We start from the raw sequence: 144,179 nt of genomic DNA, 5'->3' as shown, positions 1-144,179 counted from the left end.
TCAGCAGCTGGTCTCGTGGGTGTGAGTACACCCCACTTTGAGGTCCGGCCAATCCCTTGGAGTTCTGCTCATTCCTCTAACTCATGCTCCCACATACTTGTCCCTCCATGAGACAGACATCCTGACTAGCCCAGAAAGAATCTACCAGGAATTTGATCTAGATGCTCTTGCTAATGTGCCAAAGTAATTACCCGAGAGTCCGCCCTGTTTCTGTCTCCTCCCCATTCAGCAGCCCTCCCAGGTTCTGCTCCTATTATCTGCCTAAGTGTTGCTTCACTCCTATTTGCTTTCCATCTTTCACTTATTCCTTAGAGCTTCTCGTCAGGGAGAGGTTCCTTTTCTGTTTGTCTAGTACACTTATGAATCTTAAGCTTTTTATTTTGTAGGTGCCATATGACAGAGATTAAAAGTGTGGGCTCTGGATTCAGGCTGCCCAGGTTGAAACATGATTCTGCTATTTCCTACGTGGCCTTGAGGACGTTTATTAACTTCTCTGCCTCAGCTTCCTCAACTGTAAGGTGGCAATCACAATAGTTCATGGGTTGTTATGAAGATCCAATGTATTGCTGCCTAAACTGTTCAGAACAGTGCTTGTTTCTAAGTGTTGTATGATTCTAAATTACAAATGTAGTATGACTCTAAAATACAAAGCCAATTTTATTAAACTTACCAGGCAAGGGAGGCCTGCATTAAAAAACACAGCCTCTCCAAACAAAACCTGAAAAGATCTTATCTATACAATTCCAGGCAAGTGCAGACGATTTTGAAGACCTCTATAAAAAAAACGGGGAATAATTCTGATTGACTCCTAGATTCAAGCCGGACCACTTTAACATACCTGGCATTCTGATATGGTCCAGGTTAAAGCTAGTTTGTCTTTACCTTATAGTTTAGACATGATTTCAAACAGCCAAGTTTCTCAAGGTGTATAATTTCAAATAGAGAGGGTTTCAAAAGTTATGTCTTTGCTGTTGGTATGATTCAAAGAAAAAGGCTTTTGTCACTCCATCCTTAATGGTCACCAGCTGGAGCATTGTAGTTTAACAATAGTAAGTGCTCCCTAAATGTTACTTGCTACTCTTACTGTTATTGTTACTATTTAGAGTGAGCGCTGTTATCTGTGCTCTTTATATAGCCACTGGGCCATTTGTTACTCAGCAGCATTCATCTTCATATTTTTCATTAGCAGATGAAGATAACAAGAGCTATCTCATCAGATTGGATTGCCATGAAGATGAGAAATCATGTATTTAATTGCACAAACATGGATATTTTAAAGTAAATGATAGCTCTTACAATTATAAAAATTAGATATCCCATTCTGGCTCAAATGACTACAATGTCTGTTGGAAAGCACAGCCGTCCCTGGATTAGCCAGTGACCAGCCATGCTCATCAGGTGGGCAGGTTGTGCCATTGATGAGCATCATCATTTAATGCTCAGTGTAACTGTTCATTTTTTGGCCCAATAGGAACGGCTGGCATAAACTTACTGCGGTTATTTCGGAATGGTGTGGCTGCATTGTCAGACAGGGCACTACTCTGCTCAAGCTGCATCAGCTCAGAGCAGTGGGAGTCAGACTGCCCCAGCAGAATTAAACATCAGCCTAGAACACTGGCCCTCACATTGGGATAATCTGGGAATATACAAAGCTTTAGACAATACATCTCTAGGTCTTTAATTTCAAAATTATCTTCCTGAGGTCCCCAAAAAATGTCTGATATAGAAGTGGAACTCCCCCTCCCCCTCCAGACCTCCCACTATGAACCCTTTCCTCTTTATGACCCCCACTTTTCACTTTACAAAAGAAAAGCCCACCCAGGGATGCCTACTTCAAGGATGTCAAACAAAATGACACTTTGAACCAGTGGAGCCTTTGGGTAAGGCCATATTGCCAATCAGTTAGTTATAATACTCAGCTTTCAGCAAAAATGAAGGAGAACATAATCAATCTATTAACTGAGGGTTCATTAAAATTTTTTCAATGACCGTGTGATATTTGATATTAAGTCAAGAGTCATTCAAAGAACTGAGTGCTAGCATTATCAAATTCACACTTTTCTTTATGTGATTAAGATTTTTTAAAATAAATCTTTATTGTTCAGATTATTCCAGTTGTTCCTCTTTCCACCTCCCATAGCTCCCCTCCACCTGGTTCCCACCCCACCCCCTGCCCTTACCCCCCCCAAGTCCTCATCCATAGGTGTACGATTTTTGTCCAGTCTCTTCCCAAACCCCCCACGCCCCTTTCCCCCGAGAATTGTCAGTCCACTCCCTTTCTATGCCCCTGATTCTATTATATTCACCAGTTTATTCTGTTCGTCAGATTTTTTTATTCACTTGATTTTTAGATTCACTTATTGATAGATATGTATTTGTTGTCACTTTGTTGTTCATAATTTTTATCTTTACCTTTTTTTTCTTCTTTCTCTTCTTAAAGAATAACCTTCAGCATTTCATATAATACTGGTTTGGTGGTGATGAACTCCTTTAGCTTTTTCTTATCTGTGAAGCTCTTTATCTGACCTTCAATTCTAAATGATAGCTTTGCTGGGTAGAGTAATCTTGGTTTGTAGGTTCTTGCTATTCATCACTTTGAATATTTCTTGCCACTCCCTTCTGGCCTGCATAGTTTCTGTTGAGAAATCAGCTGACAATCGTATGGGTACTCCCTTGTAGGTAACTAACTTTTTCTCTTGCTCCTTTTAAGATTCTCTCTTTGTCTTTTGCCCTTGGCATTTTAATTATGATGTGTCTTGATGTGGTCCTCTTTGGATTCCTTTTGTTTGGGGTTCTCTGCGCTTCCTGAACTTGTAAGTTTATTTCTTTCACCAGGTGGGGGAAGTTTTTGGTCATTATTTCTTCAAATAGGTTTTCAATATCTTGCTCTCTCTCTTCTTCTGGCAACCCCCTAATTCTGATGTTGGTACGCTTGAAGTTGTCCCAGAGGCTCCTTACACTATCTTCATATTTTTGGATTCTTTTTTCTTTTTGCTTTTCCGGTTGGGTGTTTTTTGCTTCTTCATATTTCAAATCTTTGACTTGATTCTTGGGTTTCTCTAGTCTGCTGCTAGATCTCTGTATATTATTCTTTATTTCAGTCAGTGTATGCTTAATTTCTAGTTGGTCCTTTTTCATATCCTTGAGGGTCTCACTAAATTTCTCAGAGGTTTCTAGAAAATTCTTGAGTAACCTTATAACCGTGGTTTTGAAATCTATATCCAATAGTTTGCTTTCCTCCATTTCTTTCATTTGTGACCTGTTTCTTTGTCTCCACATTTTGGCTGCTTCCCTGTGTTGATAGAGTGGTTTTGTGTGCTAGGTGTCCTATAGGGCCCAGTGGCTCAGCCTCCCTAATTACCTGAGGTGGACACTCTTGGTGTACCCCTTTGTGGGCTGTGTGCACAGTCTTGTTGTAGTTAAAGCTTGATTGCTGTTGGGATCACTGGGAGGAATTGACCTCCAGGCCAATTGGCTATGAGGATCACTTGTGTCTGCAATGGGAGAATTTCTATGCTGGAGACAACCTTATGGGTCAAGACTTGCTTCAGTGGGTCTTTGGCGCTCACTGAGTCTGCCCCCTGAGTGTAGAGTTGGATGTGTAGAGTTGTAATCTGGATGGTCTCACTCTGACCACTGGGTACACTGGCTCTTGGATCTCCAAGGAGGTGCAAAGTCAGCCACTGCCTGAGGCCACTCAGCAGGAGCTACAGAGATTTGCAGATTCCTCCTCTTTGTTTGGGGTTTGAAGGTGCCCAGATGAGGCCCAGCTGTGAAGCCATGCAAGCTGCTGTCCAGCCTTGGGCCTTTTTTGGAGGCTCTGGGGCTCTCTGACCCAGCTGCAGTTTGTTAGGTTTTAGATTGCAAAAGGCCATGCCATTCATATGCAAAAGCCTCTGCACACATCTTGGGTGGGGTTGTAAATTGGGTGGGGCAGGGTCTCAAGGAATCACCAGGGCAGACCAAACAGCAATGGCTGACCATCAGCCCTGCCCCGTAGAGGTCCCCAGGTTCCTGTGTCTGCGGCACCGTGCAGGAGCAATGATCGCTGCAAGCACCTCTGAGAGAAAACCGCCCTCGTGTTCCTGCCCTATGCCAGACAGACCAGTTTCTCCCCGTATGAGTCTGGGTCCCCAGAGTCTCGCCAGGAACTGGAGTTCAGAGCAGTCAGGAGCTTGTATCTCCCTCCTGATTGAAAAAGACAACAGCATACCCAGTTGCCAGCCCATTTCTGCGCGTGCCTCCATACCTCCGCACTTCACTTCCGCACCCTCCGCACCTCCTCCCAGTCTCAGTGCACTTTTCTCTTTCCTTCTAGTTAAATAATTTCCACTCAGCCAGCCTTCCCATGGTTCTGGATAATACCTGTTTTGTCTTTTAGCTGTAGTTTTGATGTGGTTGTGCGAGGCAGCAAATTCAGGTGTTTACCTATGCCGCCATCTTGGTTCCTCCGTGATTAAGTTTTTAGTGTTTACATATTTGAATATTAATAAAAAATAAACTGGTACAGAATTCTGTCTCTTTCCAGCAATAAGTAATATTAATCCAGGGAAACCTGACAGTGAAAATAGGAATGCCCTTGAGAACTGCATTTCGAACAACATTGTACTTTTTGTCTTAATAATTTACCAACATTTTATTTTATTTTGGATGTAAAATTTTTCCAATTTTTTTTTTTTTGTTTAAAGTTTTACATATCTTTCCTTTTCCCCCAATTGACCCCCTTCCCCAAGCCATTCCCATCCCAGCAAGCCCCCACCAATTATCAACATTTTAATATATTTTATATTGTTTTTAATAGATTGTATGTTAATAATAATTGTCATGATGACTCAGCTGCAATAAACATTGAAGACGTAGAGTATCATGGTCCTAGAAAAGAGAAAACTTTTAAATTTCACTTTCATTCATTCACAAAATATTTAGCCAGCATGTACTTTGCATTAGGTCCTATCTCAAGTGTTAGGAATTTAGCAGTGCAAAACAGGAAAATAAATTTCTAACCATATGGAATTTACATTCTTAGTAGAGGGTCAAGTTCAGATAAAAAGCAAACAAACAAATAACAAATGCATATAAAACATAATTGCAGAGATATGTATCTTTGTGCCAAAAAACATGGGAGTTTAATTAGACTTTGAAGTATAAAATATATTAGAATAATATTCTGTGGAGAAAGCATGAGTTTAAAGAAAAGAGGAACATTAAAATTAAAAGCTTGATCATGCATTTTAAAAATGGATGATGGTGAGAAACTTATGTATGGCTCTAACCTAAGATTCAAATGGAATGTTAAAGAGTTATCTAATAGTATCCTAAAATTTTTATTTTGTCATCTTTTAAAATACACTGGAAATCTTACTTTTCAAAAATAATGAAAAATGTAGATGTCATCTTTTAGATGTATGAGTGAGTATTTAGTTTTATGAAAACATGAGAGCAAATTTGAGGACCATTGGATAGAATGCACAAATTCTGACCGTAGGGGAGGGCAAAGGATGAGGCTATTCTGTAAAGTAGGTGCCTGAAATCTGGATTTTATTAGATCAATTTCAGTTATGTGACAAAATATTACCTAAGGACCTGAGTATAAATTCATGTTAGTTTTTCCCAAATATTGGCTTTATATTTATGTCAAAGCAAGTAATTTGCTTGAAATTGGAACATCTAATACTCTCTTACTAACAAAGTGATAGAACAATTTTTTCTGATGTTTAATCAGAAACCATTTTATTAAACCTCAAAGAAAACCTGTTTATCCTGAAGATAATGATAAATTCTTTAGGGGCCGTGGGAAGATTTGCCTTTAAGATATCATCATTATTATTATACAAATCCTTTGTGTAAACACATGCCACATTCCTCGGATTAAGCAGCTCCTGAGACCTGTGATGCTGGGGCACATGGAACCTCTAACACATATAGCTGTTACGATTCTGCATAGCCAGTGGTGCACACAGCTCCTTTGCTGCTAGTTTCTATTCACCTTAAGAAAACCATCCTGGGTGAAGCTAGGAGGGCTTGTCTCCATCTAGTGGTCAGTGTATTGTACTAATACTGTTAGTCTACAATCAAAATATTATGAGCATTTTACTTCCTTAATTGTAGTTCAAAATTACTCTAACCAAATACTACTGTTACTTTCTAAGAATATGTTAAAACTTTATAAGTAAATAATTAATAAAAGAGACTTAATTTTAAATGGATACCTTGAAATATGTGGTTTGAATATATTGTCCAAAATTCCATGAAGCTATTTCTCTGCTTCAGGGGGAAAAAAAAGAATTCTGTCTATAAAATGCAATTTCTATAGTCTGTCCAGGTACCTTAGTCACATTGTTAAAGGAAGATATATTAAAAAGGCTTGATTTTGTTTTCATACCTACATGTAAAATAATATTTGTTAGCATAAAGAAATATAAGGCTGAAGGTAGATGATATTGTCTGGAGCTGTTCTTTTTTGTTTGTTTGTTTGTTTCTTTTTTGAGCTGTTCTTAACAGAAAATATATTGTGTTTGATTAAATTTGAAATATTACTTACCAAATAAAGAGACTAATTTCTAATGGCATACTGACTATTTTCTTTGTAAAAATGTGCTATTCTCCATAATGACTTTTTCCCTCTTTCTTTTCCTTGTTTGTAAACCTATTAAGATAAGAGATTAGAAATAAGAATCTAAATCACATATTGATTGAAATTGTATTATAAAAATAACACCACCGTTTTATCTCCATTTTCATTTAAGAAAGGTGTTAGGTGAATCTCCGGGTCCATGAAACAAGACCGGTTTGTACATTAATTCATGCCTTTAGAAGTCCAAAGTCCTCCCCAAAGACTTCTGCAAAGGCCCACAGGTCTCACATTCTCAAAGCCATCTCCTTCTCTGGGCTCCTACATTCGTGCAGTACACGCAATACGGCAACCCAGACATGAAAACCAGATCCATTCCTAGTTTCTAAAAATATACCCGTTCAACCCTGGTATGTGTGAGTGTAATATATGTGAGAGACAGGAAGGAAGAGAAAGAAATTTGGATCACGTCCATTCAAACTTCAACTTGAACATTAGGTAGCTGGGTTCCAAAAATGTCCTTCTGGCTTTCCTCCACTGGGAAAATACAATGATCCTCTCCACCTGTTCCTTAGACCTCCACAGAAGTCCCTACAACAACAGGATGGAGGCCTTCCTTAGAAAAGAATTGCAAGCACTTTTTTTTCTACATAGAGAAAAAGCAATGGATGTTCAGATGCACAGTTTTATAGGAATTCTGTGTATTTGCAGCAAGAGAGTAAAGATAGCTTCTAGATCTTAAAACCCAATAGTCTGTCTATATTTTTAAAAATTCATCCAACAGAGAAATGCTTGGCCTATCAGGCAAGAAGTTATTTCTTATGTAAACTATGGATTTAATGTCTAAGCAACTCAGAACAGAAGTTCACCCAGAACAGAAAGGGAAAAAAATTGTCTTTGTTTTTTTATTAGCCATATATGGCACAACCAAAACTGGATATAATTTTATTTTGTAACCTCAAGGTCTTAAAATCTGTGGCAAAGGGAATATTTATACCTAAATTAAAAATTAAAAATATTAGTAATGAAGGTAACAGCTTGCCTTCACTTTCATGAGCAATAAAAATAGGTGATCTCATATGAATTAGTCTAGGTTTGGTTTGACTTTTAAAAAAAAATTGTGGTGTTTGGAATATCTTCTCAGATCTCTGCCCTGATTACCAAAAGGAATAAACAGGAGCTTAATCAGTAGAATAGGTAAGATTACTGTACAAAGTAGTAACATGGTATGGAATGATGATAGACCCAGTTAATATTAGCTCATTATGTTGGCAAGGGTGTTATATACAGACTCTACCATCCTTTCATGTCATAAGAGAATGTGTTTACTCTAGAGATTAAACTTGGCTTGATATACTGGGTTTGAACAATTAAAATATTTCTGAGCCACTAGGACAAGGGTCAGTGGAAACAGGTCATGGCCAATGACTTCCATGGTTATTTCCTCTCTTCAGGAAATTGGAAGCTATGCGGGCTTCTTAGGGGTAAAAAGCAAATGACAAAATGGCTGGATATATTCAGAAAAAGCTTACCAATAGTAACTCCCAAGGGACAAGTATAATTCATATTGGATAAAGAGAAAAGGAAGTAAATATCATGTATTTCACTACCACGGAATATAGACCAGCTAATCTCTCTAATTCCTTAAAAAAAAAAAAAAAGGCCATTTCTCAATACATCTCCTATTCCTCATCACCGGCTAAGGTACTAGTCTCCAGAGATGGCTCCCCAAAGAACCTTGCCTTCTTTTTTTCATAAACTTGTCTTTCCCCCTTGAACCTGGATTTATATGACTCAGAAATAATAGAACACTGAAGAAGTGATGCTCGTGTGATGAGTCGTGGTCAGAGAAGGTCTTACTGATTCCATCTTAGAGTCTTAGAGCAACCTCTGAACCTTGAGCCACCAAGGAGAAAAAAGTGCTCCAGATGACAGGGTTTGATACATAACACATTGTATGAATATCACATGGAGAACACGAATCTCTCAGTCAAGACCTGTCCAAAGTGTAACATGTAAGAAAATGGTGACTTTACGCCACTAATGTCTTGGAGTTGCCTGTTATGCAGCAGCAGAGAGCCAGAGCACTTGGTTTCCATCTTCAATATTCACTTTCCAAGTCTCACTATGGATTCCACAGCTTTTGGGAAGCCTTTTCGACCCCATAACCTGGATTAGGCATCCCTTCTAGGTAACACTGCATCCTCGCAGTTTACATATTGTGTTATAATTGTCCGTTTATTCTTGTCTGAGATTGGTGAGAGCAAGGATCATGTCTGAATGGATTATCGTTGTTCCTTCAGAATCAACAGTGCCTGGGAAATGACATCATCCTGGTAATGAGCAATAAACAAACATGACCCATTAAATCAGCGAGTGCATTTCTGATGCAAGTAAACACTGACTTCTTAGTCCACTGGAAATAAGCCCCTTGCCTGTAAATAATCAGCTTCCAACAAAGGCAGTCACACAAAATATACCTTAGCAAAAATGTATGAGTGGCATGCATTGCCCAAACCACTTAGTAAGCCAAATTATTAAAATACATGGAGAATTAAGAAACAGATCTGGGGAGTCAGAATACCTCTTCTAAATATTCCCTGAACTCCAGTGCTCTGGGTTTTGACCAATAAAAGTTTAATTAATCTTGGACCAGTGCTCGCCTCATAGCTTGTGTGGATAAGAATTGTAAGACTGTGAAGGTTCATGATCTGTGTGTTCTCATTGAAGAAAAACGTCCTCTTGTAGCCTAAAAATAAGGCATCTGTGAATTGGAAAATGTTAGTGCAAACAAGTTCATTTGTGACTGTAAAACTGTCATGAACACGTTTGAACTGAAAATATACAACGAGGAAAATTTTACAAGATGCAGATGTCATGAAAGCAGTGAATTGAGCCAAATGACCCAAAAGATGTAATGGGCAGGAATTTTTATGAAATGAATAAAAAATCAGGGAAAGTGAAGTACACAAATACACACAATAGGATGACACTCGCAATTATGTCACTTTGTGGGTTTCCAGAGTCATCTGGAAATGAAGGTTTCCACAAACATCTGACTCTGACGGACGAATGACCAAGAAAAAGGCCAAAGGTATCCCCAAGCGTTCAACTCCGGCTACCTCAGACCTGGGCTTTGGTCAGTCTTCTTAACTCTTGGCAGTTGTTCATAATTTCTTAAAAGACCTACCTCAGCACTCTTCTATCATTTTGAGTCTGAGAAGGCACTCTGGGATAAATGGCATTCAGCTTCTGCCACACACAGCCACCCCCCATACGCTGCTTTCTCTGTGGCAATCTTTAGGAAATGAAATTTCAATTCACTGACATCTAAGTTAGAGCTCAATTTTTCCTACAACATATTCCTTACCAAGAATCTCCTCTGATTGACTGGATGGGGCGACATACCGATCAAGAAAAGGTAAGAGCAGGGAGATCTGCTAAGTGAAATGGTGCTAGAGTTTTTCTTCAATACAACTATACTCGAATGATTATGCATCGGATTCCCTTAAAGAGCTAATAAAGTAAAAACTTTATTAAAGAGTTCCTTCCAGCTCTGGCTGGGTAGATCACTTGGTCTGAGCATCCTCCTGATATGCCAAGGTTGCGGATTTACTAGTAATCCCAGGTCAGGGCACATACAAGAAACAATCAATGAATGTATAAATAAGTGGAACAACAAATCAATCTCTCTTTCTCTCTCTCCTAACCCCTCTCTCTCTAAAGTCAATTAAAAAAAAAACACACAACAAACTTAGAACATGGGACTGAAAATATTGGGGTTCTGAGAAACCTGAAAGATGAAAAATATTTCCATACACGGAAACAGAGCACAAATCTTACGACTCATTTAGGCTTGGAAGGAGTATTAGATATCCAAATCACTTCACCTGTACTCGACATTAGAATATAGGTATGCCCAGCCAGTGTGGCTCAGTGGTTGAGCTTCCATCTATGAACCAGGAGGTCATAGTTCAATTCCTGGACAGGGCACATGCCCGGGTTGTGAGTTCAATGCCCAGTAGGGGGCGTGCAGGAGGCAGCCAATCAATGATTCTCTCATCATTGATGTTTCTATCTCTCTCTCCCTTCCTTCATCTCTGAAATCAATAAAAATCTATTTTAAAAAAGAAGTTATGCATTAGGATAGTTAGCATAATATTTGCATTTTCTTTCTGCCATCTTTTCCCCTTTCCAAAATAGTAAGAAACTTCACAAAATTTTGGATAATCAAGTTACCAATTTGCCTTTCATATTTAAACTATCCAACAAATGATTTTTAGATGAGTATCTCTGTGCATAACTAAGGATAGCTACATATGGGTAAATAAATTTAGAATGAATTATAGGCATCTATTCATAAGTTGTGTTCATGTAAATAATTTTATAATCTTTCTAGAATTTGGATATGATCAGCTGATTCTTCAAAATGAGAAGGAAAAAAATATTTGAAAAGTATAAAGGAAGCCCCAGACTTTCTTTTACTAGTGACTATTTACTAATGACTTGTTTGGTTGGTGAATGGGTGAGGTGGGTCTTTTTTCCCCCCCTTAGGAGAAAAATAATATGCTCCTGGTATGGTTATTGAGATAATTTAGGTTTTCCCTGGATACCTATGAGTGAAAGTGGTATGGGGAACAATATATGTTGAAGACACCCTTCTCCATGTAAAGAGATGCCAGGAACTGTACTTGGTGCTTCACACTCTTTCATTTAGTCCTTAAAACATCCCCATGACATGTGTATTTCATGATTCTCACTTTATAGATAAGGATTTTGAGGCATTTAAAATGAGAGACTTGAACACGTCTTTTTTAGTTTGGGGATACAAATATTTTATTTAAATTTTTAAAGAATTTTCTATTAAGTTACTCACAAATCTGTTCATTAGTTTTCCTCCTACTTATATTATATTATTTTATTATTTATATTATACTAGAGGCCCGATGCACAAAATTTGGCCCTCACAGCCCGGCTTCATCCAGAAGGTCATCCAGAAGGTTGTTTGGCTGTCCGATCTAATTAGCATATTATGCTTTTATTATTATAGATTATTTCTTACTTTATTGATGTATCCCATAAATATTTATGGATTATTTACAATGTGTCAAGTACTATTTGAAGCACTGAGGGTCTAGGAATAAAATAAACATAAAGCATAATTCTAATAAGGGAAGACCTAGAGCAAAGAAACAGGTAAAATATATAGTTGTACCAGATGATATTAAATGCTATATAGTAAAAAAGCAGGAAAGGGGACTATAAATTTCCAGGGTGCAAAAGGAGTATAATAGCTTGATCAGGAAAGACCTCATCAATAAAGTGAATTAAAGAAAAGACGACTCTGATGAAGTCACCAGCATTGCTGATATTTAGAGGAAGATAATTCCAACCGGACCAGCTTGAATAAAGGCCTAAGGCAGGAGAATGCCTGATGAGTTTGAGGAACAGCAAACATACCAGTGCCAACTAAATGATAGAAAGGGTGGGGAGAGCTTCAGAGAATCTGTAAGGGTCACTCAGTCATAGGGGACCTTGTAAGCTTTGGTAAAACTTTGGCTTTGGCTTTGAGTGAGATGAGAATCATTGGCAAGTTTTGAATGGAATTATCACTATCTGATTTAACTTTTCAAAGAATCCCTTTGGGTGCTATAATGAGATTAGCTTATGTAGGAACAGAGGGTGACAGTCTTAAGAATTATTATGCCTGCTTGGCTGAGATTAGTTTATGGGAGACCAAGTTGGCAATGATTCATGTGTCTTGTTTATGTGTTTCCCTGTGTATTTCAACCTTCCCAGCTCTTAATAAGAGGGTTAATTTGAAACGCAGGCAGATAGGGCAGGGGTCCAGTGGAAAACAAAGACAGGTGAAACATAGGCAGGAGCAGACATGGCAGTTTAAGCCAGCCTAACTACAGGAACCAACCAAGCAGAAATAATAAAATGTTTCTGGACTCAAAGCAGGAGGCATGTGAAACTAGGGAGGGCCTGCAGCAACAAGGTGTATGAAAGCATAGAAACAGAGAAAGTTCAGGTTCATTACTGGGCAAGAACAATTGAGGGAATCAATCAGGTGAGGACACGGATGGCTATAGAAGCAGGCTGGTAGCAAATATATACCCCTGGACTACAAGGCTTTAACGGGAAGCCCCCATTGGGTCCCCCACCCCTTTCTGGGAGTCTGAATCTGCTTGTAATAAATTTGCCACACTTTCACTTAAATCTTCTTGTCCGCAGAGCTCATTCTTCGGCGTTGCGAGACACGACCCCGGGAAAGCACCTCTGCTCACCCTTCCGGTTATCATTAAGACTTTGCCTTTTTATAGGATCGGTGGAAACTCCTTCTGGCAGTCCGTGGAGCCATTCCCATGGTGGTTATAGGAGTTACCTCTGATTACTTTATCATTTTTCATTTTGTCATTTTTATTTGAAAACCATTTCATGTGCTACTTGTTATGGAAAAGTGTGCTCCACAGCTTTGAATGAATTCTGTAGTCATTCTTTCCCTTGCATCTTCCCTTACCCCCATTTGACCTTCACTATTTTGGTTGCCCTTTTCTTTCTCTGCACCTTGAAGTTTTAAGATGTCTGAAAGCTACATTACAGATAGAGATTGACTTCTCTTTATTATTATTCTTACTTTCTGATGCCCCGTATTTCTTCCCAGCAATTGAAGTTTCCAAAAGCTATCATTACTTCTCTTCTACCTAAAGAACTTCTCCGACCTAGCATTTCTTGTAGTACAAATTTGCTGAAAATGAATTCTCTTAGTTTTGATATTTTTGTCAGTTTTCTTATATTGTGAAAAATGTATGTCTGACATTCCATTCTTATAGTTTCCATTTTTCTAATGGAAATGTCATTTACTTTTCCATGGAAAAGTTGTTTACTTTTCCCATGAGGCTATTTAACATATTTGTCATAGTTATCTTTAAAGGCCTTGTCCAACATCTATGATATATCTTTTATAAACTCATTCTTCTTTTGATTTTGCATTAAATCTACTGGTTTCTTTGCATGTTCCATGATTTTTTTGTTTGCGGACATGCTGTATTAGTGTCTCTTTTAAAATATACTCTCACTTGATCCACAGGCTTAGTTTCTTTAATCACTGAAAGCACCTTTGTGCTCTTTGTCTTTTCTTTTTTTTTTTTTTTTTTTTTTTCTTTTTTTTAGTTATGGTCATTTTTTTTTTTTAAATTTCTTTATTGATTAAGGTGTCACATATTTGTCCTCATCCCCCCATTCCCATCCCACCCCTCTCCCCACGCATGCCCCAATCCCCTGTTGAACTTAACCGTTGGATAGGCTTATATGCATGCATACAGGTCCTTTGGTTGAACTCTCCCCCTCCCCCCAACCTCCCCCTACCCTCCCCTATCCTCCCTCTGAGGCCCGATAGTCCGATCGATGCCTCCTTGCTTCTGGTTCTGTTCTTGTTCCTCAGTCTATGTTGTTCATCATTTCCCCTAGATGAGCGAGATCATATGTCACTAGATATATACTAATAAGAACTGAATGTGAGACAAGCAATAATAGTTATGCTGACAGGCAAATGAATCAATCTGTAGCGAGCTTCCCCCTGGACCAACAGTTCTTTTGAGACCCAATTTCAATGTCCAGTAGTTCCTTATGTGTACATGTCAGCACTGACCCCTCAGCTCTGGATGGTGGACAAATGGTGGTAATGGAGGTCCGACTCCCTCTGGTTTGGTCTCGGCCGAACCCAGGGGCACGGCGTCACCCGGACTAAGGGGCACGTGGCCTCACCCATACCCAAGGGGCGCGTGGTCTCACCCGGGCCTGGGACCCAGCCTCACCCGGATGGATCCAGGGACGCACGGCCTCACCCGGACCCAGGATCTGGCTTCACCCGTACCCAGGGACGCTTGGCCTCTCCCAGACCCAGGGGCACGTGGCATCACCCGGGCCTAGGTGCACGAGGCCTCATCCGGATCCAGGGACACATGGTTGCACCCGGACCCAGGGACGCTTGGCCTCTCCCAGACCCAGGGCCACTTGGGCTCACCCGGGCCTAGGTGTACGAGGCCTCACCCGGATCCAGGGACACATGGTCTCACCCGGACCCAGGGATGCTTGGCCTCTCCCAGACCCAGGGCCACTTGGGCTCACCCGGGCCTAGGTGCACGAGGCCTCACCCGGATCCTGGGACACATGGTCTCACCTGGACCCAGGGACGCTTGGCCTCTCCCAGACCCAGGGCCACTTGGGCTCACCCGGGCCTAGGTGCACGAGGCCTCATCCGGATCCAGGGACACGTGGTCGCACCCGGACCCAGGGACGCTTGGCCTCTCCCAGACCCAGGGCCACTTGGGCTCACCCGGGCCTAGGTGCACGCGGCCTCACCCGGATCCAGGGACACATGGTCTCACCCGGACCCAGGGATGCTTGGCCTCTCCCAGACCCAGGGCCACTTGGGCTCACCCGGGCCTAGGTGCACGAGGCCTCACCCGGATCCAGGGACACATGGTCTCACCCGGACCGAGGGACGCTTGGCCTCTCCCAGACCCAGGGCCACTTGGGCTCACCCGGGCCTAGATGCACGAGGCCTCACCCGGATCCTGGGACACATGGTCTCACCCGGACCCAGGGACGCTTGGCCTCTCCCAGACCCAGGGCCACTTGGGCTCACCCGGGCCTAGGTGCACGAGGCCTCATCCGGATCCAGGGACACATGGTCTCACCCGGATCCAGGGACGCTTGGCCTCTCCCAGACCCAGGGCCACTTGGGCTCACCCGGGCCTAGGTGCACGAGGCCTCACCCGGATCCTGGGACACATGGTCTCACCCGGACCCAGGGACGCTTGGCCTCTCCCAGACCCAGGGCCACTTGGGCTCACCCGGGCCTAGGTGCACGAGGCCTCATCCGGATCCAGGGCCACTTGGGCTCACCCGGGCCTAGGTGCACGAGGCCTCATCCGGATCCAGGGACGCATGGTCTCACCCGGACCCAGGGACGCCTGGCCTCTCCCAGACCCAGGGGCACGTGGCCTCACCCGGGCCTAGGTGCACGAGGCCTCACCCGGATCCAGGGACACATGGTCTCACCCGGACCCAGAGACGCTTGGCCTCTCCCAGACCCAGGGCCACTTGGGCTCACCCGGGCCTAGGTGCACGAGGCCTCACCCGGATCCTGGGACACATGGTCTCACCCGGACCCAGGGACGCCTGGCCTCTCCCAGACCCAGGGGCACGTGGCCTCACCCGGGCCTAGGTGCACGAGGCCTCACCCGGATCCAGGGACACATGGTCTCACCCGGACCCAGGGACGCTTGGCCTCTTCCAGACCCAGGGCCACTTGGGCTCACCCGGGCCTAGGTGCACGAGGCCTCACCCGGATCCAGGGACACATGGTCTCACCCGGACCCAGGGACGCTTGGCCTCTCCCAGACCCAGGGGCACGTGGCCTCACCTGGGCCTAGGTGCACGAGGCCTCATCCGGCTCCAGGGACACATGGTCGCACCCGGACCCAGGGACGCTTGGCCTCTCCCAGACCCAGGGCCACTTGGGCTCACCCGGGTCTAGGTGCACGCGGCCTCACCCGGATCCAGGGACACATGGTCTCACCCGGACCCAGGGACGCTTGGCCTCTCAGACCCCGGGGCACGTGACCTCACCCATGCCTAGGTGCACGAGGTCTCACCCGGATCCAGGGACACACGGTCTCACCCGGACCCAGGGACGCCTGGCCTCCCCCAGACCCAGGGGTACGTGGCCTCACCCGGGCCTAGGCGCACGAGGCCTCACCCGGATCCAGGGACACACGGTCTCACCCGGACCCAGGGACGCCTGGCCTCCCCCAGACCCAGGGGCACGTGGCCTCACCCGGGCCTAGGCGCACGAGGCCTCACCCGGATCCAGGTACACACGGTCTCACCCGGACCCAGGGACGCCTGGCCTCCCCCAGACCCAGGGGCATGCGGCCCCACCCGGGCCTAGGTGCACGAGGCCCCACCCGGATCCAGGGACACATGGTCTCGCCCGGACCTAGGGGTGCGTGGCCTCTCTCAGACCCAGGGGCATGTGGCCTCACCTGGACCTAGGTGCACGAAGCCACCCAGACCCAGGGGCGCGTTACCTCTCTCAGACCCCTGGTCGCGTGGTCTCACCCGGATCCAGGGGCTCACGGCCTCACCCGTACTCGGGACCCAGCCTTACCCGGACCCAGGGTTCAGATTCGCCCGGACCCAGGGGCACATGGCCTCACCCGAACCCGGAATCCAGCTTCACCTGGACCCAGGGGCGTGTGGCCTCACCCAAACCCAGGGGCGTGAGGCCTCACCTAGACCCAGAGGCGTGTGACCACATCTGAGCCCAGAGGCTCGCAGGCTCGCCTGGACTCGGGTCTCAGCGGGGTTTCGTCTTCTTGATCCCAATTCCTGTTGGTCAATTCCCTCTCAGCAATTCCTTCGGTCATTTTCTCAGAGCTCCAGGGCGGCTGCCGCATAACTCGTTGGGCGGCGGGCTCGGCAAGGCTCCGGTGTGCCCGGTGCCCGGCGGTGGGCTGGTCCGGTGTCGCTGCGTCGGCCCTTGGGTCTGCAACGGTTGCCAGTCGCTGAGCGTGCGCACCTGGCCACTTCGGGGCATTGAGATTCTTGAAGGACTCGGAGGTCAGCAAGCACGGAGTCTCCCACCCCATGTCTCCCAGGGGCTCATCTGTCCGTGCTCGGCAGCGAGTGGAGCCGTCCCCTCAGCCGGAGACCGCCGGGGGAACTGCGCCGAGCACGTTCCAGGCCACCATTGTGTCGCCTGAGCCATAGTTCTTAAAGTGTGGACTTTGGGTCACCGGCATCAGCATCATCCTGCGTACCCCTCTCTTTTATTCTAGTTGTAGAGCATCTGCTCAGCCAGCCCCCCGGTCTTTCTGGCTGGTGTCTGCTCTGCTCTCCCATCGTAGTCTCAATATTGTGGTAGGCAACGATCAGGCTGCCGCCCTATGTCTCCATCTTGGTCCTCCTTTGTACAGTTAAGTCTTGATTGTTGTTGGTGTCACTGGGAGGAATTGTCCTCCAGGCCAATTGGCCGTGAGGACCCTCTTTGTCCATATAGGAAGAGTTGCTGTGCAGGAGACATGTTTGTGGGCCGGGTCTTGATGCAGCAATGCCTTGGCGCTCACTGAGTCTGCCTCTAGAATGCCTCCCTTATGCAAGTGATTGAAATCTGGTGTCATCTCCCACCAACCACTAGATGCCCTCGTTTCTGGGTCTCCAATGCAGTGTGGGTCAGCCACTACCTGAGGCAATCAGCAGGAAAAAGCTTCTGCTCAGCTTGGCTGGGGCGGAGCTACAGGGTGGAGCCTACAACCTTGGCTTCCTGTCAGCCCCGCCCTATGAGGCTCCTGTGTCTGTGTCCCTCTGTATTCCTTGCAAACACCTCTGAGAGAAACGCGCCCTGGAATTTCGCCCACTGCCAAACAGTCCAGTCCCTCCCCTAATGAATCTGGACTCCCAGATTCTCGCCTGGAACTGGGTTTCAGTGCAGTTGGAACTGGGTCTCAGCGCAGTCTGGCGTCCCTGTCTCCTTCCCAGCAGGGCCACCCAGTGGCGCAGGCAAAAGTCCGTCCTCTGCGCACCTTCCAGTGCGCGCGTCTGGAGCCGCCGCTTCTCTGTGCCTCCGCCACCACAGCCCAAATTCATTCCCCCAGCGTGCGCCTGGCTTCCCAGGGTTTCGCCCAGAACTGGGGTTCAGTGCAGTCGGAACTGGGGTTCAGCACGGTCCTGAGCTTATGTCTCCTTCCCGCTAGGGCAGTTCAGTGGCGCAGGCAACAGTCCGTCCTTTGCGCCCCTTCCCGTGCGCGCCTCTGGAGCTCTGCCTTCCCCCGCTCCTATGTGCCTGCGCCCCACAGCCCAGATTCATTCCCCCAGCCTGCGCCTGGCTTCCCAGGGTTTCGCCCGGAACTGGCTCAGTGCAGTCGGAGCCAGCGCTTAGCGCACTCCGGAGCCTTTATCTCCTTCCTGCCAGTGAACTCCGGCCAGGCCGTCAGCCGCCCCCTCCTCTCCGGCTCCATCCTCCCCGCAGGCGCGCGCGCTCGTGTCTCCGCCAGTTTATCCATACCTCAGGCTTTTACGGCTCCCCGGATTGTCCCCGTGGCCCTCTCCTTCCCCCCAGCTGTGGGCATTTCAGTCCGCCAGCTCTCCTGTGGTTCTGGACGATGTCCGTTCTGACCTCTAGTTGTGCCTTTGAAATTGTTGTGCCCGGCTGCAGGTTAGGTGTTTCACCTATGCCGCCATCTTGGTTTCTGTCTTTGTCTTTTCTTACATTAACATATCTCCCCTTGAATTTTTATCACATTAGTATTTTTTTTAATGGTGTTGGAAGAAGTGAGCTAGTTTATTATGAGATAACCAAGGCCTTGGTTCACAAAACACTTGCAATCTATTCAAGTTTTAAAGCACAAATGCTTTAGTTCTTCTGTTTTGGAAAATTCTGGCTCATAGCAGTAAAGGTCAAGATCAGGGTTAATAAGAGTAGCCAGGGAAGGTTTTATGAAGCATGAGGATTGAAAAGTGGGTTAGATATTGACTAACAGAAAGGAAAAGGGAAACATTTTTTTGACAGAGAGAAGAAAAACACAAGGGATAAAGAAAAATAAATATGACATTTGCAGGTTTGTGAGGACATGAATATGATGACAGCAGAGATTACATGAGGTTAGAGAAAAATCACGATGAAAGTAAAAAGTTTTAAATTTTCCTTTTTTTCCTTGTAAATGTTTCCATTATGATGAAATGGTATGAGTAATATAATACCCTTTATACTATTCTAGTACTTCTGTACAGAGACCTAGCAATGGTAATTTTTACCTTAATATCTTTATAGTTTACCTCCATGTTCAAAAAACTAATTAAAATACAATTTGGGTGTTTTCCACTTAGACTTGACTTTTCCTCACCAGTCTAGATTAATTCTTATCTCCAAAATGCCCCCCAAAAAAGATAGAAAAGTGAAAAATGAATTGTCAATCAACTGACTGTTTCATCTTTGAGGGATTAAACTACCAGTATGAATAATTTTTCAAAGAATTGATTCTTTTTTTTTTTACCAAACTTATCTATCAATAGAGTTCAAATAATTGAAGTATCTGTGTAAATAGAGATGAATCATGAGACCCAAACTCATAATTATCAGTTTTTATTTTGTCAATTGCCGAGCTAGAAACTGTTTTCTCTTCCATAAACTTTTAAATTCTCTTCAAATTCTCTTCCATGACCTTTAAATTCTCAGCTCTGCTGGACTTCCAACACATCAAAAACTTCATCAGTATTCTACAAAGAACAAATAATAATTACAAAATGTGTCTACCCTGTGGTAAAAGAAATTCCTGACAGGTTCCTCCCTAAATAAAAATAAATGAAATGACTCCCATAAAATTCATGTGGTCCACACGGAAATAGTTGGACTACATCAAGACCTCAAAAATGTCTGGTTGAAAACATAAGAACCACAGTAGGATAAACTTCCTATTGACGAGGTCTCTCAGATTATGGGAGCCCCATTAAGAGAAGCTTATCACTGAAACCTCTGAAAAACACACTCCTTATCTCCAAATACTAAGATCCTCTGAGATTCGTGTATTATTTGCATTTTTGCCTGCTGTCTAAAGCTATTTCTTCCATTATAAATTATATAGGGTATCTTGTCCCTCTGTTTTTGGTTCAGCATCTCTGACTCACTAGATTGTTGATGATCAATGAAACAAAAGATAACATTCTTATTTAGAACCCACTGTCTCTAAGTCCTAGGATCCCAGTGGTGTGCTCGACATTGTTGGTGGAGCTCTATTTTGATTTCCTATGCAATCTATTGTGGGATGAAAGACTTACATTTGTGAGAGATATGGTTGGGACAAGGCTGCTGTCTGTGGCCTCAGAAGAAAAGAAAGTTAATTAGGTTGCCAGGGATTCAACTCATAACCTGTTCTTCATTAACTTCATTCTATGTCGGCCATGCAATGTGGAACTAAATTGCTATTTAAGAAACTAGTGCAGCCCAGCCGGTGTGGCTTAGTGGTTGAGCATTGACCTATGAACCAGGAGGTCATGGTTCGATTCCTGGTTGGGGCACATGCCCAGATTTCGGGCTTGATCCCCAGTATAGGGCATTCGGGAGGCAGCTGGCCAATGATTCTCTCTCGTCATTGATGTTGCTCTCTCTCGCTCCCTCTTCCTTCTTCTTGGAAATTAATAAAGATTTTTTTAAAAAAAGAAAGTAGTACAAGTACACTTAGTAGTATTTAAGGAATCTAGGTGGGAATTTAAATTGAATAGTTGTTATGACAAAGTTTAGTAAACAATGATTAAAATCACAATATATTGTGGAAGTGAAAATATGACTGTGAAGATCCAGATAATAGTAATAATGTCCAATAAAGATGCTATGTTCAAATAGTGACCCTACACTTAAAAATAGCAGATAATGTTTTATGCTCTTGAAATTATTTAACCCAGAAACATTGACTCTGCTTGTATGTTTTCTTTACTTAGACTACAAATATATTCTTAAGAAATATTTGAATTAGACATACTCCTTATATAAGCACTTTAAAATGTTATTTGTAATATCTTTCAATCAATATCTCCTCCTAGCCTTTGGAGAGGGACCATTTATTTTTACATTTGCATCCCAGATTCTAACTCAGTTCCATTGTATCCTTTAACTGGCATGTATGCATACAATGCCTAAGCAACTGATAATTCAGTATCTTATTTGCCTCTTTCTGTCATATATGAAAATAAAGCATGGAAATGGACCTGAAGCAAACAATATTAAAGAAACATTGCCAGAGAAATGTGCTAATTAATAAATTATTTCATGTGGAACTACTTAAGGCTTTTAGGTATCCTCATCAAGCCACTAACTGTTTATATGCCTCAATCTGCATATTCAGAGATCTGCAGATACATGAATTATATAATACAGTCTCCTTTTATCTGTGGTTTGGCTTTCCATGGTTTTAGTTACCCAGGCTCAACCACAGTTTGAAAATATTGAATGGAAAATTCCAGAAGTATAAACAATTCATAAGTTTTAAATTGCATGCCTTTCTGAGTACCTCACGTCATCTCATCACATAGGCATTGTATCATCTCAAATCATCAAATCATTGTAAGAAGAAAGGTGAGCACAGTACAATATATTTGAGAGAGGTAGAGAGAGACCGCATTCATATAACTTTCATTAGAGTGTATTGCTATAATTGTTCTATTTTTATTAGTTATTATTGTTAATCTCTTATTGTGCCTAATTTATAGATTAAACTTTATCATAGATTGGTGTGCATGGTAGGAAAAAACACACATGTTTTTTAGGGTTTGCTACTATCCAGTTTCAGGCATCCACTGAGGGTCTTGAAATGTATTTCCCACCAATAAGAGGACTACTAGAAAAGATTTCTGTAAAAGAGAGTGATATATCTCATTTAATTGATAACAAGATTGTTATGCATAAGTTCCTCTGAATGAGATGACTGGCAGAATTTCACTCCTTTCCAGATGCTTGTGTGATCCTAGTGTTTTATATATATTTTTCAACAGCATGTATACCATAGCTATGGGCCAGTGATGTTCTTCTGTTGTTCACAGGAAATTTCTGCAGCTAAGATACAGTTCATGTATCACTGACGTGGTCTGCACATGTCAAATAACTTTTTTTAAATTCGTTTTCACGGAGGGACTCATTTGGAATTCCTTACTCTACAGGGTTTGGAGTTTTCTGAAGGTTTGAAACATTGACTAGAACAACATTGTCATATTAGCAAAAGAGGAACTACTGTCTTTAATGGCACATTGACAAAGGTACTTTGTTCCTGGAGTCACTTTATGATATTACTACTGTTTTTTGCCAAGAAGACTGGGACCACCTACTCGCACATTGAAAAACACAGCTGAGATCTGTTTTGTGACCCAGACACATGCCCTCTCAACTTCTCTCTGTACTGAAGGAAAACATCACAGCCCAGGCCAGATAAAAACAAGCCCTCCCCTACCCCCCTTTTCTGTGGGAAAGATGAGCTGAAACCAAAGTTAATATATTTGAAAAATCTGAGAGAAAAAAACAGAACAAATTTTTTAAAAGTCATTCCTTTAGCCTCATCGGTATGCTACTTGCAGAAGTCTTACAAAGAAAACTTCTGTTGGAGTGGAAAACACTAAACGAAACCCATGTTATGTGAGACTTCAATTCCCTGGAACTGGGAAAGGTGAAAGAATCAGGTCCCTATACTCTTGGACTGTTTTCATTAGCTACCAGGAATGTTTATGCAATTGGTTTTAGCCACTTCATTAGGAGTCCCCTTCATCTGCTTGATATAGTGAACACAAATCAGCTGAAGCTAATTCTAAAAAGCTACTAATATACTAGTATATAACAGATTTGTGAGGAAAGACAAAAATGCAGACGAGAAAAAAGAATTGATTTGATGTTCATTTTTTAAAATGTTCTTTAGTCACCAACTGCATATCTATCTGCACTGTTATTTCAACAGTGCAACCTTGCTACAATTTCACTGAATCAGCAACGTCTGAACCCTGAGAAAGCAGATATCTACTACGAAGGGCTCCTGGTGGCTAACTGGTTTCAACTTTTAAAAAACAGAGCATAGCAGCCATTTCTACACAGGAGCCTCTCACACAAACTGCACTTCAGGGAGAGGCCTGCACTGAATTGCTTACCTGCACTGTTTCTGCCATCTGCGCCAGCCCTCCTAAATAAGTTCCTGGAATCCTAGTTCAATCAGTAGGACTGAGGCCTTCCCCATCCAATTGAGCTGCGCAGCTATATTCCCCATCAGTTTCTTTGCTGACCAATCAGGACAGTGCTTTTTGGACCAATCAAACTGCAGGGATTTAGAGTCCTCATTTACATGAGGATGGACCAATCAGGGGTCAGGGGTGGGGACTCCTGTCTATATAAATCAGCTACCCCATGGCTCTCACTTTCCCATTTCACTGAAGACTTTCCCATTCCCCGGCTGGAGATGAGACACCAAAGATGTCTCACCAGAAAAGAGCAGATCAGCACAGTATATAGCAGACCAGCATGGAGCAGATCAGGGCAGAGCTGTCTTGCCAGAGAGGGGCCTGCCTCTAGGGCCATCTCACAACCGTGCTATTTCACAGCCATGCTGTATCACAAAATTGAGCTGTTTTGTACTGACTAAAGTTTCCTTCTTCACTGAACCCCAAATTGGAGATTCCTGTTGTTTTGAATTGGTGCCAATAACTGTCAGTTGACAAATATAATGGGATATGTCTTAATGCTTTCTTCTTGGAAGGGGTACATTTGGCATGAAATATCTAATTTTACACAATGAACTTACAGATCCTGAGCCAACGTTGTGAAACCATTGGCTCATATAAAGCTAAATCACATAATATAACTCTTGTATACAACCTCTTCTATTTTTTTAATCACTATATTGCTGGCAAATTTAATTCCATAATATCAAAATGAGAATTGCTGGACATTTGGTATTTTACATGATGGACTTTGCCCTTTCTACCAAGAACAGAGCCTTATTTCTATCACGCTAAACAATTTAATAGAGTGGACTCTAGATTAGTGTTTTTCTAGCTTTTTGGAGTGTGATTCACATTAAGAAATACATCTTACATCAGGTCCCATATATAGTACCTGAAACAATTTTGTTGTTGTTAATCCTCACCTGAGGATATTTTTCCATTAACTTTAAGAGAGAGTGGAAGGGAGGGGGAGAGACAGAGAGAAACATCAATGTGAGAGAGACACATCGATTGGTTGCCTCCTACAAGAGCTCCAACTAGGGCCAGGGATCCAGCCTGCAACTGAGGTATGTGCCCTTGACCAGAATCAAACCTGGGACCCTTCAGTCTGTAGGCTGATGTTCTATCCTCTGGGTCAAACTGGCTATGACTGAAACAAATTTTTAATAAAAAATACTCATGCTTATTTTTTCCCTAGGAACAAAATTTATATTTTTATTTTTTTCTCTCTTTTTATTATAGTAAAAATATTTAACATGAGATCTACTCTTTAAACACATTTTAAGTGTACAATACAGTATTGTTAACTGTAAGTGCCATGTTGTACAGTATACTCAGGCTAATTTTATTATGATGCTCTCTTCAATATGTTCTGTTCTACTCTATTTTAATGTGGATTTTTAAATTTATTTTTACTACCCATTTATGTATCATGAATACTAATTTTAAATACATGGCCTTAAGATAACATTCACTCTGGAGTTGAAAGCCTGGCACAGAATGAAATTGCACCTAAAACAACTAGTAATAGCCAACTTTTATTGAATACTGAGCTAAGCACTTCTTCTATTTATTATCCTATAAATCTCCATCATTACCACATAAACATCTATAAATGAAGGAAAAGAAAGGCAAATCTTGCCAAAAGGTTACATAACTAGTTAGTGGCAGAGCTTTGATATAAACCTAGGACTACCCATGCTCTTAGCCATGTAATTAACACCTAGACAGAAAGCTGAGTCTTGGGTTATCTCCTAGATCTGGAAACATTTTGAGATATAAAAATGCCCACACATACTATATACTCTTGCCTTCCCCTCTTAGAATGGAAACTCCATGCAGGCCCGACTTTTGTCTGTCTTTTTTTCATTGCTGCATTCCCAGCACTGTTTCCTAGGAGTATTCTTTATCTACTTATATTCTAATGGTTACTTTTTATAAAGTAAAAAACTTTAAATCATTGAAAATATTTTACAGGTCAAATATTTCTTTAAAACATACATTAAAAAACAATTCTCTTAAGGTAATATTTGTTTGTTTCTTTGTTTGTCTAACAAGAACTTAGTTACTATTTACAATATGAGCTGAATATAGACTACATAACAGTCTTTCAAACATTTAAAGAAGTTTAGATCACCAAATCCTGTAGACAAAGATGCTGCAAATTGCTTCAGCTTTAGAAATCAGGAGTCCGTTTCTTTGAGAAAACATCTTGCGATAAATTTGTATGTGTTGAGTAGTAAGCAAAAATTATTACTGAACAATAATTCTTTCAGTGATTGTAAATCATTTTAAAAATAGTTAACAGTGAATAAATATGAGGTATAAGAGCCAGGTGACTAAACCATTCCCTGAAGGAAAACTGCTCATCTATGAGAGATATTTTTCCTAAATTGGGCCTCGGTAACAACGCTGGTCTCAGACACACGTTTTTTAATTACTGGAGTCACTGATCAAGTAGAAACAAGTCTATAAACTCCTTGTGGAGATGGAATATTTTTGACCTACTCAGGAAAACAACACCCTTCACCAAAATTCTTCTCAGAGATGCAAAATGTGTATGGCATTGAGCTGCATATGAAGTTGTAAAACAGATCTCTAGAATAATAAAAACAAAAGTCTTTTTATACTAACCACATAGATAATTATCATGAAAGACCCTTTTGAAAGCCTAGAAAACAGTTTCTCATGTTTCTCCCAATTGATCTACATCTGCATATTTTATATAGACTTGGCTTCTAGGTCGTATAGATCCTAATAGATGCACACAAACTTTTAGATCCTGTTCTACTAGCTCACAAGATAAAGTAATGATTCTTCTGAACCCCAAATCATCGTTCACTTATGAAAACATACTTGCTTTAATGGTGAATTCTAAAACAAAAAGGTCTTTCATGTGTTTAAGTAAATACCTACATTTCAGGAAAAAGTATGTGTGTATACACTATAAATAGATTTATATGCTATTATATATGTATGTATACATGTATATATATTAAAAATGGATATATATATATATATATAGTTGAGATATAAATATATATATACATATAATTAGCCTTGGTTTCTGTAACTTATATAGCTTTTCACTTCATTAACTCAAACTCACCAGGTTTTACTGAATACCCTAAGGATAAAAGCATAATTCAGGTTACCCTCTGGTTTATTTTTCACCCAGTATTTGCACTCTAATTTTCCTTTCCTTTATTGCCAGTTACTGGTGCATTTTTGTTGCGTTCAAGAGGAAGTTGGTCAGAAAATCTAGACTATGATACTGTTATAATCAATATTGTGTTTCATAGGTTCTTGAAACACAATATTGATTATAACAGTATAACTTGAAAAACATTAAATGTGACATCACAAAAATGTATAATTAGGTTCTCTATTCTCTCTATGCTTATAGGGAAATGTAGCTCATCCATAATATGTATTCTCTTCGTGGCAGGGCAAGTTATTTAACCTTTATCTCTCACTTAAAGAATAACCCTTGTGCCCATTTCATAGGTTTGCAATGAAGTTTAAATGAGTTAATACCCATCAAATGTTATAGTGTTTGACATGAAAGTCAGCATGCTGCTAAAAGCCTAGCTATTGTGATTTTTACATGTATACCCTACTCAAGAAAAAATAAAGTGTGATGACTATAGCTCTCTGTTAATGAATGAAGTCCTGTTCAAAGACACATATCCATTTACTAATTTGAAACTATTAGAAGTGTGAACAGAGTTTGAAAGACATATTTGTTAACAAATTGCCAGAAATTTTCAAAAATGTAAACAATGTGAAACAGTGAATATGTATGTAATGTGCATTCGAAATCAGGTAGTAACAGTAATAGAAAAATCAGAGTATGCTAGGACAGTGGTCAGCAAACTCATTAGTCAACAGAGCCAAATATCAACAGGACAACGATTGAAATTTCTTTTGAGAGCCGAAAACCGACTTCTGCGCATGGGCCACCTAGTTTCAATTGCACTGTATGTGCACACCCGCATGTGGTATTTTGTGGAAGAGCCACACTCAAGGGGCCAAAGAGTCGCATGTGGCTAACGAGCCGCAGTTTGCCAACCACTGGGCTAGGAGAAAAGAAATAGAGCACAGGGGAAATCAATCAATACAGGATTGTTAACACATTATTCCACAATGGTTGTTTTATGAGCCGCAGTGCTTTAGATTTGCAGGCAGCTGTACATTCTGTATGAAAGACTTAAACACTTTAATATTGAGTCCTTAATGCCTTTGTTTCATGTCCTTTCCATTGTGATACTTTGTATTCTGAGACTTTGGGGACTTGAACAGGTGGTTTGTAAATAATTTTTTAAAGGCCATCGCAATAATTTATTTATTGAGTTTATGAATTATACTACACACTCATACACACACTTATACCCATAAAATTAGATGTGTATGAGTAGATATCAGCTAATCTCTAACACTTATTGAGTGCCTACTATGTGCCAGGCACTGTTTCACATACATTTCATGATTTGAACAAAGGATTTATGTCAACAAAACACTATTATACTTGTTGCTGAGTAGAAAACTAATTTGGTGAGCCATTTGGATCAAGTTTTCAAAACAGTAAGTGTATGAAAGTCAGGCACAGCAATAAATGGATACTCTAAGGATTGCAAAGAGTCTAATAAAGAGACACATGTTTTCTGGATGTTCAGTTGTCATCTGTTGCCTCTACTCTTGTAGGTGATGATAATAATGATGAAGCAAGCCTTTACCTCCTTAATAACCTTGATCACTGGGATAAAAACAGATCTTTTTTAGTATTTTCTTTCCTTAATTTTTAAAATGAATCTTTAATGACTGAAAGGTGACTTCGGGACGGTATCTCAGAAAGCAGAGGACTGCTTGTTCACAGATCGGCGGCAGGCCTGTGTGGCTTACATTTGCAGCTTCCCACAGCGTTATGGAAACACAAGCTAGGATTGGCCAGGAAAAACGACTCTCTGTCATTCTCTGGATGTGCACATCTTCAGGGCCCGGGCTGCCAAAACAAACAGGCACCATCAGATTCCTTTCCACCGCCCACATAAGAGTGGCCTTATTGGAGATGACCTCAAGAATGGCGAGAAAGGACTCATTCACCCATCACTGCCTTTGCCCTCCCCAGATTCTCAGACCCCTCACTTGAACCCTGCAGGGATGCAGACAATCAGCAAAGGAATGTTTTTGTAAACACCATTTTTCAGACGGTTCTTCATCAGTGAAAAATGAAGACATCCTAGAGCCTTCCTCTGCCCGGGCTGTTGTGGGCTGCTTCAAGAAAGTCAGGGAAGTTGGCCTTTCGAATGCCTCTTTGCTGTTGATCACGGGTTTTATAGAACCACATATACAAGCAAATATATTTAATTTAAAGGTACTCATCAGCAGGACCTGAGATTTTTCCCTTGCTGTCAAATAAGAGAATATTAAGAGCTGGAAAAGATCTCAGAGATTAATTAATCCAAAATTTTTTCCATCTAAAACATGCCTTGCTTGTAGCCCAGTAATTCCTAACCACTCAACAAAATGCTTCCTGTGTAAAATGTTTTAATATTTTCATGAATTTACCTACCATTCCCCAACAACTTTGAGTACATTTCTTTTTAAAAGGCCCTGGGCCTAAGTAACCTATTACTAATTACACTGAGAAATTCATTCTGGTGCATACGTATGGTCACACCAGTGATAAAATGCTTTGAAGTTAAATGAAAAACAATACATTATTAAATATCAGCAATACAAATGTCATTATTATAATCACCTGATTCTAAGAGCATTTTTATCTGGTCATGTTTTACAACCAAAAGCAAGTATTCCTCTCATGACCTGATAGATTTGAAGTTCTTCTCTTGATGTCGTGAAGAACAGAAGGAAGTGAGAGGCAGCTCTCGCGCTCGGAGAGCTGGCAGAGGCGGAGACATTGCAATGCATTCATGAGTCAGAGAATGGATGCTTTTTATATGATAGAATGACTAATTGCATAGCAGCTATCCACAGGGAATCTGGGGGAAAAGGGAAATCAGGAGTAATTGGGGAAGACCTTACAGAAAAGATGGCACTAGAGTTTGACTACGGCTAACAAAAGGAAATCTTTTGGTTTTACTCCATTTAGCGTGGTCCTCAGCGTAGAGAACCTCCTTAGCATGAACTGGCATTAAAGAGCTATTTCCGACCATTTCACTGAATGAAATGGCCAGCAAGAGAATAACGTGGGTTTAACAGGCCACACATGCCCTAGCCATTATCTGTTCTGGTTCCTAAGTAGTAGTGTTTCACTTACCAGTTCTGTTTTCTAAGTTTAAATACAACACCTGGTAGAAAGAAATGTAGGTATAGAAGCAGAAACACAATAGTGAGGTAAAACTCATAGGACTTGTTCAACTACAGTATTTCATAGTGAGTTAGCACCAATACCCTAAGTGTACCTTTCAGATTTTCCATATTAAGTATTTCATCAGTAGTCAGCATATAAAAACTGTTTTGTAACTTATTGATGATGTCACACAGGATTGGGAAAACCAAATTCAGAAGATAAAAGGTTTTGACTGAAGTTCCTTCAGTAGCAAAGCATAGTGTATAAGAAAAGCACTGACTATCCTATGATAAGAAAGCCTTTATAAAATCATACCACACATGTTTAATCATATGTGCAAGTCAGCACACTCACCGCTCGACCCAACAAACTTTTAAATTTGTTTTAAATATGTCCTATTAGTTTATTCAAAGGCAGATGACATTTACTTTTTATGAAATGAAAAGATATGTAATTTACTGAAGTGAGGGCTAAATGTATATCTATTTATAGTACATACACATCTATACTAGTGTCTAAATCTATTTATAGCACACACACACATTTTCCTGTAATTTAAATATTGACTTAAACACATGAAAGCCCTTTTTGTTATAGAATTAGCCATTAAAGCAAATGCTGTCATAAGTGAATGCTGCCTTCAGGGCTCAAAATAAACCTCTATCTTGCAAATGAGTCGAACAGGATCTAAACATGTGCATCTATGAGGATCTTACAGACAAGGTCTATGGAATACAGTGACTGTTGCATCAGTTATCTATTGCTACGTGACAAAATTCCCCAAAACAACTTGACGTAAAACAAGAGTGTTTATTTATCAGCTCTCGCCATTTCTGAGGTCATGAGTTTGCACAGGGAGTATAGGGACAGCTTGTCTCCATTTCAAGGTGTTGGGGGCCTCCGCTGGAAGCCCAAAGGTTGGAAGTGAAATTATCCAGAGCCTCTTTCACTCCCATTGGTGAGTCTGCTGGTGACGACAGCTGGTGCTCGCCAGGAGCTTAGCTGAAGTGGTCAACCAGAACATCTGCCTGACTTTTTCACAAATGGAGATTTGATTCCCAGAGCAAGGGTTTTGGAAGGAAAAGCTGGGTCAAAGCCACATCTCCTTTATGACCTAGCCTCAATAGTTATATAGCATCATTTCTATATACTATGTTGATTGGGGTTTTCACAAGCTCCTGCCCAGGCTTAAGTAACAACAGACATAAATACGGGTCAGTAGTTACTTCTGGTTCAGAGTGAGCCAATACTCTGAAAGAGGCCTTCTGAGGTAATGGGAAGTGTTCTGTTTTTGAACAGGGGGATAGGGATCATGGGAGAATTTTCCCTGTGTCTCTTCTCAAATGCCTCAAAATGCACCTTATCACGTCCATCCCAAGGGATCACTGTTGTTCTAAATTTAAAGTTTTGCCATCTGAATCTGTCATCATAGACTATTGATCCTCTAGCCTCTGCCTATTTCGTCTTATCTTTCACTTTCTATCCACTTGATTTTCATTACAATTTTTTTCATTGTAAAAAACAAAACAAAAGAGAGAGTAGGCCCATACCAATTAAGATTAGAGGTTGGCGACCCAAAACTGTTCTATTTTGGACTGGTTTACATAAAACCTTGGCTTTTTAAATCTGATCCCTCCATCTGTGTATTTGGCTTTTGTTGTTATTGTTGTTATTGTTGTGTTTCTTGGCACGCCTCTGTCTATTCCTTGAGAATAAGGCAATGAAAACAATTCCTGAAATGACGCTGATTCTGCAGATGTCTCCTGAAAACTAAAAAAGAAAAATGTATTTTGCGCATTTGAAAGGCTGGAAATAGTTACTCAGGCTCTGGGTTTATACTGATTTCTGATTTTTAAAATTCTTCCAATGGTATTGGATATAGAAAACTCTACTAAAATTTTTGGAGGTGTTTTACTTCTCTTAATTACAAATGGTTTGGGTCATTTCCTTGAAGGGTACTTCTAGTTAGTACTGCTTGTGCTTCACTTCTCTTTGGCTAAAGTACATCCCTGAACTTTCCTATCAGAACATATTCCTTGTGTTCCAGTCTGTCAACAAGTATTTGTTGGTCAACTCTTGTATGCCAGGCACTATTCCAGGTCCTTGGTATTCCCTAGTAAACAAGATTCCCATTATTCCTGCCACTATGGCGTTGTGGTCCTAGTGATCCTAGTGATTAAACAAGAAGCGTTGGTATTATTTTATTTAAATACCAAATAAAATTATTTTATTATTGTCTTGAAATTTTTAAAACGATTACTTTCTTTGCAACTTCCTACTTACACTTTCTTTTTTTTTTTTAATATATATTTTATTGATTTTTTACAGAGAGGAAGGGAGAGGGACAGAGAGCTAGAAACATCGATGAGAGAGAAACATCGATTAGCTGCCTCCTGCACACCCCCCACTGGGGATGTGCCCGCAACCAAGGTACATGCCCTTGACCGGAATCGAACCTGGGACCCTTGAGTCCGCAGGCCGATGCTCTATCCACTGAGCCAATCCGGCCAGGGCCCTACTTACACTTTCTTAATGATAGTTTGATTAACTGATCCATTTACAAATGCAGGACAGAACTTAACTGGGGGAAAATGTACATAGAATAAATGAAAATAACATGAGAAATAACACTATGAATTTAATAATAAATAGGGTAGGTGATTATAGGTTATCTGTGAGGCAGCCATTTCTTTCATATGCTAAACATGGTTCTCATGAAATGAGAGAGGTCCGAAGGCAGAGCCATGGACCTCGTTTTCTGTATAATGTACATTTCAAACAGGATGTTGTGGCTTTCTTTATTTTTGAGAAAATATTATTTCTTACCTACATAGAGGAAGCGTAACATTTAGCAAGAGTTTGTCACAGTTGATAAAGTATTGATGCCTTTTCATGCTGTGAGTGGGTCATAAGATCACCATAGATATTCTAGCCTCAAAGATGATAAAATCCATGCTGCAAATATTTTCAGGAGATGCATAATGTCTGTGTCCATTGTACAAACAAGTGAAATAGTTTAAATGATTCTCTCGCACTTATGAATCTTCTTTTTCCCAGCCTCAAATAATGCTGTTTCTCTTGCTTCCCAATTCTCTTCCAAACAATGGGAAGAAACAATGATGTTTAATAAGACTGATTTGTTGCCGCAATCCTAGACGTATACACTCTTTATTTCTTTTCTGGGATCACTGCAAAATAAGTAAAATCTACTAAGTTTTAGAAATGTAAACGGCTCTCAAAAAATGCTCCCTCTGGTAAAAACAACAGTAAGACAGAAAATGAATTACTCCTGGACTGTTTTTTCTCTCCTGTAAAAACAACATTCATAGAAAATTGACCGGAATTCGGTATTTAAGCCATTTTTCATATGGAGATAACTTTCCAAGTAACCTTGAAGCAATTTGGAGGATATTCCTCTCTTAATTAATTTTCCTAAGAGTTTTGTGGAAATGTTAACCTTCTTAAGCTGAAGGGCATACCTCAGTTTTTTTCTAATTATTTGTTTATATACACTATATGTGTACATTTGCATGTATATTTGTGTATGTGTATATATCTGTATATACATAACATTTATTTATAGAAGAACAAGGCAGATCTGAGAGAGAAAAATGGACAGTTTATTTTGCTGTCTCTACTCCTAAATACTATCAAAACATCCTCCTTTGCTGCCTGTTCAAACATTGGCAAATTACTTAGCAACAAGCGCATGTATTTGTGGTGTATTTTTTTAGTTACCACATCAGTGTCAAGGATAAGAAATATTATCAGGTTTGTATCTTCCAAAAATACCACATTATCAAAAAAAATAATATCGCACCAACTAGGTCAACCATTCATTAAAGTCTGGGGTAACAGCAATCACAGACTAATGTCAAAGAAAAGTAGGTCTGGCACAGCACAGAGAAAAGCACTCTGTCTGCAGTAGAGCAGTCACTAAAGTTGGATATGAAAGAGGAAATTGCTTCCTCTTCAAGTTTTTTTTTTAATCTTTAAGCATTCATTCATTCAACAAATGTTTGTTAAGTGTCTACTACATTAAAGGCACTGGGGCTAGGCAGTAGGGGAAATGGGGAGCTGTTCAACGAGTATCGAGTTTCGGTTGTGTTAGATGAATAAGTTCTAGAGGTCTGCTGTACAACACAGCACCTATAGTTAGCAATACCTGTATTGTGCACTTCAAAATGTGTTAAAAGAGTAACTCTCATGTCAAATGTTCTTACCACAACACACACACACACACACACACACACACACACACACACACACACAGGAACCCAAGGAAACTGGGAAGAGTTGGATATGTCTATCACCTTATGATGGCAATGGTTTCATGAATGTTTGCATAGGTCCAAACTCATCAGATTGTATACATTAAATATGTGCAGTTCTTTGTATTTCAATTATATCTCAGTAAAGCTGTTAAAAAAGAAAAAAGACACTGCTCTTGGCATTTGGGATGTAGCAGTAACAAACAGTGTCTGTCTTCATGGCTCTAATTGTCCTGTAGAAAGTAAGCATAATAAAATATCAGGTAGTGCTAAAACTGCAGGTGACACATCTTAAGTTTAAAGCTTATTGACATCATCATCACATTAGCAATGGTCTTAGCACGTTAAAATTACTTTTATTAGCCAATGTGGCTCTGTGGTTGAGACTCGACTTATGAACCTGGAGGTCACAGTTCGATTCCCAATCAGGGCACATGCCTGAGTTGTGGACTCAGTCCCCAGTGAGGGGCATGCAGGAGGCAGCCAATCAATGATTATCTCTCATCACTGATGTTTGTATCTCTCTCTCTCTCTCTCTCTCTCTCTCTCTCTCTTTCTCTCTCTCCCTTCCTCTCTGAAATCAATTAAAAAATATATTTTATTCAACACCCATAGGAATAACCTATGGCCAAATACTATACAAAGCAAAGTAAAAGTACTATCTCTGCACTCTGGAGGTATTTGATGCAGATGAAATTGCCACAAGTCAACAAAGGAACATCTAATAGTTTGGCAAAGTTAATTTCTAATCAACAATTGGTATTATTGAATGTGAGACTACAATTATAGAAGGAATAGGAAGTGCTCTATAGATTGCCTCTCGTTCCATAAGTCACAAATGGACTTCTTCAAGTTTTCACCAAAAAAGAAACAGATTCATTTAAGGCAGGCAGTTGCTCCAATGTCTTCCCCTTACTCACCTATTCTAAGAGCTCTTAGGTAAGCCTTTGACATCAGAAGTTGGCATGAACAAGGCAGCCTCCTTCCTGGGATTAAGGCCCATCCCCAGGAGATCCTTATTGTTCTCGTCAATGTTGTCGTGCTTGCCAAGAAAGTTCCAGTACAGCGAGAGGGCATCATGAAAATCAAAAACAGAAAAAGTATAGCTAGGTCTCATGTGAACTGAACCTGAGTACTGGAAACCCTACACCTTCCTACTCATGGCCATTAATCTATGCTCCATATTATGACCTTGAAAATTACACAATAACAATAGGTGGACTTATTTAAAATTCCCAAGAAATAATGAATTCGACATAATACATTTCTATTTGGGCAGAGTCTTTTGTATCAGGTGATATCATAGGGTGCTGGTCAGACAATGATATCATAGGGTGCTGGTCAGACTACTGTTCCTTAGGTCATGTGTCAATGCATGATACAATTATCTATAGAAGTGTTCCCTGTCTACAGCCATACCACCCTGAATGCACCCAGTCTCCTTTGATCTCAGAAGATAAGTAGGGTCAGGACTGGTTAGTACTTGTTTTGGAGAAGTGTATCCTATATGATTCATGTGGCTGCAGCTAAGTGCTATGAACAAGGGATTTTCTTAATATGAGGTAGTAAGTAGGAAAGGAAATGCAAAATGTAAGTATCCATCTTGGCCAGTATGGCTCAGTGGTTGAGCATCATTCCATGCACCAAGACGTCGCTGGTTTGATTCCCTGTCGAGTCACATGACCAGGTGTTGGGCTTGATCCCCAGAAGGGGGCATGTAGGAGGCAGCTTATCAATGATTCTCTCTCATCACTGATGTTTCTATCTCTCCCTCTCCCTTCCTCTCTGTGAAATCAATAAAAACATATTTTTAAAATGTGAGTATCCATATTAAGTGGAAATATGCCAACTGGAATCAACCACAGAATAATCCACTGAATTATCAGATTAGTTAGTTACCCTACAGTGTGGGATCTCAGGGTGATGGGAAGGAGCAGGAAATATTAATTAGAGGGAAGGAGAATAAAAGAGAGGAGCAGAAATTAAGTAAGCTACTCAGTCCAGAGGGGCATGCTTGGATGGTAAGTAAATGAGTGATTCTTTGGGCATGTAAGAATAAGACAGGAGGCTGGGGCACCTGTAGGCAGAGAAGAGGCTTACTATCATGGAGAGTGGCTGTCAGAGTGGGGTGGATATAGAAACCACCCTTTCCTCTTTCTTAATTTTGCCAGAAGCAAGACCTCTGTGTGTGTGACATGAAATGGCAAATTTTCCATTTTTATCTGGATGCTTAACAACACAGATATGGCCTTAATGTTCATGGATAATAAAGCAAGGAATGGAATGCAAGCATAAAACACATAAGCCACCAGAATCGTTCCAAGACTAAAGGGGCAATAAACAAATACTAACAGGAATGAACCTAACACATCTCCCCAAGCCACATAGTTCTTCCTGGACACGGTCGAAGACTCAGATCCTTGTCTTCTCCAGGAAGGGGATATACGCCTGCCAGTAAAACTACTTACCGTGCACTCTACAAGACCCCATTCCTTCCCAGAGGGTCCAGCTCTGTGCTAAAAAGCACAAGGAAAAGCAAATGGTTTGGAAAGAAAAGTTGTTGATGTCTCTTTTCCCCAAAGGTCCTTTAAGCAGTAAATGAACACACACAATCTGTGTTTATTTTCTTTTAAATATATTTGTGAAAATATCGTGTGATCCAAAATATGTGTTTTCAATTTTGCTTGTCATTCCCTGGCCATGAGTGATGTATTTTATCCATATTCATAACCATGCACAAACTTTCTATTCATAGCTCACGCTGCAGCATAAATTCTGGCGGCGAGGAGGAATTTCCTTGCGTGGCCCGCACATGGCAATCCTTTACCAGAGGCCTGGCTTCCAATCAATGTTTGCATTCTTCCAACGGCTTGGGTTAAATGTATAAAGGAATGAGGTATCTGGGCCTTCTTTCAAAAAATTAACTGCGTTTACATGTCCAGGGAGGATAGGACAGCGTGTTCATAAGCTCTTGCTAGCTTCAGGAATGTCTAACCTGATTTCCTGTCATAAATATTCCTTAAAAAAAAAAAAAAGAAGACTTTAGAAATATGCCAGCTCTAACTCAGTGCATACCCTTCCAACACCAGCTCTCTGTGGCAGTGGGAAGCCAGGACCGCAGTCCCCAGTGCCCAATACCAGCAGGTCATGGGCATCCCCGCTATTCTTTGCCTCATCCTCAGTGTGAGGGAGCCATTCCCCTGGGGTTTCTCCTGGGTGGCAGGAGCAGAAGTGTGGGTGGTAGCTCAGTGTGTGTGCACAGCTTGGAGAGGAGGCATGTTTACTAAGGGATGGCTTCAAAGCTGTCTCGGAAAGGAAGTATCTGTCCCCAGGTCCACCCCTGCTCCAGAGAACAGGCTTTTAGTTCAGGGTGGAATCTTGGTTGGAGCTTCCTCGTTTGATTGACGACTGCCAGATCCTCTCCTTTGCATTTTGATGAGGAGGCACTGGCTCATCACAGGTTCCTCCTGCTGCCCAAGCTTGGAGGGTGCCACGCAGTGCGTGCCTGTGGGCTTTGGAAGTGAGTGAAGTCGCCTCCTAGGTTCAAACAGCGAGCCCAAGGCATTTCATTTTCCAGAGCTCTTCACCCAGTTACATCTTCCCGCTTGGCATTCGTTCCCGGGGCTGCCAGTGAACTGAACCTGAGAAGCTATGAAAATATACACGGGAGAGAGACGTGAAGGGAGGGCATTGGTTGTTCCCCTGGAACCCAACCTCATGTGTCTCTGGTTTCTTCTTGCCTTCCCTTGCTTGGCAGTCCCGTCCCAAATCAGATATCCTGCTGCTTCCTCTGCTTTGCCCTCATTGGGAATGCAGGGTCAACTTTGGGGAGGAAGCATCTAAATGCACTCGGCCGCCACCACAGTGCTCCTTCTTGCTGGCATTTCTCTGGGGGTGAAACAGGAGCAGACGCTGGGTGTTTTCCTCCATATGTTTCCCAGGTGCAGCTCTCCGGTTTCCAGCAGTGCAACTCAGGAAGATCCTGTTTTTACTGTTAAACTTGGATTCATTCATGAAAGGTTGTTGCAATCGCTGTTTTGAGTGTTTTCAAACCGACTGGCATAAAGTTAATAACATAGATCAAGGCCAGCTGTGTCAACAGAGGCTAAGGAATTTGAATGGCCAATTCATTGATGATATTTATAACTCAGACAGAAAACACATCAGTAATTATCATAAATAACAGGTAGAAAAGGTAGATCTACATTCTGCGTATACCAAAGACAACTTCATCAATATCCCTCATATTAATAACTTATGCTTGTGTCTTTCCAGGAGTAGTCTGCATTCTGCTTTCCTCATCAATTGTATACTCGGTCACGTATCTAAGAAAGGTTAAAGAGCAGCTACTTTTTCTGGGAACACAGAAAATACCAGTCAGAAAGATTGGGCTTTCTTTTTTAAACCAACAATTATGATGCAATGCTATATAATGTAATTTAGATGATGTGCTTAATGTGCTATGGAAGTAAGAGGTCTACATCTAAGTCACATTGGAAAGTGGGGTGTCAGGAAATTTTTCCTTAGAAGAGAACTTTACTTGACTCCTGACTGATGGATAAGATTTACCAGGTTCGGATGGGGTGGGAAGTTTAATGGGTCGTTCTAACATGTGCAAAGATATTAATATGGGAAAGTATTAGGAATCTGAAGAATCCATAATATGCACTTTGGGAACACCAGGAGTTAAAGTGGAAGAATTAAGTAAGGGAATGATTGATTAAAACATGGATGCCATTCTGTGAAATTGGCAATTACCTAACATCATCACCTTCCTAGGGAAGCCAATGAAAGATTTTCTCAAAAGAATGATCAAGAGAATTTTAGAAAAGATAATTATGGAAGTAACATTGAAGACTGATTAAGAAAAAGAGAGGGATGAGGCTGGATTTAGAGAGGCTATTAAGTAGCTAGCTACAGCAATTGGGTTTCAAAGAAAAATTATAGAGCTCTGAAGGGGAAATACTCTACAAAGTCCAGGGCCCAATTTGTGGGAAGGGTGAATACATGAGTGAGGGAAATGTCAAGAATTATAAAAGGTTGGAGATTTTACCCTACCTGTGATCTAACCATTTAGCCTGCCATAGTTTCATGGATGCTGAGAGAAGACACTAGTCTCTTAAGTCAGAGACAAAGGACTCTTTCTCACCAATGGCAGTAGCAATAGCCAGGGTATCTGCATTGTTGTGCCAGTGCCTTGAACCTCTATGTCCACATGGTGACACAAAGAAGGGTGAGATGACACCTACAAACACAGTAGGTGGTATTATGGGAGGGGCTGAGTTTTAGGAACCCAAACCACATCATGAGCATTAAGCCTGGCTGCCCTTTTCTCTGGAGGGAGACACTATATCTGTCTTCTAAGACTGTAAGCAGATTTGTACTTTGCTCCAAAGAGAGACACTACCTCTATCTTTTAAGTCTCAGCACTCTCCACACATCCTTATAAAGATGATGCAAAACAATGAGCACTTGGTGCCTTGCTTGAAAGATTTGCAGAAATGCAAAACACCCAGGAAGAACTAACTGTCTCACAACAGAAAACACCCAGGAAAAGAAAAACAGAATGTCTTCTAGTTCTGTGGCATGAGCAACTAGGTGAGAGGACTGAAGGAGGAACAGGAGAAGGTTTGGTTTCATGCATGTATCAGAGCCAAAATGGTAAAGAACATGACACAAATGAATTCTCAGTATCACAAGGAAGAAATATCAACACATGTGTGGCAAAGGTTGACCTCTAAGTTGTCTTCACAATACTGCAGTGATGAACCTTCTTAACCAGTAACATTCTTTCTGAAAGAAATCCAGAACTTTGCCAAGTTTGAACCAATGTCCAATTGAATATTGGTATGATACCTGTCCTTCTAGCCTCCGAGAAGAATCAGTGAGACTAACAAAAATCATTGCAAGAGCAGGATTAGCAGCAAATGCCTAATTTAGCCTTTGACACACTTTATGAGGAATTGTAGATCCTTCTCAAATTTTTCCAGACCAAGGACAGGAACAGGTTGTCTCAAGATAATTATTAATCACATGCCATCCTCCAAACTAAAAAAAAAAAAAAAGACCACTGAGTTTGTTGTGGACTGAAGTATCATTTGGGAGACTTATACATATATTCCTGACTCCACTATAGCACTGACTTCTATGATTTGTAATTCTTTGGTTACAATTGTTCATCTGTTCTAATAAACCACAAGTTTCTGGAACTAGGGAATGTCTTATTCATCTTTATATTTTCTCACACTCTATCTTCAGTCTGAGTATATTATATAAATCAGAAATGAGAAGTCATTTTATTTTAAATTTAACATTTGTACCTTAGAAACTCTTTTGTCCTCCATGCCACAGAGCTTGGAAACCATACAATAAGTCAGATTATCTTCAGAAATTAAGCAGAATTGCTCAAGCAGTTTCTATAAGCAAGATTTAGAAAGTCTTCCTTATGTTCCATTAATACTTTATTCATGGATGAACATAATTTCCTCATACCAAAAAAATGAATTGCTGTAATCCATATTTTCCTTTTTTAAAGTCATTAATGGCTTTGACTACTTTGATGGAACAATAAGTAGATTTGTAAAGAAAATAGTAAGATCACTATATTACTATATAGATTAAGTATAAAATTTTTATTGCTCTGAATTTTAATAGCCCAATTATCATGTTTCTTGTTGTTAGCTTTTTAAAAGATGCAATCTATTTACTTGTGTTCATGTTTTGCAGTCGCTCTAGCTTGCCTAAGCCCCAAGGTCTATGTCAGTAAAACCATTACAGCGTTATAAAGTAATTTTGGTACTACACAGAGAACAATCCCTAGTTTTGTATACCACCATTGACTTACATCTAAAAACTCAAGGTCTACAGTTGTTCCACAGGTGGAATGGTAATAACAAAGACAATCTGACAGGAAAGGCGGGGCGGGGGGAGAGTTTTTAGACTTGATTAGGATGGTTTGGAACAGGGTAATAGAGACTTTATTAAAGAGTTTCTTAAATCAAATACTTCTTCCCTAAAGCATTCAGCTATTGTATTAGTTTCCAAGGGCTGCTGTTCCTGGTCTGAATTGTATTCCAAATACATAGGGTTGCCAAGTAGAGGAGTTCCTTAATAGACCAGGTGCTGAAATAATGAGTGCATTTATCTTGCACCTGTACAATTATGCTCACCTGCACATTTCAAGCAGAGCTTGGATCTGTGTCGTGGGTAAAAGGCTGAGCTCTGTAAACTGGCCTGACTGCTTTCTTAACCACGTAGCAGCTTTGTGACTTCAGGCAAGTTGTTTAACCTTTCCGTGCCATGGTTGTCTCATCTATAAAACAGAGGTAATGATAGTACCTAGCTCCTGGGGCCACTGTGAAGATTCAATATGTAGAGTCCACAGCACCTTGCCTAGCACAAACTAGGCACACCATGAATGTTAGCTTTTATTAAATTGTTATTGCAAACCTAGAATTGTGGATCCTGTGTGTTAAATCACTAAGGTGATCAATATCCAAGGTTCATCTGAATTCTACTTCCTGGAAAGACCTTTTACAAATGTAATTGACCCTCTCTCTCTCTCTCTCTCTCTCTTTTTTAATATATATATATTTTTTCTTGATTTCAGAGAGGAAGGGAGAGGGAAAGAGAGATAGAAACATCAATGATGAGAGAGAATCATTGATTGGCTGCCTCCTGCACAACCCCCAATGGGGATCGAACCCGCAACCCGGGCATGTGCCCTTGACCGTAATCGAACCCAGGACCCTTCAGTCTGCAGGCCGACACTCTATCCACTGAGCCAAACCAGCTAGGGCTGACCCTCTCTTTAATCAGGAAACTTTGATCTACTTTTCTTTTGGTGTTCATCCAATTACAGTGATGGAAAAAAGCTCTATAGAGGGCAAGAACTATAGTATTGATCACCGTGACCTAAAGCACCCACATTTAAGACCAATTAAACACTAGCTGTGAATTGAGAGTAGACATATGTTTATGTATTAGGCAGCTCTTTTACTCAAAAGGTATATGTACAAATCACATCTTGAGGAATATCCCTGCTTAATGATCATCTTACAGAGAAAAACTTGTCCTGGGAGTGAGTCATGTGTAACAGAAAAATACAGTTTTCTAAGTGTTTTTTGTGGCTGTAAATCTCAGGCCTACAAGTCAGGAGAAAAAGCAACCACCCCGAAGACTGTGACTTTCAGTAATACCTGCAGGGCTTTTCCTCTCACGCCCAGACCTTTCTCCGAGAAAAGGAAAATCAGTCCCTGCAGGGGATTTTCCAGGTCGATCTCCTCCCATGCTGCCCTGCTCCGGCAACACGCACTGACAGCCCAGATGGAAAATGTTGAAACTTTTATAAGGGTGCTCTTCCAACTACATCAAGCTGAGGCCTCTGGGATATCTTTGCTATCCCTACCCTTTTTCATACTCTTTCAAGCCTCTCAAGTTAGGGGATGGATGTGGATTAAAATGCATAACACTTGATCAGTGGTAACTGGTCTGTTTGAATCATTGCTTATAGGTTATAGTACTTAGGTGGTTCATGTTCTATAAAAATATTCATGGACTCCACTCAAAAATGGGTTATGACTGAAGAAGAAAAGTTGCCCCTGTGGGGTGTCTGTATTGTGTGATCACTTCTAAAGACAAAACGTTGTTTTTGAGGGAAATTTAGAGAGAGCTCCATGTTAGGTAAGGAGGAGCAGGTGGGAAGAGAAGCATCGCTGTGTTGAGGAGAGGGAGGAACGTGGCCCCTGAAGAAAGTACTACCTGCATGCACCCAGTTTCTTGATTTGCAAACATGCCCTTCCCCACCCCGCCTCAGCTGCTCTCCCTCCCTGATGTACCTCTGAGGAGGCACTTGCCCTTCTAACCTTCCCCAGCCTCCTCTCCTGGCTACAAGACAACCAAGCTAGACTGGTCTCTTTGCTCCACCTTGTGGTGATATCTAATCACCTTTTAAAACGGGGCTGTTTTGTTCCTTTTGCTCAGAAAGATTCCCAAAGCCTTCATGTAGATCTCCCTTTTCTAAGTAAATGTGTTTTTTAAAAAACACCATTTAAGGTAACTAAAACTTTCTTTCGTACTATTAAATATTGCAACAAATACTATTTTGTACTTCGGTAACACAGGTTGTTAAGGATGCCTTATCACCCTTCGTATTGGTGTATTCTTAGTTTTAGGCTACTGATTAGCAATAAACTTTTATAATGTAAACTTATTTTTCTGTTGAAAAAACTTAAAGCATAACTACCATGGAATCAGCAAAAATAATAATATGAAATATATGCAATAATAATAACTAAATTGTAATGTAAGAAAGAGATGGAGAAAGAATCATTTACTGGGCTATCTACGGTCTGCTGATGGTTTCAGAACTATACATGTCACCGGAAACACAAGAAAATTAGCTGCTCTCCTGTTTTCCTAAGCAAAAGCTTCCTCAAAAAGTCTACAATAATCATAGGCCTTGTATTGTTTCATCCTTTCCAATAAAAACTCTATGAATAATTAGTATCTTCCAGCCCCTTTGTTCCTAAAGATTCAGTAACTTAGAAACTATATGCTATAAGGGGCATGACACTGGATTTTTAAATGGGTCATTTAGCCATTTTCAGTTGACAGTTCTCACATCCTCATTTGAAACCTTAATTGCTTTGTAAAGAAATAGACATTTTTTTTTAACTGAAAGAAACCCTAGCATTCTTAAAAAATTGTGAAGAAAGTTAATCTACACTTCGTGGTAGAATGTCCTGATTTTTATTCTATGATTTCAAAACTAAATCTAGTTATCCAGCCAATAATGTCTAGTATCCTAAGCCAACTGAATTGAGTCTAGGTTCTCAGAAAAATAAATGAAATGAAAGGAGTTATTTTAAAAGAAGTACTTCTTACACCATAAAAGACAGCTGTTTTTCAAATTTTTTTAACTGGATGTTTAATATCACCTATTAGAATTTTGTTTTCTTCCTTTTTTGGAGACATTTTAAGTCGAACATAGCAACCCAAATCTACAGTTTGGCTCTCTTCCCTCCAGGCATTCTTATGTTCAATTCCCACTATTTTTAGCTTTATGCAGTTGTTCCAAGAACATACCTTTTCTCAGAAAGTAATAGTTTCTCCACCTTCAAAGAGGAAATTTAGAAAAAGGTCAGAAAAACGCAGATGCTCTAAAAATGTACTTGGCCTGCTTCTTCTCAGAACTTAAAAACAATTGGGTTTCTTTAGTGCGTGCAGTCACTAAAAAACAGAGGCAACAGCAAAATCCATTGTTGTAACTATATAACTTAACCAATGATAAGCTATCCAACTTAGACCTCAGTCCCTTCAAACACGTATGTCCCTACTATTAATTCACTTACTTTATTTTTTAGTTGGTCCCTTATTTTCAGATTCTTACAGTCAAGACTGGTCTTGAAAATCTAGAAAACATTAGCCCAAAAGACTTAAAGGACCCTGGCCAGCGTGGCTCAATGGTTGAGCATCAAACTTTGAACCAGGAGGTCTTGGTTTGATGATTCCCAGTCAGGGCACATGCCTGGTTTATGAGCTCAAATTCCCAGTTAGTTCAGGAGGCAGCCAATCAATGATGCTCTCTCATCATTGATGTTTCTTTCTCTTCCTCTCCCTTCCTTTCTAAAATCAATAAAAATATATTTTTTTAAAAACTTGAAAAAGTTTTACCACCCTAAAACTGCCCTTTTGGGATACTGATTCAAAGCTGGTTATTAAGAAACAAAAGACTCAGATAGAAGTTTTGACGCTTCCCCTTTCCTGATGGAAAGAACTGCTTCAGGAAGGAAATCCTAGGATGCCCGCCTTAGCCTAAATTGAAATAATTAAGGTAGATAGGAAGACCTACATCACCCTCTGGGTCCCATTGAATCAAGAATTTGCCTGCCATGTGTGTTTTCTCTTCCTCAGTTACCTGTGAACTGCCAATTTTTACTTTTAAATCATAAGAATCACTACCTCCTTTTCTCCTTTGTCCAAAATGACATACCCAATTTTCTCTCACTGTTTTGGGGAATTTTCATGCTTATGTGAATTCTCTACTCATAAGTATTACAATTTTATTTTCTCTTGTTAATCTGTCTCTGTTTATTTTATTATTGTATTAGCCCAGCTAGAAGAATTTAGAAGGTGGAAGGAAAAGTATTATTTTAGCCCCCACAGACTCCGTTGCTCTCTTCAGTTTTCCTGTTTAAGATTAAGGGGAACTTGGCAGGAAAATTATATATAACAAACATGTAATAATCAGGTAAGGTACACAGTAATTGCACTGTTTTATTGTAGGGATGTGATATAATGATCTATTGAAGGGGCGTGACATCATGTAATATGTGATATGATGAGTTACAAATAAATAAGAACTGATACTGTTATCAGTGGAAGTGGAGTTTCTTGGGGTGCCGTGAGGAAAATAATTTCCTGAGGCTCCCATGGGAGGATAGCGTTTCTTGGAAAGCTTTATTGATGATATAAAATTAAGGGGGTTTTCCCTCAAGATCCCATCTCTGCCCATTTTGTCATGGAAGAAGTCCAATCTTGTCTTCTGAAGAGCCAGGATTAAGGCCACTGCCCTGAATTTCTGCTCCATATTAAAGCACAGTCCAATCCAGCGTCTGACTAGCTTAGCGTGTGTTCCCAGCTGCAGTCCATTGCATGTGGGATTCTGTACGGCCATGGGCCTTGCGGCTGCTTAAGACCACATGTCAGGTGAGTGTGAGTCATGAAGCAAGAGAGAGTTAAGGGGGAACCAGAAGGCAAGAGTAAAAAGGGAGGGGAAACGCTTTGTCTGAGGAGTTTACCTTTCCTAGATTTCACACTCACAGGAGCCCCACCCTCCTAGCCAATGATCTTTTTCCCAGGCTATACTGACAGACCAGCACCTTCCCTACATCTCTTGACCTCTTGATCTCACTGTGCATGTGCCCATCTCCCCTTTGTTGGACCCCTTCCCCAGTTATCTACAGGGAATGGACTGGTGGTTCCCTGTGGAGAGTGAAGCTGAGCTTCCTGGAGAAGCTACTCAGATGCTGATGTCTGGCCTCCCTTTTGCTCTCTTCCTATATTAATATTAATAAACTAGCTAATTATGATGATAACAATCTATATATATAAAAGCCTAAGCGACTGGCTGACCGGCCGGTAGGAATGATGCGCACTGACCACCAGGAGGCAAACGCTCAATGCAGGAGCTGCCAAGTGACAGCAACTTTGCAGAGTGCCTCTCGCACCCTGGGACCCCTCAGGGGATATCGGACTGCCGGTTTTGGCCTGATTCCCATAGGCCAGGCTGAGGGACCCCACCTGCCGGAGGGACCCCGCTCACTCTGAAGACACCCTTCGAGCCCCTGCACTGCCCCAGGGGAGGGACCACGAGAGGTTGGCTCCAGGGTATGTCCAGCCCGTCTTGCCCAGTCTCACCCTGCCTGCCACCTTCTGATTAATTTACTTTCAATGTGCACAAATCTGTGCGCCAAGCCTCTAGTAATAGTATAAAATACCTAGGAAAGCATGAGTTCAAGAGTCAAGTATAATTCATAGAGATGAAAATTATTAAAAAATAGGGGCCCAGTGAATGAATTCATGCATCTTGAAAGGAGCCGTGGGCCGTGAGGCTGCAGTGGGCACAGGGGTGGGTCTCGGACCATCCTCCATGCCTCCACCCAACCCCTCCCACCATGGCCCCCAGTCCCATCTCTGCTGGCAGCCCCACTCCTGCCACCACAGCTCCCACACGCTAATAGCGTGTAGCGATTGGGGCCGGCACCAGCAGCAGGTGTGAGCAGCTGCTGCTGCCCCAATTGCCCCTCAGGAGCAGGGGGAGGTGGAAAAGCCCTCAGGGGTGATCGGGGCCAGCAGCTGCTGCTCACACCTGCTAATGGCGTCAAGTGATCTGGACTGGCTCTGGGCACCGGCAATGGGTGTGAGCAGGGCCAGCGCTGGCCACGGATGCAAGTGCCCGGTGGGACCGTGGCATGCAGGAGCAAAGAATTTTCAGTAACTGCCAGAGGCTTGCCCTGATAACAGCGACTGGCGCCCTGCCTTGGTCTGGGTCCCCTGCTCACCTGCTCCACCATCCCGCTGCAGCTGATGCCCGCCGTTTTCTGTGCTTTGCCACCTGCTGCTGATGCTCGCCATGTTCAGCGCATGCCTCCTGGTGGTCAGTGCACATCATAGCAACTGGTTGTTCAGTTGTTCTGCCGTTTGGTCTATTTGCATATTAGGGTTTTATATAGAGAGATAAAAACTGATTGCAGTGATTTCTACTTTCTGGGGGTTATGTTTTGTTTGTTTATTTCTTTGTTTCTCTTTTGTTTTGTTTTTGGAATAGAAGGAGGAGGTGAAGAAAAGAAGTTGCTATGTTTTTTAGTATATATTCTCTTAAGATAAAATAAATCTGGTGCTTTTAGTTTGAATAACTGATAGTGGAAAAATAAATGTCTATTCTGTTTCCTTCTGCTTACAGAAGCTGAAGGCAAAAGGCTGTAATTTTAAAGCCTGTGTTATATGATGAGACTAGAGTAGGAGGTTTTTTTTTGAGTGGGTCATATTAATAAGTCTTTTGGTGATGAGAAGTAGGCTCAGTGGAAAGTTGACTTACAAGACACCATTAGGTGATGGGCCAGGGAAATGGAAGAGCAGGGTGAAGTAGGGGAGACCTTGAGAAAGGGAAGGGGTTGAGTAACATGACCAGAGTAGTAAAGGCAACTAAAACACTTAAGAACATGATGGGAAATAATTAATTTTGAAATATTTGCATTCCATAGCTGTAAAAACTCACTGCATTGTACCTACTCTTAGGCAAAATCTGAAATAAATACAGTGCCACCTGTTGGTCTGGTGAACTGTCAATCATTCTTAAGCATTAGCTCAAATGTCACTCTTTCGTTGTGACTCTACCACCCACCCATCTCCTAGAAAGTCCATCAGAGAAAAGTAATTTCTTCTTGCTCTGTGTTCTTGTAGTACTTCATACAGAACTTCCAGAATTTACCTACATGAATTATGGTATTATTTTTTAAATCTGTTTCATGCATAAGACCATGAGCTATATTAAATCAGGGGCATTTTCTATTTATCTTTGTAACTACAAAATCTGAGCACTATGCCTGGCTGGCATCTAATAAACATTCAATAAATCTTGGTTGTGGGGATGAAAAGGGGCCACATGCTAACCTGACAAGTTCAGGGAAGGCCTGTGTAGTGGTCTTGCAAACTCAGAGACCTAAAATAACCACAAAGGATGGTCAGAAATGAAAACTTTTTAACTAAGAGCAGTTTATGACAGGTAGTCATGTCCTAAGCTAGAATCTTCCCTGACATTTATTCTAATGCTAACCCTGTCGAGTCACACTCGACATCTGAGTGCAAAAGGTTAACAGAGCCTGTCTATTATCTTTTCTATCTACCATAACATACCTTTGGAAAGTCAGGGTAACTGCCCTTTTCCTAAACCCCTCAGAGCACAACCAACAAACCAGGCAGAGACCATAAATCTTTTCATTGTTATTGTTATCGTGTTAATTGTTGATTGTTAACTATCCTGTGCTGACCTATGTAAGAGATGTATGTGTCTATCATTTTACTTTTCATCCAATGACAGAGATCCCCCCACCTTTACTTTCTCCCGCCTCCTAATCTATCACCAATGGTTTTCATGTACTAACTCACTTATGCCTCCTCTTTTTACTGCAATGTATAAAATACGGTGCAAAACTGCCATTCTCCGGGAGCATTATCTCAATCCATTGAGACTTTGCTTCCTGGCAATTGTTGACTATTTGGCTCAAATTAACTCACAAAAACTCCCTATAGGCTTGAATGTTTCTTACATTGATAGTTGAAATGTATCAGTTAAGGCAGCCTTCTAAAAATCAGTAAACTTTTTAAAAAGAAAGATTAGTTAAAAACAAAAAGCATCAACAACCATGTACTGATTAGATAGAAAGATGATACCAAAAGGAATTGTATTTGAGTAGCAGTTGAGGACTTGTAACGTTTTACAATGTATTTCCAGGACACGCTTGGTGCATGTGCTCCCTTGTGGCATCCATAAAGCTGTACTGCTACTAATTCTTTCCAAGTCTCCACTAAACTGTAAACACCCTGCCCTAGCTGGTGTTGCTCAGTGGATAGAGCATCAGCCTGTGGACTGAAGGGTCCCAGGTTCAATATGGAGAAGGGCACATGCCTGGGTTATGTGCCTGATCCCCAGTATGGGGTGTGCAGGAGGCAGACTATCTATGTTTCTCTCTCATCATTGATGTTTCTATCTCTTTCTCCTTTTCCCTTCCTCTCTAAAATCAACAAAAATATTTTTTTTCTAAAAATAAAAAAATAAACTGTGAACACCCTGATGCCAAGACTGTTTTGTATTTCTGAATAAATCTCCAGCCGCTGCACCGTACCCATATGCAGGGGCAAGAAACAGCTTGAGGGAGGAAGAAGGAAATGGAAAGAAGGAGAGGGAAAACTATAACAGGGTGTGTGGGTGGGGAAAAGGGTAACCATTTAAGACTGTGGTATAAAAATATTACAAAAGGTTTTTTTTTTTATGGGATTGGGAATACCAGGCCCAACAAAGTACTCAAAATATAAGAGTTTCCAGGCTGACAGTGATGGAGCCAAAAGAAAATCTGTTCTTCCCAATCTCCTCCTGGTTGCTCAGGTGCCACATGCGTATCTGACTAACGTTCAAACAGAAAGTTGGACTCCCCGTGCAAAAATGTGCTGGCAAGCCATCCGCGACCTTTAAGAATCAATCACTGCACATGGGCATCGGAGCAAGAGGAAATGATCTTCAGCTGGGCTGGTTCTCCTCAGCGGGCAACGAGGCTGGCACACGATTACAAGGAGCACACTTTTTTGTTTTCAAACTCCCTGCCCAAATCTTCCAGTATTTTCCATAGCTTTACTGCAAAAACTAACGCTAGCCTCAAGTTTAACAGGATGTGAACACTCCGTCCATGTCTTGAGACAGTTCCCCTCCTAAGTTGCTGCTCAGCCCATTGGCCTCTCCTTATTCGCCCAGTGTGATCTGCGTAAATTGTTTTAGCAGCCAGATACCAAGAGCAAATATTGGTCTTTCTTCTTCCTGTGTCTCTGAGTTTTTCCTTTATCCACATGCACCTGGCAACTCCCCAAAGTCAGGAGACATGGCCTAGGTCGTATTTATTAGCTCCGTGTGGCTAACCGCAGCTGACCGGTAGCCACCAGTCCTCCTTCCTCACTCAGCCCTCTCCTTTCCCTTCCTGCTCACCTGAAGCTGCCTACCTGTGGCTCTTGTCAGAACACCAGGTAGAGCAGGGTGTTAGGCAACAAATGCAATACCTGTCGGCCATTTAAAAATTGACATAAAATACCGTTTCTAAGATGATATTACTCCTTTGGCATTTCTCAAAGTTCCCACTCACAGGTTTACCCATCTTTTTGCTACGAATAGTTAATGGAAATTGGCAGTTCCTCGTGTTCTTCTAATGCAGACACATACACAGGCACACATATGTGCAGGAAACATGTTTTGTTTATTTCTTTGTTTCTCTTGTTTGTTTTTGGAATGGGAGGAGGAATTGAGGAGAGAAAGTTGGTTTGTTTTTTTAGTGTATATTTTTTAAGGTAAAAAATATCGGGTGTATTAGCTTCCAAACATCATACTGTATCAGAACTTTGGATATACGTCATTTTTTTCATAAAAGCTAAATTTCTAGTACAAGCAAAGGAAGTCAGCCAGAATGAAGTTAAGCTGCTCTCTAAAGCAATATTCCAACTTTGTTATAACATTTTGTCACCGATGATAAACAACTGCTTCACTGAAGAAGTTTACATAATGTTCAGAAGTGAATCTAATTTGGTAGATGAAATACTACTGTTAAAAATCTTTCCATTTTGAACAAATCTGTAAACTATAATACATGTAATTGTCACGTTATATCAAGCTGTGAAAAAAATGTGAAGGTGTAAATGCTTTTGAATAAAATTCATACCACACCATCTTCTAAACAGTTTACTAGCGTTGTATTCTCTATTTCATATGTCAGATTGGAATACATGTCAAAATCTCTTCATCTTTGCTCTCCCATTCATATTTCTTCTTAGAAACTTGGCGGGAATGTGTGTTCAGTGCCATACGATCATGTACGGGCCCATTGCTATCATGGCCAAGTCTACCTAGGCCAGTGATGGCGAACCTATGACACGCGTGTCAGCACTGACACGCGTAGCCATTTCTGATGACACGCGGCCTCTGAGGCGGCCGCATGCCGAGGATGAAACATTTGCTGCTCCTGAGGATGAAACATGTGTGAAATAATGTTTTTTTCCTCAAAGTGACACACTACCCGAGTTAGGCTCAGTTTTTTGGCGAAGTTTGACACACCAAGCTCAAAAGGTTGCCCATCCCTGACGTGGGAGGCCCTTGTTCAACAGGCTGCTGTCCAACGAGGTTTGCTCTGCAGCGCAGGTGACATCACTCCGCGGGCCCAGCACCCTCACCAGACATCGCCAATAAAGCAAGCCGCTTTCTCCTGCAGAGACTAGATTAGACTCAACCCTGCCGAATAGGAAGCTGCCCCCCGCCCCCCAAGCCTATCTCTCCAATTGGTTACAGAGCTGGAGGAAGCCGGGGCAGCCCTTTCAGGCCTCTCAGTGTCTTGTCACTGTGTCTCTGATCTGTCACGTTCACTCTGGGGTTCATGGTGGCCAGTGTGGGAAACATGGCAGCTACTGCTTTTCCGCAGATCTATAATAGAAAGGGGGAAAAAGGGATGTGTGTGTGTGTGTGTGTGTGTGTGTGTGTGTGTGTGTGTGTGTGTGCTATACCTCTCCAGATGTATGAGCCAGAGAAACTTTCCAGAATGTTAATAGCACTGGACAAGGCCTGCTCCCGGGGCAGCTGGTGCCAGGACAGGAGGTCTCTGCAGCTGTGGAAGCAGCACATTCTGTTCCTTGCCTTGATCAGCCAGCCAGACTGAGTAAGAACAGGGCTCCCCTGGCCCCAGGGGCCGCGCCAGGGGGGGCTGGACAGGTGCCCCCCGCCGTGGTTTCCTCCTGGAGGGGGGCTGGCTTCAAGCAGAGGCTCCACGTGCTGGCTGGGGCGCTGGGCCCGCGCTCCCCTCCCCGCCTCCCCTTCCCTCCTCCGCACGCTGGCTTCCTCCGGGCTCAGGAGCCAGTTATCCTTGGCACCGGGAGGATTTATAACTGTTGTGTCTCAGAGCTCCTAGCTCTCTAGCAATGACCAAGCCGGGGCAATGCCCGTGAATGGAGCTTTGTTGCGCTGCTCACCCCAGCCAGGAGCTGCAGACAGAGACCCTTTCTGTGGCCTTTTCTTGCACGGACCCCACCGGGCTTTGCAGCCTGAGTCCGAGGAAGCTTCCCAGTGAGGTGCAAGGTCCCGGTGCTCACGGCTGTCATCTCCCTGGTCTCTGCTGCCTCCTTTCCAAGCAGCCGTCAGAGGGAGCGGGGTGCAGGGGCCTGATGCTCGGAGGCCAGCTCGGCCCGCAGGGGAAGCCTGCGCCCCGTGGGAGCAGTGGTGGGGCCGCCAGCTCCCCAAACCCTCCGAGGGAATGTCCCTTGGTCTCTGTGCTCACAGAGGTTGTCAAGGACCCGTGAGACTACGCAGCGGGGGCTGACTCCAAGGCCCAGCCCAAGCATTTGACTTTGGTCCCCACCGCCACCCCCTCCTCTAGCTCCCGGCTTTGGCCCGAGTGACTTCACCCCACGAATGCGCTCGCCTCACCAGGACCAGCCGTCCCCTGTCTCCCGGACAGACCCCAGACCTGCCTTCCTGCTGACAACATGTACCAGTGCTTCGGGGTCCTTTCTCCCCAGATCTCTAGTGTCTTTCTGGAAACATCAAACCAAGAGCCAGCCTCCCAGGAAGCAGGAGGGGGGGACACAGCGCAAACAAGGGCGCCCCGAAGAGAGGTGCCCCTGGCTGGTGCCGGGATGCTGGGATGCTGGGATGACAACACAGCCTGGGACCCCTGGACTCGCCTGCCCCCTGACCTTCCGCTAGTCATACCTGAGCTTGCTTTTTATTTTCATCCCAAAAAGGAGATAGCACAAAAAGCCCAGGACTGATGAAATACTCTCTTCAAAACCTTTAGCCCGGCACGTGGTGCTTCTCAATATTGGTTTTTATTATCGCAGCGGCATTGGCCAGCATGTGATCTCATGATTTGCCCTATCAAAATGCGTTCCAAGTTCAAATATGCCTGGGGAATGCTGTGAACTGAAGCTTCCCCGAGGACACAGGGAGGTTTGTGATGTTCAGAGTTCTTGCGCACAGCTCTGTCTACCTTCTCACCCTCAAGATGCGGCCAATAATAGTCTCTTCCTCTTACTATTTGTGAGCATGAAATAAGGTGCCATATATTAAACACTCAGCAAAATACTTGGCATGGGATAGGTGCCCAATATATGCCAACAAGGAATGTTACTATTACTACTCGGACGGTGACTATTTAATGATACTGAGAACTCCTGGAATTTAAAGAAAACAAAAATCTTTTAAATGTTGAACAAAGTGTTTCCCAAACGTATTTGACCATGGAGCTCCCTTCGCTCTGCCCTTTGTAAGTACCTAGATTGTGCCGACCATGTCGGAGAGTGTCTGTGATTCCCTGTGCGAAGGGAATAGTAGCCTGGCAGGTATCCAATCACACCCGCGTGGGAGAAATTTTCAAAAGAGCAAACATAACTCTTGGCATACTTTATTCTTCCTGCATTAAAGTATTGTTATGTAGAATTCAATCGCAGAGTCCCCAAACTGAGGGGAAAAAATCCAATGAGTGTGTTATTGTGCAGCATCCGCTCTTCCCAGATAGTCTGCTAATTCCCAGGCCTTCAGTAGCTTCGGAAAAGCTGCAGAATGCTTAACCACAGCTGCTAAGGCATAAATCAATGTCACCTACTTTTTTCTGAACAGTTTGTGCTAAGCTAATTATATGAAAAAGGAAGCCTCTTATATCTGAGAGTCTTGTGATCTCAAATCTCTACTTTCTATAATTGGACAGAAGGCAGAAGTAATCCTTGTTCATTCTATGTGTGAACTGGACTGGCTAAGGGATGCCCAGATAGCCGGTAAAACATTATTTCTGGGAGTGTCTGAGGGTGTTTAGGGAAGAGATTAGCATGTGAATTGGTGAACTGAATAAAGCCATTGTCTTCACCAATGCTGTGGACCTCATCCTGTCCCCTGTGGGCCTGCTTTGAACAGAAAGGCAGAGGACTCTCTCTCTCTCTCTCTCTCTCTCTCTCTCTCTCTCTCTCTCTCTCTCTCCTTGAGCTAAGCCCTCTGCCCTCTCCTGCCCTGGAGCCATCTATGCTCCTGTTCCTGGACCTGGGGCTCTGACCAGGACTTACCCCATCAGCCCCTGGTTCTCAGGCCTTGGGATTCAAGAAGCTCTGCTTCTTATCCAATTTACAGACAGTCTTCTCTGCCTGTGAGCCGATCCTGTAATCAGTTTCCTCTGTGAAATACCTAAATATATCCCATTGCTTCTGTTGCTCTGGAGAATCCTGACTAATACGGACCTCATAGGATAGCCATGCTGTGCAGTTTTATGGTAACTTCCATTTTATTTATGCTTTATTTTTGAAAGTTGAAAAGATAGCCATAAAAGTACACCACGTTTTGGGAAAACTAAATTAATATATAGTTTATTTTAAAAAGAATCTACAATCTAAAAATTCATTTTTAAGTGTTGTTTTTTTAAAATATATTTTATTGATTTTTTTACAGAGAGGAAGGGAGAGGGAAAGAGAGTTAGAAACATCGATGAGAGAGAAACATCAATCAGCTGCCTCCTGCACACCCCCTACTGGGGACGTGCCCACAACCAAGGTATATGCCCTTGATCAGAATCGAACCTGGGACCCTTGAGTCCACAGGCTGACGCTCTATCCACTGAGCCAAACCGGTTAGGGCTAAAAATTCATTTTTAAAAATGTAAAATAAAATTTAAAAAGTAATGAAAAAAAGTTATTTGCTTCATTAATGAGTGTACTTTTAAAGTAAGAACTTATCTTTTTTCTCCAGACAGCTTGTATGCAGCACTGTACCTGACACTAATGTATTTAGCAGGCAATAAATACATTTTTAATATAATAATATCTCTTCAAGTATATTTAAAATATAAAAATTAATTTATACAGCTTTCATTACCTAACTCATCAGTTTCATGAGAAGGATTATGAATTCTTGCAGACAGGTAATATAATGTGAAGCTTTCTATTCATTCAATGAAACCAATATTATTATGCCAGACACCTGCTAATTATCCAGGTTTTAGAGATAGAAAATTTGAATTTAGCAGGATTTCTCTTAAATGGACATTAACAATAAATTTGGAGATGTTTCATTATTTGTTAAACTAGTGGCCCAGTGCATGAAATTCGTGCACATTAAAAGGGAATTAATTAGAGGAAATATTGCTATTTGCCCTTTCTCTATAACAGAAGTGTCAGAGATGGAAGAAAATTAGTAAAATGTATATGAAAATATTCCTCCTGTCAGAGTCTGGGGCACGCCGCATGACCCAGAGTCAAGTCCCTGCCCACCCGTGTGCGCCTCAAAATCACTTGAGACCCAGACTCGGCTGGCCCCACCCCCGTCAAGTCCTGCCGGGTGGGGGGCGCAGCCTCAGGTCCCCCGTCAAGTCCCGCTGGGCAGGGGGTGCAGCCTCAGGTCCCCGGTGCACGCCGAACAGGGGGGGCGCAACCTCAGGTCCCTTGGCCCGGCACCAGGGCAGGGGAGGAGGGGCCGGCCTGAAGTCCCCAAGCCCAAGGCAAAGGGCATAGCCAGAGGTCCCCCAGCCTGGCACCAGGGCCGGGGGCGCAGCCTGATGTCCCCCGGCCCAGCATAAGGGCAGGGGGCACGCCTTGAGGTCCTCCATCAAGCCCCGCCGGGCGGGGTGTGTGTGTGGCCTGAGATCCCCCGTTAAGCCCTGCTGGGCTGGGGGCGCAACCTGAGGTCCCCCGGCCCGGCACCAGGGCAGGTGGGGGCCGCACCTTGAGGTCCCACATCAAGCCCCACCAGGCAGGGGGAGCGGCCTCAGGTCCCTGCTGATCGCTTGTTACAGGAACCCCGCCTTCACTGTGGGTACAGCCATCTTGTGTTACGAGAACCCCGCCTTCACTGTGGGTGCAGCCATCTTGTGATGGCATGAGGGTTAATTTGCATATTACCTCTTTATTATATAGGGTTGTTTCAATTTGAAGTGGCTAGAAACATTTGGTCACGTCATTATGTTCCATAGATTCCACTAGTGTACAGAAGACAAGAGACTGTGAAGGAAAACAGTATTTGGGGTCAAAACCAATACTTTATAACAAATGTCTTTTCAAAGGCTATATTAAGATAAGTCTTTTGTTCTTCTTGCATAACAATAATAGAAAATATGAAATTCTATTATGGTTGCATTAAGATTTTTATGCAGATCCTCAAATGCCCACCAGGCCATTTGACAATATTCAAATCCTTCTTAAATTCTTACTTTGGAATCCTTCCAGAGAAAATTAGCATTCTCTTTGCAATGTGACAAATCTACCACAAGAGGGCACTGTACTTCCAATTCACAGCAAAAGAGGCTAAAATTAGAAACATTCTGTCCTGGCTTACTACAGATTCCAGATGTTGCAAAAGGAACGCCTGCACATGTCTATTGTACTTGGACAAAGATAAAACAGAAGCCTTGTTAGCTCAATTCTTCTAAAAGCAAGAAAACAAATGTAATGAGAACTATTGGTTTGTCAGAACATCAAGTAATTTCTCGTTTGTCCACAAGGTGGCACCTCTTCCTTAACAATAGCTGTGCTGACCCACTGAGTCAGCTGTAAATTTTTAAAAAAACTTTGTCTTGACTGTCATTTTGAAAAAATAATATTTATGATAAATAAATGCTTTATTAAGAAAATTTTAAAATTTTTCTCATCTAACTATGAAATCTTTTTTATCTTTAGAGAATGTGTTTCTGTTAATGCAATAGAGACAATCTTCACTATGTCTAAGGAATTTGCACCAGTGCCTGGGCAGAGGTTCATTATCATAGGTAATTCTGAGTCTCACATGTCTCTCATTTCCGGTGCTCGGTTCAAACTCTCTCAACAAAACTGACAGAAATTCTTGTTTGAAATAATCAGTAACTATCTATCCAGGAAAACCATGAAAAAGATAAATTCTATTTTGAGGAACATGATTTCATTACTTAGTGTTGCAGCTAGGTTTTAAATTATGCTAAGTTTAGCTGGATACTTTTCTCACTCATAAGATCTCGTTTTGCCTTTTGACTTGCACAGACCATATTAAAGTTCTCAAGCTCGAGGCATTTCTGGGCAGGATTGCAACACCAGGAACTGTGGTTTCTTTTTGTCACATTAGGGTGACATACTCTCCCCTTTAGGAAGTGGAAAGAAGAAGCAGGATGGGTGAGAATGGGATTTTATAAGAAACTAGAGGCCTGGTGCATGAAATTCATGCACAGGGGTGGTGTCCCTCAGCCCAGCCTGCACCCTCTCCAATCTGGGACCCCTCTCACAATCAGGACTGCTGGCTCCCAACTGCTCACCTGCCTGCCTTCCTGATTGCCCCTAACTGCTTCTGCCTGCCAGCCTGATCACCCTCTAACCACTCCCCTGGCAGCCTGATTGATGCCTAACTTCTCCCCTGCCAGCCTGTTTGCCCCTAACTGCCCTCCCCTACAGGCCTGGTCCCCCCCAACTGCTCTCCCCTGCAGGCCTGGGTCCCTCCCAACTGCCCTTCCCTGTAGGCCTGGTCGCCCCCAACTTCCCTCCTCTGCCAGCTTGGTCACCCCTAACTGCCCTCCCCTGAAGGCTTGATCGCCCCCAACTGCCCTCCCTTGCAGGCCTGGTCCCTCCCAACTGCCCTCCCCTGCTGGCCTGATCGCCCACAACTGCCCTCCCTTGCAGTCCTGGTCCCTCCCAACTGCCCTCCCCTGCTGGCCATCTTGTGGTGGCCATCTTGTGTCCACATGGGCGCAGGATCTTTGACCACATGGGGGCAGCCATCTTGTGTGTTGGAATGATGGTCAATCTGCATATTACTCTTTTATTAGATAGGATAGAGGCCTGGTGCATGGGTGGGGGCCAGCTGGTTTGCCCTGAAGGATGTCCCAGATCAGGGTGGGGGTTCCCTTGGGGCATGGGGCAGCCTGGGCCAAGGGCCTGTGGTGGTTTGCAGGCTGGCCACACCCCCTGGCGACCCAAGCGGAGGCCCTGCCCTTCCCTGTAGGCCTGGTCGCCCCCAACTTCCCTCCTCTGCCGGGTTTATTTATCTTCTACAATTGAAACTTTGTAGCCTGGAGCAGAGCCAAGCCTTCTGCTTGCTCTGTGGTGGCAGCCATTGCTATTGGGATTTATGTATCTTCTATAATTGAAACTTTGTAGCCTTAAGCGAAGGCCTGGACTGGCCAGGGTGTGCAGAAAGCTTGGCTTCCTCCATTGCCGGGGGCAACCCTAGCCTCCTGCTCTTTCCAGCTCTGTGGCTGCCGCCATTTCTGTTTGGATCTATCATTGAAACTTTGTAGCCTTGAGTGGAGGTCTAGGCCGGCAAGGGCAGGCGGAAAGCTTGGTTTCCTCCATTGCCGGGGAAACCCAAGCCTCCCTACTGCTCTCTGTGGCCATAGCCATCTTGGTTGGGTTTATTTGCATATTCACTCCTGATTGGCTGGTGGGAGTGGCTTGTGGGTGTAGCGGAGTGGTGGTTAATTTGCATATTGCTCTTTTATTAGATAGAATGTAGACTGGTATGATGTTACAATATTGATGAGCTTCTTTCTTGTTAATCCTCACCTGAGGATATTTTTTCCATTGACATTTAGCAAGAGTGGAAGGGAGGGGGAGGGAGAGAGAGAGACACCTGGACATGCTTTGCTGGGAAAGTTGTTTGCTCCAAAGCTTGCTCCTTGGGGAATGTTCCTCCACCACAACATAGGTACAGTGGTCAATGAGTCTGGGTAATGTTTCACACTACCTAACTCCTCCTGGACTTTCAAATGCACGTTTATACCAGTATCTTAAAGACTGAGAAGTTCTACAGTAAGCCTGCTAAACTTTGTAACAGTTTTCCATGACTTTTTATATTTTCCATGGAACACAGCTCTGGCCAAGGGAGTTAGGAATGCTGCCATGAGTCTATGCAATTGACCATTTTCTGCTCATAAGTTGCCAGTTTGACTCTGCTGGATTTGGATACAACTGCCGATCAAGGTCTTCCAGGGCTAAGATGATCAAACTAACATATAAGCAGGTTTCCTGGTCCAAATAGTCTATGGAGAAGTGATGGTCCATGATGATGAATAAGCTTTTCCTTAGCTGAAAGGTTGCAAGAATAGTATTTAAAAAACAAACAAACTCCTATATCCTTCACCCAGAGTCCTCAATTGTTATCATTTTACCATATTTGAATGATCATACTCTCTTTGTAGACAGAAAATAGATAGATATAGATTGAATTCTTTTCTAAAATCTTTGAGAATAATTTGAACAAGTTGAAGACATCTAACAATATTCATCAAAATTCTCAAATATTTATAATTATTAAATAAAAATTCTCAAAAATATACAATTATTGCATCTGTAATTGCACTTATGGTAACTTATTGTGAGGAGCTATTTATAGGTATGAAACAGTTTTAATTATAAGAATGTTAATCATAGCAATGTTTATCATATTGAAAAACTGGAAATGGCCAGTATAGCCAACAACAAGCATTTGGTTGAGCAAATTTTATCAGGCAACTAGATACTGCTTGTAAACACCCTCCTGTCTGCCACTCCTCACTGGCCGCTGCAGCCATTAGGAGAAAGTTCAAAACCCCGAATATGTCTGCCGCTGTTGACTGTACCACTCCTCTCACTCCCAGGACTCCTTTGATCCTGGTTGATACTCTTCAGAGAAACTGATCACTCAAGACACCCTCAACCTCACAGGGCCTTGAAGAATATTGGTTTCATCATATATAAGTCTCTCCCACCCTACCTGCTTTAACAATCAAACTGCAGACCATTGTACGAGGAGACTCCATTTTCCCTCAGGACCCAGGCACTCCCAGCCCAGGACAGATAATGTGACTTGATCCGGGGCAGCAATGACAAACCTGGGGTGTTCAGGAAGGTCTTTCAATGTAAGAGCAAACTAACGTAGAATATAATCAGAATCCTACCAAGTCTTCAATAGATAACCTATTCTAATTTCAAATAGAGTCAATTTCTCAAAATTATATATATTCATAAAATTTGTAGCAGAACAATGTCAGCTTTATTCTTAGTAACATCAACTGAAAAAATAGATTCCCGTTTCTCCAAAAATGCAAGTCTCCAAAAGCTGTGTATCCTTTTTTAGCCAGTATGTTTTTACCTTCTTCACCAAGAACAATGAAAACAGATAATATTACATAATTTCCAAAGGAAATCATTTTACTTTGACATCTCAGATTCAGATGTCCTGAAGGAAAAATAAACATAAAATTTCAGATAGGGAATGTCTGGGATTATCATATTTCTTATATAAATATTTGTATGGAAAAATAATAAAGGCTGATATAGCAGTTATGAAGTAAAAAGAAGAAAAGCTAACTATAATAAATGCCTCATAAATATTACAGACATTTCATTATGTGGACAAAATTCTTAGAATCAGGAAGGAAACACACCAAAACATAGCATTTATTTAAAAGACAATATAGTTAGTATTGAAGACATTGTTTGCTGGGGAGAAAGGGCTTAAACACAGGATAGAAAATGCAAAGTGCTGAATTGATTTGAGTGGAAACATCAGTACAGAATCACTTCTCTCAAGGAGTGTACAAGTTGCCACACAAAAATTTACTTTCATTTGGTTTATTCGTATGATCCAAACTTAAGAAATGAGGAAAGGACACTTAACAAGATTTAGCTGAACTATACAAAGAGAACCCAAAAACTCACAAGATTTTCATTTGGTAGCAATTGTATTATGGAAAGTTAGTCTGTTACTTAATATAAAAATAAATCTACAATAGCAAGTGTGACTCGAATTGAGCCAGTAGGCAACATGTGTGACCCCGACCGTGGCCAGTGAGGTGCTACGTGGACCTCACACCCTCCTCGGCTGGCTCACACTGTCTGGCCTTTGACCTGGAACCCCAAAAAGGGCTCCTGACAGCACAGGGTTGCAGCCAACTACATTTTTTTCCTCAGCCTACAATCAGTTAGGTACCATTTCTCTGTTTCCCATAACCTCATTCTTTTATTTCTTTTTGGTGCCAGAGCTCACGAAAACACTCACCTGGCCAGAACTGAGCAGGATGCAGAAGTACTCTGAGATGGGTTAGGGGTTGTACCAATAGACTCAGATAGATGAAGAGATGAAAATGGGCATCATCAAAAAGCACAGAGGTATGGGACCCTCGGGGAATTCACAGAAAAAGACAGAACTGGGTAACACTGAAAGGTGGGGGACCGTTGTTTATGCTTGGGAAGTCACACCCAACGAGCAATAAAGAGGAAGGAACCTGGAGTGGAGAGTACTTCCTTTGACATCTTTACGAGGAAAGCGGTTTTAAAAAGGAATATAGAAGCCAAACCAACATTTAAACATTAAAACAGGCAATGACAAGTGTTTGAATAAAATGCAATGCAGAAGGAAATAAAGAATTCTTTTACTTCCACTTGACTTGGTCCACATTTTGATACAGGTTCTAAGTCAGGCCAGTTTTGCTTTATTGGTAATTGATACATTTTATCAGCCATTTCTGAGGAACAGAAGAGAACCCATGACATCTCTCAGGGAGACTGGGAGAGTGGGGCGGGAGGGAGTATATGAAAGGGAAGTCCCCGCGATCTTCACACTCCTCACGCCCAAAGTGTCTTTAACCTGAACATTAAACGAGTTTCCAATCACAGAAAACATCGTCACCGAGGACAACAGAACTAGGACCAGGCGTGTAGGCGGCTCAGGATGCTGCCCAGACCTGTGAAGCACACCAGCAGCTGGAGAGAGAGGCTTCTGTGCAGAGAAGAGGAAGGAGAGGGGCACATCAAGGGTTCTGCTTTATACGGTCTTTCTATATCTGGAGGTAAGGCCGTCATCCCTTGGATCTGAGAGTGAAAGAGCAGACAACGCCAATGAGAGTGTGATCAAAGAGCAGACTGTGGCCATGCTTGCTCAGTCCCTGAACTTCTGCAGGAATCAAAGGGGCGGGGGTGGGGCACAGATGGCTGCTGAGGTTGTCAAACGTGAGGACAGTCACAAGCTCAAGGATTCCGAGGGAAGTGGGGAAGAGGGCCAGGCAGGCCGCCGGGACAGGGGAGAAACAAAACAGGCTCCATCGCTTTTTGAAATTCTCACCTCATCCTGTTCCTGCTTCACTACAACTTTAGTTTTAGAATAAATCTCCTCTTTAAAGGGAAAGAAATCAGGAGTGTTTGGTCAACCCCAGGTAATCATTAAGCAAATTATCGGATGGGTCGTTGGATTTATGGGTATTCATCTGTTCCCTAGATTTCACCTGTTGTGGATTCAGGTAAAATGTGGCATCTGGTTTCCCCCGAAGATGAAAACCAAGCAGGGCTTACCGACCACTCGGCATTGTCGGTCTTGGAGCATCTCACGTTCACCGGCAGGCTCAGGACAAGCTTGTTGAAGGACAGACCTTCCTTTTTGGTCCACTTAAACTTATTCATCGCATCCATGAAGGAAAGGTTTTTATATTGCTTGGGGCTTTTGATAATGAAAGGCCAGGTCCTGAATTTAAAATTAAAAAACAACAACACACAATTAGTAATATTCATAATAAAGGCATTGCATGTTTCCATTACTTTTCAGCAGACATCATACTTGTTCATTTTTACAAACAACGATGACCTAATGCAACACATTGATGAACTCATCAGCAGTTACTGGAGGAAACACATACCAAATAAGGAGGATGGCATTTTTAAAAAAATGAAATTCCTTGTTTTATTGGCAGATGGGTATTACTTTTAGACAATTTTAGCTCTGAAAGCTTCCCCAGAGTCTCACAATTCCTCATTTATTTGTTTTGGCTCTAGTTAACAATATAACTGCTAAGCCAACAGTTCTGAATATTGAAATGTAATCATGAAATAAAGAAATGTGTTGGGCCCGCCGGCATGGCTCAGTGATTGAATGTTGACCTATGAACCACCGGGAAGGTCACTGTTCGATTCCCGTCAGGGTACAGGCCGGACTTGCGGGCTCCATCCCCAGTGGGGGTTGTGCAGGAGGCAGCCTATCAATGATTCTCTCCCATCATTGATGTTTCTATCTCTCTCTCCCTCTCCCTTCCTCTCTGAAATCAATAGATTTGAAAAAAAAAAAAAAAAAAGAAAAGAAAGAAAGAAATGTGTAGGCTCTTAAAACGTCCTGTAACTGAGATGGCCATTTCAGTTCCATACAGTTGAGAAGCCTGACCCCTAGTGGCTGCCCTATTCTGGCTTGCTGACACGGAGATAAATTCAAAAGATTTGAAATTGAAACGTTTTTACAATTTTACTGAGAAAAGAAATATTCCTCAGACTCTGAGCTTTGCTTCTACTTGCTGCTCTAATAAAACAAACCTGTTAAATGTCCAAGAAAGAAAGAACAAATCACAGAAGAATGACAAGACCTGCTTGAAAAGTTACTCTTCATTAAATATTATTGATTCCTGAAAAAAGGAAAAGTATAAGTGCTGATATATATAAACATTTACGTAAATGAATCCACGGGCCTTCCAGTAGATTATCATGGTAACCATCAGGTATCTGGCTCCCATGAGACACCAAGATGTTACAATAATTACCAAATAATTAACCTCTGAGGAATCTATATTTTCATATTTTATCTTCACAATTTCTTCTTTTAAACACATAACATATTCAGGCACATTGAATATTCTCTTATTAAGTAAATTAAACATCCTTTATTAATTTTTTAGATTTATAAAGATAAATTCTTAATGTCTAAATTAAAATTATTTCCTCCATACTCTAGTAAATTATACAATAAAAAACAACGCATACCATACAATGGTGTTTCTATTCTTCAGTCCTAACTTCCTTTTTACCTTTAATTAAAGTCAATATAACTTCGTTGAGTTTTAAATGCACTATTTTGTAGAGACTCTAAGGTTAAATGCTATAAAGGAAAAGCAGTCAGCATCGCTCTACATTAAGCATATCTATCAATGACCCAGAATCCATTGCATTTTAATATTTAAACATGCTGTGAAGATTTGTAGAGCTGCAGTTCAGAATCAGTATAAAGTAAAAACTTGACTTGAAAGGTGCTATTGTGTTTATGTACAATGTCCTTTTAAATACAACATAAGTTTCATTAAATATATAATAAATTTTAAATCAAATACGGAAAATGAAATTTACTCTTCAGAAAAGTAAGGTATCTAGCTGGAAAAAAAGAAAATCACCTTCATAGCTAGGGAAATACTGGGGGGAGAAGGGGAATCATCAGCCTGTGGCCACCTAACACACCACAAGGTGGCACTGGAATCTCTGCTAACAATCTGAGGTGGCCTAAACCCTCATTTCCAGCAGACATGCTGATGAGAATGAATACTGTATTATTGTACGTAGATAAAATCTTAAAAAGCTTTGCTGCTAGACTATATCAGCAAACTAGTATTTTTTGACATGATGTATAAACACATCTGTTAACTTACTATTAATAAGTGGAAAGGGTTTTAAAGGAAAAGCCCAATGGTTCATATGTGGGAAACAGCATAGCCTGACTGAGTAACCTGGGGATGGAGTCACCCACCTCTCTGAGATGGCATCCCTGGCTCATATTTACTGTCTCCTTTCCATTCCTACTAACTGTGTTCAGGCCCCTACTCTATGACAACATCACACAGTCACTTTCAGCCGATCCTACACCACACTTTCAGGTTACCTCTGGAGAAAAGAGGACAAAACAGAAAGAGAAGAAATCCTGAAAAAGTGAACATTTATCTTGAGTACTTTTCCTTATAAGACTAAGCTTTAAACCAGAAGTAGTTGGCCTTGAAATAGCAAGTTCTTCTGCTATCACTGGGACTGGGAATTAGTTAGGAAGACTAGGAATGTTCTAGAAATTAAAACAATTACATTTCTACACATCTAGGCATACTGCAAATGTCTACCCAGATAAACATTTTTAAAAGGGTATTATTTATATATTACTGTAGTTGATAAAAATAAATCATGTTAATATTGTATAATAATGAGTAATTTTTCTTCATAAGTTTAATCTAATTGATAAGTTGATTAAAAATATATACAAAAAAGAAATAAACTTAGACTATCCATAACAATTTGGAGGAAGAAAAAATGACAATGTTTAGGGATTTACACCCTCTTATTTAAAGATATACTATTATAAAACTATAATAATTGAATGTGATATTATATTAAGGCTAAACATGTACAAACATGGACAGAATTCAGAGTCCAGAAATAGTCAGTTCATGGTCAAATGATTTTCAATAAACATTCCAGTGTAATTCAATGGGAAACGGGTGGGTTTTTTCATCAAATGGTTCTTAAACAACTTGATATCCATAGGAAAAACAATAAACCTCAGCATTTAACTCATACCACACACAGATATTTATTTAAAATATATCATCAACCAAAATGTAAAACCTAAAACTATAAACTTCTTAGGGAAATAAAACACAGGAGAAAATCTTCATGACCTTGGGTAGGCAAAGATGTCTTACACAGGATACCAAAAGCACAAAACAAACCATAAATGATTAAATTGACTTCAAAAATAGAGCTAAAAAAAAAGGAAAATCAAACCACAGAATGGGGGATATTACTTGCAAAAATATATCTGACAAAGGACTTATATCCAAAGTATAAAGAACTCTTTAAAAATATAAAAAATTCTTACAAGTCAATAATAAATAACCCAACTAAACAAGAGACAAAAATTTGAAAAATTAAAGAGGATCATATATAAAAGACCAATAATCATGTGAAAAGAGGCTTAACGTTGTTAGTCACGAGGGAAATGGAAAATAAAACCACAATAAGATATCACACTACATGCACATTAAAATAGATGAAATTTAAAATATTGTAAATATAAAACATTGAAAGAATGTTAAGCCATAGGAGTTCTTGTATATTACTGGTGAGAACGTAAAAAGGTCCACCATTTTGGAGAAAATGATGAAGGTCTTATTAAATAAGTGTAAACTTTGTATACAATCCAGTGGTTCCACCACTAGGTATTAACTCAGAAAAATTGAAGACATATGTCCATGCAAAGATGAATATAATAAGGTTCACAGCAGCTTTCTTCATAATAGCCACAAACAGAAACAATACAAATGTCTTTTAACTGCTGAACTGATAAACAAACTTGGGTGTATCCACACAGGGGAATACTGCTCAGCAACAAAAAGGAATGGACTGCTGATACATGTACCAGCATAGATGAATCTCAGAGACCTCTAGGTCAAAACAACAACAACAAACAAACAAACAAAACACAGGCATAAAAGAGCACATACTATATGATCACATTTTTATAACATCTAGAAAAGATCAAACTAGTATAGTGACATAAAGCATATTCACAGTTCCATGGGATTGTCTTCACACGGGCCTAGGAGAACCGATGGGCGTGATGGAAATCACTATATCTTATTTGTGATGGGGTTACATAGGTGTACACAGCTGAGAAAACTTCCTAACAAAAATGGGTGCATTTTATTGCATGTAAGTTTGGCCCCAAGCAATTTGACTTTTAAAATAAAGAATAAAAAAGAAATAAGAATATACCAACAAGCGAATGAAAAAGGATACAACATAATGCCACAGACTTTACAATCTAACTGTTAACGACTGAAGCCAGGACATTTGACTGGACAAGGTTCAAGGCCTAACCCTTTGGCACTCTCCAGGGAAATGGGTGTTGGGAAGTACCCCGTGAGGCAGTCTCCCTAGTAAGAAGTGAAGGCTTTGGGGCTGCAGCCGCTTTGACAACATGATGGAAGGCCTGGGACATTCCTCCGGGGAGAGGGATGCAGTCCTTACCAGTTAGAAAACTTCCTCAAATAGATTTTTAACAAAATCTGAGGGAGGGTGAATCCATGCATTGTAATATAGAGTATATCCACAGCCCTTTACCATCAAAATATATAAAGGTAGGCACATAAAATATATCACCTAAACCTCTAACTGTGGTGTGGCAAGAAAGAAAGCTACTCTCAGATTTTCTTAGAAGAAAGTCAAGAATTCACCTACATTGTGTCAAAGACAAGTTTTCGGAAAAACTGACTCCTCAGAAGTAAGAAAGGACATAGCCATGCAAACACAGGGAGAAAAGGGAAGTATTTCACACTTCATGTAAAGAGACAGGAAAAAAACTGACACTAGAAGAAAATATAAACCGATTATACTGGAGAGAATTCCCACACGTGTTTCATGTTATTAGCTCAGTTAACAAGAACATGAATTCCATTAAACAAGAGCTCAAGCCTCGTGCACCTAGGTCCAGGTGAGGCCACATGCCCCTGGGTCTGGGAGAGGCCACGCACCCCTGGGTCCGGGCGAGACCATGAGTCCCTGGATCCGGGTGAGGCCTCATGCACCTAGGCCCGGGTGAGGCCACGTGCCCCTGGGTCTGGGGGAGGCCAAGCGCGCCTGGGTCCGGGTGAGACCGTGTGTCCCTGGATCCGGGTGAGGCCTCGTGCACCTAGGTCCAGGTGAGGCCACGTGCCCCTGGGTCTGAGAGAGGCCACGCACCCCTGGGTCCGGGCGAGACCATGAGTCCCTGGATCCGGGTGAGGCCTCGTGCACCTAGGCCCGGGTGAGGCCACGTGCCCCTGGGTCTGGGAGAGGCCAAGCGTCCCTGGGTCCGGGTGAGACCATGTATCCTTGGATCCGGGTGAGGCCTCGTACACCTAGGCCCGGGAGAGGCCACGTGCCCCTGGGTCTGGGAGAGGCCAAGCATCCCTGGGTCCGGGTGAGACCATGTGTCCCTGGATCCGGGTGAGGCCTCGTGCACCTAGGCCCAGGTGAGGCCACGTGCCCCTGGGTCTGGGAGAGGCCAAGCGTCCCTGGGTCCGGGTGAGACCATGTGTCCCTGGATCCGGGTGAGGCCTCGTGCACCTAGGCCCGGGAGAGGCCACGTGCCCCTGGGGCTGAGAGAGGCCAAGCATCCCTGGGTCCGGGTGAGACCATGTGTCCCTGGATCTGGGTGAGGCCTTGTGCACCTAGGCCCGGGTGAGGCCACGTGCCCCTGGGTCTGGGAGAGGCCAAGCGTCCCTGGGTCCGGGTGAGACCATGTGTCCCTGGATCTGGGTGAGGCCTTGTGCACCTAGGCCCGGGTGAGGCCACGTGCCCCTGGGTCTGGGAGAGGCCAAGCGTCCCTGGATCCGGGTGAGGCCTCATGCACCTAGGCCCGGGTGAGGCCACGTGCCCCTGGGTCTGGGGGAGGCCAAGCGCACCTGGGTCCGGGTGAGACCATGTGTCCCTGGATCCGGGTGAGGCCTCATGCACCTAGGTCCAGGTGAGGCCACGTGCCCCTGGGTCTGGGAGAGGCCACGCACCCCTGGGTCTGGGCGAGACCATGTGTCCCTGGATCCGGGTGAGGCCTCGTGCACCTAGGCCCGGGTGAGGCCACGTGCCCCTGGGTCTGGGAGAGGCCAAGCGTCCCTGGGTCCGGGTGAGACCATGTGTCCCTGGATCCGGGTGAGGCCTCGTACACCTAGGCCCGGGTGAGGCCACGTGCCCCTGGGACTGGGAGAGGCCAAGCGTCCCTGGGTCCGGGTGAGACCATGTGTCCCTGGATCCGGGTGAGGCCTCGCGCACCTAGGCCCGGGTGAGGCCACGTGCCCCTGGGTCTGGGAGAGGCCAAGCGTCCATGGGTCCGGGTGAGACCACGTGTCCCTGGATCCGGGTGAGGCCTCATGCACCTAGCCCCGGGTGAGGCCACGTGCCCCTGGGTCTGGGGGAGGCCAAGCAAACCTGGGTCCGGGTGAGACCATGTGTCCCTGGATCCGGGTGAGGCCTCGTGCACCTAGGTCCAGGTGAGGCCACGTGCCCCTGGGTCTGAGAGAGGCCACGCACCCCTGGGTCCGGGCGAGACCATGTGTCCCTGGATCAGGATGAGGCCTCGTGCACCTAGGCCCGGGTGAGGCCACGTGCCCCTGGGTCTGGGAGAGGCCAAGCGTCCCTGGGTCCGGGTGAGACCATGTGTCCCTGGATCCGGGTGAGGCCTCGTACACCTAGGCCCGGATGAGGCCACGTGCCCCTGGGTCTGGGAGAGCCCAAGCATCCCTGGGTCTGGGTGAGACCATGTGTCCCTGGATCCGGGTGGGGCCTCGTGCACCTAGGCCCGGGTGAGGCCACGTGCCCCTGGGTCTGGGAGAGCCCAAGCGTCCCTGGGTCCGGGTGAGACCATGTGTCCCTAGATCCGGGTGAAGCCACGTGCCCCTTAGTCCGGGTGAAGCCGTGCCCCTGGGTCCGGCCGAGACCAAACCAGAGGGAGTCGGACCTCCGTTACCACCATTTGTCCACCATCCAGAGCGGAGGGGTCAGTGCTGACATGTACACATAAGGAACTGGTGGACATTGAAATTGGGTCTCAAAAGAACTGTTGGTCCAGAAAGAAACTCACTACAGACTGATCCATCTGCCTGTCAGCATAACTATTATTGCTCGTCTCACATTCAGTTCTCATAAGTATATATCTAGTGACATATGATCTCGCTCATCTAGGGGAAATGATGAACAACATAGACTGAGGAACAAGAACAGAACCAGAAGCAAGGAGGCATCGATCGGACTATCGGGCCTCAGAGGGAGGATAGGGGAGGGTGGGGGGAGGGGGAGAGTTCAACCAAAGGACTTGTGTGCATGCATATGAGCCTATCCAACGGTTAAGTTCAACAGGGGGTTGGGGCATGCGTGGGGAGGGGGGGCGATGGGAATGGGGAGATGAGGACAAGTATGTGACACCTTAATCAATAAAGAAATTAAAAAAAAAATCAAAATAGCAAATCAAACTTTTTCAAAAAATAAAAAATAAATAAATAAATAAAATAAACAAGAGCTCAAATAAAAGATGAAACAACAGAGTGAGATGAACAGGAAGATAGCAGAACAAAGGAAATAAATTTAGGACAAAACAACTTTTGTAGCAAATACATTTTTAAAAAGCAAGATGTGAAAGATCACTTCTGAAAAATTATAAAATTCTTGAGAAAAATCTAAAGTAGATTAGAAAAAAAATGTGTAGCTACACTAAAACTTCCCTGAAATGCAATAAAAAAAAAGGGGGGGTGGGGTGGGGAGTGAATGTATGTACTGAAAGAACACTTTGTGTCTCAGGAAAATTTGATTCAGATGCTCAACACTGGAATATGTTCAAGTTAACTTACATGTTCTACAGGTAAAGGACGAATGCTCCCATTCATTCCAAGAGATCTTCTAAGGGGCGAGGAGAGGGAGAGAAGTGAACCCAAAATATCTCCACCCAAATGCTGTCTAAATATAAGTGCAGGAATTTCAAAAAATGTAAAAGAACTCAGGGCACAAAGCACCTGGAAACCCTTCTTAATTAAACATCTTGAGAAAAAAATATGATGAATCAAATTAAAGAACTCATAAATGTAGAAATGATATAAAGGTTTTATCACTGACTCTATTTTAAAAGTATAGTTGCCTTAAATGTTGTTAGAATTGGCTTTTAAAGTTAAATGTGAAAATTAAAAATCTTGAAAATACAAAAATTATAATATAAATAACAAATATTTGGAGTTATGGAAAAGGGTGGTCGGAGACAATGTGAAAGTATGAGTGTCCTTATTTTTTATGATCTACAATTAAAGCATGTAGTTTGAGGGAGAGGGAGAGAAAGAAAAAGAAAAAGAATAACAAAACAAATATAAGAAAATAATCAACAACAAAACTCAAAATTTAAACATAAGGAAAAAAATGTCAAAAGACCCAATCATGTAGTTTTTAAAAAGTGCGTGTGACATCTTAGTGTTTTTACAATCTATTTTCTCAACATTTGTGAGCTTGTTTATTAAATACTGCCTCTTGTGGTTAAAAACAACAGCAACATTTATTTGAAGTTCAACAACTGTTCAGTATTTTTTTCTTCTGATAAATTAAAACAAAATTAAATGTTAATGTTTTTTTAAAACACTGAAAAAGTTATAATCTTGATAATAATAATGTACTCATCTTTATATCAATACCTACATAGAAAGATTCTGCAATAATTTTCAATTAATGTTAGTATTTAGTCTTTTTTTTCTACCGGAAGTTGAGGTGATGGCTTTTATCTTCTTTTTAAAACTTTTTCTGCATTACCTAAACTCTTTATAATAAGCATTTGTGATTTTTACACATTATAAACATAAAGTGATTTTTCCTATAAAGAAAAAGAGAAACACCTCTCTTGATTCTTTTACAGAAACAGAACAAATAACACAGGAACTTTCCATCACATGAACTTGCCTGGAACTGCATGGATGTGTGGTGTTGCAGAAAACAGAGAATTCATATAAACTCATTATCTATTCTGTTATCTAATCTTTGTAACTTTTTGTTCTTCTTTAAGCCTTGCCAGATCTGTAGGAGGCAAAGAAAAACTGCATCCTCCAGAACAGACAAATCCTGTAACAGGATATAGTTGTCTCTATTTTTCTACCAAGTCATCCTCTAATCTTAGGATTGCTATGGAATTTTTAAAATGAAATAGGGCACCTAACTAATTATTATATTAAAAGCACAAAATAAAAGATTTGGGGTTACATGTTATATGATATTCCTTTTTAGTACTGTGTCCTAAAACCAAATTAGCAATTTTCTTTTAAGCAAAACAGAAAAATCACCCAGACCATTCCTCTCTTTCTGATCTTTTAACCAGTACCTTGTTAGTTTGGCCTTCAATAATATTTATATCACTGTGATGATGAAAAATACTTGGAAGTTTGATTTAAAGTCCAAACATGTATTTTATAACAGAGGCTTTTTTTCACTCAGATTTTTGAAGAATATTTAAAATGATTTTGTAGTTAAATGATTTTAGGTGGGCAATGACATCTCAAAAGTGGCCTTGTTCTGTGAAGCAATTTTCCTGTCTCTCTAAGTGATGAAAAACCCCACTTCCTGGGGGTAACCTAAGGCATGGGCATGACAGAGCTCACTGGGACATGAAAAGGGGGTATTTTCAGAGGCTTTACACAGATAACACTAAAGAAAATATAAGACTATATCCCAGTGTTTTTAGAATGACATTTTATGTGTTGTTTTGATTTTCACTATTTTATTTATATACTAGAGGCCCAGTGCACGAATTCGTGCATAGGTGGGGTTTGTCTGGCCCACCCCAGTGGGGGGCCCATTGGGCTGGGCTGCGGGTTGTTGGCCAGCCAGCCCCACCCTGGATCTGGGTGTTAGGGGCTGATCGGGAGCTGGGCCAAATAAGGGGAGGGGCTACGGGCAGTTGGCTGCCAGCCCCACCCTCAATCAGGGTGTTGGGGACTGATCGAGGGCCTGGCCAGCCAGGGGCGGGCAGCCGATTGGGGCCCAGATCAGGCTGGTTGGCTGCCACAGTGCACATCACAGCCACTGGTCATTCTGGTCGTTCTGCCATTCTGGTTGCTGGGCTTTTATATATACAGATATACTAGAGGCCCGGTGCACGAATTCCTGCACAGGTGGGGTCCCTCGGCATGGCCTGCGGGGATTGGGCTGAAACCGGCAGTCCAATGCCACCTGCCACTCCTGCCTGCCACCCCCGCTCATCCTGGCCCCACTGCGCCTGCCATGGACTTGCGCCCAGTCAGTCCTGATCAGGAGAGGCTTGCGCCGCCACAGCCATGCTCGCCAGCCATGAGCCCTGTGTCTGGCACCCATCCCAAGGGGCTGGGGTAGAGGGAGCCAGGATGCAATCAGCCCTCTGGGCAGTCAGTGGGATGCCCTTGCTGGCCTGGGATCTGGACCCATCTCTCTGACGTTCACGCAGGAGCCACCTGGCGACCGCTTTTATATTGTTTCTTCCTTGTGGAGCATCTAGGGAGGAGAAGTAGCCATGGTGCCTGAGGTCTACTTCCAGGAGGCCGGCAGCACTGTTGGGAGCCTGCCGGCAGCACTGGTCCGTTGGTGCCTGGCCGTTCTCCGAAGATTGGACTAGCAAGACTACTGGGGAAGTGAGTGGCTGCTGCCTAGCTGGTAGGCCACTGGGATGGGTTGGTCAGCTGAGTGGCATTCTCGCTGTGGGAGCGCACTGACCACCAGGGGGCAGCTCCTGCATTGAACCTCTGCCCCTTGGTGGTCAGCGTGTATCATAGTGACCGGTCGACCGGTCGTTTGGTCATTTAGTCATTCAGTCGCTTAGGCTTTTACATATATAAATTTCTTTTTAACAAAAGGCAATCCTATATAATAAAAGCCTAATATGCAAATAGACCAAATGGCAAAACGACCAGTGGAACGAAGGGGAGCGGGCCTAAGCCAGCAGTTGGACATCCCCCAAGGGCTTCCAGACTGTGAGAGGGTGCAGGCCTGTAGAGGGCCCCCTGGGAAGGCACATGGGCATTTCTTTAATTATTTTTAGCAGAACTCAGGGCGACAGGCAGAGCCACGCCCTGGGAACATGCTTCCCCAAAAAGGCTGGACATGTTATCAGTACTGACTTTCAACCTTGCCCAGGTGTCCAGAGATTGTGACTTTGATATGTAAATCCAGTCAAGCACCAGGAATGCTCGGGCCTACTCAAGAATGCAAATAATCTCCTTTGATCCTAACTTTTGGTGAAACCCCCTGGTATTTGGAGGTATAAATAAACACACTGCATCTGCTCTGGGTCTCTGTCCCTCCATCATCCCACCCAGCTCCCAGCTTTATAAAGCTATCTCTGTGTCTTCTTTCTTTCTTTCTTTCTTTCTTTCTTTCTTTCTTTCTTTCTTGCTTTCTTGCTTTCTTGCTTTCTTGCTTTCTTGCTTTCTTGCTTTCTTGCTTTCTTGCTTTCTTGCTTTCTTGCTTTCTTGCTTTCTTGCTTTCTTGCTTTCTTGCTTTCTTGCTTTCTTGCTTTCTTGCTTTCTTTTACTTCTCAATCCCTGGCTGCCTCCACTCAGAACCGGTTCATGTCTCTTTCCGTGCTGGACGCGGAAAAGGGAGATCCCCGCCATATCTGGCCCCTGCCACACAGGCCGTGCTGAGGGACCACCCGAGTGCATGAATTTCATGCAACGGGCCTCTAGTATATACACTGAGTGGCCAGATTATTATGATCTCTGAACACATAATAATCTGGCCACTCAGAGTATATCCTATATAATAAAAGGCTAATATGCAAAATGTCCCTTCAACCAGTGTAGGAATCCCTTTCCACGTCCAGTGTGGTCCAGGGTTCCAGTTCAGGGTTCGGGTTCTGGAGAAGGGCCGCACACAAATGAATGGAGACTTGAAGAAATTCAATTTGGCGAAATGGGGGGCCAGGCGGTAGTCCACCTCTAGTGGGAGAACTAACGACTGCTCTGGCTCTGCCATCCCTTTTATTGAGGCTTTGGGGAAAACATCTTTAGGCAAGATAAACAGAAATATACATGTAGCCCTTAGGCAGGAAATAACAAAAACTTAATGGGACAAACCAAGGTGGAAGCTGCTTCAGCTAACAATATCTCAACTAAAGGGTGAGTGGTTAGAGCAATTAAGGTTGTTGACCAGCCTTCCTGGCTTCCTGTCAACATCTCTCTTTTTAGTAAAACTGATTTGTTTCCGGCAAACCAGGAGTTTGACCAGCAGGCAGGCCAGCCAACTGCCCATGTTCCCTCCCCCTGGCCAGGCTGGCTGGACCCCACCCATGCACGAATTCATGCACCGGGCCTCTAATATATATATACTGAGTGGCCAGATTATTATACTTTCAGAGATCATAATAATCTGGCCACTCAGTGTATATAAAATTATAGACCACAATACAAACCATTTATTGTGAATTACAAAATGTCTTAATCTCTCAGTTTCCATTTCCTGCTCTATAAAACTAGGATTGCCAAGTCCTGCTCTACCTATTGGAATTGTATGAAAATAACTTACATGAAATCATGCATTTAAAAATATTTCATAGCTACAAACTAATTTACATAAGCATTTTGTTATTTGTATTTTAGTAGATCCAGATTTCTGTTTTGATGGTCACTGGGTAAGGTAGATAGGAACTCAGTACAACACATCTACAAATGATAAGTTTAATTTTTAAAACAAGAGTCTTTTTAGTTCATAAGTTCTAATCCCTATAATACTTAGAAACAAAAAGTAGATCATAATTGTCTTCATCAGCATCTGAATTGTACCACATCTTCATTGTTTTTTTACCCTCTTCTTAACTATACCCCCTTAAAATCTATGCATAACTTTTGCCTAATTACATCAGTCTCATTTGAAAAGTCCTAATCATTAGAAAATCCTTCCTTATATTTAATAAATTATACACTCCAAAATTTCCACTAGGCACTCTAATTCTTTTCCATTATTTTTTTTCTACATCTACCTTAATATATCCAAAACAAAATTTTCAATTTTTTCTTCAAACAAGTTTCCCTACACCTATACCAAGACACCATTCACACATCATCATGTTTCCTTCACTCTTCTCTTTCTCTAACCAATTCCTTGTGATGCAATCAATCAATTCCAGTGAGTGCTACCTTCAAAAGGTAATCTGAAGGTAACCATTTCTCACTAACTCTATTGCCACTACTTTGGTCCAAGGTACCCTTACCTCTCACCTGAACAATCACAATAGTCCCTTGATTGGTATTATTCTTTACAATCTTTTCTCAACACAGTAGCCAAATTCACTTTTTAAAAACACACTGCAATGGCTTCTTTTTGCACTTAAGAACTTAAGTTCTTATGTTGCCTATAAAGTCCTACATGATCTGGTCCCAATTGCTGTCAGACCTCCTCACTCTTTCCCTACCATATATCATCCGCTCCAGCCAAACCCACCTTCTCATTGCTCTTTGAACATGCTAGCTTCATACCCACCATAAGGTCATTACACTGACAATTCTCTTTGCATAGAGTATACTTGGGTATCTTTGCATGGCTGGTTTCCTATCACTTAGGTTTCTGCTCAAATATCACTTCCAGCCATAGATTGAATGTGTGTGTCCACCCAAAATCCATATGTTGAAATCCTAACACCCAAGGTGATGTTATTAGGAGATGAGGCCTTTGGAGTCTCTGCCCTTATTTATGGGATTAGTGCCCCTATAAAAGCAGCCTGAGAAAGCCCTCTTGCTCCTTCTGCCCCATGAGGTTACTATGAGAGGATGACTGTCCATGAGGAAGTGGGGCTTCACCAGACGCTGATTCTGCCCCAGCTTTGATCTTGGATTTCCCAGCCTCCTGAACTGTGAGAAATCAATTTCTGGAGTTGATAAGCCACCCTATTCAGACCTAGACTGCTTGTTCAAATGGTGTAGTTTATATTGAACACTGTTTTCCTCCTGGGAGTCTGGAGTTTAGGTAATTTGCTAAGGAGTCTAGCCCCAAATAAAAACTCTGAGCACCGAGTCTCTAGTGAGCATACATGTTGTCATAATTTTTTTTGTTAATCCTCATCCAAAGATATTTTTCCATTGATTTTTTTAGAGAGAGTGGAAGGGAGAGAGAAAGAGACAGAGAGAAACATTGATGTGAGAGAGACACATCGGTTGGTTGCCTTCTGCATGCACCCTGACCAGGGCCAGGGAACCTGCAACCAAAGTACATGCTCTTGACCAGAATAGAACCCGGGACCCTTCAGTCCACAGGCCGTGTTGTCATAATTTGATGCTGGTGGAATTAAGCACATTCTGTGTGACTCTACTGGGAGGAGTTTCTTGGGAACTTGCTCCTGTTTTCCTGTTGACTTTGCCCCATATGCCTTTTTCCTTTTGTTAACTTTCCTTTATACGATTTCACTGTAATTAATATTAGCCATGAGTACAACTATAAATATCTCTGAACCTGGGGGCAGTCTTGGGGACCCTGGACAAAGCAACCAAGAAGCTCACCTGGTTTTCCCAGTTGAAAATACTCAAATAGAAGAACACGTAAAGGAATTCCATAACCTGGTGATAGATCCAGTATAAAATAATGTCATCCTGTTCTGACCTGTCATATTGCCCCAACCATGAACTTCACTTATTACTTACGTGACTGGCCTATAGATCTCCTTAACACCAATGAACTGAAGTTGCTCCATAATGTCTGGAATACTTGCACATCGAGCAAGATTAATTCTTGGGTAATAAAGAAGGTATGAAAGACACATTTCATTCCTGGTGCTTAGTCCTCCCTGCAAATGGAGATGTTTTATTTAGAAAAGTATTCGACTAATAGACACTTAGAGCACACAAACCACCAAGGTCATACAGTTCCTTCCAGTGTTAAAATGTAATAAATCTTAAAGCTAAAGAATAATCTAAGTGACAATTTACTTATAAATTAATGTAGTGGCTAATATACAATGACTTTACAAATTGCAAAAATATAATGTCTTACTTGAGGAGCAAGGCAGGATTGAATAAAGGGAGAAGCCATTCTACAAGGGAGGCTGCAACTGATGCCTCAGTAAATATCATATTTAAATTATTCTTGAGCTGAGGTGACTATTCAGAGTTTTACCAAATTGTAGGAAGAAAGCTGGGTCTTTGTAACTTCACATCAACCAGTCATTAGCTGCTGGCCGCTCCACTGGAGGGAGTGTAACTTTAAGTGAGGCATTCCCTGACACCGAGGGCAAGGCCCAATGAGGGATACAGTCGTGAGCTCTTATCATCTGATAATTTCAGTGGCTGAGGTGTAGCTATCTTGGCCCTGAAAAGGGAGAGTATCCAAGCAGAGCACCAAAATATACACTAAAATAATAATGTATTATATACTTAGTAAAATACGTTATGAAAACAAAATTATATACAAGGCATACCTTCTGTATGCTAATCTTCAATTCTCCTCTTCCCCACACTAAACAAAGATATGATCATCTTGATATTTTGTTTATTATTTTATTGCTTTCATCACACTTTACATTCAGTTCACTGACGTATGCATCCCAAACAATATAATGTTTACTTTCATATGTTCTTGAACTTTAGATACATGATATCATAACTACAGATAGTCTGGTGCAAATTTGCTCTTTTCAAGCAACACTATGTCCTTCAGAATGGTTTTAGTTCATTAATTTTCATAACTATATACTATTCATATATTATATAAACATATAATATATTTCTTTGTTTTCCTTTTGATAAATAACTAAGCTGTTCCCCAGTTTTTGTTCCTGGGTTGTTGCATGTTACTATGAATATTTTATATATTCTTCTCCTGTAACACTTCCCACAAAAGTAACCTCAAGGTTAAGTCCACATAGGAATGGAACTGGTTAGAGCATATATCAATTTTCAATTTTACTAGAGAATGCCATGTTTTCCCCCAAAGTGGTTTTATAAATTTATATTCATCAGCATATGAGGGTCCAGTTTCAGTACATTGGAATTACAATTTTAAATATTGCCAAATTGGTAAGTATAAAATATCTCATTCTGGTTTACATTTGTATGACCTTGGTTTCAAATGAAATAGAGGATCCTTTCATATGTTTATTTTCTGTTAGAGCTTTTATTTTTTTGTTTTTTTTCTATTGTATATTTGTTTTATGTTACAGATTAATGAAATTTCTTTTAAATGCTGGATAGTAATGCTGTTTTAATCTATTTATTGTAAATATTTTTTTCAGTTTAAAACTTCTTTTAACTTACTTAACCATGCTTTTTATAACCAAAGGCTTTAATGTAGTCAAATTAATCAATGTTTTAATTCATAGTTTGTGCTTTTTATGTTTTGTTAAAGAGTTCTTACCTACACCAAAGTCATAATGATATATTTATATATTTTTCTCCTAAAGGTTTTTAAATTTTGCTCTTCACATTTAAATATTTTTAATCTACCCAGAATTGATTTTCTGTATATTGTGTAAGACAAAGACATAATTTTATTTTTGTCATTTGGATACCTAATTGTGTCAGTATTCTTTAGTGAGAAGTCCATCCTTTTTCACTTACCTGAATGCCATGTCTGTCTTAAACCAAGTTTCCATGTAAAGGATTTGTAGGTCTGTTTCCAGGACCCCTACTCTGTTTCACTCTTCTAACTCTGGACCCAAAACACATTAGGAATCACCATAGCTTTAAAATACGCCTTCATCTCCAGTAGTTTGTTTCTCATCTTGTTCTTTTCAGTACTGTCCTGCCTATTATTAACACTTTGCTATTCTATGTAGATTTTAGAATCAACTTTCTTCATGTAAAAGCTAAAACTGTAAAATATTTAGAAAATGAAACTATAGGAGAATAACTTTGCCGCTATGGCTAGTTGAAGATTTCTTAATACCAAAATTCCAAATCATAAAATCTCTCTGAACTTTTTATTGAAATTATATCAAATTTACATAGAATTATTTTTCTTTTTAAAGGGATTATTTTCTTTAAAAAAATATTTTTATTGACTTCTGAGAGGAAGGGAGAGGGAGAGAGAGAGAGAAAAACACCAATGAAAAGAGGTAAGAGAGAACCATTGTTTGGCTGCCTCCTGCATGCCCCCTCCACCCCTTCGGTCAAGCCCACCACCCAGGCATGTGCCTTGACCAGGAATTGAATCATGACCTCCTGGTTCATAGGTCAACACTCAACCACAGAGCCACCGAGGATGGGAAAGAATTATTTTTATTTTACTAAGTTTTTCTATCCATAAACACAGTACCTCTTAATTTCTTTAGGTGTTTCTTTAATGTCTTGCAATACAGATTTACAATTTTTTCCATAGAGATCAAACATAGCTAATGTTAGATTTTATTTCTATAGAACTTAAGAGTTTTTAATCATATTTTCTTATATACTAAAGTATAATTAATTTTAGATATTACCAAGTTTGAGATTTTTGATGTAGAAAATTACATATCTGTGAATAAAGTGTTTTCGCCTCTTTGCTTCTTTTCTAGCCTTGTCTCTCATTTTTTTTCTTTCTTAGTGCAATTTTGAATAGAAACAGTGATAATGAATATCCTTGTCTTCCTGATTTTCAACAAATACTGCATCTAATACTTCATTTAGCTTGGTATTTGCTATAGATTTTTCATAACCAATTTTTATCTTAAGAAAATTCTCTCTTACTCTTGGTTTGCTAAATGTTCCTCTCTCCCCCAGGGTTGACTTAAATTTTAAACTGAGGCATCTTTTTCCTTCAATATCTTAATTGGCACTAATACGTTTTCTAATTTAAAACAATTTGATATTTCTTAGCAAAACCCAAATTGGTCCTAACATTATATTTTTATATAATGCATTTTTTATAATGCAAGATTTGACAATACTTTGTCAAAGAGATTTCCATCAGGTGCATATTGTTGACCTCATACTGCCATTCTTAGGTTTAAGTTTAAGATTATGCTAACTTCATAAAATGAGTTGGTGAGAGATGATTACCCAGAAAAGATAAGTAAACCATGAATGATCTAATTATTTAATGTTTAGCAGAACTCCCCAGTAAATCTGTTGGGATGAAATTTCTCTTTGTGTCAGAAACCCCAAGGTCATGCAATTCGTTCTTACTTTCAGAGTCTTGATTCATCTAAGTCCAGACTCATGTAGATGGTCATTAGTAACCACAGGACTCTTATTAATAATATTTGGTGAGGAAAAACTAAAAGACTAAGGGTAGCTTTTCATGAAAGAATCAATAAATTACAATACAAATATTACCATAGTATCATTAGTTATTCTGATAAAATGCTAAAACAAGTCTGATTTCGCTTTTATGATGTTTCATGTTTAAGACATTCAGGAATTTTGCTTCCCAATGGGAATGTTTTTAGCTCTTTTCCTTCTAAAACCAAAGTTTATTCCTCCCTCTCTCTCCACAGATAAATTTTAATAATAAAAATTTTCTTACCCAAGTCATCCGGGCTCTATCTTTTGTGTTGTACCGACATTCGGTAATTAGATTATCTCCCTAAAACATAAAAGTATGAGCTTTCAGATTGCAGTTTTAGGCTGTTTCATTTATCTAATACATTTGTAGGCCAACAGTTTAATTTGCTATATGAAGGGATGCATTAAATAATTTGATTCAAAAGAAGACCCTTGATTATTAAATTCTAGAATAAGAAGCAAGCAAACAAGCAAGGTGCTCCGGGTTCAGGCCAGGCTCCCCCATGTTCTAGCTGCATGATCGTAGGTCAGGAAATGAGTCACTGGGTATAATGTGCTCATCTAAAAAATAATAATAAAAATAGCACTTGTTTTGCACAGCTGTTGCAAGGGGATTAAGTGACAAAATACACATGTAATTCTTAGTAGAGATTAAACACTTCATAAATGTTAGCTATAGCTACTAGCTATGGTGATTATCTCTTCATTTACATTATTTTCTTTAAAGGTCTTTAGTCATATACTTCCTTACAACAGAATTATGAGGCAAATTAATAGTAATTTACTTTTCCAGCGTTTTTCAATCTTTTGGACAATTCAGCACACATGGAAAAGAGTAATTTTTTAGGCCGCCCACTCAGGTAAGTGAACAGGCTATTTATGAACCAAACACAGCTAGCTCTGTGTGCTGGCCCTCAGGTCTGCTCTCCTTGCCCTGCTCCTCAGAAGAACCAGGGATCAGTATTCCAACACACTTATACCCTACTCCCCCACACCAGTTGGGAAGCTCTGAGATAACACAGTAAAACTGGTTGGAAAATCCTGAGACAAAACAACACAATAAGGGTGTGTAGGATCCTGATAATATCAGTGTTTCTCACACTGCATCCTTCTATCTTCAGGGTGTATGTAGCAAGGAATCTCTGCATGCAGAAATCTCTCATTTCAAAAATAGTATATAAGAACTGTACTTTCAAGAATGAAATAAGGGTAGAAAATTCTATGATGATCTTGATGGTCACGGGTTAAATTTTTTTTTTTTAAATGAAGGATTGCAAAAAAAAATTTTTTTAAGCCTTCATTATTGTAGGGCATAAAATTCTCTTCTGTGTCCTCCCGCCATGACTCCAAGTATTATTGCAAGCAGATTACACAGCACAGCATAATTAGCTATGTCCAAACACCTTTGCCAAATGAAAGAATTATCCTTATGATGATGTTTACTAAAATGAAAATTCTAAAAAAATATCCTATGGGGTAAGGAAACCCCTGATTTTCTCTTTACCATAATTGCAGCCAAAAGATTCAACTGGGGAGTAAAATAAGAAAAGAGCAACGCTAATGCTCAAAACCTGCTTTTTATATTCTTTTTAAATCAACTTGAAGTGCCCCTGGGAATAGTAAGAAAAATGAGTTTTAATTTTGGAAAACAGATCAAACACATTCCATCTGGGTTGTGCAACACCCGTGGTGGGTGGCTTTAGGACTAAGGATACCATGCACAATTCATTTCACCACTAGAAATCTTGCTTATTCTCAGCAGATATATGTCTCATGACTTTTATAACATTCAGTGAAAAAGAAAAAGCATTCATACTGGTAAGATGGTTCGTTCTTCCTTTAGGTACTGAAACTCCTGGAAATTGAAGTCAAAATTGTCATCATAAGCAAGTAATTTCATTTCTTCCCCTTTGCGGAAGTGACGGAGCCTGATGCCTCTGCCAGCCAGGTGAGCGTGGAGCAGAACAGCAAACACGTGGATCCCGCTTGGCTTTTCAGCTTCCAGAGCCTGTGGGGTGGGGAGAGTGGAAGACTTGATTAGCCCAAACAAGTGTGTACCAGACAGTTCTCATTCAACGAGACTTGGAGGGACAACTGAGAAGAAAAGCTAAAACAATGTAAGTGAATGCTTGAGCCACCAAACATGTTGAATTTGGATTTTTCATGACATTCCTATCAGTATTGTCATTATGAAGCAATATTTGCTGGGAGAAAAGTAAAGCTGCCCGGCTGGCATAGCTCAGTGGTTGAGTGTTGACCTATGAACTAGGAGGTCACAGTTTGATTCCCAGTCAGGGCACATGTCCAGGTTATGGGCTTGATCTTCAGTGTGGGGCATGCAAGAGGCAGCCCATCAGTGATTCTCTCTCACCATTGATGTTTCTATTTCTCTTTCCCTCTTTAAAATCAATAAAAATATCCTATATAATAAAATGCTAATATGCAAATCGACCGAACGGCGGAATGACCGGTCTCTATGATGTGCACTGACCACCAGGTGGCAGATGTTCAATGCAGGAGCTACCCCCTGGTAGTCAGTGAGCTCCCACAGGGGAAGTGTTGCTCAGCCAGAATTCGGGCTCATGGCTGGTGAGAGCAGCAGGACTGCCAAGAGGGTGCAGGCCAGGCTGAGGGACCACCCCCAACCCCCAGTGCATGAATGTTGTGCACCGGGCCTCTAGTATTTAATAACAAAAAGAACTAATGTTGAATGAGGATTTACTGGATGACTCCTAAATGTTATCTTTCTTTTTCCTTCTTTCAGGAGATAAAGAGGAAGTCAAGGCTCCTGGCAAAAATATCCCAGTATGTTAGTAACCTGCAAATTCAAACTCTTAAAAGGAGAAATTATTCTACACTAACAGATAAGAAAACCAAGCAGGAAAGGGGCATTAAATGACTTGCCCATGGTCCTACAACTAGTAAGTGATGCCATGGCTATCTGAATTCTGGTCAAAATAACTCAGAAGAGTATGTTTTGACTTCACCAGCCTGCCACACAACCTACAACCATGCCAGCTTTTAATTCATAAAGAATATGATCCATCTTGAAACACTTTCATTGAAAAGAACTATACATGGAAGCAGCCATTGTTAAATATTTATACACTAGAGGCCTAGTGCATAAAATTTGTGCACAGGTAGGGTCCCTAGTGGCTGCCCGCTGCCGGCCAGGGCCTCCCTTCATTCCGCGCTGCCCCCTGGTGGTCAGTGCACATCATAGCGAGTGATCGAACTCCTGGTCAGTCGAACTCCCAAGGTGTGCTTTTCATATTAGGCTTTTATATATAAAGATGTACTTATCTTGTCCAATATGTATTTTATATTAGTTATTCTTGCTCTTTGGATAAAGAAGGGAAGAAAACTATGAAGCAAAGAAAAGGAGAGAAAATTTGAAAATGGATAATGAAAAAAACAAATAGAGATGAAAGGTGAAGTTGACAAAGGAAACTACACAAATGGAGAAAGAAATTTTAAAGGATAAAGTAAAGTGTCCAATATTAAATAAACAAAGGAGGTGGGGCTAGGAAGGAAAACATGCTGAAAGTTATTCTTGTCTTTAGAATTCTACTCCTGTAGCCTTCAAGATTTAAAAAAGCAATCAAAGGTCTTGCTAGAATGGTAAGTAAATGGTTTTACAGTGTGACAAGAAGAAAAACATTAATAATGAACAAGCATGGAATTTTCCAGTTTTCTAAGAGCATCGATTAATCTGTAAATAGCAGCATATAGATGGATATGAAGCATACCTCTTCCAGGCATTCCAGAGTGCAGTGACCCTCGGACTGGAACTCGGGCATGCCGGGAGGGATGGTGTGGAAGAGGCTTACCCATAGGCCAGCTTCTATCACCCCGGCATCATATTTCCTTATATCTGTTGTGTGAAAAAACCTCAGTCCAGAATTATCTATTAAGCCTGGAACAAGAGCAAATAAATAAAAGTGAGTTTTTGTTCTTAAAAATAATTCCCTATATTCAGTTGAAGTGGTTCATTCATTTTCCCTAAAAATCTCACAAGGAAAAGGAATATAAGCAAAGATTGATGGAAGACAACATTCAGCTTCACAAATGGAAGTTGAAAGTCAAGTTGCCATATTGCCTGCATACCACAGGAGAAATGTTTGTGTTGTCTAGCTGACATATTCCACAATTATCTAACATGAAGACAGAATCCTAAAGTCATTCATTAAAATGTGGAAGAACTCAATAAAAGTCTTATATTGTTTTCAGGTACAGCTCAGTGATATTTACCTAAAGGTGAAAATCACTTGGTCCAGAAACCATCTGCTGATGGAGAAAACTATTAATTGCTAACTTTCTTTATAATGTGTCATCATTCAACAGTTATTCAATCAATATTAATGGAGACTTTATTATGTAAAAAGCACTACAATAAGCATTGTGGAATGAAAGATGAATAATGCACATTCCTTGCTGTGACATACTTATAAGGAGGGAAATTATGAATCCCAAACTTCATAAATCTGTTCCACTAATTTTGAAATTAGTTGACTCCTTCCTGTAGTGGCAACTTACCTACCTATGAGTACTAAATTGACCCTTTGGATCAAATTAGCATATATGTAATTTAATATTAATTGGTATGATTATTTTATTATTTTTCTTTATACTATAATTTCCACAAATGAAAACAGTGTCTGTTTTTCACAAACATTATATCATTAAGCACAGACCCAGCACATAGTTGGTGTTCAGTATTTGCTGAATAATTGCTGAATCAATGTAAAATGAAAACTTTATTATCTTTCAATTTTTGGTCTTGGAAAATTACATAAGTGAATTCAGAAATCAGATGTAAATAATTACTGCTCTTCATTTTGATATCCTATCACACAGTGTTTCTGTATAATTACTTTTTGAGTATACTTATGGTTTCCTATCACATAAAAAAATACTATTTTCTAGTCTGATGAATGGTAGTTTTACATATGTATAGTTAGAAAATGTTTCATAAGTATCCTGTATTTGGAGCTAATTTACATGACAAAGGGGGGAAGGTCTTTTCTTCTGCTTCCTGGTAAGCAGTATGAAAATGATTTTTTAAGATTAGTGACCACAAGGCCCATCTGCCTTGTTCATCACTAGTAATGACTATTGTCGCAGTTTAATTATTAATAGTACCCCCTTTTACTCTAAAAAGTACGCTAATTGGAATCACAAACATATAGGTTAATTCTTTCTAACAATGGATGCTATTTTATTTCAACTCTAAGACAGAAGTTACAAAACTTTGTAAAAATCATAGGTAGAATATATAAAAAGTAAACTCACCTTCCTCATATGTTGGATTGTCAAAATGAACTTCCAGGAGCACATAACGAGGATCTAATGGAGTGCCGAGGGACAACCCAACATGAGGTGGATAGGAAAAAGCCTAAATTAGGAAAATTTCATGAGACAGTGCCCTGTGAAAGTCCCTGACAGTTCTACTCTTCTCACAAATCTACCATTCTCAAAGAGATTTCAACATACCGAAACTCAAACAATCTATAGTTGATAAAATAAAATGGCTTAAGAAAAAAATTACTTTCCTTGGAAAGAAAAATAAGCCACCCTCATATCAAAAATAGTGTATAGAGCCCTGGCCAGTTTTGCTCAGGGGATAGAGCATCAGCCTGCAGACTGAAGGGTCCCGGGTTTTATTCTGGTCAAGGGCACATGCCCGGGGTGGCGGGCTTGATCCCCAGTAGGGAATGTGCAGGAGACAGTCCATCAATGATTCTCTCTCATTATTGATGTTTCTATCTCTCTCCCCTTCTCCCTTCCTCTCTGAAATCAATAAAAATATATATTTAAAAAATAATAGTGTATAAAGCTTTAATTATAAGTATATATTGGAATCATAGGGGAAAAAATGATCACTTAAGTGTGTTACATCTCATTAATCATTAACCCCACCTCTCCACCAATGGCCCAGGCAAAAATCACGGTCTCGCAGGTGTGGAAGGCATCGGGCATGTTAGGGTGGTAGCACTCATGGCCGTAGTCCAGAACGCTGTCGTTCAAGTTGCTGTTGCACTGATAGAGCAGGATGTGATGGACCAGACTCTCATGGCCTCTCTGTATCACTGGCTCAACCTACACATGCACAAAGCAGAGGGAGGATGGGATAAATTAAATCTGTAATACTACCAACAGTAAAAAGTATATTCCATTTGCAACAGCATGGATGGAACTGGAGAGCATTATGTTAAGTGAAATAAACCAGTCAAAGAAAGATAAATATCACATGATCTCACTCATTTATGGAATATAATGAACAACATAAACTGATGAAAAAAAAACAGATCCAGAGACAGAGAAGCATCAATCAGACCGTCAAACCTCAGAGGGAAGTTAGGGGAGGGTGGGGATAAGGGGGAGAGATCAACCAAAGGACTTGTATGCATGCATATAAGCCTAATCAATGGACACAGACAACAGGGGGGTGAGGGCATGAGTGGGCGGTGGGGGGCAATGGGGGGATAAGGACACATATATAATACCTTAATCAATAAAATAATAATAATAATAAAGTAATAAAAAAGTATATGGAAACTCTCTGTACTTTCTGTGTAATTTTCTGTAAACCTAAGCTCTAAGAAATAAAGTCTATTAATTAAACAAAAAATAAATAAATAAATCTGCCTACCACACCACACAAGCATCAAACTAGCATAAATGATTATCAGTTTTCAAGAAATGGTTTTCTCAAGCATGTAAAGGTTATGTGGTTCAGGTATAATTTGTTGTGAAGATGATGATGATGATGATGATGATGATGATGATGATGATGATGACAATCATGGCAACAGCACAGAGGAGATAACCGTTTGTCCAAGAATCATAGGACTTGATTCATCTGTTGTTCTTTAACTCACTTTTGTTTCCCTTGCCATTCTGCATAACAGATGTTTCAAAACTTGCTTTCCCTCATCTAGGTTATACTTTTTCCTGGCTCTTCTTCAAGTAGAAAAAAAAAAAAAAAATCAAGGCTCTATAGGCATAAACTGCCTCAGCCTCCCTCTCTCCCACCTCAAAATGTTGTCTTCACTAATCCCTACTAGAGGTGATAGATGATATCTCATTCACCTATTTATCTATCTATCTTTCTGATGCTGAGCATAGAGCTGGACACAAAGTAAAGCTCAATAATGGATATTTTCATTTTAGGATTTAGAAACAAATTCTATTTTCTCTAATAGTAAAGTTAGAATTTGGGAGAGAGGAAAAAGAAAACATTGTAGTGATGTGCTCCTGTGATACCTCTCGAAATAGAATAGGGGAGGTAGAAACCAGTGAAAATAGAATAAGCTGAAGCTAGGCCTCATGGTGAAAGCACGGTCCATGAGAGCAGGCTCCTTCCATCCTCCCTTCTGTGAGTTCCCTTCATAACACTCTTCCACTGCAGTCCAGGAGCTGAGAGAGAGCTAAACATATCCTCACATCACAAAGAGCCTTATATCCAGAGCAAGTGTGTGACCCTGTACTTAGCCTAGCTGGGTCATTGGTGTTGCCATCGGTCACATGGTTCTTTAAACCTCCTGTTTATCTGACACAGAATCCCTGATGTGCTCCTAAATTTCCAAAAGGTTAGCTGTGTTAGGGCTCATCCACATTTATGCTTTTAGCCGCCACTACTCAAATGCAGGTAATGCATTTTGAAACTCTTGCTTGTTCTCTGCTTCAGATATTCATGCAAAGATGAAGTGTTTTCAGCTATTTTCTCCTAAGGCTTTCCATTTTTATTTTCTACAGAATTTTACCATTTTTAAAAAATAGTAAAATCTAAGCAGCAGAAGAGGGAAATGGTAGAGGGAAATAGTAGGTAGAGATCTGAATAGGCAGTCAGGGACTTGAGTTTTTAAATTCAACTTTATTTTGTGTTGCAAGTGAGTCATGCCTTACTTACCATATGCACATTTTTAACATCACATACACAGAAATGACATTGCACATGGCTTTGTCTGCACTTGTCTTTAAAACACTGTGTGCCCTGAAGGCAGAAACAATTTTTTTTTTTTTGCTTGGAAATGACAGTTATGATTCAAGCATGGTTGCATAATATACAATGATTACACAAAAGGGTAACCCAGAATGTCTATTAGATTTTAGTTTCCGCATGTAGTTTAAGCTTTCTTGTGAGACTTGGTTTATTTGGGAACCTCAGTACTCCAAGGGGGACAGGGCACTGCTAATATGTACACAGTAAAATATTTAGGCACATGCGAGCTTTTTGCTAAGTCTCTTACAAGTTCAGGAAGAACCTGTAGGTTGTACTGAGCTCTACAAAGTAGGTCTTGGAAAGGAGTTGTTAGGACAAAATAGTTCGCTGTTGCCAAGGCACCCACAGAAACTAGTAGCCTTCATTGAAGCATAGCAAGAGTGAGCTAAGAGTGTGCATGCAGAAATGTGAGGATGGGTGTTGCCTGGCATAAACGTGCTTAAAAAATGGGCGAGGAACCTGAATAGGCACTTTTTCAAAGAGGACTTACAGATGGCCAATAGGCATATGAAAAGATGCTCAATATCACTAATCATTAGAGAAATGCAAATTTAAAGCACAATGAGATACTACATCACACCTGTCAGAATGGCTACCATCAATAAATCAACCAACAAGTACTGGCGAGAATGTGGAGAAAAGAGAACCCTTGTGCACTGTTGGTGGGAATGCAGATTGGTGTAGCCACTGTGGAAAGCAGTACAGAGTTACCTCAAAAAATTAAAAATGGAACCACCTTATGACCCAACGATTCCACTACTGGAAATTTAACCTAAGAAACTCAAAACACTAATTCGAATTAATATATGCATCCCTATGTTCATTGCAGTGTTATCTACAATAACCAAGATTTGGAAGCAGCCCAAGCACCCATCAGCAGATGAGTGGATAAAAAAGCACCCATCAGCAGATGAGTGGATAAAAAAAGCTATGATACGTTTGCACAGTGGAATGCTACTTGGCCATAAAAAGAAGGAAATCTTACCCTTTGCAATAGCATGGATGGACCTGGAGAGCATTATGCTAAGTGAAATAAGCCAGTGAGAGAAAGACAAGTACCATATAATTTCACTCATATGTGGAATCTAATGAACAAAATGAACTAAGAAGACAAACAGTGACAGACTCATAGAAGACAGGGTGACAGCTGTTGGGGGGTGGGGACAGGCAAGCAGAAGGAGAGAGATTAAAAAAAAGAGAAAATTCATGGACATGAATAACAGTGTGGTGATTTCCAGGGGGAAAAGGGGAGGAAAATGGAGGAGGTTATAGAGGGCTAAATGGTAATGTATGGAGACTTGACTTGGGGTGTTGAACACACAATACAGTGTACAGATGATGTGTTGTAGAATTGTGCACCTGAAACCTATATAATTTTGTTAATCAATGTCCCCCCCCAGTAAATTCAAAGAAAAAAAAGATGCCTCAAATAAACTTCTTCTTCTTTTTTTTTAGAGAAAAGCTTCTCTTATTCATGAAAGATGGAGAAAACATAGATGAAATGTTCCATAAACACCAATAAAGAGGAAAAAAGTATTCTGTCCCTATTACGTTACTCTGGCTTCATCTCTTTTCTCTCATTACTCTGAATGACAGCTTGAATTTCACTGAACAATCATAATACAATGCTTGAAGATTAACATATACCATAGCTGCAAAATTAATACTTATTCATCTCAGCCCCAGGTAAAAAACTGCAAAAATACAAAGCAAACTTACATGTAATGACAGTGCAAGATAAGAGCTTCAACACCCTTTATAAGATCGTGCTAATTCTTTTAACTGTAAAGAACTGAATAGAAGAGTAAATAAATTAAAGAGTAAATAAATTAAATTACATTTATATAAGAAACTATCTTAAGTGTTATCTAAACTTGCATATATAGAGTTCAAATGTGTAAGACAAGCTATTTAATTTTGATTTATATAAATGCAAAAATAGTAAATATATTTGGGAGAAAAAGAAGCTTTCACTAAGTACCAACATAATGGACTAAATCAACCAGATTGCATATAAAAGAGTTTCTTTGAAAAGTTCCATTAAAAGTAAGAGGCAGAAGTAACCTTATTAAATAAGAGGCATCCAATCCCACAGAGCTTCCTTCCATGCCTACAGTCTGGGGATGCCAGTGGATCACTCCCAGTCCCCAAATGATGGCTGTTAGTTACCTTCTGCTTCCTCAGCCAGTTCCACAAACATCGGAAGCAGTCCTGGCCCTGCGTGATATTCTTCTTCAGCTCAAGTAACGTTGAGCACTGTCTGAGGAAGGAGAGGTTGGCACACACGTGCTCCCAACACATCCTACTCGTTGGCTGCATGCAGGTATTAAACACTATTCTTTCTTGTCTATTCGGTAACTGTCCGTGGGAAACAGACTTTTCCTTTCACATCACTGTGGTGTTTGAAACAATGGCGCAGCTATGCATTTTTGTATTAAAAATATTTCTGAGAAAAATAAGGCTGCAACAAATCCTTGCTATAAGGAGCAGCACTTGGCTCACTTCGCAGATGTCACATTATTATCACAAGCAAGTATGAATGCCAAGGGCGACCTCTATTCAAAAAATACTAAACTTACAGAAATTGTCAAAGAAGGTATGGCAACATAAAGTATATAAATATAGATAAACTGGTCTTTCTGAGGCTGAAATGCATATTTAAATTTTGTTTTAGGCTGCCTCTAGGATTGCAGAAGAAATAAAAACCAATGAATATAAAGCAGTGCATGTGGAAGTGGGTGTCAATGACACAAACACCTGATGACATATTAAAGCAGGTTACTCATCACTGTGTTCTTGATCACGTAAGTGGGATTTACAGACCCATCTTCATATGCAATAGACGCCAGGCGAGGATGGCCTGGTGGCTGGAGCTTAGCTATTAACCTCGGTGCATAGTAAAGGAACAGCCCAGGAAACAAAACACAGATGAAAGGAGAGAAAAGAAGAGCTGCTAAGCATAGCCACGGCCAAGGTGGAAATTAACAGTGACCATAAAACTGAGCCTGGAAAGTGAAAAGCTCCAATATGTATGCTGTTCCCTGGGACCCGTCCTCTTCTCTTACCCTCTTTATCCAGGTCGAATGTGTCTAGCACACTCACTGCAACACAAACCCTGCTTAATAACTGTTTATTGAATGGAAGTGAGTAAATAATCCCCTTTCTCTGAAGCCTTCATCAATATGCCGAGTCATCAAATTCAAATTAATTCCTTTCTTGATTGTCTCAATTCCTTAGACTGACCCAGCGTTGCACTTCAGCAACCCCACTGTCACTGTCCCACCCGGGGCTACACTCCCTCTGAAACCCTCTTTCCGTCCCGCTTCCCTGCTCTTTTAGTTCTTTCACCCCTTCCAGTCACTCAACCCACCACTTTTTCCCAGGAGACAACTTGAACTACCTACTCACCAGGTCCTCACAATTGACCCAGGTGCTCACAACTGTCAATCAGTCCTGTAATCTGCCCCTTCTGAAGGGATACTGAAGATACTTTCACAACCATTCATATAAGACCTCAAAATTCCTGACTCATACCTTTGCCTCCATGCATCAGTCTTTCTTTCTTTTGCTCTGCATTCTGCTCTTTGGCTATGAATAGGCATAACCTGTTTGGTGCAGGGTACAATTTCCAGGGAATGGAAGAACTTTGTTCCCATTGCAAGCCTTTACAAATCTGTACCTACTTCCTAATAATGAATCAATTATTTTGGTGAGAGAGGAAGGAATGTCTATCTACTCTAGCTACATGAGACTAGTTGGGTCCGCAGGTCAATGCTCTAAACACTGAGCCAAACCAGCCAGTGCCAAATATGTACATTTTATACCTAGGTCATAATGGTCCCTCCATTTGTTTGTCTCATGAACTTATCACAAATATCCATGCTCCCCTTTAAGTGATTGAGATGAAGTAGGTTTCATTATCTATAGCTAAATACATGTGTACTAGTATTTTGCTTTTGTTTTTATTTTGTAGAACAAAAAGGGGGAAAATCCCGTTCTTGACTTATTTAAATACACTAAGCTCAGCGTGAGAAAAACAGGAGGTTATTAGAGGTCTTACAAATAATTTCCCTATACTTATTTTCCCAGGTCTACCCATTTAAGATGGTGCTTGTTGAGACATGAGTGGAACATAGCTCTCTACAAACATCTTGCAATTCAATAACTTGAAGTTAAAACAGAAGAAGAGAAGCGATGGGTGGACTCTGTAATGAGCTGGAAATTTTGTAAATTCCCATCACTTTTATTCCTGTCTGTTCTTGTTCCTGGCATCAGGCTTTACACAGTCACCTGAGGCACAGGTTGCTGTCCAAGTAAGAGCCAGTAAACCATCTCCGACAGAGGTTATCCAAAGAGCAGCTGGCTCATAAAGAGATGCTGCCTCGGAGACATTTCAGCCAGAACTAGCAGTGTGGACAGATGATTATAAGACCATGCTGATGTATAGCAGGGTAGGGGTATCCAATTTATAAGAAGCAATCAAATTGAGTAAAAGAATGAGTGTCCCACAGCTAATCCACTCTGAAAAAAGTCAGGTTCCAAGTAAAACCTGACTTGCTGATTTGATGTCAGGGGCCACAGCTTGAGTGGATTTGGCAGCTACAGGTCAGGATATGATGGTCAAGTGGGATAGAAATGAAGAAAAGGAATGAAGAAACGGGGAGAACTGGGAGGGAGTTCATTATGCTGGGAAATAATTAACCCCCTGCTGCAACCCTGAGTTTTCCTGGGAGGTACCATCCACAAGCATGAGCAGGCCCTGCCAGCCATATTGACCAGTTCAGGGATGGGGTCCCAGCACAAGGATCTTTTCTTGGGATTTTCAAACTATGAAAACAAAAATAAAACAAAACAAAAAAAAAATCACCCTCCAGAAGCTGGAGACTGTAGAAGCCAGTGTGTAGTGAGATACAAGACAGCACACAGAAAAATTCCAAAGACAAGACAAGACAGTCCTGGCAGGGTTTGAGCACCTAAGTTGTCTCTGAAGCCAGCTGCATCTGCCATTCTGTGGCTTGTTTAATCAATCTTTCCTCTTCTGTCATTAGTCAATACATCCCTTTCTATGCCCTTAGCTAGATCAGGTTGGGTTTCTGTTACTTGCAACCAAGAGCCCTCACTAATACCCAAACACGAGTAACTACCTAATCAATTCATCAAGCTGTATGTGCGATCTGAAATTACCCATGTTTTTCCTCAGGAAATTTGCCATATAAAACAGCTTTTGTTTTACTCGTCCATCTTAATTGGATCTGGATGAGTTAGTAACAACATTACTTCAATAAATGCCCTTGAAAAGCAATACGGGGCAAGGCGGGAAATCACCCCCTTTCACCCACACAAATGTCTTTCTCCCAGGCTTATGGATTCCTGAAGTTCCATTATAGGTACATAGTATTAATGCTGTTTTCTTTACAAATACGCAAGGACCGTCGAGAGAGGTAAAACATTATGACTTACAGTCATTTATTTGAAATGTAAGTTAATTTGGTTCTTTTGCTGAACACGTCAAGAATAGAAAAACAAACAGAACAGAACAGCAAATGATGCTTACGAAAGTGTATAACACAGTATGCTTACTGTATATATTGTTCTTTGAATTTTTAACAGACTACTCATGAACTCTAAGGTGGCTTCTGGGACTATTTTAACAAACACATTAATTTTCAGTTAACTGAGATATTCAGTGAACTGGAGATCACCTAGATACTCTTAAGAAATTTTAAATTAACACCTATATGGCCAGAAAGGAGTAGTGGAAAGACCAGGCAGTCAGGAGACCTCGTTCACTTCTTAGCTGTGTCACTAACCAGCGGTGTGATGTGACCTCTAGCAAGTCCCATCCCACCAGCTCTTACTTTCCATCAGTCTCTAATCCTCAAAACAACCTTATGAACTTATTTATTATACTTATTTATTATGCAGAAAATTAAACACATGTAAGTGAAGAAACTTGCCCGAGTGTCAGAGGCCAGATTCTGGCCTCTGGTGGCACTGGCTCAGGAGTCAGTGCTCCTAACCACACACTGACACAGGCGTATCTTTCCTGACAGGATCGTAGGAGGGGCAGTGCCAGTGCTCCAACAAGATCACTTCAGGTCCCTTTAAACTTTTCTGTGTACCCATACTTCTAATCACTTGCACCTGTGACTCTCCTCAGAGGCCTGATCTTGAGCTCACCTTGCAGAGAGTAAGAGGTACTAGAAAATGTATATTCCTCTGGGGAAGAGGAAAGGTAAGGGAGTATGAATGTCCAGTGATCTTATGTCAGAGGAGGCAAATTCTAAACATATTTTATGTTCTCCATGGGTGCTACGGACTGAATATTTGTGTCCACCCAAAAAAAATTTGTATTGAAATTCTAACCCTCAAGGTGATGGTATTAGAAGATGAAGCCAGTGGTAGGGCATGAAGGCAGATCCCTCATAAGTGGGGTTAGTATCATTACAAAAGAGAGTCCAGAGAGCTCCCTCACCCCTTCTACCATGTGAGGACCCGGTGAGAAGACAGCCATCGATGAAGAAGCAGTCCTCACTTGACACCAAATCTGCAGGTGCCTTGATCTTGGACCCCAGTCTCCAGAACTCTGAGAAATCAATTTCTGTAGTTTATAAGCCAAGTCTGTCCTACTCAGTTTTAGCAGCCTGAACAGACTAAGACAATGAGATTAGATTGAAGCCGAAACTACCATGCCATCACACCCTTGCTCTACATTGTTCCCTTCCCTGGCCTTTCCCTCCCCACAAGTATTTTCTCCTGGCACTTCCTTAATCAATCATTTGTACATAAATCCTTGTCTCAAGGGACGGTATCTGGGAACCCAACCTGAGACAAGTAACTTCATGAAAAAGCATTTTTTAATGACATTTTCTTGGGTTTCAATCTTGCTCCATTTCATTCATTCATTCACTCACTCATTTAAGCATTTATATGTTCTCAACAAATATATCTGCAAATATCATTATTACAAGTTGGATTCTGGATTTATTAATACATTTTTGTAGCACTGTGTGCATATAGATAACAAACATGTTTAGACAAGTAATCCATTCACAAGTTCTAGTGTTTAAAAAATCTAATTTTAAGGTGTGAATGTTACATTCAGACAAAAAAAATATTGCCATGATCAAATGTTTTATTGCCAAACATGAAATATATATTTATGTGTGCCATGTCAATTTATTTCAGATTTGATTTTCAAATTTGTATGTATAAGACTAAGATGTATTTTCCCTAGAAATCTTTTCCTGAAATATGACCCTTCCTCCAAAAGAAATTTAGCTACATTGACACTTCTTATGCGTGTGTACAATTCTAAATATCTCCTTATCGTTTTGATCTGAAAATCTTCTCTCTCAGTAAATGTCATTCATTCATGCACTCAACTAACAAACAAAAAACAAAACAAACAGTAACACCTATATATCTACCTACAATGTGTTCTTTGTTAGGTGCCAAGGGAGGAAGTAAAAATGCATCCACCTGACAGTCATACAGTTCATATTCTAGAAGAGTAGAAAAGCTAAAGCCGGAGAATGGTAGTTTCTGGTCGCCTTTCAGCATCAATTCCCCTAGAAAGCTTTCCTACCAGGATCCCAAATTTCTTAGTCGTATCATTTGACTAAGCATGATTCCCCCTTTTCTTGATTGGCCTAAACCCATCGATGTGAGTCCATTCTTGACATGAACTTAAATTGGTCCAATCACAGGACTTTTATGTGGTGGCTCACAGGAGAGCTGTCCTCTCCTGGCCCCTGGATGTGAAAGAGAGTTGGGGCTGCCATTTCTCTACCATGAGAGAAGACAAATTAATGGTGAAGAAAACACAATGTGAAGGGCAAAGCTGAAAATGAACTTGCAGCTCTTGAAATATGTAAACCTCTAGACAAATGGATTTGTTTGAAATAAACCCAAGCAACACTCAGGTGAAATAAAAATGGGTTTGATGCTGATAGTAATTACCAACAATTATCTTCTTTAGTCACCTTTTGCTTCTTTCATCTCTTTAGACAAATAATGAAAACTGAGATAAGTACCCAAATTTAGATCATGTTAAAAGCTTTGTTATTTCAGACTTTTGAAAATAATATAAAAAGGAGTTCCCAAAAGAATAAATACCTAAGTTCTATAATGTGTTTCAAAACTGAATTTTTTTCTTGAGAACACTGACTATTTAGAACATGCCAAAGCAATATGACTCATTCTGTTTCATACTTTTCACCTTCAAAATGTCCTCAGGTTACTCTCCAGTCATAGCAATCAACTAGTCCACACCTCCTATTCATCCTACCTGAATCATACTAAGAGCCACCTGCTTATCTTCTTGGGTGTTTAGATGCTCCATTTGGACAATACTCCATATTCCAAACAGACAACTTCCCCAAATCAGCACTTTTCACCTTGTTAATCTGACTGGTAATATTTAATGGCTCCACACCACACATCCTGTAGTTGATCAAGTTCATACTTTTTTCTGAGACTCAGGACCCCCTGCCACTGGCTGTGTGTAACCTACACAGTCCCATATGCATGAATTCTCAGTCACGGGGATCCCTTCCCTTTATGCACCATGTTCAGTCTGACCTCCATGATTTCCTTCACACTGTTTCTCCACCCAATACATCCTCTTATTCAACTTTGCTTATTAAAATCCTACTCATTCTTGAAAGCCCAGGTTTTGTTTTCACTGGATGCCCTCTCTGATTATTTTGGCTCACATTTGCCTTGCTTCTCTGAACTTCTTTCAGGAGGCAGTACTATGTGGTAGCTTGAAACCACAGACTTGGTTTGGAATCCAACCTCTGGTGCTCACAAGCTGTGTGACCTGAGGCAAATTGCTTAACCTTACTGAAACTCTGTTGTTCTTTAAAATTTATAAGATGGAAATACAAATCAACTCAATCTATTATAAAAAATAAAGGAGAAAATGTGTCCAGCATGTAATAATTTATAGTAAGCAGTTGAAAACTATACTTAGTTCTATACAAGTTAGCACATATATATTTTTTATTGAACGCAATTATTTCATATGTGAATTTTTTTCTCCTTAATTAGAATAGTAACTCATTGTTTCACCACTTGCTGACAACTCATTATACGAAGCAGACTTTTTCAAAGCCTTTATTATTTATGTGTTATAATTAGGAATATAGAATATCAAGACTAGATCTTGCTCATTATTCTTTGGCATGCTATTGCTTACATCTTTATAGTTGCAAGTTGTTTTTAAATTAAAAATTGAATTATTTTTGCCCAGCCTCGGTGGCTCAGTGGTTGAGCGTCAACCTAGGAACCAAGAGGTCAAAGTTTGATTCCTGGTCAGGGCATATGCCTGGGTTTCGGGCTCAATCAGTAGACAACCAATCAATGATTCTCTCTCATCATTGATCTCTCTCTCTCTCTCTCTCTCTCTCTCTCTCTCTCTCTCTCTCTCTCCCCTCTCTGAAATCAATAAAAATATATATTAAAAATTTCAATTCTTTTTAAGGTTAACCTGCATGTCAAAATCTGGTAACTCGTGGCATTAGAAGTACATACAGTTCAAAAGCATATAAAGTATGCATGACTTTGCTGTTTCATACTGCAGAGAAATGGTTCAGAGAACTTCCCCAATAGTTTTATTGGTCACATGCTCTTTAATCCAACAACACCTACCTCAAAGGCGTGAGTATATCTGGATTTCTGCCAGTCCTATGCAAGGTACAGAGGCTGCATGGACCAACATGTTTTATGGAGAATAAAAACTGCAGAAATGGGAAACATCTTACAGGATTATTGTTCCACATCTCAGAATAACAGGCAAGACAGACTGTGCAGTAAAATGCCTGCACACTTCAACTTCATTTTATGTGACCCATTCTCCTATCCTAGAGAAGTGATATAAAAGTTAATAGAGAAAAGAATTAGAAGCAACACTCTGCTGAGCTAAGAAAAGTAAATACTAAATTACCAAAACAGTGGAGAAAATATTTGCAATATTTTTGTCAAACAAAGGGCTAATACCCTTACTACAAAAAACCAACAGTGAAAATGGACAAAGTATATGAACAAAAAGCTCATAGCAAAGAGATTACAGAAAAAAGGATGTTAAAAGTCATTCATAATCAAATAAATGAAAATGAAAAGGACTTGCATTTTTCCACTTATCAGATTGACATTTTAAAAGTTTGTTAATAGGCAATGTTTGAGATTGTTATGGATGAAGATTGGATCCCTCAGATTAATATATTGAATTCCCAACCATTTACAAGCCAAGAGAAGAGACCTCAAAATGAAACATATCTTACTGGCACGTTGAGCTTGGACTTCCCAGCCTCCAAAACCATGGGAAATAAATTTCTGTTTAGAGCCACCTAGTCTTTGGGATTTTGTTACGGCAGCCTAAGCAAACTAACATAGAGAGAAAGTATGTATTGGCATAAAACTTGAAATTAAGGGGTGCTGATTAAATTATGTTTACATTCAGATAATGGACTACCACACAATCATAAAAGAATAAGATAGATCTATACATAATGAAGTACAACATTTTCCAAGAGATACTGCTAAGTAAAAGGAAGTATCAAAATATATAGTGTAACCCTAATGGGAATATGTTTATGGGAAGTGAAATGTGAGTGCTATTAGTTAGAGATATTTGCTTTTCACTTTGTGGCTGTCTATATTTGAATTTTTTTTACAGTGAAAAAATATTAATTTTAGAATATATTTTTAAATTCTGGTTTCATCACTTACTAGTTGACTGGCCCCTGACAAGTTAATTAAACATATGAGTCTCTGTTTCCTATCTCACAGTGTGATCTTGAGAATTACATGAGATATTGGAAAATCCCAAACAGTGCTTGGTATATATGAAGCATTCATCAAATATACTTCTTCTATTTCCCATCTATAATGATGCTATCTTACTTAATTTTATAATACAGTCTCCAAAACCTTTGACATTTTTATTTCCCTATATAGTGTAACATGATCTCTTTTCTTTCATAATATGTTAAATTAAAATTTGTTATTTAGAGCAATCATTGACCAAGATGGATTTGGGACTAGGTTTCCAGAACAACATGTTGTTATCCTGAAAACTCAATTATATCCTCTGAGTTTTTAGGCCCTTAGAATAGTTTTAAACGTTTTCTTCCCAAACTGCTCTCAAGACTTCACAGCCAATGGAATGGCAATGTCACCACGTGTGGCTTTACCCCTGAGCAGCACAGCTCCTGCTGGGAGGGTCCCAGCAATGACACCCAGACCTTTCCTTGGTTCTGCATCAAACATTTTCTCTCTCTGGATTGTTTTTTGCTTTTTTTGGTCTCCTTTGAAGTTACAGTCTGCTTTTGTTGTTGTTGTGTATGAGGTTCTTCTTTTTTTTTATGGTTTAAAGGCCTAATAATTCCATCTATGAAAGGACAGAAACTCAATTACTAACAGATGATCCTCATGATAAAACTCCACAGCCCCAAATTCGAGGAAAGAAAAAAATAGTTTTTAATTTAGCCCAATACCACTTACATATAAAAATAGCCAATTTAATCTTGCCTATTTTAAAACTAACTTTATAAAACTTATTTTCACATCCTGAAACTTCTAGTGCCTGTGTTTACATATAATTTATCATAATAATTTTGGCAGTTTAAAATGAAGCATGTTACTTTAGCATTTATTCATCATAATTTAAGAGTTGTATTTCCTGATGAAATTTAATAAATGGGCCATCTTCTTTTTCTTCTGAGAGAAGGAAAGTAATCATTCTCTAAGCCACAACATAGCATTGCTTTAGAACTGGTAACAAACCCAGGTCTTCAAATCATAATTTACTTCACCAAATTCTGTATCCTTCGATGAAGTGTCTACAAGTAGCACAGCAAAACTATTCTGTTCAGTCCTTGAATTAGACACCTAATCCACAGTGCCACAAGTTCAAAGTTCATTAGTTCCAGGGATAAGTTAGATGTTTCTGAACATTGTTTACAACTCACCATCATTGACTTGAGTCTAGATTTGAGTCATTCATTTAACAAACATTCAGTAAGCAGTACTGTTAGGAACTGTGCCCAGGGCTGAAGACCCAAGGCTGAGCGGGGCACAAGTGTAAGGGGGCTTAAGTTTTATGGTCAGGTAGAAAGATGAGTCCCATGGAAAATGTAGGGGTGCTATGGTATCAATAATAGCTACCATTTGTATTTATATGTACCATGCCCGTTACACATGCTATTACATTTCATTTCATCTCATCTTTATACACTCCTAAAGCAGGTATCACTGCCTTCTTTTCACAGACAAGAAAATTGAAACACAGTTAAGTACACTGAGCATACTCACACAGCTGCGAGTAGCAGACTTGAGTTTGCACTTACGGCTAACTGGCTTCAGTCCCATTCTCTGGGCAACTTTCTTATCTGTACCAGCTATCGTGGGAGTGTAAAAATGGGAGGTATGATTAAAAAAGGATTGGAATAAGGCTCAAAATAACTTGGCACTTTAATGATATAGTGTTTTTACGGGAGTTTTGCCCTCTGGTTGGAAAAGGAATGATAAAGAGATGAGAAAAACTATGCTTGATCTCACAGAATTTGTGACTAACCATTACTCCAATTAAGAAATACTGTCTTTTAGCGCTGCCCACATGGCTCAGTGGTTGAGCGTCGACCTATGGTTCAATTCCCAGTTAGGGCACATGCCCGAGTTGCAGGCTCAATCCCCAAGATTGCAGGAGGCAGCTGATCAATGATTCTCTCTCATCATTGATATTTCTAACTCTCTCTCCTTCTCCCTTCCTCTCTGAAATCAATAAAAATAAATTTTTTAAAATTTATATATATAAAAAAATAAATAATGTCTTTTATACTTCAGGAAAGTTAAACAAATAAATGAATACTAGTAGATGGCTTTTGTAATTCTATCTCCACTCTTTTTATCTGTATATTTAAACACTAAGCGGCACAGTGCATGAATTCATGCATGGGTGGGGTCCAGCCGGCCCAGCCCCAAGCAGGGTGGATCAGGGCTAGGCCTGTTGGGAGGAGGAGATGGCGGGAGGTTGGCCGACTGGCCCGCCCTGATAGGGGCCCAATTAGGGCTGGGATGACTGGGAGGAGGGGCAGAGGGCAATTGGCCAGCAGGCCCTGCCCCCAATTGGGGCTGGGGGCAATTGGGGGTGGGGCCAGCCATGGGGAGGGGCTGGCAGTAGGTCGGCCAGCCCCTCCCCTGAATGGAGTGGGGGTTGCTGATCGGGGCCAGTGGCCTGGGGGAGGGGCTATGGGTGGTTGGCCGGCTGGCCCTGTCCCTGATTGGGGTGGGGTGGCTGATCTGGGGTGGGGCCAGATGGGGGAGGGGCTTCAGGAGGTTGGCTGACTGGCCCCGCCCCCTATTGGGGTGGGAGGGTGATCAGGGGTGGGTCTAGCCAGTGGGAAGGGCGTTTGGCTGGCCGGCCCCACCCTTGATCGAGGTGGGAGAGTCTGATCAGGGGCGGGCAGGCCAGGGGGAGGGGCTGTGGGAGGTTGGCCGGCCAGCCCCACCCCCTGATCAGGCAGGTTCGCTGGCCACAGTGGGTGTCATAGCGACCGGTTGTTCCGGTCATTACGGTGTTATGGTCACTGGCTTTTTATATATATAGATGAGGCCTCCATAAAAAGAAGACCTCATTTGTAAGGCAATTCCATGAAAAAGTGCAAACAATAAACTGAACTCTGTCTGAGGCTATGACTGAGTTAAACCCTGGTCTTCTGTGGGTGAATCTCATTATCAGTGGATAACCCCATTCAAGGAAGCCTTTACTTGGCTTCATAAACAGGCTCACATCTAATTCACCTTTCTAAGCCCTAGTCTCCTGCTGCCTTCCAGCTATTTGAATAAGTAAGTCTTCTCTAGATGTAGGTTTCTGGAGAACAAAGCAAATGTCTTATTAAGCATTGGGGTTATTTGTTTGCTTTTGACTTAATTTGAAAAGTCCATAGCCAGAGAAAATAACATAACACCATATATCAACTGCACAGAATTAATTAGCATCTAGTCCTTTTTACTCTGTTTTTCAACTTTGCCCCCAATAACCCAGCACATTTCTCTGTTCCCACTAGGTACTCAATGGTGACCAGAATTGCCAAACTCCTACATGAAGGTGGGTCTCAAGGACAAACTCAGGGGTCATTAGTCTGAATAGGTTTAATCTGTTATTGCTTTTCCCTAAATATGTCAGCCATCACCTTTAAATTAAACTTCAAATGACTTTTGTGATTAATATTTTTTTATCAGAGTTTAAATATTCTCAGGTCTGCAATCACAGAAATCACACTAAAAATGGATTTACTTATGAAGGAAATACAAGAAACATGGATGATTTATTTCAGTTTTTTCTCCATCAGATAAAAGCTACACTCAATCTAAACTTTCTAATTTACAACCTTCATAGGTATTCAAAGAGAAATTTGCAGTTTCCGAAATGTGGCCAATCTCTTTTCTTGGCAGTTGAAAGAAGAAACCTACAGATGATCTGATAAATTGAGTTATGAAATGGTTCCAAAAGAGACCTCATCATCTTCTCTACTCCATGAACCATTACTTCTTTTAGATTTTTATTAAAGTCCTAACCCCTAAAATCAAATGTTTGCCAAGTGTTTGAACTTCTACCTCCAGAACAACCCTGTGTGCATTCTCTCCTTTCTTCCAAGGCCACTGTTCTAGTTGAGACTGCCTTTTCCTCTCACACTGTCCTAATATGTCCTGGCTAACGTCTTGGCTCTAATTTTCTGTACCCTTAACTCTGCAATGAATCATGCCATTCCTCCCACAAAACCCAATAGTTCTACTTTGCCTCAAGAGAAACTTACTTTTTGGCCTACTATCCATGCTTTCAGCAATCCTGTCACAAGACCCCTTCATCCCCCCTCCCCAAACACACACACACACACACACACACACACACACACACACACACACACCAAATTACCAAGAGTATCTGTTCTCTGTGCCTTTGGTCATGGCATTCCAGGCTTCTCAGGTCTGAATGTGGCAAAACTAAACTGTCTGTATCAGAACTTGAGCTGTCACCAGAAGGATAGCTAGATGTTCTGAACGCCCCTTACTTGGAAAACACCTGGATTCTCAAAACTTAAAACAAATATGCCTTGAAATGTATTGATCAGTTCAGTAAGAAAGTAAGGAAAATTTCCCGAACTAAAAATAAAAAATATATATAAAATTGAAATCAAAGTGATAAACAAAAACAAAAACTAATAAGGCTCCTGTGAGAATGTGTTATCTACTGGTCACAAGGATAGGTTAATCCAATGATGCGGGGGAGACTTAACTTGACACACATCCCTTCTCCCTGCACCCTTCATTTACACATAGAACCTGGGTCCTCCAAGTTGATACAACTCCAGTGAAGTGGTGGACTAAACAACAACAACAAAAAATACACAACTGCTAGTAAAGGTAACCAATGAAAAAAATCTGTCTGTCTCTGCCACAGCTCTCAGTTACTGTGGACTGAATATATATGCCCCCCTCCCCTAATCCATATGTTGAAGCCCTAGCTTCCAATGTGATAGTATTTAAAGATGGAGGAAAATAAATAAAGATGGGGCCTTTGAGAGGTAATTAAGATTAGATGAGGTCATAAGGGTGGGGCCCTCATGATGGGATTTATGCCTTAATAAGAAACCAGACAGCTTGCTCTCCCTACCCCCGGCCCTCCACTCTCACACAAAGAGGTCATATAGGCACACAGTGAAATGACAGCCACCTACAAGTCCATAAGAGGCCTCAGAATGAAACCTACCTGGCCAGCACCTTGATCTTGGTTCCAACATAGGTTAATCTGAAAATAATTATGCTGAATGAAACCAGCCAGACAATACAAAGTATATATAATATGATTTCATTTTTTAAATAAAATTCTGTGTGGCCTACAGAACAGTAAGATATATTTTCTGTTGTTTACCAGTCTATGGTATTTTGTTATGGTAACCAAGCTGACTAAGAGCTGGGTAGAAAAAAATAATAACAAAATTCTCCCCTGGAGATGTGTAAACATAGGTCCACCCTATGTGACAGTAGGATTTGAATTCATAGGCCTGAAAGGTTAGGGAAATTCAAACCAAGAAAATAAAGAATCCCTCATGGGTTACCTCCCCTGGCTTCTGGCAAAAGTATATACAAATATAATACTTCCTGGAAGAAGCATCCTCAGTCCAGTACCTTGTGATTCCCATAAATTAGGTTAATTTGGTAAAATGTATCAAGCACTTGGGGAAACAGGAGACTATCTACAACATATTTAAATTCCCAAGGACTTGAGTTATTGAGATTATCAAACATAAAACAGACAATAACTATGTATATATTGTAAATGTTCTTTTCTTTAAATGTTTTTAAAAAGATGGATTTGGAAACATAAGCAAGAAATATGAAGACTGACAGCATATTTAAAAAAACAGAATATAATTTCTAGAAATGCAAAATAATTGAAATGTAAAACTCTATGAGATGAATATCATATTAAAAGCAATTTAAGGAAGAATTAGTGAATATGAAAGTAGCATTCTGACCTCAAAGTTCTCCAAGACAATACAACTAGCAGAATGGCTAAAATTTTAGAAGACTGACTATTCCAAGTGTTGAGGAGAACAAAAGTACCTGAAACAACCCTACATCATTGCTGGGAATGTAAAATGGTACAACTACTTTGGAAAACAGTTTGGCAGTTTTTAAAAATGTTAAAAACATTGAATACCCTATGACCCAGCAGTTCTATTCCTAGGTATACGCCCAAGAGAAAAGAAAGCATACAGTCATAGAAAGACTTGTACACAAATGTTCACAGCAGCTTTATTATAATAGCTCCAAAGTAAAAAACACATATTCAGTCCAAAGTAAAAACCAAATGAATGGATAAACAAATTGTGCTATATCCATATAATGGAATGCTACTCAACAATAAAAGAATAAACTATTAAAACATATGAGCATGCTGTTACATTGTTTTGAATAAACTTCAAAACAATTATACTGAGTAAAAGGAAGCAGACTAGACAAAGTACATTATGATTCTATTATATAAAATTATATAAAACTAATATATAATGACAGAAAGCAGATATATGGTTATGTGGGAACAGAGGGAGGGAAGGAATGAGAGAGATTACAGAGCCATGGTGAAATTTGGGGGACATGCTTACATTTTTAGTGTGATGATAATTTCAGAAGTGAACACATAGATCAGAACTTATCAATTATACATTTAAATATGTACAATTTGTAATCCATATACTTTAACAAAACTGTTAAAAAATAACACTGTATAATAACACTATGCTCCCTTTAGAATGGCTAAAATATAACATACTGATAATATCAAGGACAGGGCAACTCAAACTATTGGAAAACTCTATTGTTTCTGGGCTTGAACTGTTTCTCGAGCCAATCCCAAGACCAGGCCTCAATCGGCCTCATAGTTTCTATCCTCTCATTTGGAACCTTGCTACCACCATTTGAACGAGCTCAATCTAGGCTTCTGGAAAATGAGATACTAAACAGGAGAGCCCACTTCCCAGGGAGGCCTCCTAGACCCGCTTACAAAGGGCTGACTCCCAACCATATGACAGAGCTCAGCCATCAGTAAAGAACTGCCTACACAACCCAAGCTGATTATAGACCTACTAGAGGCCAGGTGCATGAAATTCGTGCATGGGGGTGGGGGGAGGCGTCTGTCAGCCCAGCCTGCACCCTCTTGAAATCCAGGACCCCTTGGGAGATGTCTGACTTCCGGTTTAGGCCCAATTTCGCAGGGATCCCTGCAGATCAGGCCTAAACCCGCAGTCGGTCATCCCTCTCACAATCCAGGACACTGGCCCCTAACTGCTCGCCTGCCTACCTGATCACCCCTAAACACTCACCTGCCTGCCTGCCCCTAACCGCCTCTGCCTGCCTAATTGCCCCTAACTGCCTCTGCCTGCCTGTTTACCCCTAACCACTCTGCCTGCCTGATCACCCCTAAATGCCTCTGCCTGCCTGATCTCCCCTAATAGCCTCTGCCTGCTTGATTGTTCCCAAGCACGCTGCCTGCCTGCCTAATTGCCCTTAACCACTCTGCCTCCCTGATCACCCCTAACCGCTCACTGGAGGGCTGCCGGCTGGGATGAGGGCCGTGGTCATTCTGGTCTCGGGTCGTTCCGCCATTTCGGTGGCTGGGCTTTTATTATATAATATGAGTAAGCAAAGCAATAAACAGAACCCCCTGGCCAATCTGTAAACTATAATACATGTGCATTTACTTAAAGCCTTTAAATTTGGGGTGGTTTGGTACACAGCAATAACTCACTGATATAAATGAATAAAAAATTATGGTATAATCACTATACAAAGATGAAAATGCACACAAAAGAGCACTACTGTCTGATTCTCTCTATTTAAAATTCACAACTGGCAAAATTAATAAAAGGATTTTTAAAAAATGAATTGGTAATGGATTAACAGTAAATTCCCCAAAGAGGAAATATAAATGAAAAGAATCCCAGTCTCACTGGCAGTCTACAAAAACCAAACCAAAACTACTTTAATATTTGTTTCACCTATCAGTAGGCAACAAGTTGAAAAGACTGAAATATTCAGTATTTGAGAGGGAATGAGGAAATACGTACACATTTGCTAGAGTGTGAGTTTTAGAAAGTAATCTCATGAATATATTAAAATTTGGAATGTATATAACCTTTACTCAATGCATTTATGAATCTATCCTACAGAAATGAAACCACTAATACACTAGAACATACATACAAGAATATTTACTGTTTACAGCAGCAAAAAAATAAAATCACCAATATGTGTATCAGTGTGGAGGGCTACAAAAATTGTGCTTTTTATACATAATAAGGGATTTAATTATGTAAATATTAAAATAAATGTGTTATGTTTTGACCTATAATGATAGGAGTGATAATTTGAAAAAGCAAATTTCAAAGTAATATATGTAGTGATCTTACTTTTGTTTTGTTTTTTAAAAAGAAGGGAGATTTACTCAATAAAATCCTATATAATTTTATAAATGTTTTCTTGAGCATAAAGTTATAAAAGATTACAAATACATCTGTTGACATTGGTTACCTCAGGGAAGTAAAATTTGTAGGAAGGAGGATGCCATAATTTATTTTATACACTTTTCACTTTTTTTCTTGTAGCAAGTACCTATTACATTGAAAATTAAAGAAAAACACGTTACCAAGTGCTTTTTAAAAATTCCCAGCATTTTAAATAAAATAAGAATATCAACCACTTGATTAAACACAGTTTTCAAATCTTATGTCAAATCAGCACAGGTAGACACACACATCATACAAAATAGACCAAAGAAAAGGAGGGAAAAACAAGCGTTCTCTTGAGAAACAGTGTTCAGAACAAATTCCTTAATCTCTCAAATGATGAGACAAATTTAACCGCTGTGATCTCTTTTCAAGATAATTGAAAGCCAGGCCAGGAGCCTATCATAGCACATATGAATTTCATATGATTATTAATTCAATCTGAAGAAGAAATGAATTATTACATAAAATAATTTTTAGCACTTGGAATAAATATACTTTAAAATTATGTGACCAGACCAACAAACTGTTGGAAAGCTTAATCTGCTATATGAGTAGAAAATATTACGCAGAGTACTGACATTTCTTGTTTATCATAAAAAAAGAACTTAGTTCTCTAACCCTATAAATTTAATTCAATTGTGTCTCTTATGACATCTTGCAATGAGAGCTTGCCTTACATAACAAGTAAGACACATTTGGCAGGTCAGCTTAAAAGAACTAAGCTTTATCTTAAAGGTGAATCTTATCTAATAAAGAGTGAATATGCTAATTGACTGCCACACCCTCACAAAGATGGCGGTGCCCACAGCCACAAGATGGCGGCACCCAGTCCCCTTAGCCCCGCTGGGGCGGCAGGCATGTGGAGTCCTCCAGTCCCCTCAGTCCCCCAGCTTCCCAGGGCCAGCCCTAGGCGCAGGCAAGCCTCAGATGGCAGCTGCCCAGCCAATGCCCAAGGCACAGGCAAGCCTCGGATGGTGGCTGCCCAGCTGCCCAGGGCCGCCTGAGGCTCAGGTAACCAGGGCCAGCCAAGGCTTGCGCTGCCAGCAGTGGTAGCAGCAGAGGTGTGATGGGGGCGTTGCCTTCCCCTGATCGCCAGATCACCTCCTGCCCCTAAGGGCTCCCACACTGTGAGAGGGGGCAGGCAGGGCTGAGGGACCCCCCATCCAGTGCATGAATTTTCATGCACCAGGCCTCTAGTATAGAAATTAAAAGCTAAGGTAGTGAAAATAGTTAAAGTTATAAAGGAACTATTATGGCATATAAAACCCTGTTGGATATAAACAAATATATTTTAATGTTTCCCTCTCTTTAATGTCTCAAAAAAAATCAATGAAATCAAAGTGAGTTTCACAACTGCTTTAAATTACTAGATAATTACAAAAACTCTAAACATTCTTTCATTGTAGATTATTAGAAGATGACAGAGTAGAAAGGATATAAAGTTTGTGTAAGTTATTTGCCTTGATATTGCTTTACATTTCATATGTTGTAAGAGAGGTACAGACAGGTAACAGCAACTTGGAATTTATGACCTAAACTTGAATCCCAATTTCAATTAATTAACTGGATAAAAAGGACAGTTTTTTCAATAGCCCTCATTTTCTGTAGCAATGGAATCAAGTTGACAAAAGCAAACAGAAGGTTTAGAGTATCAGAGTAAAAACAAAAAAATTTACTATTGAATGATAATATTTCACATCTATCTTGCCTCGGCGCCTTATAACCATTTTCAAATAATTTTCACAGTAATCTTATGAATGGAATAGATAGTATCTCCATTTTGCCAATAAGAAAATGGAGAATCCAAGTTCTACTGAGTATTTAAGTTGCTCAAGGTCACATATGTGGTAAATGACAGAGCCAGGATTTACTAGTAAAACCAGCTCTAAGTGACCAGAAAGACAGGGCTCTCCGAACTTAGGCTTATGGAAGTTAAGTAAATTGTGCAAGTCCCCACTGCTAGGCTAAGAAAATGATGTTTTATAATACTAAATCCTCTGTGACATGAGGAAAGACTTAATTTTCTGAGCCTCCGTTTTCTCATCTGTGAAATGGCATTAGTAATGAATAAAGCACATACATAATGAGCAATCAGCAAATATTTGCTTTCTAAAATTCAAATTTTTAAAGTATTTTCAGAGTAATTTTGTTATTTCCATTTTCTGTGGATATATGCTGATACCAAGATCACAACTATCAATACTATGACCTGTTATTGAATGTGCATTGTTATGATCAAAACCCTGTGTTCAGTTTCCACCCAAAAGAACTGATTTTTGCCTTGAAGTCAAAATTGGCTATTATGGAGAAGATGCCCAATTTCATTAATAAAGATGGTTTTAGAAAACCTATGGAATTGTTTTGTAATTACAAAAGCCATACATCTTTGGAGGGTGGTTTTTAAAGCAGCTTTTTTTTTTTTTTTTCAAATCTTGGGCCATAAATAAATGATATCTTGAGATAGATCTTTATTAGGCCCATGATTCAATAAACCGAAAAGCTAAATGATACAAACCTCTTCTATAAAGAATCCCACATACATTACATATATTTAAACTATTAAGAAAACATGACTGACATTGACAATGGGAATGGACATCCAACAAACTCAACAGTCAAATCACTTCTAGAGAAGACACCTACATTGCCACAAGGACTGTGAGGCCATCTCTCTTTTCGGAGGAACTGCTTGCAGCTTTTCTTTAAAGAACTAAATGGTTACATGCATATGTGTGCAATTAAGAGGTAGCCTGGATTTCTATTTTGGACAGTATGACGCAACTTGCCAGAGTATTAACGTGAAGGAAAACTGGTAAATTCATGTCTAGGGATAAAGCTACACAATGGTATCATTCAAGATAAAATCAGTGACCCCATTTAGGTACTAAACGCCACAGTCTGCAGTCCCTTTCAATATTTCACACTAGGGGCTTTGGTATGGATAAGGCATTCTCCCATCAAAAAATGCAGTTGCCCTGACAACAAGTCACTGCAGGGATTCTGCATTCTCATCTGACATAACTAGACTGTGGATTTAAAGTCCAGCCAGCAGCTGCTGGCTGGCTCTAGCACAAGCAGATGCTGGTCGTAGCATCAAGTATTCTTTGCCACATGTGCGACGAGATGGAGCTTCCGCACACACCAATGTGTAATACTTCCGAACTTTAACAAGGAAGCCAGATTCCTATTTTTTCATGTTTTCCACGTACCTAAAAGTCATATTTTGAGGTTAAGCCAGCAAACATGCTCATTTGTGTTTATTTTTAAAATATGCAACATTCCTTGGGGAAAAGTATACAAACAAGAAACTACCAACATTGGGCAAGTGACTTAACCTCCCAGGGCTTCAGTGTCCTTGTCTGCAAAGTGAGGATAATACCACCTGCTTCCTGCGGGTTTTATCAAGATCGACGGTGCACAAAACATACAGGGCTCTCAATAAACGTTGTCTTATCATCTAATTTTACTTTTGCACTTAAGTGCATAAACAGAGAGTTTGCCTCCTAGCCACCCTCACCACACGCCTCAGATCCATCTAGTAGTACTTTCCCCAAATTATGTTTTCCATGTGGACGGGACTGCCCTTCACTGTTCTCTCCTTTCTTTTTGCCTATCCTATGTACTTTCATGCCAATGTCTGCTCTCTAGCTTTAGGGTTTCTCTGTTATTCGGTGTACCTCTTCTCCCCATCTAGATTAAAAGGTCCTCAGGGGTGAAAGCCTATGTCTTATATTGCCTTATATATGACAGAAGACATAGCACTGAGCACTCTCCAAAGCAGGCACTCACTAGACACTGATTCATTCTTCCTTGTAATTTAGAGGTAGTGTGAGGGGATATTTCCAGCAGCTTTAGCTAAATAGTATATTAAGTGCACATCTGATTTCTGAAATATACCACAAAGCAAGTGCTTTTCCTATATTCTCAGGATTTCCTCACACTAAGCTAAAGGCTGAGAGGCTATGGGTAGCATTTATATTCTGATTAACAGTTATTTACATGGTTTTGCCTTCACTTAATATTTAAAATTCCACACAGAGCAATTCAGTGAGACTCTTTATTGGTAATGGAATGCATTTAAAGTGAGCAAGGTGGCCTTCAGTATACAATTTCTAAAATGGGTCCATTACATTATAAGCATTAACGTATAGAGTTAACTTTGATGTATATATTTCACCAGAACACAAATCTTTTTCCTTTCATAAAAGAAAGTATCCCTTATATCTGAATTAGTTCATGGTGAAATTTTATAATGAAAGTCAGCTGCAGCTCCAGGAAACAGCTGGTGTTTTGCCTCTTCACTTCCACAAAGAAATATGCAGTGCATCAAGGAATAAACTGTCTCAAAACCATAAATTGCTTAAATCTTCTTCACGTGCAGACAACTAACAGTGAATCTTATGGTCGATGTTCAATTTTACAATATTTATTAAAAAAAACACACAATGTATTACTCAAAAAATGTGTATTCATGCTACTAAAAATATAAAGTGTTTTTCTAGATGCTATAAAATAGAACTTAAATTCAGTATCCTGGGAAATTTTAGTAAATATAAAACAGTGATTCTCAACAAGGGTGTTCGTAATAAAATCACTTGGGGAACTTTTCCAAAAGACAGCAACAACCAACACCAATAGAAGGGCTTTGACCTCACACCTAAAGATTCTTTTCAGATGAGTGTGATGTGCATCCTAGGTTAAGAATCAAGAAAAATAGTCTGGCTGTCATGGCTCAGTGGTTGAGCATTGGGCTATGAACCAAAAGGTCTCAGTTTGATTCCCAGTCAGGGCTCATTCCTGGGTTGCGCTCCATCCCCAGAAGCGGGAGTGCAGGAGGCAGTTGGTCAATGATTCTCTCTCATCATTTATGTTTCTATCTCTCTCTCCCGCTCCCTTATCTGAAATCATTAAAAATGTATTAAAAAAGAGAATCAAGAAAAATACAATGACTCAAAAAAGCAAGACTCAACCATAACATTTTTGACATGTGAGTGTAATATTTCTCTTCATAAAATAGATATCCAAGGTGTCCCCCCAAAAAATGTTTTCACACTTAACAGCTGATGGCTCAATTGATGTTTATTTTCAGATTTAACCCATTGGAATTAATAATTATTCAAAGTGTGTTTACATTGGGGACACCTGTATTGTTAAATTCACATATAATATGAACTTTTTATGTAGAAATCCATTCATTTTAAGTGCACCAAGAGAGGCTTGATATTCTAAAAATTACAACTTTTCAGCTTTATATAATTTGACTAGGGCATATAAAACTATCCTTTAATTTATGAGTTCTATAAACTTGAATAGTAATCATCTTTTATTTCAAGTGAGTTTCTACTACATCCATATTTTCTGCCAATTACTGAAATATCCATTCATAAAAACTATTAAGTATTTCATCATTGCAACAAACAGGAAACAATGGATGTCATCTTGTTTTAATAAGTATATATATTTTTACCTTGAAAACAGACATCAAAATAAAATTGGCGCATTATATCCTATGGGAACACACACCAAAGTGATCTTCATTTCTCTTACAACTTTTTAGAACAGACTTTTGTTATGGTTTAGTTTATAAATGTTATAAATTTCTAGTTTTGTCCATTCCCATATTTAACTAAAGTCATGAAATTTTAAGGATTAAAGATCACTTAGAACAGCCTCTCAGTTATACAGATTTGTAGTCTGAACTGTGTTATTAACATAAATTGAATTCAATCTCCCGAGAAGCGCTATGGAGGGGACACATTCATGTTGGGCAGACCAATGGTCAGTGTAAGATTAGAACCCGCATTAGAACTCAGTCTGGTTCTTTGGCCACTCTGAGATGCCAACACTTCTAGTTCCCTTTCCAACAACATGGTTCTTGTTTTTATGGTACTTTCTCAGGAATTTTGCCAAAAAATAACTTCCAAGTGAAAATGCTAGTATGTCTTCTCAAAATTCCCTTTTTATAGAACCTTATGGTGAAGGGGAACAAAATAGGTCATGACTATTATTTTCACTTAACTTACAAGAGGATTATAATTCAGTTTAAATAGAAGGCTATGGATTGTTTCCAATGACATGTCCAATACAAGACGTGTTTTTAGCAGGCTACCTTCTTGCCACTGAAATTATTTCCAAATCCTTTCTCCCTCATGTCTTCTCTGAGATTTAACATTTTGTAGCCATATGTATAATTTTTGGCCTAATCGTCCTAATTCTAATTGTATTTAACTGACTTTCTAAATCACAAATGAAACAGTATGTATCATCCCTTGTTAACAAGCATTTTCTATCCCCAAGAGTGAAGACAGCAGGTCTCTGTGTACTCAAATGCCATCTGACTAGATTTAAGTTTAATTCCCAATATCTCTGAACTGGATATATCTCTGCAAGGATCTGTTCAGGTAGCCATTGGTCTATGTGTAGGACACACAGTAGCCTGGATTCTGAGAAGCATATTCAAAGGGCCAGTGGCTGTATATACTAGTAAGCTGTCAGACATTTCTCACATAAATTATTTTTCATTGTAGTATACATCATATGGAAAAATCATAAGGCTTGAGCTAGTAGAAATTGTATAGAGAAAGGTCCAGCAGTTTTGCTAAGAAGGTCTGTGTCCACTCTTAGCTCTGCTTCACATAATTTGTGTAATACTAAGCAATTCACTTACTCATGCCATGTCTCAGTGTGGGCATCTGGAAAGTGGTGGTAATTCAACTGACTTCATGGGAGGCTGTGAAAATCTAACAAGATAATGTATTAAAGTAGCAAAAAATGGGTATTTTACCTATATACTTCCCTGTACTAAAGTAAAAGTCATTCATATCTTAATATTACCAAACTTCTCTATTACACCATCAATATCTAGAATTCAACATAAATGTCTTAGTACTCTTTCAATAAAATTGTTAATAAAATTATTTACCAATTTTTATACTTAATAATTATTAATAAATGTGCTAATGCTTTTCAATATTGTCATCCAAACTTTGGACTACTTTAAAAAGATGTACTAAATTAGGGAGAGAGTTCAATGGTAAAAGAAGAACAAACAAAAGTAAATATATTTTTATGTCTGTTGAAAATGGCATTATGAAAGGCCATAGAATGGAAGGCTAATGGGTGATCTTGGAATGAAAAAGAATATTTCCCAGAGGATAGTCACCAGCTGGGTTTTATCCTCACTGAGACAAGAACAGGAGGAAATTAGCTTAAATTTCATTTGGTTTATAACAATGGACGCAAGCTATGAAATCTAATTCCCAGGGAATCGTTTCTTCAAAATAAAATAGAGACTTATTGCCTACCATAGTTTGAGTGCAGTCCTACTCAAAGTATGAGAAAATACTAGATGGAGTTTAAGTTGTCCATCTCTATAATCCCCATCAAGAGAAGAAAACAAGCAATTACAAGCCTATTATGTAACAGGTGTTTTCACTTGTATTCATTTCATCTTCACTAGAAATTATTTTTTCATACTTCACAAAGGAACACACAAACTCTGAGAATTTAGCTTGCCCAGGGTAATTGAGCTAATAGAAAGCAGAGTTAGACTACAACCCCTACCTATCTCCAGAGCTCATCCTGGACACTGTACCAACCTGTAAGCCTTGCTCACCCTGGCATTCTTAATTTCTATCCAATTAAAATTACATTATTTTGAAGATTTAGATTATTTACTTATTTATTTAGATTTATGTTATTTAAATTATTTCCAATATTTAGAGGTACATGAAGCCAACATAAATTGGGAATATGGCTAGTACTTATTGAGCTATCTAATAATATATGCCAAACATAGAACTCTACAAGCTATCTCATTTAATGATGACTGCCACCATTTGAGACAAGTTATTACTATTATTATTATTCCCATTTTTAGGTGGAAACAAAAGCCTCAGAACATATGCTAAGAAAGCCCATGCCCAAGAGACTAAAGAAGGGGGCCTTTTAACTCAAGGGAGGCAGTGGGGTCCTATGCGTTTTACCCTACCATGCCCAGGGACAGTGAAAAGCAAGCACATCAGGAACTCAGACCACAGGGCATCCAAACCCCAGCACAGAGTTCACTTCTAGTTTGTAGCAAGTCATAAATATTTACAAGTAAAAAGAGCCAATGGAAATCATCTGGTCCAGTCCCTTTATTTTACAGACAGGGAATTTGAGAACCAGTGTGAGGTTAAGCACTTTCTCTAAGGTCAGAAAGATAATTAGTGACAGAGTTAACAATAAATCACTTCCATGAAAAGACATGCTTTCAAAGTGAATTCAATTACCTTGTACCCTCAAGTGGTCATTAAGAACACCCATGTAGCTAGACAATCTCCAGTATTTCTGTGAAGTAGATGTAACCCAAGAGGATCTGAAAAGAACTTTGCAAAACTGAGCAAGCTAAGTCAACCATTTTTAAAATGTGCTAATTTGAGTCAAACCAAAGTTACAGTATTAGCCATGTAAATGCCCAAGTATTTTCATCTCTTCTCTAGAAGATAAAACAAATATAAAATTTCATACACACTTGGATATAAGGGTATAATTATTTTTGTTTTTATAAACTGTGGATGACAAATTCCCACAGAAGAGGATTCTTTTGCATTTATAGCCTAACTTTTCCTAGAGGACAAGAATGACAAAATCACAGGTGCCAGTGGTAATGAACTGGTATTAAGAATTCAATAACCAAATAGAGTGTTACAAAATGCTTAAAAGGAGTGGAAAGTATTTTCACATGGGTCCTCTTTGAAAGTTAATTTCTTTCAACAAACTAAATAAATCTGCCTAAAGATTCACAGATTTGCTTTTAGGAAATACTAAATTAGTAAAAGACAGAGAGGAAATGTCAGTAAGCCAAAAGAAGTTATACAAAGTTAGAATGGAAATGGGTAAAAATACAAACAACCATTCAGTCAATAGTCAATAGAAAACACCTACTAATCTGCCACATAATAAAGTGAAACAGAAGGTGAACACATGAAAAAACAATGAGAACTTAAGAGGAGAGTCTGTGGAAAGGCATCCTGATGACAAACCAAAAAGCTATTTCCATCAGGGGAAAAGCACATCAATTAAAATATATTTTGCAGAGTTTCATGGGGGTGGGAAGGAAGAAGATATACTGACAGAGAAGAGATAATTCTAACAGTTGTCAAATCATGTAGTCTGAAATTTAGAATTCCCACAACTTACTAAGTTTAACCCTGAAATCTTACACATTTTCAGAAATAGAAACCCTCTCTCATACTTGACATTTCAGAATGTGTCAATGCTAAAATTTGGCATTTGATGGTGTCATTTTAGTAAAAAGAAGAGAAACTGGGCAAGGCTGCAATGCCCATTTAACATAGCATATAAAGTCAACTGTTCATACTATGAGTCTAGTATAGGAAAATCAATTTTTGAATGACTATTTCATGGATATACAGTACCCTGCTTCAAGGACATTTCATGGTTATTCAATGACAATTATGCTTAGATTTCCTTGTCCTAGGAACCATTCCCCAATTAAATCATTCAGATTTATGAATGCCACCAACAGAAAAGAATAGTAGCATCTAATTTCGTGGCAAGAAAGTTGTTCTGTTCAGTAGCAAGTAGAAAGCATAGCAATTTCTTTCCTTCCTGCATCTATTGATGAGGATCATTGACAGTATTTGTTCACTTCAACTTCAGATTTCTCCACAACAGGCCATTCTCAAGATGATCTCCCTAAATGAAATGAGTGACATTCTAGGTTTTATTTGAAACTCTGACTGTCTGGAAAGTGTTGGCTTGTTTGGGATTCCTCAGTAACCAGACACCTAACAAGATGATCAACAGATTAACAATTGTGCATTGTTAGTGATTTAGATAAATTTATTTAACTACTTTATTTAACCAACACTGTGTACCAGACACTGTTCTAAATACTTACAAACATTAAACTCCTTTGATTCATTAGTAGTCATAAGAACTCTATTGGGTAAGAACTATTATGCCCATTTTCCAGATGAGAAAAACTGAGGTTCAGGGAAGTAAATAATTTTCCCGAGAGCACAACAGATAAAAGTAACCGTCTTAAAACTCAGTAATGGTCAACCTTTTTGCATGATGCTCTATCCTTTTCTGGGCCTCCTCACTAGATAGTAGCTCTCAATGAAAAATCATTCAGCATGCAACACTGAAAACAAATGGCCGAATAATAATAGTTGGAATTATTAAGAGCTTTCTATGTGTCAGATAATGTGCTTAGTGTTAACAATTTTAAAAAAAGAACTGATGTTTATTTTTCAGTATAAACAATCATATAAGGAAGGTACCATTACCCATTTAAATGACAAAGTTAAGCTGTGATGACAGTTAACTTTCCACAGTTAAACAACTAATAAAGGGAAGGATTCAAACCTGGCCCTTTGGGATGAAGAACCCACCTACTTACCATGAATCTGGTCCGTTAAGAAGAAATGACTAAGAAATGATGATTCAGTCTGGCTATTTTTCCTTTTTTCCTCTTTAACATCATAGGCCATGAACAACTATTCATTATTATTGAATAGGACATATCATGTTTAAACAGATGAGTTAGGGGTTTAATTTATCTATGAGAATTTCCTGACAATTATCTTCAAAAAAAAGGAGTGTGTTAAACAAATTGATAACTCCAGCTTCTATCAGAGTATACCCAATCCTTACTGGTAGGTGATAACAATAATACTATTACTAAAGAAAGTGGAAATAATAACTTCCCCCCTAAAATTTTAAATTTAGGGTAAAGTCCCCTATTTGGCAAAGGTAACTAGGGTCATGTTTATTGTGTATGAAGATATCAGCTGGATAGTGGGTCTCAAGACAGAGAGACAGAGATGAGCTCTTATGAGAAGTGTGGTTTTAATATAAATTACCAAGAATTTTCTTTTTTATATCTACATCTGTGTGCAAGTGGTCTGTACTGTCATTTGATGATACAAACATTTTCAAGTCACAATTTTAAACATTTGTACAAGATCAAAATACAAATCAAAAACTGGAATCACAAGTAAATAGAAACCACCAATAGTTTTTATTATAATACTATCTTTAGTGAAGATGAAAGTATTTATCTTTGTCATTTTGTAATTTTAGATATTATTTACCATATATCATACTTTTAGTAGTAAATATTTATATCATTACATGATTAAAATTTAAATTAATAATGTAATGAATATTTTGAATTTCAGTCATTTCATTAAATATATTCATGATCAAGGCACTGATTTTTTAAATCTGCTTAGCTTTATAATTTTTATTACAACTACAAAGTGTACTATCAACATTAAACTGCAATTATAAACTTTTCCTTGGTTTGAAATAAAGTGCAGACAGTAAAATTGATTTCTCACAATACTACTCTAATGAGAATGTTCTTAAAACTCACTTCAAATGACATACAACATAATACAATATGAAAACAATATTCTTTTTTCTGAGAAAGTACCTTGGTTTGTATCAGAGAAGGATGGAGGCTTTTGGATATAGTGATTTCTAAGACATAAGCTAAGAATAATTAGCATTTAGCGAATGGCTTTTCAAAACATAGGAGTCTTTGATTCTATGAAAAAGATATACTTTTCTTATATTTTAGAAATCATTTCTGCTAAGGAAAAGAGATTGAAAATGAGATGTTCTTAAGATAAGTTCTAAGTCTATGAATGCTACTATAGAGATTCATTAAAATTATTGTCAACTGCCATAGGCTACAAGTTAAAACTCAAAAGTTACACAACCTAAATGTTGGAATTTACTTTTCCAGTAAACCTTCTTGGTCTTTTTGTATATTATCCTACTTGAATTCATTTTTAAGTTAAATGTTTCATAATACTTAATGAACTTTAAGATATTTTAGGGTTTAACAAGCTCAGGAATTTATTATAAGTAGTATTCTTGGATAATAGTAGAATTTTAAAATCTGGCCACCAACCCTCTGCCCTGCAAAAATGAAAGCTCGTCTCTGACCTGTTGCTCTCCCCTCAAATCCCCTTTGCTGGGGTAAAGAACTTCTGCCCTTTTATAGACTTCCAAACACTGCAAAAGATGCTCCAAAGCCTTTCAAGTCACTGAGAGCCCTCTTGATACCTAGTAAAGACAGCAATGTAGACCAAAACATACTTAATTCTAAGCACACCCTTTGATAGAGATGCCCACACATCTGAGTATTACTAAGATGTGCTTGTCAAGGGAAATCTACTAAAAATTCTTAGATGAGATACCAAGCAAGTGTCCTATGTGGAGGGTCAGAACACATGCTCCTTTAAATGTAGACAATTATTTTTATTTCATTCAACTTAATCATTAGCATTAATAACGAAAGGATAAAAAATGAATTAGTATAAGTGATTAAGGGCCTTGCATCCTATCAAATGAATCAAGGACCTAGTTTGTGAAACATTTGTTCTTATTTCTGAACCTATGGTTTTTTATATGTCCCTTAAGCCAGGTTCCAGTTAAATTTACTGCAAATGACACACAGTAGTATATGCTCAGTTTATAAAGAGTGGGGCAAAAGTAAGTTTATAGTCATTCATATGGAAAATAACACAATAATTAATAAATAATAATATAAGAATACATCTGTGTTTTGTATATTCACAACTGTAAGCCTACTTTTGCCCCACACTGTATAACTATAGCATTCTCTTTTCTGAGAAAGACTTTTCCTTGGTGTCAGGAAAGAACTTATGCACTGTATTAATATGTAAAGCTAGAATCTGCATTTCCTTTTTACAAGTAAGAAACAGAAAATTACATTGCACAGAGGTAAATGACTCATCTGCAGTCATATTAATGCTGTCTTCTGATTGCAAAAATATTCTACAAATATTTAGATCAACTTACTAATTCAGTAAACATTTCTCAACCTGCTCCTCTTGCTTCTCTAAGTAGTTATGATTCATTCTGTAAATAAAAAGCAGGTATGTGCCACTGGAGCAACATATCAGAAAATGACAAATTTATGTCATTTCTTAGAATACACTCAGTATTTCCATTTCTACCAAAATGCTTTGAGGTTGGTAGGGAAAGTGTTAGGACTGACCACCTTTTGCAGATGAAGAAATCAGGTCCTACAACGCACATTACCTCAGGGCGAATTACCTGAGACACAGTTAATTAAAGAGTCGACCTGCGAATCCTACCTATATATTTTCCTCTAGATTCCAGAATCGACAAGTTTGGTCCTTTCTCACATCCACACTATTTCATTACCCAGTCTGAGGGCCGGCAAAAAGTTGGCAATGTCTGGCCTCCCAAACGTTTACAGTGTTTGATATGCACTATTTTATTCTATCTTATTCCTTCCTATGTCTTGGTCCTGACTCCTACAATCTCATTTCGGTTGAGACCATGGATATCTTCAGCCACCGTGGAACAGCCAAATAGTTACCTAGCACAGAGCCAAGGACCTGTGAGGGTTTTTAAATGCTTGTTCATTCACCAACTACAGGCAAAAGTTTTGGGAGATCTATCCCTGAGGGAGTGGGGGGAATTATATGCCACAGGCAAACTGGGCTTATTTACTACACAATTCTGTATTTTTTATCTTCTATATAAATGCACTAATTTTCTTGTTTTCCTAGTTTCAAAAATAGTGTAACTATTATCTTTATGAGAATATTCGGTATTTTCAATGACAGATATTCTCAAACAATTTTGGTGGCAAATGTAACCTTCCTGGATATAATTTACCAATGCATAAATATATTATTTTAAATTGTAATTCCAACAATTCAAATTTTAGAAGTGTTGTCTAAGATAAACTAGAGCTGTTCAAATGCATCCCAAAACTTTTACCTTTAAACATGTAAAACTAGGGACAAAAATCCAGAAGATTAGCTACAATCCAAGCATTCTCCTTAAATTCGGTGTCTCTCAAGACAGTATGTGTGTCAGATAAGCCAGTTCTTGTTCTCTAAATAACTTTCATAAAATGGAAAATCATTTCTATGTATGTTTTACCATTTTCATTTTTAGAACAAGTTCTACTCCATTCAAACAAATTAAGTTTAGCCTGTGAGTGAGTCACATACCTTTATTACATGATGCTTTTCCTGAAACACAGGAATCTTAAACATTTGGCACCAATATGTTGTACCTTTGTTTGGGACGGGGACCTGTCTTAATAAAAAGGGGAGGAGAACACAAAGTCACATTCTCTTGACAAGAGATTAAGTACAAGTAAAAACTCTTATACACTTTCAATAATCGCACTCCTGCAGTCCTAAAACCTGAAGAAACTTACGTTCTGATTTACCAGCTCAAAGTATGGTATGGCTGTAGGCAACACATTGGTTTTCTCAGGATTCAGCAGCCGCAGGCTCTTGGTGCCACGATTGGAGTTGTGGTACTTGGGACCGTCTTCTCCCACGTCTTCATGGTGGTAGGCCCAGATCACTTTCACAGTGCTCTCCTGGTGATCAGACATGGACACAATTATCTCAGAAGTGAAGAAAAGAGAACAATAACATTTGGAATTCTCTAACATTAATTGTGTAAATCTGATTTGATCATTAAGTATCCAAATAGACAAGTTTGTGTGTGTGTGTGTGTGTGTGTGTGTGTGTGTGTGTGTGGTGCGTTTCGGGTCGGGGGGGGAGGCAGAGATTGTCTCTCTCAACAGGCAAGATTATGTGTTCCAAAGCACAGTGAAGGACAACTGACAAATAGGTATGCTTTCACGCATTCAAAAACAACAAATCATTGTCATACTAAACCTCCAAACCAGCAACTGGTAGTTACCCAGCAAATATTCTTGTTAACCAGCAGAGATTTTGGAAAATTAAAAGCTGTTTTGATGCCACAGACATTTTAGGGAAAATAAATAAGTAGAATGGAAATTTAAAATTATTTTCCAGATCAGAAGTTTTTCCTTTCATAGGCACTAAGGAAGGAAATTCCCAATTCAATCCCGGTTATATGTGTGAATTTACATAAAATGCAAATACAGGAGGAACTTCTGATTCTGGGTTTGTTTGTTAACCTTGAATCTATTTAATAGTCACTTTATGAATCTTGGGACTTTCTAAGGAATCAGTCCATTATTCATTTTGATTTTAGAAGTTCACGAAAGTGAATCAGTTACAAATCAGATGAACTGCTGTCTTCCAACTAGGGGAAGTACTGTCATATGACATTGGTTTCCATTTAGCAACCAAGAGTGGTAGGATTGGAGGGAGGGTTTGCTGGGTATAAAGGAATTGTTTAGTCCCCCCATAGATAAAGGTGTCTTTGTCAGATCTTTGTAATAAGAACTTTTAAAATAAATAATACAGTAAATGCTATTTATTTTAAAAGTTATATTCTTGCGCTAGCCGCTTTGCCTCGGAGATAGAACATCCGTCTGCAGACTGAAGGGCCCCGGGTTCGATTCAGTCAAGGGCATATACCTCAGTTGCAGGCTTAATCCCAGGCCCTGGTGGGGCACATGCAGGAGGCAACCAATATATATGTGTCTCTCTCACATTGATGTTTCTCTTTCTGTCTCTCCCACTCTCTTCCAGTCTCTCTAGAAATCAACAGAAAAATATCCTTGGGTGAGGATAAATAAAAAGCTATATTCTTTCTTAGTAAGTCAAATGACTATAGTTATTATTCCATTAAAGTATAAAAAGTGATCCATGTCTTTGCATGTGTTTTTTCTTCCTCTTTTACTCTGTAAGCTGGATGTTAATCAAAACAGCTTCAGATTTTAACATTCCTATTTTTAAAGCTTTGATTTACCAAATAAAAGAGATAATTTTACTGGTCCTTACAAAGTGAAATTGATCTAAGATATTTGTGGAAACTCCCAAAGTACCACATGAATTATATAGCCTCTAAATATTTAATTTGCATATGTATAAAGATATTACTTTTTGCATGAGGTCTGCCAATAAGAAATCTGGTATAATATGTTGATAGACAATTTTAATCAGTTTACTATTCATCTTGATTTTAGAAGTTTACTAAGATGAACCAATTACAAATCAGAGGAATTATATTCAGGATCATACTTCTCTCTCCTGTAATACATTTCTCACAATCTTTATTGTCTATTTTCAAAGCAAAAACTCTTTTGAAAGTCAGTACACTATACAGCTCTTCAATGTTTGCGATTCACACAAAAATTGCCTTTTGTGGCTTAGAAACAGAATTCAAGAACATTCCCCCAAAGACGATGTGACTTTGTTATCAAATATAATTTTTAAATATTGGTTCCTTTTATTCTGTAAAGGGTTTTACAACTGTAAGTGTACAATTTATTCATGCATGCATTCCCTTGGAGACTCCTTACCGTTATGGTCTTGTCATTGATGTCACATGTATGCAGTTCTCTGGTAAATTCAATTACTGTGTGTGTGCTATTTTCCATGGCATAGTCTAGGTGGTAATCTTGCTGTGCATCTTTTTTCAACTCTCTATTTTCATTTGTAAAATAATCCTGTAGAAAATATGGAGGGAAAGTCAGTATATCCTAAATTCAGAAGGAAACGAGTTTAGATTAAGAGGACCTTAAAAAACTGATTCTGGGTTTGCTTATTACATAATCCTGTATCTCTAGTCATTTTGTAAGCCCTGGAATTTTCTAAGCGTCTGGGGGTCCCAGTTAAGAGAATCAATTCCCTAGGGAATTGGCCCATTTTCAGCTTCTGGACCTTCAGAAAAAGGCAGTGTGGATGTATAATACCATAAAGCATCCAAAGAGATGGAACATTTGAGATCACTAAGTGTGAAATTGTTTGCCTCAAAGTGAAATAACTAGTTTGTGGCAAAGCAAGAACTAGCCCCACTATTTTCCTGGATGGACTATCCCTTCTGCACTTAAGCAAGGAGACCCATCCTTACAGTGTTTTAGTATGAGCTTTAATGGTATATGCTTATTAAAATGAAATATAATAAAAAGTTAGAAAAGAAACTAACTGAATTATAAGATATTGAAAAACTAGGGAAGTTTTGTTTTTGTGGATCAGCTGTAACTTTTGTACTAAACTTCTTCAATGGTATACAGTTCACTTCTAGGAGGCAGACAGATGCATCAGAGAGGGCATGAACTTTGAAAACAAATGACTAGGAGTTGACCCCAGCCCTCCCCTAAATGCCCTGAAGAACTGTTGAAGTCAAACTGTGGGCTTTTATTCTAACATTAGTAAAATGGGGATAATGTAGAATATACCCTACTTTATGGATTTTGAAAGATAAATAAATGAAATAGCATATGGGGGTTTATGTGAATGCCTACCATAGTTAGTGCTCACTTAATGACATTTCCTTCCCTCTTCTAAATTGTAATTTTTTCCAAAATATTTCCCTATGCCTTTTACCATTAGCTTGCTATATTGAGAGTTATAAAGATCATGTTGTTAATTTTCATCACTTATAGACACAAATTTTGCCTTAACTATTCTGGTTTTTCAGTACATAATGATTATTTTTGGTAAATCGCAAAGAATTTTTTTAGAATATACATGCTAAAACATAATTATACTAACTTTAGAAACACTAAAATTACATTTGAAGAAATGATTGCTATGTTTGGGAGAGAAGATACAGTATACAAAAACAAAACAAAACACACACACCTTAAACCACCAATAAATGTCATACTTAAATGGATGGCATTTGGAACTTTTATTCCTAGTACCTTATAATCATGTGTGTGTGTGTAAATTTGACATCCAGGATCCCAGATCTAGACATTGTTCAAACTCCACATTATTGGCAATGCTCAGAGCCTAACTTTTTCACTCTAGTAACAACTACAATTTATTGAGAACATACTACGCCCTAAGCCCACTTTAAGCATTTTACATGTATTAACTCATTTAATCTTCATATCACGTCTATAAGATAAAACTCTATTTCACAAACGAAGACACTGAAGCACAGAGAGGTGAAGCATCTTGCCCAGGACCACATGGCGGGTAAGTGGTAGTAAAGCCAGTATTCAGACGCAGGCAGCCTGTTCTAACTGTAGTAACCACTTTAGGAAAAGTATGACTTAGTTCATTTTTCTATGAAAAAAAAAATGTATACATCAGGTTTTTCACATAAAATCTTACTTTTCCTACTGTTAAAGTTGGGGTTTGTAAAAAATATATACTTTGAGAACTAGTTGTAATTGTGAAAGCAATTCAAATGAAATATTTCTATAAAACTGTGATTTTTCCCAATTTTAATTACACAGATTTTCAATATGTAAATGAAACAGTGTCAATAGGCAACAGGGAATTTAGATAAATGAACTGTGCTTTATACTAAGCTCACATTTCATTCCATGAATCAAGCAATCACAGTTTCGCAAACAAAAAGAATACAGTACAAAGTGTAATCAGTTCGAAGAGTAGAATAATTACCCTAGTCTTACAAAATGTTTCCAAAACCATTAGTCTCTCTAACTATCCAGCTGGCTTGCCAGTTCTCCATTTGTTCTATTTCCATTCACCAATACCAATTCCTTCCAGCTATTCTACTTTTTCTGGCTTTTCAGATAACCTAGCTCTGAGAAAGAAAATGGAAGAAACTTCCCTCGGGACTCACTAAAAATCCTACGGTTCATCTGCCCTGTGTACACTGCTAAGTTTACATTTTTTGTAAATGTTCAATATATAGAAAAGACAGCTGTCAATTATGTTGAGATTTCAGATCCTGGAAAAATGTGATTGTCTAAAAGAGCTAATATCTCCAACCTTCATGAGGGAAAACATGAATGGATTTGATTAACACTAAAATTGAAATGCAAAACATTCCATTACAATTTTGTTCCCATTTTTCAAATTTTAAGGCTTATTTGGAAACATATCTTCAGATTAGCTGTCCAACTAGTATTATTAGTTACATGTCTACTTCAGTGGGGCCCTTATTAATGAGGAAATCCATGTTACTCTCTTGCTGTTCTCTCAGGAAACCGCCCAAGACAAATATCATAAACCTTCTCTATATAAGATGCCAACACTTCCCCACCCTCAGTTTATGATCATACATCTCATTTTATTGAGAGAATTTCGGTGAGAACACACAGCGTACCTTCTTTCTATCCTAAGTAATATCTACTTTATGAAATCATAAAACATATTTAATCTAAATGAAATCCTGCCCAGCTGACGTGGTTCAGTGGTTGACCAACAACCTATGAACCAGGAGGTCACGGTTCAATTCCCAATAAAGGCGTATGCCCAGGTTGTGGGCTTGGTCCGCAGTGTGGGGCCTGCAGGAGGGAGCTGATCAATGATTTGCTCTCATCATTGATGTCTCTACCTTTCTCTCTGAAATCAGTAAAAATATATTTTAAAAAATAATAAGAAGAAAAGAAATCCTAAATAGAGAAAATTAAAACAAGGAGCAGATGGGACAAGTAGAAAACAAATAGATGTAAATGAAATGAAAAAGAAACATTAAAATAGATCCTACATACATAAAAAGTTAATAATATTATGCACACCTTGATACATAAAACTTGGATAATTTAGATGAGAAACAAACTCCGCAAAAGACGCAAACCAGCAACTTAATCAGAAGAGATACTCTAAATAGCCCTATAATCTACTCATGGGTAAAAAACTTCCTACAAAGAAAATTCTAAGCCAAAGTGTTTTACTTGAAATTTTAACCAAATATTATTTAAGGAAGAGATAATATCAATCCTTCACAAACTCTTCTAGGAAATAAAAAAGAAAGGGCACTTCGCAACTCATTTTTTGATGCTAGCATTACCCTGATACCAGAACAAAAGCGTTACAGGAAAACTTACAGATCACTTTCTTTCATGAGCCTACCTGCACATTTAAAAAAAATGTATATTAGCAAATAGTTATATATAAAAAAGGATACTATATCATGACCATGCAGAGTTGGTTCAACATTAGAAAATTAATCAATGCAACTCATTGTATCAAAAGTCTAAAAAAGAAAACCATATGATCATCTTGATAATGCAGAAAAGCCATTTGAAACATTCATCCATGGTTAAATCTCTCAGTAAACTACTTACAGAAGGTAGTTTAAACTTATAGATGCCCTTAAACTTACAAAGGGCATCTATAAAAACCTTACAGCTAACATTATACATAATGATGAAAGACTGAATTCTTCCCCCTCTAAATTTGGGACAAGTAAATCCTAGAAACAAGGTAAGAATGTCCACATTCTCCACTTCTAGAAGCCTCTACTGTTGATTGCCCACCTCTGATATCTGTCTCTGTCATTCCCATCCCCTAACTTGGACATTAAAGTTCTCTCTTTGACATTATACTCGTCTGTGTTCATATTCTACTCCAAGAGTTTCAAATCATCACCTTTATTTAGTATCACATTTCCAAAAGTCTATTAGAAACCTTCACCTAGAAGTCTTTTTGTCATCTCAAATGCAATATATCCAAAATTATATTCACCTTCAATCTGTAAGCTTATTTTCTTTACTTATACTGCTCTTCTCCCAGCCATCCAAAGTCAAAACCACAGTCTTCTTTAACTTCTTCCTCTTTACAACTTCACGGATAGCCCCTGCTCCTATCATGCCTTCCTTTGAAAAAATAACCCACCTTTTACTTCCACTCCATTACAGTTTCTCCTGTCTGAGTTCAGACTCTACTACCTACATATTTCTGTCAGATTCTTCCTTCAAACTCATTCTCAGTGTGTCAATAGATCTAATTCGACAGTATATAGTACAAAGTCCTATAACTTAGATGAAGTTTCTCTAAAATTTAGTCTCACCTGATTTTCCAGGATGACTATCACTAATCTTACCACATGATCTTTATTATCTATTTTTTATTCCCCTTAAATACCGTATTTTCTGGCGTATAAGACGACTGGGCGTATAGAAGATTTTCCTGGGTTAAAAAGTTGTCTTATACCCTGGAAAATACGGTACTCTGCCTTTCCCCAGCTCTTTGCTTTTGTTCACATTGTTCCTCTCTAACTCCCCTGCTCTCCTCCCCCCACTAAGATTGCTCTCCACTAACTCCACCCACTGAAGTACTTGCTTCTCTTGAGACCCATGACTCTATCTCCTCTATAAAGTTTTCTTTGATCATTCCAACTGGAAGTGACCATTCCTTCTCTGAATCCCTATTCTTCTACCTGCACTCCCATGTAGGATGCAATATATTCTAGACACAGCACTATCTTCTCAGCCATGAGACAACTACCCAGAAATAGATACCTAATCTTGTTAACCCAGTTACTAATTTGTGACTTTAGAGTAGTTGTTTACATTGTAAATAGAACAAAAAGAGGGAGACAACAGATTGTTTTTTCACTTGTTTTCAATTATATTTACATATGGTTAAGATCTGAAGTGGAATGTGTTTAACCAGATGCTAGAATGAGTTTGGGTCTGCATGATCTGCCATGCAAACACATCTGGCACTGAACTCTGGGGATCTTGTTACAACCTTTTAGGCCCTAAATGAACATGAATCTTATGAGACTGACATCAGCATTTAGGAATAAAAAAGTTCATGCATGCAAACAGTCTTTGAAATCCTTTTACACTGAATGGCATTCCCTACTTATTGTAAAGGAAAGAAAAAATAGATCTGAGAGAGAGAAGCCATGTTTTAGAATGTTTTCTAATGTTAATTTATATCCTCATGCCTAACAGAGTGACTTGCACAGAGCAGAGGCTAATTAAATATGCATGATTTTAAAAGGAGTATCCTGCCTTTCCTTTTGCTAATTCTAAATGAAAATAAAAAGTAAGCAACATATTCCAATATTCACATCTTTGTGATAAAGGAAAAACTTGGTGGGAGCAAAATGTTCCCCAGTAGCACCTCTTTTCTTCCTTCACTCTGTATTAATAAAATACATGGTCTATAATCAAACACAGTCTTAAGGAAGTCCACATTATACAATAAAAAATGGCATATTGGCAAACCTTAGAAGAACAATTAAGTGAGGCAAGAGGAGAGAAAAAAAGCCAGGTCCCAAATTTCCTATCATTCAACTATTATTGCTTGGAGGAAGAAAAGAAGTAGGGGAGGGAGGGGAAGAAGGGAAAAGAAAATAAGTCACTCAAAGACCTGTCAATCTTAAAAATCCTCATGCAAACTGGCTAAACCTTCAAAAGTATGTTTAGTGAGTTTAAGAGTTTCCTGACAGTGTGACAAAGGGATAAAGTTAGTCAAATAAATCATTAAGTGGAATAGTTATTTGTAACTATCATCCTGTAAGGTGAAAAAATAGAGAATGAATTGACAGTAAAACATCAACCAACTAAGAGTTTGAATATCGATAACATCACCTATAAATTTATATTCACAAAACCATACTAGTACTTACTAAATATTTTTTTAAAAATCTCCCAAGTCAGTTTTACTGATTTTCACCTTTAGAATTAGAACTGAATAGTGTCTCTCACCCCCACTTTCAGTCCCATTTAGCAAATGGACCCAGATGCAGCTCTACTGTAAATCCATGGTGAAGGCCATTCCTCTGCTATCTTCCTATAGTGCTTGATTCTCCAGGACTTTTCACATAAAAATAGTAATTTGATCACAGTGAACTCTCATTGTCATGGCACAGCAGCCATTATAAAAATCCAATTGTATGATATATGTATTAAATATATTGTATATTTTATAAATATCACATAAAACACTGATACCTAAAAGTAGGCTCCAATAAAGTGCCATTAAAAACAAACTCTGAAAGCAAGAGCATTGAGGAGGAGTTGGAAAGTCATGATTCTGTAGGGATTTTGTAAGAGTTTAAGATACTTTAATTATGTAAATATAAAAGCTGGTACACAGAAGCCCTTCTTTGTACTTATTCAGTTGTAATGTTCTGTGAAGTAGAATGTGAAGTAATATTACCCGAGATCAATGGCTTTTATGTGGAGGTCAATCATTCCAACACAAATATCTGCATTAAGATCAGCTTCAATATGAATCATCATTGAGATAGTTTTGTTTTTATTGTGGATTATCACATTAATTAAAAAGTATAAATACTGTTTATACTTTTTAAAGATAAACTATTACCTATTACCCTTGAAAATCTGAGTTAATAATTAAAATCTGGCAATAAAGTTAGTCTATAGTTGTGTCATAAAAAATGTTACTCCTGAAACATGTTCTCACAGGATATTTTTTTTCTTTTGAACATTTTATGCTTTGAAAAAATTATGAAATATATCATTAAGGTTTCAAACTGCTGGGTGGGAACTGTAAAGTCGGCATTAGCAGAAGTTGGCATTTATCATTAAGCATGAGAGCACTACTACTGGCTGCCACTTTCCAGCTAACATAACAGCCCCCCCCAAAAGCTAGCTTTTATATTCTACAAGATTGCTATGACCTCTTGTTAAAAAAAAAAACAAAACATGATTGCACAGATGTTAAATGATTCTCACTCATTGTCAGTCTTTTTTTCTCTCTTGAATACAATCTCTGTAACAGAAGAGAGCTTTGACTGGTGCTATGTTAAACAACATGAAGTGAAAACTCAATGGTGTAATAAAAGATAGGAATAAACTGCTGGTCAGCCTGGAGAACTGAGTGTAAGCACAGCTGCGGGGAAAACCTTGAGAAAAATGTTGCCATCTGTCATCATTTTCTTCAACAGGTGCTTGCAGTTTTTCTTCTTTTTCTACGTCTCAAAAGCCTGTTCCTTCAAACATTTGCTTGTTTAATAGCAATTTCTATAGTAAGTATCATGGTGCTTCAATAATATTGATAGTAAAATGATAAATATTTTTGTGGCAGAGGGAATCTTTGGTCCTAAAAAAATCATAAAACTATAAACAAACTATATACCAGTAGACAATCTTCAGAATCTCAAGATCAACTGATTTTAATAAGTTATTTCTTCACTAATCTTAGAAATTTGAAAAGAAAAAAAAAAAGTCAAAATGGAAGGGGCTTGCCTCCTAAAACCACTTCAGATAAAACTGATCAGTTAAACAGCTACCAGAGTGCCAAAACCTGAGCACTGTTAGCTTGCGTTCCATGCAGGGGCCCACCTGAGCAATCTGTTTGTTCTGTAAGTGCCACCTTTGAAAATACACATCCTTACTTCTCTCCCACAATAATCTCATCTTCATTTTATTGCAACTTGATACTGTTCTAAAATTATAGAAGTATCAGAGACACAGTGAAAAATTAAAATTTGACTCTTTAACAGTAAACTTCAATAAAAAAGCAACTTCAGACCTTACTATTGAAGTAAAATATTATTTTACCTTCGTCCTATCCTATGACCGTATTTTTTAGAAAATTTTAGATGACATCTCTTAATTGTCTATGACCAGTTTATGTGAGGAATAAATTTTGAGAAGAAAGCTCTTCTCTTCCTTCATCACTCCTTCCCTCTTCTTTCTTCCAACACATATTTTATTGAGTGACTACTATTCCTCAGCCTGTTTTGTAAGGCTAAAGGCACATGATTGTACAGGATAGTAGACAAAGTCCCTACCATAATAAAACGTATTGTTTAGTTGGGGGAGAGTGCAGGTTAAGAACAAGACAGTTTCACAGCTCCTAATGTCTTCCCTTCTATTAATTTATTGAATAACCTAAAAGCATGAATGTGGAGTAAAATTATTTTCAGCATCATACTCAAGTTGGAAGACAACCTGAAGGCTACCTAAATCCTAGCTCCCACCAAAGGAGGATTTCTCTCAAAAATATTTCTTTTTTTAAAATATATTTTATTGTTTGTTTACAGAGAGGAAGGGAGAGGGATAGAGAGTCAGAAACATCGATGAGAGAGAAACATCAATCAGCTGCCTCCTGCACACCCCCTACTGGGGATGTGCCCGCAACCAAGGTACATGCCCTTGACTGGAATCGAACCTGGGACCCTTCAGTCCACAGGTCGTCCTCTATCCACTGAGCCAAACCAGTCAGGGCTCAAAAATATTTCTTAAGAGATGATCACAGTATTTAATGCCTCCGGTGACAAAGTTCATAAACTTACAATCTCGCAAAGCAAATCCTTTAAGTTAAATACCTCTGATTGTCAGAAATGTATTTCTCATATAAAGCTAATATCTTCTACTCTTTCGTGAATATTAACTGGGTCTTTTTTCTTCCTTGTAGGCTTAAGGAAAACTGTCCACTCTTTCAAACAATCATCGTGTCTTTCCTTAATTGTTATTTCTCCAGGTACAACATTGCCAGCCTTTTCCCATTACTCAGGTACCTAATTTCCAGAGATTTCAACCACCCTTGTAACCCCCCCTATAGACTTCTCCAGTTCACCCACACATCCTTTAAAAATGTTATTCTAGAAGGTTTCTTCTGGTGTGATTAACCTGGTACAGAATCAATATTATCAGTATTATAGTATCAATATTACTTCCCTTGATATAAGAAGTAGAGTTTACAGGCTAATATTGCATCTCTGGGTTTAGCATGAACATCTTTTGACTTCAAAATGAACTAATAATTGTTTCTTTTTCATATAAAAAATGAATTCCAATTAAGTCCAATTTTACACTTTTTGTGCATACACAACCATTTTTAACCAAGTGTTTAACTTTATTTGTATTCTCATTGTAACTTAGTTTCCTTTCATTATTTTAATATATTATTTTCTTTTTGGTCCTCATTCTGTAGCCTCATGTAGCCAGGTTGTTATCAACATATTTGGGGTATGCATGTTTAAATACCTATGATTGTAACTAATTCAACTTTATTAGTCCATCTTCTATAAGGACATCATTAGAAACCCTGATAATTATCTATCATTAGATGCACCATTTATTTAATACCCAATTATTGGCCCCACAAATCAAATGCAAAAGAAAGTGCAATCTTGTCAGTATAATCTATGATTACTGAAACTCTAGTTGTTAGAGATTGCAAAGTGTTCACAAACCAATTGCTTAAAGTTAGTCCTCAAATTTTCCCCAAATTTTCTATCAATCTCCCCCATCTATACATTTAACAGACACCTTTTCCCATGTTGAAAAGCTGGAACACTTGTCTCCATGTAATCACTTTTACTAAGTGATTGATTCATTATATTATATCTTGTATTTATTGAGTACTCTCCATGTGCCAATATTTCATTTATTTTATTTCATTTATTCCTCACAAAACCCCCATGCATGATGTTACATTATCTCCCCAGTTATTAAATAACTGGAACTACACAGGGAATATAGTCAATGTTATTGTAATAACTTTGGTCATTGATAGCTTTTAGACCTATAGTGATTGCATCATAAACTATATACATGTTGAATCACTATGTTGTACACCTGAAACCAATATAACATTGTATGTCAACTATACTTTAATAAATAAGAAAATAAAATGGGCAAGAGGGTCAGGTTTAAAACAACAACAACAAAAACCATGCATTAGATATCATGATTCCCTTCTTCATAAAGGAAACTGTCGCTTATGGAGGTTAAGGAATTTGCTGAGGGCAACATAATGAATGAGCAGCAAGCTGTGCTGGGATTTCAACAACGACCTCCTGCTTTTAACCACTCAGTAGTTATCCAGCAGGTGTTTTGGGGGGACCTGCCAAGCACATGGACTTGTTCCTGGTACCTCGGAAGATGTGGCAGCCATCAACTTGTAAAAAATACTAATTACATACCGCTTCTGCTACTTTGCCTCTTTCTCCCTCCTGCAACTATAGCTGTGGGCATTTCACTGCTTATTAGTAACCTTTAGAGAATGTGGGAAGGGAAAGGCTAGGTGTTTATATAACTGGAGAAACACTTGAGGAGAGTTTTTTCCAAATACAAATGGAGTCCATTTTGTTATTGTTAATTCTAATAAAAGATTTTAGAGCAGAACACTTTTCTTGGCTTCAATACAGGCTGAGAATTATCTGGGACATCCCTTTATTAATGTTCTACTGATGCCTTGTGATCATATATAACATATATTTTAGCCTCGGTGTGGGCAAATATTCCTGTTGCTTAGAAATACAGCAGCTTGTACCAACTGACTAAAGGTGTGCAAGAATGGTAGAGGGCTAGGAGGAGGAGAGAGATTTCTGGTTCAGCCTATTTTGAAATACCTCACTACCCACAGTTCTTCCATCGCTACTCATTTATGTAGAATTATCAATCAATTCATTAAACTCATCTCACAATTATTTCCATTCTAGGAAAACCACTTTATTTTTGTTTTTACAAAATAATCTTAAATGCCAAATATTAGCTCTTGCTTCAAACATCAAATGGTCTCTCTGGCTTGCTTTGCATGGAGTCCTGCTTTGCATCCCCATGACCCATGCCTGGGATCTTCCAAGCTTCTCCACGTGGACCACAAAGGAATCACCTTATTCCTACCAAAGAGCCTGGCCACACCAGGTGAGTAGTTCCTGGACTTGTATGTACACTTAGAGTCACTGGGGAAACTTACAAATATATTAATGTCTGTGTCCTCCCCTGTAACAAGAGATTGTGATTTAATTGGCATGGGGGAGAGAAAGGATTTTCTGGACCTTAAAAAAGTTAAAAGACACCAAGTGATTCTAATGTGCAGACAAATTTCAGAGCACCTGACATAAGCAGTATCTTTCCCAGTTCTCAGTTCACTGTTAGCTCTGACTACCCATCACTAGACTTGAATCTGCCACAGCATAAATCTATCTTGGCCTTGACCAAAGGTACCCAAAGTACCAGGAGGCCTAGCTTCTATAGGGTTTTATCTACCATGAGTTTCCTTGTATGAGTGAGTTTCAGTGCATGGACTTTGCCAGGGGAGGGGGGAAAAAAGAAACTAGCAATTTATTTTTATCTAAGAAACTAATATTTGAAAATTTTAGTTTAAAAATTGCCTAAAAGATGGAAATCTTCCCCAGACACATGTGGTTTTGTTGGTCTAGCTTCTCAAAATCTATAAGCTCTCTAAGATTATGGAAGATGAGAAAGAACACAGGGTAGAAGAGAAAAACATTCACACCTAGTATTAAAAACTTCTATAAAATCACCAAGTCTCTAGATCAAAGCTTGAAAGACTCTCACTGAGCTTACTAAACATTTGTGTAACAATGCCACAGAAATAGAAAAGAGAGCTCATGCGGTTCAGACACATTTGAAAAGTATTAATTATATTTCCTTCAGGTAGGCAGTTTCCTATATTCAAGGTCTACTGAGTTCTTTGATGCCCATGCCAGACAATCTTCTGCATAGTACATAACATTTTGAATTGTAAACACTATGGTTAATCTTGAAAATAGCCTTAAAAACTTGGGATACTTATTTTCCTTCATGTTTTGATTATAAGCACCTTATCTGAAATAGCCACACTGGCCCTTAACATATCACCCTATTCTAATTCTTGGCACAGCACTTACCACTTTCTGATAATTTTGTTGCCCATTTTATTTATTTGTTTGCCCCTACCCCCCACCAAAATATAAGCTCCACAATACCACTAACTTCATCTCACTCAATGCTATGTCTGCAGCATCTAGAACTTGTTCAATAAACCTTCAGTAAATATTGATGAAATAAACGAATGAGCATTCCAACATTCATTGTCTATAGGTGAGTACTTTACTGAAATAGCAAAAGTCACAAATGATCCCCAAGCTGTGTGACCTAGAGGCTAAGGATTATACATCTACAAAATGGAAGAAATAAGACATCACAGGGCTACTGTGAGAATTACATGAGATAACACACTTTAAGGACTTACCATCATGTTTGGTTGGTTACATTAAGAACTCAATGATGAAAAATTGTATCATAGAAATGTACATCTATGGCATTTATAGTGAAACAAAAGTAGCAAAAAATACTATGATTTTTTAATCAATCTGTTTAAAAATGTATTTTACTACACATGTTCTTTCACTATTCAAGAAGAAAATTGGGATATGTTTTTTGTAAGCTACAGTTTGCTTGCAGGAGAAGAAAGAACATTAAACTGGAACTCAGTGGGCAACAAGCCATTTACTTATAGGGTAATATTTTATGGAATTCCAATCAACCAAACTCTGAGCTCTTGATAGGCAGCGAATCTTACTAATAAAAGCCTAGGTGGTCCTCACGCCATCATGCCGCGATGCCCTCGTGCTGTCACAAGATGGCTGTGCACAAAGCAGAGACAGGGCCTGGTGGCCGCTCTGGCCTACCTCTTTGGGGCAATCCATCAAGGAGCCCCGGATGGGTGGGCGGGGCCTACCTCTTTGGGGCGATCAATCGCAGGGTTCCCGCACTATGAGAGGCCACAGGCCAGGCTGGGGGACCGCCCCCCTCTGAGTGCACAAATTTTGTGTACCAGGCCTCTAGTAAATACATAAAACATCAATATTTTACCTGTAAAAGCAAGAACTGTTTGAAGGTTTTCTCATAATTTTTGCTTACATTAGATCAATAAGAAGACTTCAATAGTAAACTAAATTGGTCTATTCATTATTTGTATAGCACTCAGCTATATAATCCCAAATTTAGAATTAGCAAAAATCATCTACTTGAAATTATTTTGCAAAATTCTCTGCTTAATGTGCAATACACTGTCCTTAGAAGTAGCTTTTGTGTTTTTTGTCGACTCTAGAATTTAACAAGTTACAAAGACATGGGTTTGGAAGAGGCTTCCTGGAGAAATATTTTTCTTTTTAAATGTTCTGTATTGGTTATTGTTTTAAAGTTACAATAAACAGCATTGTGTGGCATCTGCAGGCAGTTTTTGTAACATATGGATCAAACATTTCCAGAAACATGATGATGTATAATGAATTCGTCCCTTTTGCCAGCAACTTTATTTTAATGGGGCTCTATTACAAATGATGAATCAATAAACTACCATTTACTTTCTTTGAAGTGGAATCTTGCATCTCCTTTCAAGAATTCAAAAATTGCCGTTGGTTGCCTGAAGCCTTGAACTCTGCCAGTCAATGCAGGTGCATTGTTCCCTTGGCTCTCAGGTCTGCGGGTGTCCTCGGGCTGGCATGAAACCATCTGCTCTGCCAGGGAGAACCACACACTGAAGACTATCGCCCTGTGTCAAGCATTACGCTAGCCATGTGTCCATAGTACTAATGCACAAAGCACGAGGTCGGGAGAAGTCCCTTTGTCACCTGGTTGTTTGGAGGGGGGCGGGGGCATAATCCAAAGACTTACAAATATCTCTTTACAAAGCCCCCCCCCCCCCGCCCCCCTGAGCTGTGGCAGGGTTGCACACTCTCTTCATCTTTCCCTACAGCTTTTCGATTTGCTTTCGAAACATTTCTTTGTTGCCCTTGGCTGGGGCGCACTTAAAAGAAGCACATCGTTAATCACAAAGAGTGCTCACTGTTTTCTGTGATTTCAAATCAGTTCCAAGCACTTCCTCAGCCCCTCAGCGAACAGCCGGGCAGCAATTAGCCTGCTGCTGAATGGAGACTTCCTTCTCATCACAGAGAGGCTTCAGTGTGAGACACAGCCAACAAGCAAGGCTGTAACAAATGATGACACATATTTCGGCCTCCATACCGATGTACACCCCCAAAGGAAGAGTGAATCAATTTTTGTGCAAATTCAATAGCACATCCGACAATGCTGCCCTCTTCTCTAACTCGCACAAACTGGGCATTCATCAACCCAGATCACTTGCCTCAAACGGGGACTTACAGTTGCTAAGTGGCTCCGGTGGGTGGGATTGCTCTGTGTCAAAGAGGGGCAAAGTACACGGGAAGGACACCATCCATCAGGGAAGTGAGCACTTGAGTTAACTCATTGAGACAAAATCGTGAGGTTTTCAAGAGCCAATGCCAAAAGAAGGACTGCTTCCCTCCCCCACCCCCGGCGATTCTGTGAAAGATGGTGCAGAAAGTGACCTCAGCAGCAGCCCAGGAGTAACATTTCCCCAAGTGTAAGCCGCTCCAGAACAATTTATCTGAGAGCGTACACTGAGACAGGCTTCACTTCACAGCCACATTTCTCTCTTCTCTTCCCCATTCTGATAGGACCCGGTTATACACCATTTCAGGAAATATCTCCAGACAGGGTCCGAGGGTTACAAAATGGGCAGGGCAAATTCTCATAATGTCTCCTCTCTGGGGATAGTTAAGTCTGTTGCCCTTTAAGGGATTTACTAAATCTGGGTTTTCATCCCACCAACCCACAAGCAAATGTCACACTGCCCTCTGGAGGTGGTTTCATTGGGTGATTGGCAACCATTGAACTACATGGGTTGTGGAGATTCAGAACTCATTTGGGGGGTGTGGAGTGGGGGTGAGTGTAAGGAGTATGGAACAGAAGGACAATGGAGAAATTATCAACTGTTCACTAATTTCTTATAGTAGTGGAGTAGTGTGTGGGTGGGAGGGTGGCGGGGGAGAGGCAGAGAGAGAGAGATAGGAAAAGGAAAGAAGGTGAATAAGTAAACATTGCCTCCAAATCTCGGCAGTGTCAAGAGAGTACATGCATGTAGACAGGTGGCAAGTCTGTAGGATGGGTGTGGGAGAATGTCTATCCCAAAGATGGCCACACTCATATGTTTCATTCCCATGTGACCTCCATACAATGTGATGTTGAGATGGAGTCTCTGTCCCCTCTTGAATCCTGTAGGACTGTGACTACAGCAGAAGACACTCTACAGGACTCAAAGAGTAAGTTGAAAAGGCTGTACAGTTCCCACAGGGCCTCTCGGGATGCTCACTCTTGTGACCCAGCCCCTGTGCTGTGAGGAAGCCCAGAACCTGCACGCAGAGGCACGTTCCCACCATGGTACCAGCTGAGGTCCTGACAATAGCCAACATCAACTGCCAGTCAAGCAAGTGAGTGAAGCAAGCCTTCAGATGATTCCAACCACTCACTTGGAGGTGACACCAAGTGGAGCAGAGATCTGTCCCCACTAAAACCTGCTCACACTGCAGATCTGTGAGCAAAGTAAGTGTTATCCTTGGATTAAGCCAGTATTTTAGGGTGGTTTGTTATACACCAATAAATAACCAAAACAATAGGTGAGGGCCCCTCTGACATTGGACAGAATGTTCTTAGAACAGAATAAACCTGGCCTGAAAGGAAATGGAACCCACTTCTTTGCCTCTCATGGAATCTCCTAATTGAGGCTGATTCTTTATTAACATTAGCTTTTTTTCTCGTGGTCGCAGACTAAGTTGTCCACAGGATCTATCTGAATGGAAACCATGTATGCATATGAACATTACATGGTGCTTTGTACAAACTTGAATTGTGGCCAGTATTTAGCAGTCAGAAGATTTTATTGCACAGACACACAATTAAATTTATGTCTTGTCTCAAAAAAACAAAAACAAAAAGAACCCAACTCAGTAGAACTAGCAATACTTTATTTGCATTCACACATAACAGTAATTCGCTTGCAAAAACTCTGGTTTCCTCAATCACTTCTACTCTGTGGCATTACATCCTGCTTGCTCCACTCAAGCCCATCACTCTTCTACATTTGCTCTCTGACCTCTATAGGCATTTGGATTTGTAACATCTAGTTAGCCAACAATTCTTTACCTGGTTGGTTGGAATTTATTCGTATGCAGTTACCATTCCACTGAAAAGAAGTTAAAATAATCAGAAAAATAAAATTCAGAATAATAAAAGAACAAAAAACTCTAAAAGTCAAGTCTGTAAAACTTGAGAGCATGGCCCTGGCTGTGTTGCTCAGTGGGTTCAGAGTCGTTCCATGGACCAAAAGGTTGCTGGTTTGATTCCCAGTTAGGCACATACCCAGGTTGCTGATTCAATCCCTGGTCAAGGTGTGTGTCCAGGAGGCAACTAACAATGTTTCTCTCTTTCTCTCTCTCTCTCTCTTTCTGTCTCTCTAAAATCGAGTTTAAAAAGCATATTTAAAAAAATAAAGGATGAAATCAAATAATAAGCCACAAGGGGAGGTGACTGGGATGTCATCTTAGGTGAACATGCAGCCTGCTACCATCTCCCACTACCAGTAGCTGCTGCGCATGCAAAGATGCCCCCAAAGCCAGTGATTTTGTTTCATTGTTTCACATAAAGTCTGTTCTTCCTGGAAGTAATATTACACAGAATCCGAAGTCTACTATTGGAACCGCATATATTATGATTAGGAACACTATTTACCTTGAGTATAGTCACAAAGAATACCCTTATCACACCTCTGCATGAAGACTCAAATAATTTATACAGAGCAGATTTAATGCCAACTGTTAGATAATGGAATCACCCAGCTTGGTCTTTAATGTCTTTAATTTTATTAGAGGTTTTTAATGAATTGTCTTTGAACTTAATTGATTAGCATAATTCTATTGTAACTTATATGTCCTAAAATGATTAGGTTGTTTAAAGAAATGAAATAGTAAAAAATGTCAGGCAACTAAGAAAATTATTATCTTTATACATGAAAATAAAGATTTTTTCCCCCCTTAGGAATAAAAATGGAGGGAAAAAATCCTATCTCCTGCTCATTAAATATATTGGAAAAGTGTTCATTTTGTTTAACTCACAGTGATACGTATTCACTAATTATTTTAAGTAAAGTTCTATGGTTCAAAATCAACCTAAATAGCACTTAATTAATTCTTATGCAATCTTTATAAAAGAAACACCAGCAGTGTGAAAATACTCTTTGGTTTAACAAAGTCTGTGCTTGTGGTGGGCCCATTATGGCATGTTGAAACAGGATTCTACTCTTGGCCTTTCATTTAATATCTAATTGAGTGGGTTTTCTAGAAATACTACTCATTTGAGAAAAACAATATCAAGTTATCTTTGATAGTACAGCCTGTTTTATATTAACTTAGTAAGATTTACTATGTCCCCTTGAATAAAACATGCAAGGATAATTAAGGGGCCTTTAACCCTTATCGCCCTGGAAAAAAAAACCAACACAACAACATAAAGCTTTGACTCAGATAGCTCGTTATATCGGGTACCATCTCTCTACTCCTATTATAAGAGAGTTAAGTTATTCAGCTAGTGAAGCCTGTGTTTGGGGTCAAATTTGTGGTTTACAAATTTAATGTCTGAGATGCTGCAGCAGAAGAAAATTTATACATCAATGACTTCAACAGAGTGTAGTCCTCATAAAACTTTATTTTATTGGAGTTGTAGAGTACTTAGTTTGGGAAGAAAGGATTAATTTATGGGGAAAAAATTAGAGAAGAGGGTGGTTATGAAGTTTTAATTGCCATCATTTTCTTTATTTCCGGCCAATGTGAGTAGCTCAGTGCCAGAATTAGGGTTCAAATTTGATGGCATGTCGGTCAGAACATTGTAGAACTCAAACTTAGAAGCCAGGAATCCGATTACTGAGAAACGCACATTGAAATTTATGGGGTGCATTGATTTTAACATCATCAAAGCTTAAAACAATGCCAAAACCACCAGGAGTTTCTATCTGAATCAAGAGACTTTTAGCAAAGGGCAGTATCTTTGGATAAACTTTGATAAGTAACAACGGGTGTGTATATTCACTACGCTGTTAGGTCATCGTGGAAAAATGTCCAATTGTTGGTCAAGATCAAATAAACAAAGATTTCCAGAGAACCTAACTTAACTACGTACTCACTCCAGTCATCTCACAGTTCTTTCCTCCTGTTTATAAAGACATCCACGAACAGGCAACGTCTCCCCTGGGGCTCTTTCGAAACAATTCGCCAGTTGTCAAATTAGCTTTATTAGCTACTTAAGTAAGCGGGGGAAAAAGTTGTGCCACTTAACAGGGGGTTTTGCCTGGGGCTCCAGGTTGTGCAGATCTTTAAAAGCGGCTCTCAGACTAGCAAGATCCTAAAGGAATCTTGGAGACGTACCTTCATCCCTCCGAAGAAGTAGCTGGCACCACGCCGCGCCCGGGATTTCCCAAACAGCCCTGATTTGGGAAGTTCTCTCAGACACCCCGACCCCAGGCAGCAAGTCAGCCAAGTGCTTCAAACCCTCTGGCCCCCCCCCTAACCCTGAGAGCCGTCCGTTAGGTCCCCAAAGCCGGGGTCCCTCTCCTTTCCCCATCAGCAATAGAGGGGGATGCGCGGCAGGTGGCACGAGCAGGTCTCTTCGGTGGGGTGCTGGGGACCGGGACGTGTTCAGAAACGGAAAACTGCCTGGCGGCACCCGGGCTCGGCTTCGCGGGGCGAAAGCTGGGAGCCGGCGGCGGAGGCGGGGAGCGGGGCGGCGGGCTTGGGCTCCGGGGTGCGGGAGCTGAGCGCGACGGGGGGCGTGCGCGGGGCTGCGCGGCCGTCTGGGTGGCCCGGGTGGTCCCGGCACCCGCGCCCGCTCCGGGGTCGGGACGGGACGGGGCGGGGATCGGGAGGCGCGCTTACCTGGCGGGGGGAGGGGGGGCGCTTACCTGGAGGTAGGGTCGCCCCTGGGCTACCCCGCCCACCACGATGTCGGCCGCGGCCATGGCCCCGGTGGGCGAGAAGCCGAAGCCCACGTAGCCGGCTGTGCGCACCTCGAGGCGGAAGGCGAGCCGGTCGTCCCGCGGGCCCCAGCTCAGCCAGTACTTGCCCTCCGAGTCGAGGAGGGTGCGGTGCGGGAAGGTCCGGCCCGAGCCCCCCGCGGCCGCGCCGGGGAGCAGCGCCCACAGCAGGAGTAGCCACCGGCCGCACATCCTCCGCGCTCCTGTCCCGCGGGCACCTGGGCTCCCGCCGACTGGCGAGCGGGGAGGAGGCACGAGGGGTGGCGGCCAGCGTGAGCCTGGGACTGGGGCTGGGACCGCCCTCCGCCCGCGCCCCCCGCGCGCGGGGAGGGGCAGGACCCGCGCTCCCGCCCTGGCCGTCGGGCCGGGTCCTGCCAGCTCTCGCCCTGTCTCTCCCTGGCCACCAGGCCACCTGCCACCCCGCACCCCCGATGGGGTCCCCGAGGTCTGGATCTAGTGGGAAGGGAAGCGAGGGGCGTCCTGGAAGGAGAGGAGGAGGCAGAGGGAGAGGAGGAGGGAGTGCTCGGGCGGGGAGGGTGCGGACACTCGCTGGGGACGTGGGGCCGAGGGAAAGTAGGAGGAAGCCCCTTCCAGGGTAACTGTTTAACACCTTTCTATCCATTGCTGCTGACTTTCAGGAGCCACTGTACCCAGCGATGGGACAGGACTCACCTCCAGCGCATTTCCCTCGCCCTTTCACCCTGCTGGGCCCCCAAGTCCGGGGAAGTCTTGTTCTTGACCTCAGTACTCAGCATCCTGATGCTTGCCTTCCACCTGGGTTCGGTGTGGTTGGGATAGATGGGTTATTCTGCCTACTTTGCCATCTGCAGAGTAGGTCGTGATTAAAGCACCATTTGGCAGTTAGATGTTCATTTGAAATCCCCTTTTCCTGCTGTTTCAAGTTCTGGCCATCGTTGTGTTTATCAAAAAAGTGTTTTTGCCTCTACCTTTGACCACAGCACTCCTGTCTTCAGAAGGCTAATTACTCAACGTGTGTCAGTTACCTCTACTTATTCACTTATACTCTGCCACGTTTCCAAAATAGTCCCAAAGTGGCTTACAAAAATACAAACAATACAAAATGGAAAAATAATGTGAGAGGATAGATGAAAAAAAAAATGTGGGTAAGAAGAATACTACAAATATGCACCATTTACTCTGGGTTCAGAGGCTCCACACACACCACCTATACTTCTCATT

General features: G+C 40.1%; 1 protein-coding gene across 1 annotated transcript; it reads right to left on the bottom strand.

The window, feature by feature from the left end:
- Positions 1–61,556: 61,556 nt before the first annotated feature.
- Positions 61,557–143,187, bottom strand: MOXD1 (monooxygenase DBH like 1). Its single transcript, XM_008140436.3, has 12 exons — positions 142,908–143,187; positions 124,007–124,153; positions 121,976–122,143; positions 121,764–121,847; positions 86,566–86,745; positions 85,939–86,041; positions 84,396–84,562; positions 82,463–82,654; positions 80,888–80,947; positions 77,092–77,234; positions 62,489–62,657; positions 61,557–62,011 (listed from the first exon to the last, which is right to left on the bottom strand). The coding sequence occupies exons 1-12, from the start codon at positions 143,169–143,171 to the stop codon at positions 61,844–61,846; spliced, it is 1,845 nt and encodes a 614-aa protein (XP_008138658.2). The 5' UTR covers positions 143,172–143,187; the 3' UTR covers positions 61,557–61,843.
- Between the last annotated feature and the right edge of the window lie 992 nt (positions 143,188–144,179).

This window comes from Eptesicus fuscus, chromosome 10 (genome assembly GCF_027574615.1).
Source record: "Eptesicus fuscus isolate TK198812 chromosome 10, DD_ASM_mEF_20220401, whole genome shotgun sequence".
In the NCBI taxonomy this organism is placed as follows: Eukaryota; Metazoa; Chordata; class Mammalia; order Chiroptera; family Vespertilionidae; genus Eptesicus; species Eptesicus fuscus.
This window is presented reverse-complemented; position numbering and strand designations above follow the sequence as displayed.

Excerpts from the sequence above, each read along its gene's own strand:
- MOXD1 (XM_008140436.3), bottom strand. The coding sequence starts at position 143,171 with ATGTGCGGCCGGTGGCTACTCCTGCTGTGGGCGCTGCTCCCCGGCGCG. Across the intron at positions 124,154-142,907 it reads AGGGGCGACCCTACCTCCAG|GATTATTTTACAAATGAAAA; the intron begins GTAAGCGCCCCC and ends TATTTTCTACAG. Across the intron at positions 122,144-124,006 it reads TCAATGACAAGACCATAACG|GAGAGCACTGTGAAAGTGAT; the intron begins GTAAGGAGTCTC and ends TCTGATCACCAG.